Source organism: Pipra filicauda, unplaced genomic scaffold (genome assembly GCF_003945595.2).
Source record: "Pipra filicauda isolate LSUMZ 115617 unplaced genomic scaffold, ASM394559v2 scaffold1_size10287979_pilon, whole genome shotgun sequence".
Classification (NCBI taxonomy): Eukaryota; Metazoa; Chordata; class Aves; order Passeriformes; family Pipridae; genus Pipra; species Pipra filicauda.
In genome coordinates, this window is record NW_024104310.1 from 4,691,466 (window position 1) to 4,831,152 (window position 139,687).

General features: G+C 40.4%; 5 protein-coding genes across 25 annotated transcripts; 2 read left to right on the plus strand and 3 right to left on the minus strand.

The window, feature by feature from the left end:
• Nucleotides 1-4,658: 4,658 nt before the first annotated feature.
• On the minus strand, nt 4,659-40,951 carry LOC113986010 (highly reducing polyketide synthase cm3B-like). Of its 14 annotated transcripts, none has more exons than XM_039380680.1 (13): nt 39,594-40,951; nt 35,633-35,808; nt 34,303-34,437; nt 33,011-33,084; nt 31,677-31,982; nt 29,657-29,787; nt 16,931-17,037; nt 15,299-15,367; nt 14,631-14,784; nt 13,575-13,735; nt 11,384-11,587; nt 11,099-11,280; nt 4,659-10,812 (listed from the first exon to the last, which is right to left on the minus strand). In XM_039380680.1, the coding sequence occupies exons 8-13, from the start codon at nt 15,357-15,359 to the stop codon at nt 5,257-5,259; spliced, it is 6,318 nt and encodes a 2,105-aa protein (XP_039236614.1). In that variant the 5' UTR covers nt 15,360-15,367; nt 16,931-17,037; nt 29,657-29,787; nt 31,677-31,982; nt 33,011-33,084; nt 34,303-34,437; nt 35,633-35,808; nt 39,594-40,951; the 3' UTR covers nt 4,659-5,256. The 14 variants fall into 14 exon arrangements, with proteins under 14 accessions (XP_039236614.1, XP_039236613.1, XP_039236611.1 ...); XM_039380679.1 differs by having other exon boundaries at nt 39,557-40,951; XM_039380677.1 differs by having other exon boundaries at nt 35,633-36,914; nt 39,557-40,951.
• On the plus strand, nt 40,223-46,518 carry LOC113986012 (patched domain-containing protein 3-like). The gene is made up of 5 exons (XM_039380691.1): nt 40,223-40,428; nt 40,547-41,360; nt 41,597-41,718; nt 42,710-42,855; nt 44,503-46,518. The coding sequence occupies exons 1-5, from the start codon at nt 40,238-40,240 to the stop codon at nt 46,101-46,103; spliced, it is 2,874 nt and encodes a 957-aa protein (XP_039236625.1). The 5' UTR covers nt 40,223-40,237; the 3' UTR covers nt 46,104-46,518.
• A 3,949-nt stretch (nt 46,519-50,467) lies between these two features.
• Nucleotides 50,468-70,421, minus strand: YME1L1 (YME1 like 1 ATPase). 2 transcript variants are annotated; one of them, XM_027717317.2, is made up of 19 exons: nt 70,192-70,421; nt 67,226-67,357; nt 66,251-66,416; nt 65,228-65,326; nt 64,061-64,170; nt 62,916-63,066; nt 62,714-62,821; nt 61,831-61,913; nt 60,921-61,011; nt 60,012-60,164; nt 58,551-58,683; nt 58,059-58,121; nt 57,473-57,585; nt 56,972-57,127; nt 55,141-55,292; nt 54,105-54,231; nt 53,932-54,005; nt 53,385-53,471; nt 50,468-52,257 (listed from the first exon to the last, which is right to left on the minus strand). In XM_027717317.2, exons 1-19 carry the CDS (start codon nt 70,204-70,206, stop codon nt 52,114-52,116), a joined length of 2,157 nt encoding a protein of 718 aa, XP_027573118.1. In that variant the 5' UTR covers nt 70,207-70,421; the 3' UTR covers nt 50,468-52,113. The 2 variants fall into 2 exon arrangements, with proteins under 2 accessions (XP_027573118.1, XP_027573117.1); XM_027717316.2 differs by lacking the exon at nt 70,192-70,421 and adding an exon at nt 68,788-68,926.
• A 1,427-nt stretch (nt 70,422-71,848) lies between these two features.
• MASTL (microtubule associated serine/threonine kinase like) lies at nt 71,849-94,393 on the plus strand. 6 transcript variants are annotated; one of them, XR_005563327.1, is made up of 14 exons: nt 71,850-72,048; nt 73,987-74,124; nt 75,568-75,707; nt 76,419-76,507; nt 77,838-77,944; nt 78,282-78,414; nt 78,974-79,146; nt 80,287-81,516; nt 82,330-82,468; nt 82,922-82,936; nt 84,741-84,854; nt 84,945-85,046; nt 87,362-88,745; nt 92,885-94,393. XR_005563327.1 is itself a non-coding variant. In XM_027717313.2 (13 exons), exons 1-13 carry the CDS (start codon nt 71,866-71,868, stop codon nt 87,517-87,519), a joined length of 2,721 nt encoding a protein of 906 aa, XP_027573114.2. In that variant the 5' UTR covers nt 71,850-71,865; the 3' UTR covers nt 87,520-91,784. The 6 variants fall into 6 exon arrangements, 5 of the variants coding, with proteins under 5 accessions (XP_039236628.1, XP_027573114.2, XP_039236626.1 ...); XM_027717313.2 differs by lacking the exon at nt 92,885-94,393 and having other exon boundaries at nt 87,362-91,784; XM_039380692.1 differs by lacking the exon at nt 92,885-94,393 and having other exon boundaries at nt 78,974-79,140; nt 87,362-91,784.
• ACBD5 (acyl-CoA binding domain containing 5) lies at nt 90,965-121,564 on the minus strand. Of its 2 annotated transcripts, XM_027717318.2 has the most exons (13): nt 121,338-121,564; nt 120,013-120,133; nt 118,463-118,535; nt 114,641-114,752; nt 114,480-114,512; nt 104,022-104,159; nt 103,065-103,265; nt 102,246-102,352; nt 99,959-100,235; nt 98,521-98,720; nt 96,843-96,893; nt 96,448-96,557; nt 90,965-93,211 (listed from the first exon to the last, which is right to left on the minus strand). In XM_027717318.2, the coding sequence occupies exons 1-13, from the start codon at nt 121,411-121,413 to the stop codon at nt 93,199-93,201; spliced, it is 1,512 nt and encodes a 503-aa protein (XP_027573119.1). In that variant the 5' UTR covers nt 121,414-121,564; the 3' UTR covers nt 90,965-93,198. The 2 variants fall into 2 exon arrangements, with proteins under 2 accessions (XP_027573119.1, XP_027573121.1); XM_027717320.2 differs by lacking the exon at nt 114,480-114,512.
• Nucleotides 121,565-139,687: the final 18,123 nt, after the last annotated feature.

Below are 139,687 nucleotides of genomic sequence, written 5' to 3' on the forward strand. Positions count from 1 at the left end.
AACCTCCCAGGGCAAACTGTGCCAATGCTTGGTCAGCCTTATGATAAGGAAGTCTTTCCTGGCATTCAGAGGGAACCTCCCATGTTTCAGGCTGTGCCTGTTACCTCTGGTTTTGTCAATAGGCACCATAGAAAAGAGGCTGGATCTGCCCCCTTTGCACCCTCCCCTCATGTATTTATATCCATTAATAAGATACCCCTGAGCCTTCTCTTCTCCCTGCTGAACAGTTCCCAGCTGCCTCAGCTTTCCTCATATGTGAGGTGCTCCAGCCCCTTCATCATCCAAACAGCCTGAGGGGTCTGAAGAATGTTGCTGTAGCTTCCCAAGGATCCTGCAAAATGTATGTCTCGTTTTGTTATTAAAGTCACCATTTCTTATAACTGCCTCTGAGATCACAGATGCAAACACTAAGTAGCAGAGTCAGGACTAAATTCTACCAACACCATGGGAATACCCTATTAAGATGTGTCTTAATCTGTTGACCACAGTAATTAAAACATTTACATGGATCCATTTAAGATACAGCATTTTTACTTTGCAGTGATAATCAATGTTTATAAGGTATGACTGAGGGAAGCCTTTATCAGCAACATTGACACTATCAACTGAATACCTACTTCTCTGGGATATTATCTAAAGAAGAAAACAACTGTCTTCATAGGATCCTGTGGTTTGGCTGCCTGGGCTCAAGACCAAGGTAACTCAGCTGGGACCATGGGGAGAGACTCCCAGAGGCACTGCAGGGAGGCCATGGCCACAGCCAGCCCTGGTCTCAGGGAAGTCACCTGGCCCCTGCCAGAGCTATGGCCACCACCGTGTCATGGTCCAGCCACAGGCTGCCTTTGGCCTCTGACCCGGGTGCAGAACACACCTGCGGGCAGACGTGGATGTTATCAGGCATTATATGATCCAGGCAAAACAAGAAACAGGCATTGGTTTACTTGCAGGAAAGTGAATTTATTAGTTCAGCCTACAAGCTCCTATTATGCAACAGGAGGATGTTTTCATGAAGTGCCTGAGGAAAAAATGCATCCATGAGCACATTTTGCAAACAAACATTACAGCTCTTTGCCAATTATTCTGTATCTATGTTGCTTCTGTTTGGAACATATCTGACTAATTGCATTTATGATTGTACTCAGAGAAGAAGAGACAGGTGTTTTAGCAGTTTGTCTAAATGTTATATCACTTCAGGCTCTGACTGGAAAAATTAATAGTTTTCCAAGTCCTGTGCCAGAGTCATGACTATCTGATTAGTGAATATGCATCCTGCTAATGGGATGCTTCCTCTGATAACAGTATTGAGAATTTGGAGCCTGAGGGCACAGAATCATTAAAAATATCCCTGTGTAGTTAAATATCTAAGATTAATTGCAAAGACCAAACATTGTCACTAAAAGCCTTCTGTGAAACACAGATATGGATTTTTTTTTTACAAGTAATTTATCTAATTACAATTCAGATTTTGAGCAGAACATCATTTTTCAGAAGGCAATGACAGCTACAGCTCTCTTCAATCATGTTTGATAGCAGCTGATGAAGGAAGAAACACTTTTAAAACCACTTAAACTAAACTGGCTGAACACCAGATCCCAGAGGGTTGCATTCAGTGGCACAGGGTATAGTTGGAGGCCTGTCATTAGTGGTGTCCTCCAGGGTTCAATACAGGGCCCAGTATTTTTTAACTTATTCATCAATGACTTGGACGAAGGGGCAGAGGCCTCCTCAGCAAGTTCTCTGAGGACACAAAGCCGGGAGGAGTGGCTGATACCCCAGAGTGCTGTACAGTCCTTCAGAAGGACCCTGACAGGTTGGAGAGACGGGCAGAGAAGAACGGTCTGAAATTCAACAAGAGCAAATGCAGGGTCCTGCACCTGGGGAGGAATCACCCCATGCACTAGGACAGGCTGAGGGCCAACCTGCTGGAAAACTTTGTGGAAAAGGACCTGGGGGTCCTGGTAGACAACAAGCTATCCAGGAGTCATCTGTATGCCCTTGTGGCCAGGAAGGCCAACGGAATCCTGGGGAACATTAGGAGGAGCATTGTCAGCAGTTTGAGGGAGATGATCCTGCTCCCCTACTGAGCCCTGGTGAGGCCACATCTGGAGTGCTGTCCAGTTCCTGGCTCCACAGTACAAGAGTGACATGGAGCTCCTGGAGCAGGTCCAACAGAGAGTGACAAAGATGATTAAGGGACTGGAGCATCCCTTACAAGGAAAGGCTGAGGGAACTGGGCTGTTCAGCCTCAAGAAGAGTGAAAGGGGCCCTCATCAATGTCTAGAAGTATCTGAAGGTGGGGTGCCAAGAGGATGGAGCCAGGCTCTTCTCAGTGGTGCCAAACAATAGGACAAGAGATAATGGGAAGAAACTGATGCACAGGAAGTTCCACCTGAACATGAGGAAGAATTTCTCTACTGTGTAGGTGACCAAAAACTGGAACAGGTTGCCCAGAGAGGTTGTGGACTCTCCCTCACTGGAGAGATTCAAGAACCATCTGGACACAATCCTGTGCCGTGTGCTCTAGGATGACCCTGCTTGAGGCAGGGAGGTTGGACCAGATGACCTACTGTGGCCCCTTCCAACCTGACCCATTCTGTGAGTCTGTGAAATCAGAGGCATAAGTAAGAACTGCAAGGTCCTGTTTATCTGTTCCATTTATGATGTTTGGTAGTATAGAATGGCATTCAGGACTTTGTCACTGCTCCTACAGCACTACATGTTGCTTCCATGTTTTTGCAGTCCATTCTGTTGCTTATGGGTAACTTTGCCTTCTCCTGCTGGTTGCTGCTTTCAGGATGTCAAGCATATCTCTGAGCTATTGTGTCATCTGTGTATATTTTCCAGGCTATTTTTCTGGTCATATCTCCCATGTGTTTGTCAGATACAAATGAAAGAGTAGTCAGTGCTCTGCCTTACCCCACATTACAGACTGCTGCTGTCAGAACAGTCAATTCTAATTGCCTTTGGTGTAGATGAAAATCACTTTGCAGAGCATTTTTGAAGATCAGGCTTCTCACTATATTTCTGGGGAATGGCAATGATCCTGGTTTTGTTCAAAGATTCTGACCTTTGGAACATTTATGGCAGATTCACAGAAGCAGTCCAAAGCAAAACACATAGAAGAGATAAGGTCCTTCAGCAATACCTCAGAATACAAGTGGTTTCACAGCACTGGCTGAACAGGGATTGCTTTGGTAAGAGAAAGCCAAAAAGCAGCACTGGCTGCAGCCAGCCAAAATTGGTGCTTCAGTCTCACAGAATCAGACCCGTCTTTATCAAGACTAAAATCAATAGGTTCGGTCACTACTGCGCAGTGTGGAGATGTCTGAGAGATTCTCATCCATGTAACATACCTCTAACATACCTTTAATCTACTCCTGCTGTGCAAAGCAGCCCCATTATGCTACTGCTTTCCCCTTGACATCAGTGCTGCAAGGTTCCCGTGTTTTTGAACAGGGAACAGCACAAGCAACAAGGACAACAAATGTTGTGTTTCTCTGCTTTGTGATTTGCCTGGCTATTGGTCAGGCTCTGCCACACCAGAACCACTCTGGATTTAAAATCCTCCCTGTGCCTTTCCACATATGTATGTATGTATGTGTGTATATGTATACGTACACTGCTGCTTCTCACTTCATTACCATGCTTTCCTCCAAAATGTTTAGGCAAGGTCACAAGGATCTCTGCCCATACAAAACCATAAACTCAGAACAACTCAGGTAGTTGGGGACATGACTGAAGAAGTGGTTGGGGACCACCAGCATGGACTTTGCACAGACATATGCTGCCTGACCAGCCTGATTACTTTGAAGAATGAAAAGACTGAGACAAGAAAAAGAGAATTGTTATGCAGCTTGATTCCATCAAGGCTTTCAGCACAGTGTCCCAGTGCATCATTGTAGCCAAATTGAAGCTACATAGATTGAAAAAGAGGACTATAAGTTGGGTGAAGTATTCATGGGACTGAGAGGCCTAAAGGGTAATATTGGCAGTGCAAGTCCTTCTGGCAGCGAGTCACTAGAAGCATCCCACAAGCTCTTTATTAACAGTCTAGCCAACATCAGGTTAGGTGAGAGCATTTGACACATTGAAAGGGAGGGCCACTATTTGGAGCGACAAATACTCTACAGAATCTTCATTATTTTCAACCATGGTGAATGCAAGGTCTTGCACCTGGGGTGGATTAGCCCCCGCACTTGTTTGGCACATGAGACAGACTAAGCCCCAGCATTACAGGCTGAGGAATGACTAGTTGCAGGGCAGCCTGGATGAAAAAGACAGGGGGGTCCTGATGAGCAGTGTACTAAGCACGAGTTGACCGTGCACGCTGACCACGATGAAGGGTCACAGCCAGCTGGACTGTATCAGCAGGAGCATAGCCCATAGATTGAAGGAACTCGTTGCATGTCTCTGGCGTAAGGTAAATCACCAGTATACACACCTTATTCCCATATTAAGAAAATATAAACAAAATTTCCTTCAGTGTGTTTGAGGAAAAGTCTCTATTTTCTCACTGGAGCAAAAGCAGGGCAGATATTAGGGTTAGGAAAATTTAAACTAGGACAGAATATGAGAGACTGAAAATTAAAATAAGATAAAGACACACTGTAGGTTTGGATTTTTAAATTTTTTAAATATTATTTTTTATTTGGGCTTTAATAAAAATCAGTTAATTCATAAAGAAAAACATTTGCTTTACTGTATGCTTTGCAACTGGTAAATTGTTAATATTTTCGAAGACTTAAAGAAAACATTAGGTTTTTGAAACTCATAACATCATAAGTCTTTCAAAAACATGCTGTATTTATAAACACTTGATAATACTAAAAAAAGTGATACATTAAGAACACAGAATGACAAAAATGTTGATAATTTTATGCTCTTTTACTTGTATAGTCACCACTTAGAGATACAAACATACGAATATAATCATAACTTGAATAGTTTAAAAAATGCAATGTGCATTAAACATACAAATTCACCAAATGAAAATGTGTAACTATTACTCTACTTATTTCCAGCTAAAACTATTGAAAATCAAGGTAAAAAAATACTAAACGTAACAAGGAAAACAATTGACTGAGATTAATGCAGCTAATGCAATGACAGAAGAACCTGGTATGGAGTCTCCTGAATCATTGTAAAAGAGTACATTCAGCATCACCAGATGTTCTACCCATCTGCAATGACATCTTCTGAGATGCTACAAAGGTCTGGGTATCTTCAAAGTTACACAATTCCTGGAGGACAAGATTCCTACAGCCGGCTCTCATTTTCTACACTTTCGATTGCACCGTTCTTCTTCTCAACTACTCCATTTGCATTGCTTGTTTCTTCTAAAACTACCACTAAACTTGACAGAGTTGTGTGAGGATCAAGCAGTTTCAGAAGAGGTATGTCCACCTTTCTCTCTTGAAACACACGGTTCTGAATTGTCATAGCTAACATAGAGTCTATGCCCAAAGATGAAAGTGGTGTATTCATGGTTAGTTCCTCGGGGTTCAGTCCAGTGAGGTCACTCACCAGGGAGGTGATGTAGTCTTCCGATTTGAGAAAGGCAATATCTGGGACTTGAGTTTCCTCAGGAGTTTCAAGCTTGTTCCTGAAATCTTCTGACATAAGTGATATGAAGCGAGTTTTGAGTGAACTTATTCGAGTAAAAACATGATGATATAAAGCTTGAAAGTTCAATTTGACGACAGCTTGCTGTGGGTTATTCGTAAGTAAGCTTTTCCTGAGATACTCATGAATTTCATGCACTTGCAGAATGTCTATGCCCTTGGATCTCAGAATGCTCTGGATGTGGTTCTGATTGAGCAGAATGCCAAGATTCAAAGCACCCCAGTTAATGGATTGGCCTGAAAGCCCACGGTTCCTCCTGTAGAGGCAGAAGAGATCCAGGAAAGAGTTTGCAGCTGCATAGTTTGTCTGGGTGGCATTGCCCAGAAAGGAAGCAACAGAGGAGTAGCACACAAAGTAGTCAAGCTCCTGGCCTCTGGTAGCCCAATGAAGATTTAGAGTCCCTGCTACTTTTGGGCTCAGCACTTTCTGAAAGTCAGCCAAGGTCAGAACTTCAAGGTGGCCATCGTGTAAAGCAACAGCACCTTGAAATACACCTTTGATCGGACTCCCCACAAAGGTGTTTGCAATGGACTTGAAAGCTTTCTCAACATCACCGGTCAAAGTCACGTCACACTGCACAAACGCTACTTTGCTCCCTTTGTACTGCTGCTGCAAAGCCTTCATCTCTTCTTGCTTCTCATTGCTCAGAATTCTCCTGGAGAGTATTGCAATACACCCTCCTCCATTCTCGGCTATGAATTTCACCGTTTCAAAGCCGAGTCCAGTGAGCCCTCCCACTACTACATAAACAGCATTCTGCTTAAACAGCTGCTTCTGGGGTTCGTACAACGGTATGTCTGATAGCATGCTGATGTCCTTCTGCCTTCTCAGTACAGCAAGGGGGACAGAAGTGCACGTGAAATAGGACATCACAGAGTTTAGCCTTTCAAAGTTCTCCGCCTGCTGAAAAACGGAACCTGAGAGACGTCTAAACCGTTTCATATCCATGGAACTGACCCAGACATGTACAGTCTTCTGCAATTCCTTTAGAGGTGCTTTCTGGAAAACGCTGGCAAGGGTAAGGATGTGGAAGCTGATGTTTTCATGACCAATTTCACTGACATTCTGGATACATTCAGACTGTCGATTGCCACACACGATCACCACATCTTTAAGAAAGTACATGTGGGCCAGATCCTCCCAAGACAGTCTGTTGACAGGAGGAAGAACAACAAGGGCATTGCACAGGTTTATATACTGGAACTTATCAGGAGTGGGCCTTGCAAGGACTGTTCTCCAACCCATCTCTTCTGCTGCTGCACAAAGAACATGGCACAAAACCGATAATGGCTCTGTAGTAATAATCCCCAGTGTTCTGCCATGTTTCCCCTTGGGTAATCTCTGAGTGAAGATTTCCCAGGCAATGATGAAGTAGGACACACAAGGGACATTCTGGAAGAATGGGAATTTCTTTACATTGAAACAAACTATTCCTGGAATCCGAACCCTGGATGATGCAGCAGTGGGATAACATGAAACCACGTGATCTCCCACTTTCACTTTTTTCACATCAGTTCCTGTTGCTGTTACTGTGCCACTGAAATCAAGAGCTAAAAGTCTGTGTTTGTCTCCTGCTTGCGAGTTCCAATACAGTGTATTACCAAAGTTGCAACTAGAAACACTAATGGGAAAATAATCTTCTGAGTGGACACAAATTTTATCCACTTGAATTTCAACACTCTGTTTGTCAAGCTGAGTAGCAGTGCTGGTGGATAGTTCACCAGACAAGTCTTTCGCTGTGTACGGATCAGACGTGTACAAAGTGAACGTCTGTGACTTCTGGAGAGATCTTACAGGTTGGATGTAATCTGCATCTATAAAAGGTGTGTGTCTGATTTCAGACACATAAATTCTTCCTTGGCTGATGCAAACTTCTGGATAATCCCCACCTCTGCATTTGACAAGAACATCTGCTAGCACTGAGATGTCCAGGGAACTGCAAGAGCTGAGGTCAATCAACTGAAATGTGATTTCTGGAACTTCAACAACGCAAGTTCTGGTCATGCCATACAGTACAAACCCACTGTTAACGTGGTCTACGTATCTCTCTGTTGTTCTGTAAGTGATCACTCTGACTGAACAGCGGGACATTTTCTCTCTTAATGCCACCACTACTTGGCGATAGGCTTCACAACACTTTGCCAACTGATCTACCACTTTGCTTGGGAAATCTTCATTTAACTTTTGAATTCCCCACAGGAAGAGAATTTCATCATAATCCTCAACCTCTGCTCTCATTTTATTCATTGTGCGGCCTTCCAAGGGGGCTTCCCAATCTTCATACATAACATATCTTGAAGCAGGATGCAAGTACTTTTTGAGCTGCTCAGCTATCCCAAATTTGTCTGCAAACACTAGGACTCTGGGCTTAACCCCCAGATGTCCAATTGTCTGTGAAAGAGAGACTTCCTTCCACTTGTTTTCAAACAGGAACTCGTTGTCTCTGGAAGACGCTTCTTTCATGAAAGTGATGGCAACGTGCTTGAGCTCAGCCAAAACAGAGCCATGTTTGTCCAAAAAGCATCCACAGACCTCTAGGCAGTTCCCAGTGGACTTGCTTGTTCTCATATATATCATCATTTCTTCCTCCAGCGGCCGGAGCACCACCAGGCTGCGTATCCCTGAAGGAAAACCTGCTCTGGACTGGAATGTCCTTGAGGTCAAGACAGCAGTCATCTGCAGAAAACAGTCCAGCAGCACTGGGTGGATACAGTAGCTGTACATCTCTCTGACGGTCTCCTTGTTCACCTTTACGCTTGTTATAGCTTCCTTTAGTTCCTGGCAATAATGCACATCACTGAGCTGCCTAAATATGGAGCCATACTGAAAGCCAACCTGAGACAGTGCTTCATAAACCTCCTCTCTGCTAATCACTGATCTGCACCTTTGATAGATGTCTTGGAAGGAGATGGTGCTTTCTTCTACCACAGCTTCAGGCCCCTTTGCCACTTGGCCGGCAGCATAAACTGCATTGGAGGAAGAGAGGATCTCAAAGGCTGTCACATCTTTTTGCAGACTCAGCTTGATACTCAACACTTGGGAACTCTGAGTGAGAACACAGGGTGCAGAAAAAACAATACTCAGCTGGCAAGTACTCAGAGGTACTTTAGGCCTTGAGCTGCTCATCACAGAGGCCAGACCAAGCTCTGCATAAAAAGCACCGGGGACTAAGGCCACCCCATTGTTCTTGTGCTCGTATAAGTATGGTGTTGTGTCCTGAGACAGCAGGCAGCCAAACTCCATGTTGTCACTGTTTATGCCATAAATCAAAGGATGACTGGCGCTGACACCTCTTTGGTTTGCTTGTTGATGGGCATTCAGAAAAGCCATGAGTTTTTGGCGATCAAATTGATAGCGTGGAATGGCCACCGGAACACTTTGATACCCATTATAGAAGTGCTGCCACTTGGGATTATATCCCAGTTCAAACAGATTTCCTACCAGGGTGAGGAGCGTCTGATATTCTGCATCAGTTTCCAAAGAGGAGAACACCTTTGTGCCTTTTCCTAGAGTTTCCTTTATGCTTCGCTGCAATGCTCGGTGAGGACTTATTTCCACAAACACCACGTTTTCCCTGTCTCTAGCTGCACTTTGGATGGCTTGACTGAAAGCAACAGGCTCACGAGTATGCCGGGCCCAGAATTTGCCACGAGCAAAGTCATTTTCAGATGCAGCCACCCCTGTCAGCGTTGAAATCACTTCAATTTCCCCCTTCTGCTTTCCTAAAGGCTCTATCTTCTCCTCCAGCTCCTCAAGTATCATATCCATGCTGGGGCTGTGGTACGCAGCTGGGACATTTAAAACATGAAGGAAGATGTTTCTCTGTCTGAAAGCTTGAGCTAACTCTCTCTGGACAGTTTCCACTGAGTCTACATTCCCAGACAAGGTGCAGGAAACTGGGCTGTTGAAAGCAGCAATGCAGACCTTTCCCGAGTAGGGATGCAGACGTTCAGCAATCTCTTGAACGGGGATGTTTCCAACCACCAACATTCTGCCACTGGCAGTCTTTGCCTGCAGCCTGCTCCGGTGATAAATCACTTGGACTGCATCTGCCAGGGAAAGGTACCCAGCAATATGCGCAGCGGCAACTTCCCCCACCGAGTGGCCAACAACAGCAACAGGCTTAATGCCCCAGTACTTCAGGAGGGAAGCTATGGCAACCTGCAGGGTAAAAAGCAAGGGCTGGGAGAGCTCTGGCTTCAACAAATCCTGTGGGCTATGATCCCTTGCTGGCAGGACGCTGACGGCAGTGTGTTGCCGAAAAAGGTCTTCTATTTCCTTACACTTGTCTCTGAACACTGGCTCTGAGCTCAGCAGAGCCTCGCTGAACTCCTTCAGCGTTACGCCGTTGCCACAGAACACGAACACCAGCTGTGGTTCCACCTTGGACATGGCAGGGTCAGTGCTGGCTGACTTAAGCTCTTGCTGCAAGTGTTGGAGGGAATTTGTGACAAACGCTTTCCGGTACCTGTAGTTGGCATGGCTTCTTCTGCAGGCAGAGGTATAGGCCAGGCTTGGGAGAGTCACAGAGTTTCTTGTGCTCAGCTGCTCAGCTGTGTCAGCCATTGTCATCTGAAGGGACTTACTTGATGCTGCTGACAGCAGAAATAATTCAAGGGGCCTCTTAAAGGCAGGAAGAGGCTCTGGCTGCTTGACCTGCCTGACTACAATGTGAGCATTGGTTCCTCCAAACCCAAAGCAGTTGATGCCAGCTACTCTTCCATACTCACTGGATTCTTCCCAGGGCTCTACAGCTGTGGCAACAGCAAGGTTTAATTCCTCTGTATCGATGCTGCTCATCTCCTTTGAGTAATGCAAGGATGGAACAATCTTTCCATGATGCATCATCAGAAGCACTTTGATTAACCCGGCTGCTCCGGCAGCTGATTCGGTGTGCCCAATATTTCCTTTCACTGAACCAATTTTCAGAATGGAAGCTCGGGAAGACCTGTTTTTACCAATGACATTACCTAAGCTTTCAGCCTCAATAGGATCTCCAGCAGCAGTTCCTGTACCGTGCGCTTCAATGTACTGCACAACTGAGGGATCGACACGACTTCCATAAATGCTGCGCAGTAACTTCTCTTGCTCTGTTGGAGACGGTCTTGTGATCGGAGTCGTGGACCTACCGTTCTGATTTACTGCACTGATGTTTATCACACCCCAGATTTTGCTGTAGTCTTCCTTTGCCTGTTTCATAAAAATTAAATTATTTTTAATTAACTCATGCTCTCTCTGTGGAGGACAGAACAAAACAACACAACAAGAACAGACAGAGTATGATGCTAACTTCTAACTGTGTGATCCCTGTTCCATGGTAGGGGAAGAACATAAATATTTAATGCTCAAGAAACCCTTCATTAATCTTAAACATGAATTGGAAAATCTTCTCTGGAAAAGTAATTATTAGAGCTGAAGATACAAGATACAGGCAAGCAACCAGTCTTATTTTAGGCTGCTTCACAAGAAAGTTTACCTTTTTCAGTGGTTTGAGGAAAACAACACCGCAGCCTTCTCCCCTTCCATAGCCATCTGCTTTTTTGGAGAAGGGTTTGCTTATGCCCTCTGGAGAGATCATCTTTGCTTTACTGAGAGATACAAAGGTGCGGGGATCTATTATGCAGTTCACCCCACCACAGATTGCTGCCTCACAGTCTCCTGTAGTAAAACAGAAACATACTCATGTTGAGATGGTCCAGGTGATAGACAGAAACAGTAGCAATCCTAATTTCATTGTCCAGCGTCTCTTCAGACCCAGTACCTGATTTAATGGCTCGCAAGGCGTAGTGCAGAGCAAAAAGAAAAGATGAACAGGCAGTGTCAATAGTCAGGGACGGTCCAGTCAGATTAAATGTGAATGACACCCTGTTAGCAGCAATGCTCATGGCTGTTCCTGTACCATCATAATGGTTTATTGCACTCACTGCTGTGCTTGTTACGATTTCATAGTCTCGATTCATAAGTCCTGTAAAATATAAGATATGTGTCAAGTTAACCCAGGCCAACAACAGGGATGTACAGCTCTAAACCTGATGGTGTGTTTTGGTTTTCATTTTAATAGTAAACCATGTGGCATCAGTGCTCCTGTGATGAACCTTTACTTCAACACAAGTCAAAGGCAAAATTATACTGGAAAACAGTGTACTGGAAAAAAGTGTAGGCCTGTGCAGAAGCCCAGAAGATAAGGGGCTAATGTGTTCATCTCAAACACCGATAGCCAGAGAGCCATGGAGCCAAACAGGGACTGCTGGTAATAACCAAGAACTGTCGAAAGAACAAGATGTGACTGGAGAAGGGGGCCAGAAGGGGGCAGAGGTAGAGCAGCACTTTTCTGGGATAAACATCCTTGTTCTAGTCTGTTGAGACACAGTCCCAGATTCACAAAATCACTGAATCAATTAGGTTGGAAAAGACCTCTGAGATCATCAAGTCCAGCCTATGACCAAATACCACCACGTCAACTAGACCGTAGCACTTAAGTGCCATGCCCAGTCTTTCCTTAAACATCTCCAGGGATGGTGACTCCACCACCTCTCCAGCCCATTCCAATATCCAATCACCTTTTTTGTGAAGAATTTCTTCTTAATGTCCAACCTAAACTTCCCCTGGTGCAGCTTAAGACTATGTCCTCTTGTTCTGTCTCTAGTTGCCCGGGAGAAGAGACCAACCCCCACCAGGCTATACCCTCCTTTCAGGTAGTTGTAGAGAGCGATAAGATCACCCCTGAACCTCCTCTTCTCGAGACTAAACAACCTCAGCTCCCTCAGCCTCTCCTCATAGGACATGCCCTCGAGACCCTTCACCAGCTTTCCTGCCCTTCTCTGGATCTGCCTCAATGTACTTCCTGAATTGAGGGGCCCAGAACTGGACACAGTACTCAAGGTGTGGCCTCACCAGTGCCAAGTATAGGAGAAGAATCACTTTCCTAGACCTGCTGGCCACACTATTGTTGATACAGGCCAGGATGCCATTGGCCTTCTTGGCCACCTGGACACAGCTGCTTCATGTTCAGCAACTTTGACCAGCACCTCCAGGGCCTTTTCCACTGGGCCACTTTCCAACCACTCTGTCCCCATCAACAAACAAAAGACAGCATCAGCACAGAAGTGGGCATGAACTGTCGACCAAAGGTCAATCTAGTGCAGGGGGGGATCAAGACCACCCAAGACTCACAAACCCTCCAACCCATTTCCAGAAAGATCTCAAAGAACGGACTGCTCATGATAACTACTTCACATGGAAAGCAAGAAACCTGTCTTCAGGGTGGGGAAACCTGTCTATAAAAAGGTACCCCCACCAAGCCTGGGGGGCACCCCCAGGACCCTGGATGCTGGAACCACAACTGGTGATCTCTTCATCTTTTCTTTTTTTTCTTTCTTTCTTTTTCTTTCTTTCTTTCTTTCTTCCTTTCATTCTTTCTTTCTTTTCCTCTCTTTCTCTCTCTCTTTCTCTCTTCCCCTCTTTAACTCATCTCTTCCTTTCTCTCTTCACTTTCACCCTACCCCTTTAACCAAAACCACTGCCATGTGCTTATATAGTAGGTCAGGGACTGACATACCAATTGCCATGCCAGCTTTGTAATTTACTAATAAAACTGTGGTTTTTTGCAGACTGGAGCATTTATGAATCTTGGGTGTTCCCTTCCCCTTAAGGGTGGGACATCACAGCCTGGCTTGGGACTATCATTCTCGGGAAGGGTTGGGGAGGCAGTTTAATTGTTTCCTGCTTCCACTTCAGTACCTGAAGACAGGAAGAGGAGCACCTAAAAGAGATACAGGAATTGTATCATGAACTTCTAGAGCCTAGTAATTCTCTCCAAAGATAACCAGGAGTAGCATAGCACAGTAGCCTTAGATCTCCAGTGCTGGACATATCTGGAAAGTTTATGAAGGAGTGCTCCAGTCTTTGGGAGGTTCCAACACACTTTCTTTGACATGAAATTTTCATCTTACCAACAAAAACACCTGTTTTGGTGCCACTGACAGCTTCTACAGGGACTCCTGCATCCTCCAGGGCTTTGTATGTGCATTCTATCAGTAACTTCTGCTGAGGATCCATGCGTTCAGCTTCCATGTTATTAATCCCAAACAGGTGGTTGTCAAAGGAATTAAATCTAAAATGCACAGACCAGAAAATAGTACAATATATATTTCCTTCTAGACTCACAGTACACATTTTTCGCAATTTCACAAAAAGCAAAGCAACAACTGTTGTTTAGGCCACAATCCCCATTTATGAAATTTAGGAAAAATGTGTCTAGGCCAAGGATGTTTGATGTCCCACCACAGAAGATGTGTTTTTATCAATGATTAGGCATTGCAGAGGTAAGAGCCCACTCCTAGACAGTTTTATTTCCATGGTTATTCCACTAGTACCAACAGGACTCCTCAGATTATGAAATGTGCAGAATGAGTCTCCTTCTGCTGTAATGTGGTCTTAGCCAAGGAGTTATAAACAGTATTGTCTTCTACCTTATTTTAAGCCAATACAGACCCATGCTTTACAGTTTACAACCAATAGCTAGAGCATCAGCTCAAGTGTTTCCAAGAGATACCCCTACTTCTCTAACAACAAATTCCAAATACTTTGTGCGTGTGTGTTTCTTTACAAACATCTTCAGAGTAGGCCCACGCTTACAAAAGACCAAGTCCAACCTTAATCTTGTACCCCAAGATCACATTTGTGTGGCCTTCTATCATCCCTTGATTTCAGTGCAGAATTCAATATCTAACATGGGACTAATCACTGAAGTAATTTTGTGCCCTACAATTCAACCCTACCGAGTGTTAATCCCAGGAGCCAATAAGATTTTTTTTGTGCATGTCAACTTCTCATTTCATTAAAGGTCTGCAGCCTGAGCATTTACAGTGAATGTAGAATTCAAATAAAAGACAAATCTGTTGACCATAATAATTTGCTATTCTTCCCATCAGTCACAGCCTCTGAACAGCTGTACCCATAGTCTAAGTACAACAAAAATCAGTGGCACAGGGCAGCAGCAGACTCACTCATCGAGAAGAGCAGCTCGCGTTGTACATATTTTTCCTGGCTTGTTATCATCTGGATCATACCACTCTTTGGCATTAAATCTCTCAGGGGGGATTTCCACTGTGCAGTTTTTGCCTTCCTCCAGCACTTTCCAGAAACTGTCAATTCCATCTCCTGTTGTCAAAGTTTTCAAAATAGATTAAATTATGGGCTCCCCTCCCCTCGCAGACTCAGAAATGCACAATCAGCTACAAGAACTCCCACAGGTAAATCTAGGTTGCTTACATAGAATTGCCAGAGAAAGAACAGATCATTCTTTAGTGAGAGGAAATTGAAAAGCATGACTGGTCCCTTCACTGTTTGTCTAAAAGCAAAGGAACCCCACAAAATCCTTAACCACCTTCTCTCCCCATTTCCCTACTGTCTCACTGCACCCACAGTACATACTGCTACAAAGCAGGAAGTTTTCTTTTAGGAAAACCCAACCTATCCATATCACAGGCACAGCTGGTGATACTCTTCGGCCCTCGATCTGTCCAGCACGACCTTTTAAAAAGATCCTACAAGTAGCAAAGCAACACATTCTACTAAGGGAGGAACATGTTGTTTTCCTCCATTTCAACACTAATTAATTACTCTGCTTTTCCATGTTCACTCACAGCCGGCTTTGCTTTTACCCCAAACTTACCTCCAGGAAAGTTACATCCTATTCCAACAATAGCAACTTCGTCTGCAGTCTCAATCTCCATCTTCTGGGCTGCACAATATAGGTGCACTGTCAGTCAGATCAAACAATTAGGCATTTCCCATTACATAAATCTTAGCTTAAAAGGTGAACTTCTCACAAACACATATACCACTTACACTTGTTCAAAGCTTCATTCATCTTGAATGAGCTATTGTTGGTTGTGATGACAACGACACTCCCCACAGGGGACCAGAGCTGTGCTGTATTTTTCTTGCTGTCCCTCCCTTCAGAGGAAAATCCCCGTTTAATTCCCCAAACTCCCTCATTCACAGACACTTCCTTTTTACTGTTTAACCTCTGCTACTCCTGCCAGTTGATCTGCTCTTGAGCCTTTCCTTAGATTAGTTCTGCGTTTCTTCTTCTCTACGGAAGTGGACAGTGCATTGGCCAAGTCAGACTTTCAGCTCTATTGTCTCTATCCTATTCACAAAGCACATCTCCCACACAGACTCTACAAATTAGCACTTTAAACCAGACCATGGAAACAGGCAACCAATGACCAAGCTGCTGAAGGAACAAAATGTGCATCTTCCATGCTCCAGAAAAGTGCCTGAAAAGCAGCACTTCATTCCCTGGATCCCAAGGCTGCCTAGCTTTTGCAGGCACAGGTTGACCCCCACAGACCATGCTGAGAGCCACATGATCTCACTGTTCCTGACAATGCACAGTCTCCAGGTAGCCCCACTACAGCCGTACAAGTAACTGGCTTTCAGCTCATTTCCAGCTCCACAGGGAAAGATTTTTGTTGCAAAACAACTCACAATAATACATTTTTTTAAATCAATTAGAAAAAAAAAAAGTACTTGGGATCAAATTAAATACCTCACTATAAAATTGAAAAGCGATTTTTTTCCTTAATTCTGGGAAAGGAACTTGTCAGATAAAAATCAGCTCAACTGAACCAATTAGAACTCACTAGGATGCCCACCTCCTCCTGGCATTGCTTCAACCCACAAAGAGGAGAAGATGCCTTTTGAAAGGTTTTGGGAGGGATTCTTGGCAGTGGGATAGATTCTCATCTCAATCATACCACAGAACATCCCAAAGAGCCCTTCTCAGTCACTGACTGACAGCAATGAAGCAAAGATGAGACTGTTTGACAGCCCCACATATTATTCAGTTATCATTTCTTGGAGATTTGTTTTGAAAGGTGAAATTAAGAATAACTGCTCAGGTTCACACTTTGAAAAATTTACTTCCTGGATCCATTAACTAAGACTGAAAAAGATAAAAAGACACCTAGCAAGAATAAGGAGATCAGAATCTGGCTCTCTAGGAGTAAATTATTTTACTAATAATACAAATTCTGAAATGCTATAACAATTGTTTCCTTTTGGTTCTTTCAAAATTGTCTCTGATTTCTATGATTCTATTATTTCTTATTTTAATGTAATTGATAAGCTAAAGCTGCAAAGCCCAACAAAGATGCTTTTATCACAAAGGTACTTTTAAGCACTGTTCTTAAGTTAGCACTTGAATAGCAAATAGTAGAAAAATAAGGACCTCCTGACTATAACATAAACCACGTCTTTGGCATCTAGAGAGTTATCCAGTGAGCCATATAACTCTTACCTTATAACTTCCCCGTAGGGTGGAGTAATTGGCTGAGTCTGTGGAAGAAGTTTATATAGGATTCTGTCCAGTTTCTCATTCAAATATGCATGCTAAAATGTTAACGCCTTTCAGAGGAAAAAAGCAAATGAGTAATGTGGTTAGTCAGTGACCCCTACTAAAGTTCAAAACTACTTCTCTGAAGTAGTAAATTCTTGGTCATCTGGTCTCACACTAGAATAAGTGTAAAATTTCTGTCTTATTTAACTTTTTACCATCAGCAAAACAATTAATTGGAGATATCTTGCCATGAAATAGCCCATAAAAATTTTAAGGATATGATTTAAAAGACTCTGTCTTTAAATTAACAACTCAATTTGGTTTGTTCTTAATATCAAGAAATCTGAACTAGTGTTTAAAGACCCATCCATTTATTGAAGGCATCATTTGTGAATACAAAGCACAAACTCTTTATAAACTTGTCCAGTAGTCTCTGCTAGACACCTTTTTCACTATCCCTCATCTGATTTTACCCCAATCACCCAAACTCATCTTTCTTCTCTTCTGAGTTTGTAATGGAATCACAGGGTTGTATTCATATATGGTTAACGTTTTTCCTGGTTGTGGGACCCAGCTCTTTCCAAAAAGACTGCAAAAAAACATTATGCTGAGAATAAACAGTTTATTCTGACACTGAATAACTTCATAACCTGCTCTGAAAAACTCAAATTCTTCTCTGCATTTCATAGCTGAAAATCTCAGTCACTCACTTTTCTGTATTCTGAGGGTTTGGGGAGTTATTCAATGATTTCTTAATTTAATTAACCCACTTCTCTGATATCATTATGAGGCTTATTCACAAGATGGCTAGTTTGGTACTGACTTGATAATCTCCATGTTTTACACTGGTTTAAAGAACACCCTTGTTAGTACTGGCACCGTTAACATCCCCTGGCAGAACAGAATGTGGGTTCATCAGGTGAACTAGGAATGCACCATGGAACCTCCATTATAGTTTCACTATTAGCATCTGGAAACAATAGACGCTAAGCCATATTTTGAGGTATTGCTTAGGTATTGGTATAATATTGAAATGAATCCTGCATATCTATGGCCATTAACTTCAATGCAAGCTAAACCAATCTGAACACCAGTGACCCGAACACAATATGAACAATGTAAACACTAGTGCAGGACAAAGAAAGTGTTGTTAATGTCATTGGTTCAGAAGGTAAGACTTGTTTATATTTACCAGTGCGTTGCCTGAGTGCTGATGACTTGCGCTAGTCTCATCATAGCTGGAGTATATTAATAAACCCAAATGATTGCTCAATCCTTCTGAGCAACACCAGAAAAAGAAATAGGAACTAAGTATGGAAGCACATGTAGCAATAACAGATTAAGTCTGTTACTAATGTAGGAAGCCTATTTATAACTGAATTTTAAGTTGGTTCGTCATCAAGTTTCATCATATTTCCTCTAAGCTTAAAAGTAAAAAGTTCAAAAGGGAAACAAAGACGTGTCATACTGGAGGCACTACATTTGTTTTGCCTTCAATGTCATTACAGTATCCACCTCTGAACCAAACCTTTGGTTTGTTCTATCTGTATCTATGTCTGATAATTCCAAAAGGACAAATAAAATATGTACATATTTCCCCCAGTTTTCAAACCAGCTGCCAAGACTTAGATATAGGAAAATATCTATTTACTTGCCTAGAGTTCATTATTTCAATCAAGTTTTTCCTCTCTTCTCATAGGAAAATATGCATGAGTGAAGTACCTGTGGGACTGGATTTCTTTCAGAGATAACACAGAGAAAAAGGGGGGGAAAAAGGTTTTTAGTTCAAAGGTTTTTAGTTCAAAGTAGATATTAAGACTAAAATACTTGTAGGTTCCCTGTTTCCATCAGGACACAAGAAGGATTACTACACAAATCACTAGAAGTTATTTCTTCACTGAAGCAGTGCTCTGACAAGCTAGGAGGTGGTAACACAAATATCTCATTCTGCATTATCACGAAAACCTAATAAGAAAAGGCACTGTCTCCTGGGCAAAACAATTTTCAATCAGTCAAATCTGAAAAATTAGCTTTGTACATAATTACAGTTAACAGATATTTGTGTGGTATTGAATGAGGGAGCATTATTTACCTTTTTCATTCTACAGCTATGAAGTTTTCCAGTACACTGTTATTATCCCTGGTTTTGGTATTGTTATAGCAATGATAATGACACCAAGCATGGCAGGGTTCTGCTATGCCAGGAGCTATACTAATCCATAGGGAGAAAAAGGTGCCACCACAAAGAGTAATAGGTGTGACAAACCCAAGTTCTTTTCATTACTTTCCAGTGCTCTGCACTATGGGGCTAGACAGGAGGAACAGAAGGAAAGGGAAGAGCAGCTCCTGATCTCTACATTATTTTTCTTGGATTTTTTTTCCCCACTTTAGTACAAATCCCATGTATGATTGTAAAAATAAGCCTTTTATATGACAGTAAATGATTCAAAGCTATCTGCATGAATTTGCTGAGAGCCTGAAACAATAAAGTGTCCAGGCCCTGCCCCATTCAGTCTAACTGTGGAGAGTTTGGTGCCATTGCTCACAGTCTGAACATGGACAAAAGCAACCATTTTTCTGATGATCAACAGGTAGAAGAGAAGACATGACATAATAGTACGAAGATCTCTGCCAATTTTCCAAAAATCTGAATGATAAAGAAAGGATAGAGCACAAGAGGATTTGTCTTAACTTCTTAGAGGCAGAATCTGGAAGCTATATGCCTTGCACAAAGTCTGAACATTGCTGGCCCATGAATAGGGTTCATCTCATTTAGCCTGAGCCACCTATTGTTAGGCACATCATCTGTGCAAGCCATATAGCTTTCTTCTCCAAAGACATTAGAGAAAAAGCCTGCAGTGGGAAAATCAGGTCAATTCAAATGGTTAAAGTTATATAAAACCACTTTCACTGGCAAGAACAGTAGAACAATAATTTCCCTGTACATACTCAGTATTCCTTTTCATGTATGCAAGGATGCCATTAATTCTTTTTACCATACACTTAATCTGAGATGTGAAATAGGATGGTTATCTAACAAGACTTTCAGTTTCCTTTTCTGAATTACAGCTTCTCATAAAGAAATACCACTTTCTCTATTCCTGATTCATGATGTTGCATTGAGCTATTTAAAAATGTTTCCCTGACAATTCCACTATTGAGTAACTGCATCTGGTATCAAGGCTTAAATTGAGGTGTTTAAGCTGTTATTTTTTTAAAAAAATGGAACATACCTGTGCATAAATAGGTATACTTAAAAAAAAAAAGGTAAAACTAGCCTTGAACAATTGGGGAAAGCCATGTGTAGCCTTTACAGTAAATATTAGAAGCATTTTCATAGAATCTTAGAATATCAGGTTGGAAGGGACCTCAGGGATCATCTGGTCCAATCTTTCTTCGCAAAAGCACTGTCTAGACCAGATGGCACAGCACCCTGTCCATCTGAATCTTAAAAATGTCCAAAATTGGGAAATTCACCACTTCCCTGGGGAGATTATTCCAATGGTTGGTTGTTCTCACTGGGATAAATGTTCATCTTGTGTCCAATCAGAATCATCTCAGGAGTAATTTGTACCCATTACCTCTTGTCTTTTCCACTTGACTGTAAAAATCAAGTCTCTGTCTTCTTTGTAGCCACCCTTTAAACACTGGAACATGGTGAAAAGGTCTCCCCCAAGCCTTCTTTTCTCAAGGCTGAACAAACCCAGTTCTTTCAGCCTTTCCTCACATGGCAGGCTTCCCAGTCCTTGGATCATCTTTGTGGCCCTTCTCTGGACCCTCTGCAGCCTGTCCACATCTTTTTTGTGTAATAGGGACAAAAACTGAACACAAAATTCCAGGTGTTACCTGGCAAGTGCTGAGTAGAGTGGAATAATCACATCAATGACATCTTTATCACGGCTGCTGATGCCCTTGTTGATGCAGCCCAGGATCCTGTTGGTTTTCTTTGCTGCAGCAGACTGTGCATAACATTGAACCACTTGTCCACCTGGACCCCCAGGTGCCTTCCCCCATAGTTTCTCCTCAACAGCTGGGTAAATCCCAATGTGTGTTGCACTTCTGGATTATGCTTTCCCAGGTGCAAGACGTTACACTTGTCTTCGTTAACTTCATAAGGTTCTCAGTAGCTCACTGTTCCAGCCTGTCCAGGTCTTCCTGCAGGGTGGCTCTCCATTCCAAAGTGTCCACTTCTCCACTCAGTTTGGGGGAAGCAATCTTCATCAGGGTACACTTGATCCCATCATCCAGATCACTTATGAAGATATCAAACAGTGTTGGGCCAAATATTGATCCCTGGGAGACTCCACCGTGACAGGTTCCCAGTTTGAAAAGGAGCTATTTGCCACCCACCTCTGGGTGTAGCCTGTCAGTCAGTTCCCATCCACAACATGGACTCCTCCTCTAGGCATCAGTCTCTCTACAAGGAAGTTGTAGGAAACTGTATTGAAAGTCTTGGAGAAATCCAGGTAGACAATGTCTACCACTTTTCTCACATCAACTGAACAGGTTACTTTGTTGTAGGTCATCAGGTTTGTCAAGCACAATTTGCCCTTGGTGAACCCGTGCTGGCTTTTCCCAATGATGTGCTTCATCTGATAGCATTTGTTCCATAACTTTCCCAGGGACTGAAGTAAGACTGATGGGCCTATGATTTCCTGGAGCCTCCTTTAAGCCCTTCTTGTAGATGCAGGTGACACTAGCCTTCTTTCAGCCTTCTGGGTTGCCCCCAGTCTCCACAACTTCTCAAAGCTTGTGGAGAGTGGCCTCACAATGACATCAGTCAGCTCTTAACACCCTTGGGTGGATATTGGCAGGGCCCACTGATTTGGACGGGTCAAGGTAATAGTTCACACACCAGCTCTTCATTCACTGGTGGTGGGTCTGTGTTCTCATCAACCTGGATTTTTGTTCCCAAGGCCTGAGGCCCAACAGTGCTGGTAAAGATGGAGCACTGAGAGCATTGAGAGCATTGAGAACCTCTGCCTTTTCAGGGTTGTTGGTGTCTAATTCACCTCTCGCCAATATTTCCCTTCTGTTTCTGCTTGTTGTTTACATACCTGAAGAACCCTTTCCTGTGTTTTTTGGCATCTCTGGCCAATTTCAATTTGACTGAGCTTTTGCTTTTCTAACTGCATCTCTGCACACCCTGGCAAGGTTCTTGTAGTCCTCAATGGGTATTCATTCACTTTTCCATCTCTGGTATGCGTCTCTTTTGGTTTTGAGCAAATGCAGAAGCTCTCAGTTAAGCCAAGGGGGTCTCTCATTGCACCTACTTTGCTTTCCTTTAGAGGGGATGAACTGTTTTTGTGCTTCCAGGACAGCATTCTTGAAAAACTCCTAGCACTCACTAGCTCCTTTATCCTCCATGGAAGCTTCCTACATAATCCCTCTCAAGTGAGTTCTGGGTGAGCTAAAGTTTGCTCTTCTAAAATCTAAACCTTTTATCTTAGTACTAACCCTCAACATGCATAACATGATCCCAAACTCCACAATATTGGGATCACTGTAACCAAGGCTATCACTAACATTGCAATATAACAATAAAACATTACAAGGAATTACAAAGAAGATTTTCTTGGTTTGTGAGTAGCAAGTCCAGCAGTGCCTCATTTCTGGTTGGCACATGTAACACTTGTATAAGGAAGGAGTCCTCTATGCATTCCAGGTACATGATGGATAACATGAGCTACTGTATTGTCCTTACAACAAATCTCTGGGTAGTTGAAGTCCCCCAAAAGAACCAGGTTCCTTCGACCTGAAACTTGCTTAAGTGACTCAAATATTGCATCAGCCTTATCATCCTGGTTTGGAGGTTGGTAGCAGATGCCAACCGCAAAATCCTCCTTGGAGATGAGCCCTCTGATCTTGATCCAGAGGTATGCTATAGGACTTCAACGGTCAATGTTGTTGACTTCTGTATATTCAGGTTCTCCTTATCATAAAGCATGACTCCTCTTCTTCTCTTCCTGTCTTTACGAAACAGTCGATAGCCATCTGTCATAATACCCCAGTCATGTGAATTGTCCCACCATGTTTCAGTTATTCCTACGATATCATAACTTTCTGACTGATGCACAGAGTTCCAGTTCCTCATGGTTGTTCCCCAGGCAGCATGCATTGGTAAACACACACTTGAGGGGTGAGGTGGCTGTGTTCTGGTTCTCATCTGGGCAGTTAGATAAGGAAAATTTGTCACTGCTCTGGTTGGCCTGACTTATTACCCAGTTGGTTGCAATGGCATGAGTGTTGCCACTTTGGACCCCACACTCATAGTCCTCCAGTTTAAAGTCAACCTCACCACGTTGTCCAGCCTGCTACCAAAGATTGTCTTGCCTCTTCTATACAGGGCAACCCTAATCCTAACCCTAACCCTTCCCAAGCTGTCTACGGTCATCAAAGAATGTCCTGTTGTCAGACCAGCAGATAGGTGCCTCAATGCCCCTTAACAGAGTATCACCCACTTCAAGCACTCTTCATTTCTTTTTGTGGTATCCACTGTGTGCTGTTGGTACAGTTTCTCCTTGCAGACCTTGCTCATGGGTATCTACAGCTGTTAAAGCTTCATATGTGGTTTCGGTTGTAATGCTGCAGGGTGGGGAATGAAGCAGAGTCCGACTTTTGTGGGTCACCAGGGCCAAAGATGCCTCATTCTCTGTGGTGTCTGTGAGAGGTGTATGGTTCTGAAACCACTTATCTATCTCTGTCTCAGCCCCTCTAATACTGTGCAGCCTTTTAACTGTTTCCTGCACCTCAGGCACCTAATGCAACATGCCTGTATTTGCAGGTACTTATCTTTAGTCTGGGAGAGGGGTTTGGGAACTCATTGCAACCTACTGTCTGTACTGAAGTCTCCTTCCTTACCAGCTCCATCTGCATGGAAGCATCAGACATCTCAGGGGGTTTCTCTGTAGAAACCCTGGTTTTATATCTGAGGTAAGGGCCCACCATTATGGCAGAGACCTAGAGCAATTCCCTGGGCTGTGGGCTTACAAGCAGGGTGCACAGCCCTTCTCACGTGCCCTTTCATGCAAGCTGCTGCACTCAATCCCTGTGCTGCGGCCTGTTTGCCCGCTCAATCCCCATCTGCCCATCCTGGTCACAGCACTCCCCAGAGCCATTTCAATCCCCCACAGTTGCTCCTGGCAAGGCCTGAGCTGCATAAGCCTTTCTCACGAGAGCTGCCATCTGCAGGCAGGAGCTCTCTGCCCTGCCTTGTGTCCCCAGCACCAGGAACCCCCTGTACCCTTGGATCAACCCTCAGCCACGGGACTTACCATTGCTGCTGCTGCACGCCTCACCGACTTTCCTTAATATTCAAGAGCAGATCATTTATACTTTCCCCAGCATTAAATTATCGAACAATTAAGATTTCTAATGCAAAAATAAATTGTGTACATTTTAATCTAGCCTGCAACCAAAACAGTAATAAGCAAAACAGAAGCTCTCTATTTGACAGCTAACAAATTGTAGCCTGAGGCTTCGACTAACAGCTCAATAAAGTCAACACTGTTTCTTTAAGAAAAGCTGTTTTTCTTCCCAGTCCCTATAAACCTGTTAGCAGCCCTCAGCTGCAGATTGGCCAGCTGTTACAGGATAACAGACAGCAAACAAGATCTCACAGAAATTGCATCTTCTGGCAATTTGCAAAGGTCTTACGCAAGTGGTGAGACAACCATATAACTCTGTTTAAATACACACATATCATCATCATGGCTAGGCTTCACGAACAAAGATCTGGGGAGGGCTCTGCCCACATTTGCTACAAGCACGCTGGTGGCTAAAAAGGCCAATATGAGATAGACAAGTCCAGTTGCAAAAGGCACAGCAGAAAGACTCCTTAGGTGGTATCGGCAAGACATGGTTCTTTCTGCGTTGTCTTTTCTCCTCAAGAGTGATTCTGCATGTGTTCTTAATATACACATGTATTACTGAAGGGAGTCTCTAAGTAGCCGAATGTGCAGGTTGCTTTGTCAGTCTTGTAGGCAGCATTAACATATTGACCTGTTTTAAGAAATTTCACATACATTCACACACAGAAGAATGCACACACCCCCCAAAGATACATGAGATCAGGAATGGCAAATGGCTAACGTTAGCCAAAAGAGAGATAACTAAACTCAAAGAATTAAATAATCCTTGCTAAAGACAAACAAATTAAATAATCCTTGCAGGATCTCAGATACATCACATACACACATTCATATTTTCAGTTAAAAAAAGCAATCAGTCAACATATAAATGCCTATGTAGATAAGCACTGCACAGCAGAGATACCTCTGGGACTAAGAAGTGGGCAGACTAAGAGACAGAGCTTCTCACTAACAAAAGAATTACTAAGATGTACTATGCATTATAGGCTTCTAGCAAAGTAAACTAAGATCCACATCAGACTTTTGCATTTCAGGGTACAGTTTCAGTATTTATTTGTAATTTTTAACAGCACTATCTCCAACACACAGAACAGCCCAGAAGAAAGACTATTGGTGACTCTTCTGCCCATCAGGTCTTACCTCCCTGACTTCTTGCTTCCCTGCAAGCATTACTAATTGGCATGTCAACAAAAGTTGTGGGAAATGCAAGTTTTCATAGAATCACAGAATGGTTCATGTTGGGAGGGATCTCTGCAGAAGATGTGGTTCAACTCCCCTGCTCAAGCAGGAACACCTAAACTTAAAGCTTGTCAACAGAGTTCTGTGAAAACTAGAAAGTTGAAGTGAGGCTCCAAAACACATTAGTAACAGGAGTAGAAAAAATTACTAAATAAGTAATTCCAAGGTGTAGATACCAGCGTGCAATGACTCTTATTTTCTGTACTCTGTGCTGCACTTCAACAAAGATTAATTTTGTTTTCTGATTAAAAATATCATACAAAACATGTGTTCGTGTACCATTATCAATAGGAAGACAACACAGACTACATCCAGATAAAGATTTCAAGATATAACTCAGGATTTCAATGAATGTTTGGGACTTAACAGATAAATTTAATTAAAAACAAAACCAAACCAACAAACAAAAAAACCCAAACTTGCTGGGTGAGCAAGCCTGGAAGGTGAACTGACAAGATACCTTTATCTGCAACTTAAAAAATCCCTGAATTACTATTGTTGCCATCCTGTTCACAACCAAAAGTAAGATGAAAAAGTAAGCATCACATTCTAGCAAGCCTATGAGGATCTAGAAAGACACACTAGACACTCCCATGAATTCAATCTGTTTAAACAGGCCCAGAGCACAGACACGTGTGGATTATTTCAAAACACAGAACTGATAACATTCATTTAGTTTAGCTTTGCGGGCACAGAAGATGGCGACACATATTTTCAGCCATTAGCTAGAGCTAATAAATTGCTCATCACAATGAGGGTCCAAGTCATCTGACACATCTAGGCATCAGGGCATCACTAGGAAGAGTTTGTACCATCTACATTGAGTTATTTTGCTATTGGAGTCCTTAGCTGTTTCTTGATTCAGAACCAGAATAAATCATTTTCACGTCCTAAATTAACACCCTGATCAAGTACAGTTAGGCAGAAGTTGCTCCAAAAATTCCGAGTTCAGTGTAATGGTTTTTGCTGGGATAGAGTTAAATTTCTTCATAGTACGAAGAAATGAATGGTGCTGTGTTTCGAATTTGTGTTGAAAATAATGCTGATAACCCACTGACGTTTTAGTTACTGCTGAGCAGAGCTTACACAGCATCAAGGTGTTCCCTGCCCCTCATACCGCTGTGCCAGCGAGCAGGCTGCAAGTGCACAAAAAGTTGGGAGGGGACACAGCTGGAACAGCTAACCCTACCTAACCAAAGGGATATCCCATGCTATAAGACATCATGCACAACAATAAAAACTGGGGGGAGGCTGGTGGCGGGGACTACTGCTCAGGGACTGGCTGGGTATTGGTCTGTTGATGGTGAGCAATTGTTTTCATTTGCAATGGTTGTTTTTCTTGGATTTTATTTTCCTCTCTCTGTTGGTTTACTTTTTCTTTCCCTTAAAATTTTTAAATGTCTTTCTAATTATTAAGCTGTCTTTATCTCAACCCATAAGTTTCTTTGTCACTTTTGCCCTTCCTATTCTCCCCACCATCCCACCAGCAGGAAGTGAGCTGGCAGCTGTTTGGTGCTTAGTTGCCAGCTGGGGTTAAACTACGACATTCACATGGGAGAGAACCCAAAAAGGAAGTGCCCATCTCCTCACGTAAGTGTTAAGAAAAGGCTGGTAGTAGTAACTTCTGATTTCTTCAGTAATGGTATAGACACAGTTCATCCTAACCTGTGGCAGAGGAATGAACTACTGACCAATGTCCTTTCTAATCCTATGATGGTCTGACAGTGGTCAAACTCAATGCTTTTCAGGAGCAGACAACAGTAAAGAAATATCTTTCTGTGCCAGATTTGCAGAGAGGGCAATAGAACAGAAATGGCCCAGCTGTGTCCACAATAATCTGAAATTGCAGAGATAATTCCTTCTGCCAAGCAAACATAGACTAATTTTTCTTTAAGATTGGTAAGACTCACAATACAGCCTGACAGTGACATGCACCAGCACCCCACAGAGGTCTGCCACAGAGCATAAGGACTTTAGAACAGAAGCAAGATGGGTAAGTAAAAGCCTGCATGCAGCTTTGAGATAAATAGTGAAGGGGAAGATCCAGGTGCCTCCCTTTTGTTCATGTAGCTCAGCAGTCACCCCGAAGGAAGTGGTCAAGGGGTCTCAGGCAAAAGATGCAGCAATTCTGCATCTTCTGAAAGTTTGACTTTTGGCATTGCTTGTAACCACGAATCCTCTTACAGCTCAGATGTCATCTGATACCTGTACACTGGTTTTACTATACAACACACTACATAAAACAAAGAGCCTATGGCTTCCCACAGTGTCAAAAGTTCACTGGCTATTTTCCCTCCCAGTCTGTGGAGGAGGCTTTTTCTGGAGCAAGGCATGTTCATGGGTGTGACAGAGACTGGGCTGAGGACTGAGGACAAGGACTCCCCCTGCTGCATTCAAAAATCACTAAGAAATTACATTATGCTGCCTTGAAGAACTGAGTCTGTCCTATTGGGGGAAAACAGTTTCTCTTTGAAGATAAAATAAAAACATTCATAACATTCAGTGTTGATACAGTTAAAGTGCAAAATGTCATAACCTTGTAATTGCCTACAACCAAAACTACAGACTTTAGACTGAAGTCACATTAAAACAGTTTCCAAAAAAGTTATTTTCCCTTATTATACCGAAATATTGAGCAAAGTTCAAATTATTTAGGATTTCTTCTGAGAGTTGTAGAAAAGCTTCAAGGTGTCAAGTGAAATGGCATTTCTAACTAATAATAATCTCCCACATATTTTCCAGAATGACCAAAAAAACCCAACCGAAAATCAAGAGGTGAATCAAAAAGCCCCTTTGAACTTTCAAAATCACAGAGAAGATCCCATTCAGAGACAGATATTATGCTCTAAATGAAAGCATAAATAATATGATGCACACTTGAACCAATTTTCCTGTAAAGGAGAATTACCCTGCTTACCCCTCACCAGGGCTATGTTCTCTTGCATATCTTGTGCAACAAGAACTTTCTGAGAGGGCAATCACAAAACTGAGAAAGAAAGACAGGTAATTAGAGATGCTCAAGGAGTCTTTAAGAGAGGAACAACAGCGCACTGCTGTGCCAAAAATAATTGCTCCTTTGGTCTGCCTGTCTCTTGAGGTCCTGTTCCACATTAATTAACACTCCTCCCAATAAGGAAGAATCGGTTGGTTTCTTGGTCTTTTGTTTATTGATTTTTTAACTCAAGCCATTCCCTTTAAGCATGAGATATCAAAGCGATTTGAAATAGAACAGTCTGGGTTGGAAGGGACCTTTAAAGGTCATCTAGTCCAAGCCCTCTGCAATGACCAGGGACATCTTCAACATGATCTGTCGGCTCAGAACCACGTTCAACCTGATCTTTATTGTTTCCACAGCTGGGGCATCTAACACCCCTCTGGCAACCTGTTGCCATGTTTCAACACTCTCATTGTAAAAAACTTCTTTCTTATATCTAGTATGAAGGTACTCTCTTTTAGTTTAAAACAATTACGTCTTGTCCTATTGCTACAGACCCTATTAAAAAGTCTGTCCCCATCTTTCTTGTAAGACTCCTTTAAGTATTGAAAGGCCACAACAAGGTCTTCCCAGAACCTTCTCTTCTCCAGGCTGAACAAGCCCAGCTCCCTCAGTCTTTCCTCACAGAAGAGTTGTTCCATCACTTTGATCTTTTTTGTGGGCCTCCTCTGGACTCTGGACACAACAGGTTTGTGTCTCTCCTGTGCTGAGACTCCAGCACAGGAGTGCTGCTGAGTGCAGTATTCCAGGAGGGTATGAAAGATTAAGTGATGCACTTCGCTCATAAGAGAGAAGTACCAATATATTTATTGATATAAACCAGGAATTTAACAAAGCCTGATACTAAAAGTGACAATGATGTAAAGTTACACATGATTTTTTACTGCATAGAGGACATAACTGTCAGGTCCACCCTCCTGTTGAGCCATGAGGTTCAGAAAGGATCTCCTTGCTTTCTAAACTCCCTTCTGATTTAGTTCCAGACTTGGTCAATGGTTTATGTCTAGAAGATTATCTGTGCACAATCAATCCTTATATGACTTAGCTATGATTTCAAAGTTTAGCATGCTATTAATCACTTACCAAGAATCTGTTGCAGCAAGGAATCTCTCAGCCACAAGGAGTAACCTTGGGAGGCGTTTCCTATTCAAGGGAAGATCCTGGTATGCAGTCTGCTGCCATGCAGGACAGTTCAATGGGCCCTGGGCTGTCTGCTGTTCATAGAATAAGATGGTTGACTTATAGTCATACTTACATGCCAGCCGTATTTTGTGTTGTTGCATGCTCAACTACCCCTGAGCTGTTAAGCAAGACTTACTGCCCTTAGCCATTGAGCAAGATTTATGGCCCTTAACTATTCTGTTGTTATCTGTAAGACAGACAAAGGCATCACGACCACCACTGGTGGCTATTGCTCAAGCAAACAAAGGCAGGGTGGGGAGCACACCATCACAGTGGTGCCTCACAAGAGCAGAGTGGAGGGGTAGAGTCACCTCTCTTGATCTACTGGCCACAGTTGATATCTCTTCTTTTTATGCAGCTCAGGATACAGTTGTCTTTCTGGGCTGCAAGCACACACTGCTGGTTCGTGTTAGTTTCCATCCACCAGCACCCCAACACCTTCTCAGCAGGGCTGCTCTCAATCCCTTCCTCCCTCAGCCTGTATTGGTACCGGGGTTTGCCGCATTCCAGATACTTGCCCCACTCCATCTTGCACTTGGCCTTGTTGAACCTCATGAGACTCCCATGAGATCACTTCCCAATCTTGTCCAGCTTCCTCTGAACGACATCCAGTCTTTAAGGACTGTCAACTGCACCACTCAGCTTGGGTTACCTGCAAATTTGCTGAGGGTGCACTCGCCCCCACTGTCTATGCCACTGATAAAGGTATTAAACAGTACTGGTCCCAATTTGGAACACTGATTGACACCACTCATCACTAGTCTCCATTCATACATTGAACCATTCACCACTACTCTTTGGATGTGGAAATTTGTTTTTTTCTAAAAACTTGTTTCTGTAATGCTGTAGCTTCAGAATGAGCCAGGAGAAACTGAACAACTGAACTTTTGCTTTACTGGCAGAACAGTCCTTTAGAAGACAGTATTCTTCTAAACAGAAGAATATGGAAACAGCAGACAGTCATGTGAACCATGAAGATGAGTCTACTGCAGATTTAAACACTAAATCTGGCACATATAAATTGAAGCCCCTTTACCTAGAACTGCCCACCCACTCTAGATGGCGACAGTATAAGCTTCTGCTTCCATGGGACATGAGTGTCTAAGTGTCTTTAACAGTTTGTGGAGGTCTGGTGTGCTGGTTTTGGCTTGGGCAGAGTTAACTTTCTTCACAGTGGCTGGTATGGGACTCTGTTCTGGATTGTGCTGAACACAGGGTTGATAATATAGGGATTTTTTTGTTCCTGCTGAGCAGGGCTTTTCTGCTTTTCTTACTGCCATGCTGGCACGGAAGTTTTGGGTGCATGGGAGGTTGGGAGGAGACACAGCCAGGACAGGTGACCCAAACTGATATTCCACACTATATGATATTCTTGCTCAGTACATAAAACATGGGGAAGAAGGAGAAAGGGACATCTGTAGTGATGGCACTTGTCTTTCCAAGTAACCATCATGCATGATGGGGCCCTGTTCTCCTGGAGATGGCTGAACATGTGCCTGCCCGTGGGAAGCAGTGAATTAATTCCTTGTTTTGCTTTCCTTGTTTGTGCAGCCTTTGCTTTCCCTGTCAAACTGTCTTTATCTCAACTCCGAGTCTTCTAGCTCTTACCCTTCCAGTTCTCTCCCTGATCCTGCTGGTGGGGAAATGAGCGAGTGGCTGCCTGGGGCTTGATTTCTGGATGGGGTTAAATCACAAGTCTTTTTTGGCACCCAACATGGGGCCCAAAGGGTTTGAGATAATGGCAGATCTGATTGGGATGTGCTAGATTGAATTTATATCTGTCAGTGTTGTTTAGCTAGTAATGAGCAGGCTCCTGTACTTCCCATAGGGCTCGCTTTCCTGTCTGTATATTAGAGTCCAGTGCTTGTTAGTGGCTGCTTTTTGCTTTCACTGCTTTTTGTAGTGCTATACAGCTTATCACCTCACTGAATTGTGCCTGGGAACGTTTTGATAACAGCCACGGTGATGCACCTGGGCTGGCAGGTGGCTCGTGTGTTGTTGCTGTTTCTTTTCTGCCGTATTGGACAGCCTGGAACTTCACTCTGCACTTGAGCTGAAGTTCAGAGTGAGCGAGCGGCTGCGTGGTGCTTGGTTGCTGGTTGGGGTTAAATCACGACATCTGGTCAACAAAGGCAATGGAGCACTGCAGAGAGCTGACCACTGAACCCCTGCAGGTGGTCACTGCACTCCCACTCCAAGTGAAAGCAATGAACATTTGAGGAATGGCCTGGGAAAGGAAGGAAAAAGACGTTCAGTTAGAGGATAATTCCTATCCAAGAAAGCGAAATGGAAAGGAAGGCAGCCAGGATTACATTTGTGTTTTACAATTAGTAATCTCAGAGTACTGCTGACTGAATGGGAGTGATTTCACTGCACAGTATTCCAGCAGGTGACCAGTGAGGAAAATGGAAAGGGTGAAGAAAGATGAAGGTACCAGAGGAAGACCAAGGTGGGATCAGGATGCACTCTGGTTCATTTATGAGGAGCAATATCTAACGTGGCTGTCAATACTCAGGGATCAACGAGGTCTTTTCCCAAGAACATGCAATCTCTGTGTGACATGTCAGCCTTCTAGGGAATGCACTCCCAAGATGACAGGAATCCAAGAAACTGAAATTCTCTACAGATTACCCAGGTACTGACATCTCTGCAAACATTCTGGCTCCCCCAAAAAAGGTTGAAAGACACATGTTGATAAAAATACATAGGCACAGATAGGGCCAGACAAGCAGACTTACATGTTTGCAGCAGCAAAAGAAGAAGATATTACTCTGATATGCAAACCCATAATAAACATAGATCAATGCCAGGATAGCCTGGATTTCCAAAGAAGCAGATAACTTTTCTGATATCCTGTTGGCACAGAAACACTGGAGCAGATGGGCAATGATTATGTTAGTTGTGTGGTTGGCAGAAATTTCGCTCACAAGAAGTATGAAATTACCTTCCAGTAAACGAAATGGGGAGGGTTTTGAAAGGTCATACCCTCCATGCATAACAGAATAAATGCTGGCATTAGTCCCTGCAAGATCTTTCTTGTGTATTTGAGCTCTAATGAATCAAAGTTCAGTTTGTGCTCAGATCAGTATTCTCTGACATGTAAATATTCAAAACAATAAGGTAGTGTTTAAAATAAAAACTAAAAAAACCACTATGAACAAAGCTCAAACGGACATTGGCTGATTAAAGCAGGAGTAAGAAACAGACACTGTAGTTTTACTCTGTGGTTTTTCTCCAGAAATAATGTACACTTACAGTTCCTGAAGATTGTCGAGACTTGGCTGACCACTTCATGAGGAAGCTTCTAAACATGTACGGAGTAAATAAGCCTACAAAGATAACAGACTCCCTATAAATATCACATTGATTAAAGAGGCAAACCTTTTGCAGTTCTCATGGAAGCAAGTTGGGAAATCACTTATGTATTTTAAGGAAAGTGAAATGTTGTGGATGAAATGTATAAGGATGTACAAGTACAAAATTGACTAGGTTCTCCAGTAGCTTCACATTACATCAAAATATCTGCATTCCAGGGTTTTAAAAGTATAACATAGAATCATAGAATCATAGAATCAGCTGGTTTTGAAGGGACCTCCAAGATCATCAAGTCCAACCCTTGATTCAACACTGCGGTGGTTACTAGACCATGGCACTAAGTGCCACATCCAGCCTCATCTTAAAAACCTCCAGGGTTTTTTAAAACCTCCACTTCCCTGGGCAGCCCATTCCAATGCCTGATTACCCTCTCTGTAAAGAATTTCTTCCTAATATCTAACCTAAACCTCCCCTGGCACAGCTTAAGACCATGCCCTCTTGTCTTACTGATAGTTGCCTGGAAGAAGAGACCAACCCCCACCTGGCTACAACCTCCTGTCAGGTAGTTGTAGAGAGTGATGAGGTCTCCCCTGAGTCTCCTCTTCCCCAGGCTGAACAACTCCAGTTCCCTCAGCCTCTCCTCATAGGACTTGTGTTCAAGTCCCTTCATCAGCCTTGTTGCTCTTCTCTGGACCTGCTCCAGCACCTCAATACCCTTCCTGAACTGAGGGGCCCTATATTATCAACCCTGTTAGTGAAGGCACAGAGGGCACATATCTCCCACCTGATAGCCCCCAGCTTGACAATTAGACTGCTCTCTTTGCATTCACGGGTTTGAGGCACTGCATCTACCAAGTCATCCGCAGTCAGGTAACCTCAGGGCCACGGGCTGTCACTGCCTCGAACAGGTAACAAAGTCCTATTGTTTCAGCCAGGCATGCAAACACAGGCAGTAGCTAAGCAGCCCACAGAGTACTCCTGCCTCATCCAAATGCAGGGAAAGAATAGGATAGGATAGGATAGGATAGGATAGGATAGGATAGGATAGGATAGGATAGGATAGGATAGGATAGGATAGGATAGGATAGGATAGGGTAGGATAGGATAGGGTAGGATAGGATAGGATAGGATAGGATAGGATAGGATAGGATAGGTTCGGAGACAACTTCTCTACAGTGGGCACTATAAAGATCAGGTTAGCCAAATTTCCTTCAGAAATGGCACAGGCATACCTGATGCTGCATTTTTGTGGAAGAAATATGATGAAAGACTTCTTGATGTCACTTTTTTTTATGCCAGGGTCCACTGTATCTCACACAAGCACTTTCCAAGGGCTGCCTGGATGCACTTGGAAATGACCTGCTGTCCTGGCATTCCAAAGAGAGGGGCAGAAATAAGCCATCTCATCTCTGATTGAGAATTTGAAATTACAAACTTCAATTCCTGGTATAAGAACACAGCTCTGCATTTTGGAATTAAAATACACAGTGCTTTCTGAGACTTGGTTGTGTCCCGCTTAACCACAGAGCAGGAGTCTGCCCCTGAGCTCAAAGACTTTATGACAATACACAAACAAGAGGAATTCAGTCCATGGCTTCTTGAGAGCCAATCTGGGCCATCCTGTCATTCACGGGAGATTTTACAACTTTTCTAGGTTATCTCTATAGTTGTAAGAATCTAATTAACACTTTTTTACACTTAGGGTTCTCAAATACTGGAATAGGTTGTCCAGACAGCTTGTGGAGTATCCACCTCTGAAGATGTTCCAAACTGGACGGAATAATGTCCTGAGCAACCTGCAGTAGTTTTCCATTCAGCAGGGTAGGGTGGACTAGATCTCCAGACAGCTCTCTAACCTGGACTATTCTGTGAATTTTTTTTGCTTTGCAATTAATTACAGCATTCCAATTTCCCAATTTTTTATGAAAGCAGACAGCTGAGAAATGAAAAATAGTTAAAGAAAATAATTAATATAAAATAAATCACAGGAAAATTGTCATTTCTCATTTGTAAACTAAACATTTCAAACAACAGAACATATAAGCTAGAATTTCTGAAAATGTTTTCAAGAAATTCGGAAAAATTACATTAAATGCTATCTCATGGCATTCTATTTCAAATAACATGATTGTAAAATCATCTTTGCAGTTGTATATGGAAATTTCTTTAGGCTACAGGAATTTATTGAAAGGGCAGAAATCAGAGAGATATTTTCCACCTATGAAATACAGAACAGATAGGGATTTTCATTAATGCATGCTTGGAAATAATTACTCATGGAGCTCAGAATTTAAAGAGTGCTAAGTTTGTTGGCACCTCATCCACCTTATTTCATAAGAATTTACATGTCAATTTTATTTTAAGTCTATATTGACCACCCAGACAACTAAGCATGAGTTAGCAGTGTGTGAACATGAGTCAACACCACAACCTTGTGGTGGACACGGCCAAACACAAAGGGGGCAGCACTTCAAGGGAAGTGATTATATTCTTCCATTCAGCATAAGATCTCATCATGTGCTCAGGGCTAGGCTCTCCAGTACAGGAGAGATATCAGCTTACTTCAGTGAGACCAGGGAAAGGGCACCATGATGGCTGGGTCCTGGAGCACCCAATGTACCAGAGGCAAGGGAGCTACATCTAGTCTGAAGACCAAGGGTGGGGAGCATTTCCTTGATGTCTTCAGACATGTGATGGGAAGGTACAGGGAAGACAACCGGGCTGCTCTCAGAGATGTCCTGGGAAAAGAAAAGAATCAACTGTCACAAATTGTATCAGAGAAATTCTAGTAAGATATTGTCACAGACAAAAAATGTTTACTCCTTCAGGGAATTTTCATGAATTTATTTGACAATTAACAGCCTATTAGTTACAGATTCTGGTATCAAGGGAGACTGAAAAAACCAACCAACCCTCAGGAAAAAACTCTGCTTCCCTTCTGACACCTCTTCCCCCCACTGACCTTTTTGCTCCTCAGTCCCCTCACCCCCAGGCCATGCTCAGCCCCTTTGCTGAGCCAGTGGCCAGTGCAAGAGACTGGGGACAGCACACGAGTGCTGGTTCCTTCACTGACAGCAGCTCCTCCAGGCTGCATCTCTCAGCTCCTGCTCCAGCAGTACCTTGGCTCCAACCCCTGCCCAGGTGTTCCCTTCTCTCTTCTCTCCTCCTGCTCCAGTGTTGATTCCCCCCCTTCTCCTCTCTCCTCTTACCCTGGCCTTGTTTCTCCTTTTGCTTGGTGTTTACCGCCCTCACTTTAAGATACTTTCCCAGAGGTGCCATAGACTCCCCTGAGGATGGGCCCAGACGTGTCCTGTGTTGGGTCCTTTGGATCTGGATGGCACATGCTGTGACTGGCTCAGGGCAGCCCCAGCCTCTCCTCACAGAGGCCACCCCTGCAGCCCCTCTACCAAAACGTTGACAATGACGAGGGGACAAATCACTGTGAAGCAGTCAAACACTAGAGCAGGTTGCCCAAAGGCTCTGGAATCCACACCCTTGGAGGCAATTCCAAACTCAGCTGGGCAAAGCCCTAAGTGACCTGGCCCAACACCCACAGCAGACCTTCTCTGAGCACGGCACAGGTGACACAAGTGCCAGAGGATCTTTCCAACCTGAGTTATTCCATGATTCTACAAAACTGTTGGAATCACTTCCAGGCTCAGTAAAGGTTTGGAAGACACAAGAATACAGAGACCAACCAGAAGATGCTTGTGTCTGCATTACTGAGGAGATCCTTCCCTTTCAAAATAAATAAATATTACCATAAAGTTAGCAGAGATGACAGGGAGGCATGTCCAGAGCAGGAGACTGACCCTGTTCTGTTCCAAGTAGGTGGAAATGGAGGCTGAGGGGACAAAATGAAAAAGAGCTTTCCAACAAAAAGACTGTGAAGCAGGGAGTCTTACCAGCTAGGCACATGATTTTTCTTAATTTTAAACACTACACAAAAGGTCACACGTGCAAGAAACTGCATTTGCTCTCCCTGCCCTGGTGTTTCTTCAGCTCAGCCCTGGAGTTATCGTAACATTCAGGCCACAACCAATGTCGTGTCTGCATCTGCAAGTCTTCCTGGGCTGTGTCTGAGAGAGACCCTGGGCAGGGCACAAATGCCCCAGTGTTGGTCAGTGGGTCCTGCTGTGGAAGAGAGGAGGTTCTGGCACCCACCCCCAGAAACACTCCTGTCCCCCAGAATCCTTGGGCCTCTGCCTCAGATGACATGATTTAATCACCACCCCTCAGGGACACTCTCCGCACATATTCAGTTTCTGATTCCCACAAAACTCTGCTATACTTTTCCTGGAACTTTGAAATCTCGGTTGCCGTATACGGCACCATTTTAGTAGCAGTTTGCTGACCCTGACCATCGTCTATGGTTTCAGCTTTAATTAGGGGTCGTAATGTTACTTCCTCGTCAACAGATTAAAATGCAAACGTAACATGTCACTTTTTGTCAGGATAATAGTTTTACTCATTCATTGGATACAAAAATGCAGAGTTGTGAGACAGTATTTCTGTAAATGGTCCAGATGCTAAATCCTGCAATCCTTCCCATAAGATTTTACTCTCTTATATGCATCCCAAAGCTCCACCTGAAGCGTCCTAGTATGATCATGCTTGGCAGCAAGCAATGCCTCCTCCTGCAGCCTCTTTTCCTTTTCCCAACTGTGCTCAGCAAGAAATGCCTCCACCTGCACCTTACTCTCCCCTTCACGATCATGCTGAGCTGCAAACAGGCCCTCTGCCCGCAGCGTACACTCCCTTTCACAATTGCACTTAGCAGCAAGCAACACTTGTTCCCAAAGCCTGTTTCCTCTCTCCTCACTTAACTGATCCTGCAATCCTTTCACCAAATCCTGCAGAGATCCAATCATTTCTCCTTCTTCCCATTTGTTGGCATACCTCTCCTTTTGGGCAGCACTTTAAGCTACTCCCAAAATTGCACACAAAACTGCTTTACCTTTCCCCTTTCATACCTTTTGTTCACTTAACACCACATTTATTGATTTAACCACTGCTTCAGGCCTATACAAATCTCCATTTGCCCATTCCATGCCCGAGGGAGTCAGGCACACATTATATTCTCTCAACTTTTCCAAAATCAGGGAACAGTCAAGCACTGATATTTCCTACGCAGTCTTGGCTTACAGCTGCTCAGATGCCTCCTGGCTCTTAACAGGATCACATCCCAGCACTCCCTGCCCAGAACTCAAGGGTAGAGTGATGACATTCTGAACGGATCCCTTCAACCATGGCATCCTGTCCATGATACCAAAAATGTGCCGTCCCTCCCTTAAGGGCCGGGAGCACCCAAGATTTGTAAATGCTCGTGGTCGAAAGGAACAACAAATGTCAGAGGGTCTGCAAAAAATCACAAAGTTTTAAGAGTAAATTACGCATTTGGCACAGAAATTGGTATATTAGTCCCTGACCTACTATATAAACACATGGCAATGGGTTTTGAATGAAGGGGTAGGGTGAAAGGGAAGATAGAAAGGAAGAGATGAATTAAAGAGGGGGATAGAGAAAAAGAGGAGAGAAAGAGACAAAGAAAGAAAGAGGAAGAGAGGAAGGAGGGAGACAGGGAGGAAGGAAGGAAGGAAGGTAGGTAGGTAGGTCCTGGGAGTGCCCCTCTACAGTCCATGCCCACCTCTTGGCCTCATTCCTGTGTTTGTGCAGTACTGTGTTTTCTTATCTCCAGGAACTAAAACAAGGATGTTTGTCTCAGAAAAGTGCTGCCCTACCTCGGCATGGCCCTCTTCTGCAGCCACATGTTATTCTTTCTCACAGCATGTTATTATCAACAATCCTTGGTTATTACCAACAATCCTCGGTTATTACCAACAATCCTTGGTTGCCTCCACAGCCACCTGGCTATCGGTGTTTGAGACATACACATCAGCCTCATATATTCTGGGCTTCTGCACAGCTTTCCTCATCACCATTTCTTTAGCACTGGGAAGCACACAGTGTGGCACTGTGAGTATCTATTTATGGGGCAATATGTCCAAACAGTAATTCACTGGAATCCCACTTTGAAACTTCCAGAAAATGCAACGTAACAATCAGGACAGAGGTTGTGCCTTCATTCAAAAACTACCAGAAAGCTTGACTCGCTGGAAGTCATGTGACCAGCTCCTGGCCCTGCCCCAAGAAGCGTTTCAGATTTCATCTTATTAGAAATTAATATGCATGAATAGGCCAGGGAACAAGGACAAGAATCCAGATTCTGGGAGAAGACTGGCACATACTACTTGCTTGAAGTCCATTCTGAATTGAGAGTTGGTGAAGCCATCTTCCCCATGCCCTAGATCAGATCCCCAAGCCTTGGAGTTAAACCTAAAGGCACTGACTTATGCCCAGTGTACTGAGTACCCTGACTGGGTAGCTCCTGCCACCAGGACAGTTCCTAGATTTTGAGAAGTTAGAAGCTACAGGAAATAGCTTCTAAGGGCCCATCTCCCACACAGAAACTCAGAACTGACATACCTGTCGCAGAACACCTGTGCATGGAAAAGGGACTCACCAGGATCCAACCTGCCCTAAATGCTGAGCACAGTAGGAGACATAGAATGCTGCTCAGAGCCTGGCTGGCTGCTTTATCCTCGCAGGTGCCAAGCCTGTCTGCTCAGGTTGCGAGAGAAGAAATACCTACAACTTTTCTTTGCAAGTACTGGCAGGGAAGGAGAAAGTTGCTTCTTTCAAAGAAAGGCAAGGAGAAGAAGGGCCTGCCTGGGACGTATTAGCTCGCTGGCTGGACACCTCTCCAGCACTGCCACATCTGAGCTTAATCATCACATCTCAGCCAGAAGTCACTCAAATCACTGTCACCAGTGTCAAGAACACCAGGCTGCAGGCTATTTTACGGACTTGGAAGTATCCTTTCTATCATTGCTACTGCACAAAGCTCTGGTGTATCACACCAGTGATATTCTTGTGACTTGCCAATGGCAATCACTAACCCCTGTTTCAAAGTCTTTTAGTCCCTCAGCTCTCATTCCCCTGTTTTGTAAACCTGTTTACCGAGAGAGCAAACACGGCAAGATGTACATCACCAATGTCTGCGTTTTGCTCTCAGATGGAAGAACAGTCCTTAGTGGTTAACTAACGACTGCAGCAGCCTCAGGGAAAACAGTAAAAACGTCTGTGAGGTGAGGTCTAGCGGATGACATGCAGAAGAAGGGCCGTGCCGGGCGTCCGCACGGCGACAGAGCCGGGCTCCAAGTCGCGCTCAGCACGGGGGGGGAGCCGGGGACCCGGTGGGATCCGAGACGGGGCGGGGCACGTCGGGGGCAGCCGGGACTGCGCGGCCCCCCGGCCTGCCCGTCCTGGGGAGGCGGCGGAGGCCCCGCTGAGTCACGGTGAGGGCGGGTCCGCCCGCTGAAATACCGCTTGTTCCATCCGCGGCCCCGGCGGACAGAGGGCCGCTCCCCATTTATCTCCACTCGTCTCCCGCTCCTCTCCCTCTCCTCTCCTCAGAGAGCCCACACCGGCGGCCCCCGGCGTGGGACGCGCCTGCGGCGAGGAGCTGCCGCCGGCAGCCCGTGCCCCCGCCTCGGCCATGGCGGGTCCGGGGGACCCCGCGGAGCGCTGCTCCTGCCGCAACACCGACTGCCTGGAGCGGCCGCTGCGGCGGCTCTTCGAAGGGCTGGCGAGCGGCGTGGCCGCCTGCCCCTGGCCCTTCGTGCTGGTGCCGCTGCTGCTGTCGGGCGGGCTGGGCGCCGGCTTCCTCTTCCTGCCGCAGCGGCAGGCGAACGACATCGAGGAGCAGTTCACGCCGACGGGGGGGCCCGCCAAGGCCGAGCGCGACTTGGTGCGGCGGCACTTCCCCACCAACGACTCGCAGCGCTTCTCCGCCCCCCGCCTGCCCACCGAGGGCGCCTACGCCGCCCTCATCGCCGTGGCGACCAACGGCACCTCGGTGCTGGACCCGACGGCGTGGGAAGAGGTGCTGCGGCTGGACAAGACCGTGCGCGACCCCGACTACGAGCGGCTCTGCGCCCGCAGCGACGGCAGCTGCGCCAGCCCCAACCCGCTGCTGTCGCCGAGGGGCGATGAGCGACCGCCCGTCTCGGGGAGCCTCCAGTTCCCCGTCAACGGCAGCGTCTTCCTGGGGGCCGCGCTGGGCGGCGTGGACGCGGACGGCGGGCGGCTGCTGTCGGCGCGGGCCCTGAAGCTGGTGTATTACCTGCGGGAGGACGGCCCCGAGGCGGAGGACAGCCGGCAGTGGCTGCACAGCTTCCTGCGGAACATCTCGTCGAAGCTGAGGGAGTTGCACCTCAGCTCCATTCAGGTAACGCAGGGGCGGGTACGGCCGTGCGGAGCCGCCGAGCCCCGAAATGTCCGGGCAGCCCCGTCGTGGAAAGGAAAGGAGACGGTGCGGGGAGAAGGCGGGTGGCCTGCGGCTTGCGAGGGCCACGGCACTGCTTTAGTGCCAGCGTGATGTTTAGCCTTGCCTGTGCGTGTGTACAAAGACCAAAGAGAAAAAAATGTGCTTCATCGTTTCTTTCCTTGTTCTTTTAATGGCAGGTGACTTACTTTACGTCGCTGTCCAGACAACAGGAGTTTGAAGGAAATACCAAGAGCGTGATCCCGCTCTTCTCCATAACGTATTTCTTGACAATAAACTTTGCAATCTTCTCTTGCTTAAGGTAAAATGCCTTCTAAGCTATGGCTCAATGAGCAGTGACTTCTGCTCTTCTTTACCTGCCTCGGTTTCTGCTCTGGTTTCTGCTTCTGGTCGAGTGAAAGCGTTCTTGAAGCTGCAGACTGTGACATTTCATAACAGGCAAAATGTATTTCTTTGCTCTTTCTTGTCTACCTGGGCATGTTTCCCAACTGCTTAGATGGGGTTCATGATAAGTAGCAGATGAAGACCTGAACAAGCATTCAGAGCTTAGTTAAGGTTCAGGTGGATGAGCACTGGCCTCATAAATTACTGCAAATCTGGGTACAGCTCTAAGTGTTCTGCTTGATAGTAGAGTCAGAGCCTTATCTGCTGTCCACAGAGAACTTCACCTGCCCTTTCTTTGTGGTGTTGGAAGGTGAGCTGTACAGCAGTGTTTGTGTACTGCATTGAGAAAAAATGTTCTGCTTGCAGGGTGGGCTGCCTGGTTTAGCACTTGCATCAAGCATCATGCCCATTAGAACATTTCTTGGGGAATCCTTGAGCCAGCCCTCAGGGGTGTCTTGGCAAAAAGCTGGTAGCCAATCTGCCTGCAGAGAAAGTTTCTCTGTGTGGCATTACTGCCTGGGAGGTGCTTCTGTATTACACTGATGTGATACACCAAGAACCCACGTAAAAGCAAAGAGCTTCTAAAAATTCCTCATTTTTTTGGGTCACCCTAAGTCTAGCCTCACTGATAGAGCTAATGTATCTTCATTTTGCATCTCTGTTGTTATTGATGCAAAGAGCAGTACACATCTTTACTCTTCTGAATATAGCTGGCCAGTGGTAATAATGCAGTAGCACCTCCTAGAGAAATTAACCTTCTCCAATGCTGACACCTGGGAGCCCTCCTAGCAACTTTCGTAAGGAGTTCTCTTCAGACAGGGTATCATTGGTACCTGTGCACTTGTCATGCCAAACACCTTGGTGAAACATTTGACACGTAATGAAGATATTCCTTGAAATATTTTCAGACTCAGCTGTATAAGAAATAATGTCTGGCTTGCCTGCTGTGGAGTGGTTTCTGCCGGCTTAGCTGTGTTTAGCAGCTTTGGATTGATGCTCTTCTGTGGAGCGCCGTTTGTGGTCACTGTAGCAAACGCACCGTTCCTGATTCTGGGTAAGTAGAAAAGTGAGTCTGAATCAAAGACAAGCAAAGTTAAAACAACCTAATGGTGTCAGTCTTTTATGATGTGAGCATCAGATCATACAACATTCTGTGCTGCAGTGAGGGGAGCAGATACCTGGAGGTGCAGCCTCCTTAGAGCTCCTACAGGCAGGTGAGCCCCTCAGCTCAGCTCAGCTGTGTTCTGGAGCAAGGGCAGCTTTTCCCAGAAAACAATGCCTGCTCTAGTTCCACTGCTCTGGTGTGAAAACTATAAATGAGAGAGTGGTAAGATTAATACTTCTGGCACTGTTCTAGTGTCCCTGTAGCCATGATGATTAATCCTCTGCAGTATAATGACTGTGTACTAACCAGTCTCATTCAGCTACACAATTGAAGTGATGCACCATTTGTGCAAGCAGCTCCCCACAAAAACCCAAGGAAGTTGATATCATTACATCACTCTTGCACAGACTGCTTGACAGGCAGTGCTGAACTTTCCAAATGCCCTTTGATAATGTTGCTGCAAGTAAATTACTTCTTTTAAAATCCTTATCTGCTCTCCTATGGGATAAATTCATGTGAAGTTTGCTTGGGCTTGGTCTCATGCTGAGGAAAGCTCGTGGAATTTCCAGGTTGATAGAGGCTGTGCATCATCTTAGCTGTCTAATGCAAATGCTCCTTAGGGCACGCATCATTTCTTTGTTTCCTGCATAATTCCAATGCATTTTGTATTTGTTTTTGTTTGCTCATCAATTGCAGCGGCTCTGAAGAGGGTCAGAAAAACCCTTTTGTATACCTGGGAAAGGGCTGAAGCCCTTCAGGTCTTCAGAAATAACATGCAGACTTTTGTCCTCCTTGCATTAAAGCAAACAACTTCTCAGTACATCAGATGATTTGCTTTGTACTTGCCTGCTTTCTGGAAGCAGCATGGCTCACTGCCATCCACTAGTACCTTTTCAAATTTCAGCTCACTTACTCTGGTATCTTAGCAAAACCCCCAAGCCCAGTATCCAGTCTTTCTGGCAGAGTTTAGGAGGATTCTGGTGGGTAATATTTGTGAGTGGATCAGTATAAATGTGAAGATAAATTAATAATGAATTGTGAATAAGTGCTGAAAGAGAAACTGGAGAGAAGTGGAGGGCAAAGAGCATAAAAAAGTGAGCCACTGGAAAATGGGGATCGCAACTGTTCTCCCTTTGTGCTGATGGCAGAGCAAGAAATTATTGGTCTAAGTTGCTGCAGTGATGAAGGAGATTCCAGGGATAATGGAGGACACTTCCAGTGGTAAGGATAGCTGAGCTTCAGAATACATAATGCTTTGGAATGTGTGTTGTCTGCATCAGTGGACATGTGGACAGCAGATACAAGAACTTTTCAGAGATGGAGTAGGTGTGCTCAGACCTTCAGCAGAGTAGGGTAAGGGATCAACAACCCATCAGGTCACCAGGAGTTTCTGAAAGGTACTACGTTTAGCTACACACACAGGATCTGTTTTCCTGATTCTCTTGTAACTTGTATCACCACTAAAGCAATATTAATAGCCCAACTTTCTTTTTCAAAATTTTATGTGGACTTAGATGTGATTAATGTTGTAGTTTTGTTGGGTGTTAGTGGAAGCTGCCATTTGCAATGCAGAGTTAACCTTTTCTCCTCTTGCAGGGGTTGGCGTTGATGACATGTTCATCATGATCGCTTCCTGGGAACAAAGTTCAAGGAAAAAAGAGAAATCCAGTGTTAAATCTCTGCTGGCTGAGACTTACTCAGAGGCAGCACTTTCTGTGACCATCACCACTCTCACGGATGTTTTGGCCTTCTTCATTGGCACCTGGACTGCTTTTCCCTCCGTGAGAGCTTTCTGCCTCTATACAGGCACTGCTTTTGTCTTCTGCTATGTATATACCCTGACCTTCTTTGGGGCAGTTCTTGTATTAAATCATAAAAGGGAGCAAGGAAACCGACACTGGCTGACTTGTATGCGTGTGGGAGTAGATAAAGATCAGGCTGAGAACTCCTGCTTGTACAACGCTTGCTGTGTCGGCAGCTGTTCCAGGCAGTCCTCTGAGCCAGAAGGGGAACATCCAATGAGCATATTCTTTAAAGAGTATTACGGGCCTTTTTTTACAAATAAATGGGTCAAGCTACTCGTGGTGTTGCTGTACGGAGCGTATTTGGGTGGCAGTGTTTATGGGTGTACTCAGATCAGGGAAGGCATCGATCTTCGAAATCTGGCTAATGATGACTCTTACGTTATTCCATACTATGATGATGATGAGAAATACTTCTCGACGTATGGACCCAGGGTCATGGTTGTCATTCCTGAGAGGGTAGATTACTGGAATGAGGCGGTTCGTCGTGGCATTGAGAGCTGTGCACAGAATTTGGAGAACATTTCCTACGTTGATAAGAACCTCTCAGAGTCCTGGCTGAGAGTATACACAGTACTCGCTGAAAGCAGTTCGATAAATATAAACGATAAGACTCAGTTCTTTAATAACTTACCTGTACTGTTCAGCATTCGTTCCAGTTTTGCGTGGGACTTAAACAAGACTCAGGATGAAATAGAAGCTTCACGTTTCTTCCTCCAGACAGTGAACGTGACCTCAGCCGTTGATGAGAAGAATCTTCTCAATCAGTTAAGAGAGACAGCCAGGCAGTGCAGTATTCCACTGAAGGTGTATCACCCGGCATTCATCTACTACGACCAGTACCTGGTAATAGTGCAGAACACCGTTCAGAACGTTGCCGTTGCTGCCGGGGCAATGCTCGTTGTCTCCCTTCTGCTCATTCCCAACCCGTTGTGCTGCCTGTGGGTGACTTTTGCAATAGCTTCTGTTATAGTTGGTGTGACGGGTTTCATGTCGTTCTGGAACGTCAATCTCGATTCCATATCCATGATCAACCTGGTCATTTGTATAGGGTTTTCGGTAGATTTTTCTGCTCATATTTCCTATGCCTTTGTTACGAGTGGAGAGTCATCAACCAATAAAAGGGCAATCGAAGCGCTGTCCCTGCTCGGTTACCCGGTATTACAAGGTGCAGTTTCTACTATATTAGGAGTTGTTGTCCTGGCTGCAGCAAAAACCTACATCTTTAGGACCTTTTTCAAGATCATGTTTCTTGTCATTTTGTTTGGCGCTCTTCATGGTCTTGTTTTCATTCCAGTGTTTTTAACATTTTTTGGAAAATTTGGCACATCACCCCACAATACCAAATCTGAAAATCCAGAGCTTAGCTTAAGAAATTATAAAGATTGCTCATGACTACATTAAATATGTTCTATTTTATATATATTATATATTGATTGAAATGCAGTGACTTTCAGGGAATGTAAGAAATGAAAAAAATGAAGGACGGAAAAATAAATACATCAGGGAAGGAAGGCTTCAAAAAAGCCATGCAAGAAAAACAACAGAAGAAATGAAAACTTAGAAAGTGCATTTGCATTTCTCATTTTTGTGTGTGCTTGATTCAACATCTTAATGTTGTTAAATATTTTTTGTGTTTACTGAATGTATTAAAATGACTCCTAAGCCTGCAGGAGACAAAGTCTGCTTAGGCTCCTAATGCAGCACAAGAAACCGTTGGTGAAGACAAATGGACTCGCATTTTCTGTTCAAAGCCTTATTGTCTTGGTGATCTGTTTTCTAGCTAAGATTAAACATTTGGTACCTTTAAGAAGATTGTGTGTATCTTCTGTTGGCTGCAGTTTGCAAAGGGATATGCTGTAGGTTATTGAAGTTGTGTGGACCTCCTGAGTAACCACCATGGAAGATGCTGTGCCATGGCACGACAGGACAAGGATTCACTAGGGAGAATCATGTCCTGATTGAGAGCAAAATGGAAAAACAACTCAAGTTTGAGCAGGTCAGTCCTAAAACTGTAAACCCATAAATTCCACCGTGTTCACCAGTGACAGCCCATCCTTTGACATGTTGATAGAGCAGAGGAGCTCCCACTGAATAAGAGCTAAGAATATATGAGGTCGTCTTCTGACGTGTAGGGACAAAACAGTGGGTGAGAAGTCAATTCTTAATTTGTTGCCAAAATAAGGAGCAACCCATTGGAAATCAAATGATGGTAACTGATGTTTGTAATTTTGGAAAAATTGCTCTCTACAACTGCCTGAAAGGAGGTTGTAGGGAGGTGGGAGTCAGTCTCTTCTCCCAAGGAACAAGTGACATGACAAGAGGAAATGACCTCAAGCTGTGCCAGTGAAAGTTAGGTTGGATATTAGGAAAAATTTCTTCACTGAAAGGTGGTCAAGCATTGGAATAGGCTGCCCAAGGAAGTGGTAGAATCACCATCCCTGGAGATGTTAAAAAAAAAAACATGTGGATGTGGCACTTAGGAATGTGGGTTAGTGGTGAATATGGGGATGCCGGGTTAATGGTTGGACTTGATGCTCTTGGAGGCTTTTTCCAACCGTAATAATTCTATGGTCTGAAGAGTAATGATTACACTTATCATTAAGACATGTCATAGATCACTTTCTAAAAGCAAAAATAAATTAAGCACAAAGCAGTTTTTGGAGGAGTACTTAACATGCATGAAACCAGAAGTGCATTTCAGCTGATGCATCTTTCCAGGTCTACCTTTATCCCTAGGTGCTAGAGCTTTTTGGAGATTGATTTGGCTTTTTTGCTTTTTGGAAATTGAAACAAATAAAACCACCAATCGCCCTACCACATCTCCCCTCTACCTATGACAGCCTGAGAATTTTTATACTAAATTCTTTATAAAAGGTATCCTGAACTTTCCTGCAAATTATGTTAAGTTTCCTTCTAATTTCAGTTTTTCTGTGATCTTTCTATCTGGAAAGATAAACCAAATTTGGGGGTGTTGTTTCATCACTAAGGCAGTTGAATATTCTGCAGAAGTAGCTCTGTAATAATGAATAAATGTTAAAAAGAGTTGCAATGCTGTGGAGCAAAAGAGGAAGTTTTGTTCCTAGAAGGAGAAACAATTCTTGAAATAGTAGTCAAAGATTGAACACTTGTATTAATCTTAGAAGTTAGTTGCCGAGTTCAAAGTCAAAACCCAGTGCAACTACAGCCCATATGGTACATCACTAAATTTCAGAATTACAGCCAGCAGCATTAAATTTTCAGGACAGGGCACTAACCACAAAGCTAGATCTGGGAAAAAACAAACCAAAACCAAATCTTAACCGCATGCACCAGAGTCCCCTCTTCTCCCATGAAATGTTTCATTGTCCATATTAGTGCTTTTATTATGGTATGCAGTACAGCCATTTCTGCACTGATGATGCTGTGGAAGGAGCAGAGGATGCACTCACATTGGCCAACACCAGAGGAAGGCCTCTCAATAAACACTGGAACAGGAGTCGAGCTCTTGGAAAAAGAGAATAGAAATCTACCTCTGAGAGAAGTAGAGAGAGTGACCTATTTAAAGTTAGTACTCTCACCTCTCATCCTATTGTTTGGCCGTGTTTTAGAATATACTTTACAAATAGCTCTCCTTGCTTCTAGCAGAGGTTTCCAAGCAGATCAAGATCAAGCTACCAGTGCCTTGATTGCTTTAATTTCAGTTTAAGGGATCAAGATTTAGAAAACTGTTCTGACATTTCAGCTGACTCAGGTCATCACTGAGTAGGAAGCAGCCAGAAAGAGCAGGCCACATCTTTCTCTGAAAATTTGCGTTTTCTTTGTATTAAGCTTGATGGAAAAATTCTGGCATGCCAGCCTCAGAAATGGAGAAAATCCAGAATCATGTCCAAGTGTGAATTTCTTATTTTATATGCCACTGTGCTTGTGACCAGTTTAAGGGTATTTAAAAAGCCAACAGTCCATCTGAGCACCTAGCTGTGCCCCGTTTTCAACAGCAGGAGGCTGTGTACTTAAAGGGAACTGAGGTTATTCTCACCCTCTGACTGACATCTGGAAGCTGCCTTTGTGGGTTGACTTGGACACTAGGAACACACCAAAGCTGCTCTATCACTCCCCTCCTCAGCTAGGCAGGGGAGAGAAGATACCAAAAAGACTCATGGGTTGAGATAAGGGCAGGAAGAGATCACCAGTTACTGTCATGGACAAAACAGACTTGACTTGGGGAAATTAGTTTATTGCCAATCAAATCAGAAATAGAACCAAATATTAAAAACACCTTCCCTTCCCCCTCCCCCCCCTTTTTTCCTGGTTTAAACTTCACTGCCACTTTTCTTTACCTTCCCCCTACCGCAGAAAGGGGAGGGGGTGGGACAGGAAATGGGTGCAGTCAGTTCATCACACATCTCTGCCACTCTTCCTTCCTCAGGGGGAGGAGGACTCACTCCTCTTCTGCTCCAGTATGGGGTCCCTCCCATGGGAGACAGTCCTCTACAAAATTCTCCAATGTGGATCCTTCCTACAGGCAGCAGGTCCTCACAAACTGCTCCAGCATGGGTCCCTTCCACAGGGTGCAGTCCTTCAGGAACAGCCTGCTCTAGCACGGGTCACAAGTCCTGCAAGCGAACCTGCTCCAGTGGGCTACTCTCCAGTGGTCCACAGGTCCTGCCAGGAGCCTGCTCCAGTGCACAGCCTCCTTTGGGCATCCACCTGCTCTGGTGTGGGGCCCTCCACAGGCTCCAGGTGGAGCTCCATGGGCTGCAAGGGGAGAGCTGCCTCACCGTGGTGTTCACTACCAGCTGCAGGGGAATCTCTGCTCCAGTGCCTGGAGCTTCTCCTCCCCCTCCTTCTTCACAGACCTTGGTGGCTGCAGAGTTGTTTTTCTCTCATGTTCTCACTTTTCTCTCCTCTGGCTGCAATTGCTCTTGCACAGTAACTTCTTCCCCTTCTTAAGTGTGTTATCCCAAAGGCATTACCACTGTGGCTGATGGGCTCAGCCTTGGCCAGTCGTGGGTCCCTCTTGGAGCCTCTAGCTGTGCTCTATCAAACATAGGGAAGTTTCTGGCATCTTCTCACAGATGCCCTCCATGTAGCATCCTCACTACAAAAACCCTGCCACACAAACGCAATCCAGTGGTCTCCTACCTCTGCCCAATGATTATGTGAGGAGAAATTCCAGCTCCTAGATGCACCCAAAGAACACCAGAGGTCAAACCCAATGCCTAAACAGGTAAGTTTCTTTGAAACTCCACAGATGTCACATGCACACAACCAACCAAGAACGACAATAAACTCTTTAGTAATATCTGTGCTGTTAAGTTGGCCAGAAAGCAAAAGATCCCTTTCACACTTTATGGCTAATCTTGTAAAAATCTTTCATGATCCAGTGAAATACCACTTCTCTACTTCTATGCATATAGCAAGAAGCTTTTGAATGAGAAGAAGAAAAGTTGGACTTAAAGGACTTAACTCTCAAACAAGATCACTGAATATAGATTTTAGTGACTTCAAAAAAAAGTTTTTTTGCTTTTATTTCTAAGTGCAGATTCACGTTATTTTGCAGGAAAAGTTCCCTTTCAAGTCCCACTACAGAAGCAGTAAAAAGGTCTGAATTTCTAGGGAGAACATTCCCTAGAAATCTCATTAGAGAGAGTGCAATTTTGCCATAATTCTCAAAATTTATTTACAACTTTAAATGTTATATACACCTCAATTTACATAGTAGGGAACTTGGTATTACATTTTATAGCAATTTACAATGAATAAAAAGAAAACCAATATGCATAATTAAAATTAACCTTTATTACTCCAAAAACAGATGCCAAATATGCAGTATATTTCTGTTTCTGTTGGCATATTTCTAAAATACATGTACAACTCTAACTAGTCAGCCTAGACATTTTGTATACTGTTTTATAACATTTGGAAGTTCTCCCACACGGAGTGGGATGTCACTATAGTAAGCTGACAAAAACAGGCAAAAAGAAAGTTACTCTGGTTTTGAAAGGAAAAAAAATGCATGTGCTCCTACTAAAAAACTAAGTTATAATCAAGCATTACTCAGAAAATTCTAAAATACTGTTACTTATAGTTTTAGGTGTAGCTACCAGTTTCCACTCACACTTATTGGCACCAGCCCAACTATTTTAATGTCCAAGTACGGTAACCTTCAACATTAATATGCTAAAACAGGCCCTCTCTGCAACACAAGCTTATAGTCCCACAAGGCTACAACTGATTGTGCAGAAAGATTATTATCAAGATGTGTTATTCATAAAAGCCAGTTCCATGAGATCAAAAGATTACTGGTATTTAATTGCTAGCAATCACTTCCACTTGATTGGAAACTGCTTTTGTTTTTGAAACTTTTTTCTTATTTTCTTAGAATTTCCAGAGGTTTCTGCACGGATTGAAAGAAAAGGTTTTATTTCTTTACTTCTACTGTACAACAGAACTGGGAATGTTATTTGAAACAACACATGCTTCAAACATTTTCTGAACTACTCTTTAGTAAGCAACATTGCCCTCTTTGAAGAAATTATCTGTTGGATTATCAAACACCCATACATAGTATTAGTAGAAACTAATTCTGTAGAATCTTCAGCAGTGTAAAAGCACTGTCATCAAACCACTGTCATCCATTTACTACAGTTATAAAAATTTTAAGAATCTTGTCAGCAGCACATCAGAGATCACAGGTATTTCTCTTATCCCTGCCATGGTTCTGCCCCAAACATCGTCCAAAGAGGCTTAGACACATTTAGCCTGTTGGTTTTGCATTAAAATTTCTCTCCCAGCCATACACGTGTGTAATTTTAATCCCAAGAGTACTGGAAACATGACCACTGATGTTTTTGCCTAACATGGAGCTCCCACAATGTAGCTACTTCATTCGTAGAGATGTCTTGTTACATTTCTAAATAAGAAGTCTTTAATAGTGGTCTCTAGCCTCAAATAGAGTATGAGCATTAGTTACACTACACACTACTGTTTTACATCTCTGTCACTCTCCATAACACATTCCATAGCACACACTGTGAGGTATCACTTCAAATGCACACATAGCAGCATGGCCCAGGATGCTGTGCCAAGACACACCAGTGTATCTGCACACTTTTCTTCTCAGCTTCAACACATTTGATTGAACCAAAATGCTGAATTCAACCCTGAGATTTAGCCGCCTGAATAACTTCTTGTGCGAAGAGTATAGGGAACAGAGGATGAGAAACTAGCTTTATTTTGTGTCTTTTTCTGATGAGACACAACAAATAGATGAGTTAACAGAAGCTCACAAGAGACAGACTAATATTAAGTGACACTAATGCCATACACACATCAGGAAGAGAAAAAAAGGCTATGCTGCGTAAGACTACTGCATTGCTAGATGTACATTCTTCAAATTATCAGTTACATATCCCAGAAGTTATCATCTTACTTCTAGTTTTTTCCCCTCTAGAACAATTTGGATTTCTTTGGCATCCAAAGTCTCATATTTCAATAAAGCTTCTGCTAAATTCTTGTGTTCTTTTGCATGAGTCTTCAGGATGTTCTTTGCTCGCTCATATGAGTCCTAATATTAAAAACAGGTAGAAGGAGATTTTAAGATTTTAGAACAAAAACAACAGCAAGATGGCACTTTAAAAACTGCTTCCAGGAAATACAGCTTGAAACAAACATTTAAAGTTGTGCCTTATATTTCATAGCTAGCACAGCTCCTGACTCATGAAGATTTAAAACTCAGCTGGCATAATTTTAATGAAAAACAACCAAACACTTTATGTCACCTTTATTTTGCATAAGTAGGACTAAAAATAAAATCCTGAGACAAACCTTAGTATTTTTATATATGACTTAGACAAGACTTACTAAATTTGAAAATTTCCTGATTTTTATAACAAGTATATTTAGTTTTGCATTATGAGTAGAGCTACAGCATTCACAGATTATTCCTTAAAGGCTAATAAAACTCCATTATTATGCATTTTTAAAAAGCTGAAAGCTACCAGCTACTGAAAGTTACCAGTTGCTGCAGTAGATGCACACTGCCAGCATTACCAGCTTCAACCTGTTAGTCCTGCATCGGTAGTTCTCACATGACCAAGTCAGTTCAAAAACAACTACAGCAGAAGTTTGATCATTTAAATGTTACGATATAAGTAATTTTCCTGCCTGTACCAAACTATTTCAGACTACCACAGCCAGTGATTGCGAAGTTCAGTGATTATCAAATGTTACAGATTTCCCTAAGCATCTGACACTGATCCCTGTGAGGAAGAGGATACTGAAGGCAACTCTTTGATGTGGTATGGCCATTCCTGTGATTCTATACAAAATTATAGTTATGAAAGATGAAAGTAACATAAAACATTCACATCTATTCTAAAACAATTTATAGCCATACTTTTTTCCCTATTAATTGAATAGGCAAAATACAAATCCTGACCAAATGTAAGAGGAAGTGTTAAAGAGTGTACTAAAGGACCCAACACCACCAACTCGATTCACACTACTTGTGCATGGCAATCACCAAGTTTTGACATGCACAGATTCAAAGTTGCAGCTACATTAAATACTTCAGAATACTTTCATCCACCTGTATCTTTTCACCAGTATACATCATAAAAATGAACAATCAAGCAAACAGATATTCAACACATCTCAAACTAAACGTATCAGAGTGGAGGGGGAGAGACTTACCCGTAGAAGCGTCCTTACTTCCTGTTCAATTGCAGACTGGGTTTCAGGGCTGACTTTCCCTGTATCAGTGTAGGTCATAACACCAAGCTAAACAACAACAAACACATCTTTATCTTGCCACTGTTGCAAGATCCTGATTAAGCATTTTCTTCCAGAAAAAACAAACCAAAATCCCTAGACTACTAACACTTGATGGGTAATAAACATGACTAAAGGAGCTTCTAAAGAAAATTCAGTGTTGTTACCGTCCTCACCCTCCCAAACCCAAGATTACCCTCAATTCCAAAATGCTTGGCTTTATAACTATTTCCTGAAGATATTAGTAACTTTCAAGGCCATTTTGAGGTGAAAATCCTCTAAGGTAATTTTTAAACTGTCAAGTACATCAGTTTTCTAGTTGAGCTTTCTATAGCAGGTCAAAAGGTTTACTCTTTTTGTCAAAACTACTTACACTAGTCTCAGTGATCACTGACACCCACATAAGCTTTAATTATAGAACAGAACTTGTCTTTGTTCCATATAAATATTAAAGGATTGACAACACTACCTTCTCACTCATTCCGAATCTAGTCACCATCAGTTTTGCAATTTTAGTAGCGTTGTCAAAATCACTGGAAGCACCTAGAGAGCAAACAGATCTAAGTCACATTACTGAAACCAACTTAAACATGCCAATTCACACCCTTGATCCAAAACCTTTTTAAATACCAATCAGCTGACCTGTCGTGATGTGATCAGTTCCAAATATGAGCTCTTCTGCTACTCTTCCTCCCATACAGACATCCATCTGTGCAAGCAACTGGGATCTAGTCTCACTCCATCTGTCATTTTCTGGGAGCAAAGACACCTGTAAGATACAGAACTGTGGTCAGGTAACAAAAAAACCTGAAGAAATACTGAAATAACCTCAAAAATATTCTTGTTTATATCCAAAGCAGATATAAAGGCTTTTACGCAACACTTTAAATGCTCTGGGCCTCCTCCATGTCTGTGCACTCATCAGGTTTGCTTGGAGGTTTTTAGTTTAACCACTGAAATAACTTCCAACAGACCATGAGCACCACATCAAATTGAGCAACTTACACCTATCACCAAAAAAACCCAGAACAATCCGTTCTCCTTATTCCCTACACTGAGCACAAATCAGCTTGCCCAGAGGATTCAGGCCAATGGTTTTCATTAACTGAACACATCAACTTGGAAAAAGTTCAACAGAAATAGATACAATAGAAATATTTTTCTGTACAAATGCTTGGCAGCTAAGGGCAAAATAGAAAAACTTAGGGTTCTATGCTAGAAACAAGACAGGTAACCAGTTAAGTTTAGAAAAGCCACACTGGACAAAGAGCAACTTGATAAAGGATGTTTGTGTTAGAAGTAAAGTTCAGCTGTGCTTCTACTTACCAGTCTTTTAGACATTCTTCAAAGTTTTGCTGTTGGGTGCTATTTTAACTATAGCAGAATCAAACTTCTATTTCTTTCCTTGTACGTTTGAGTTGTTATACTAGTGTATGCCAATTTACTTTTAAATGAAGGAAGAAAGCTTTCTATCACACAGAAAAGATGACCAGTGGGTTTTCCAAGAAATTGCTCATAACTGAGTATTTCAACAGATTACAATATACAATAACATAAACACAACAAACAGCATTGTTGGCAAATTCCTCAACGCCACCAAACCAACAGAAAAATAAAACTAAAGAAATACTAATAAATAAAATAAATACTAATAGAACTAGATAGATTAAACACTCACGTGTCCCAGTGTTGTTCCTCGTGTCATGATTGTGGCCTTGTTGATTGGCATTGCATCCTTAGTATAATATGCAATGATGGCATGTCCAGACTCATGGTAAGCAGTGATGGTTTTGTTTTTCTCATCAATTTCTACACTTCTACGTTCAGGTCCTTAAACAGAGGAAAATTAAATTAACTTTTTTGTACAGCTGAACCACCACAATCCACCCATTGCATATACTCAAACAGAACACAAAGCAGCTGAGGAACAGCATGCAAACAAAGGGAACTGACACTCATTAACTGCAAAATATTTACGAGTCAGATTTTAATGTCTAAAAATGGACCTGAACATACTCTACAAACAAGCTGCTTTTAAAGGAATAGATTTAAGATGCAATCTAAGTAACTGAAAAAATTCCATGTCTTTTCTCAAGCAGGAACAGATCAGATTGTTAGTGTTTATGTCTCAGATGTTTAAGCTTTGTGCTATCACAGGACAAGCTAGTTAAACAGAAGTTCCAGGTTTCTGGTCATTTATTTGCTCCTTTCCTTTATGAGTAAGTAGGGGAAGGATAAGAAATCAAGCCTGTGTCTCCCTCTGAGTTGAAGTACAAGATGCATTTTTGATTTTAAAAAGAGTATCAAGTTTTAAAGAGTTTTACGTATTGCTCGCTGGTCCCAAAAACTTCTATTCAGAAGTAACTAATAAGAGACTTATTTGTTAAAAAACCACAAAAACCAAAACCAACAACAACAAAACAAAAGCAAAAGAAAACAAACAACAACAACAAAAAAACAACAAAACATAAAACAAAAGAAAAAAACACAAAAGAAAAAAACACAAAAGAAAAAAACACAAAAGAAAAAAACACAAAAGAAAAAAACACAAAAGAAAACAAACAAACAAAAAAAAAACAACAAAAGAAAAAACAAAAGAAAAACAAAAGAAAAAAACACACACAAAGAGAAAAAAACACAACAAAAAAACACAAAAAAAAAACACAAAAGAAAAAAACAAAGAAAAAAACACAAAGAAAAAAACACAAAGGAAAAAACACAAAGAAAAAACACAAAGAAGAAAAAAACCAAAAGAAAACACACAAAGAAAAAACAACAAGAAAAAACACAAAAGAAAAAAAAACACAAAACAAATAAAAAAACAAAAGAAGAAAAAACACAAAAGAAAAAACAAAAAAAAAACACAAAAGAAAAAAACAAAGAAAAAAACACAAAAGAAAAAAAACACACAAACACAAAAGAAAAAAAAAAACACAAAATAAAAAACACACAAAAGAAAAAAACACACAAAAGAAAAAAAACACACAAAAAAAAAAAAAACACACAAAAGAAAAAAACACACAAAAGAAAAAAACACACAAAAGAAAAAAACACACAAAAGAAAAAAACACACAAAAGAAAAAAACACACAAAAGAAAAAAACACACAAAAGAAAAACACAAAATAAAAACCAAAAAAAAACAACAAAAGAAAAAAGCAAAATAAAAAAGAAAAAAACACAAAAGAAAAAAACACAAAAGAAAAAAACACAAAAGAAAACAAACAAACAAAAAAAAAACAACAAAAGAAAAAACAAAAGAAAAACAAAAGAAAAAAACAAAACAAAAAACCCAAAACAAAACAAAAACACCAAAGCAAACCCCGAAAAACAAAACAACCTAATGCAAAAAGAAAGAAAACAATCAAAAAAAACCCCGCAAAAAAAAATCAATCCAACAATCCAAAAAACAACAGCAAAAAATTTCTCTCTTTCCCTATAAAAGTCTTAATCACATAAGAAAACCTCTGTGTACTGTAATATACATGTATGTCTTTTGTATAAATCCTACCCATTAGAATTTTGTCCTTGGAGAATTCTAGTTCCTTCATGGTTACCATATCTTTTCCATCAACAGCTGCCTTCAGGGCAGCTTGATTCACAAGATTTTCAAGCTCTGCTCCTGAAAATCCTACTGTGCCTCGTGCAATTATTTCTGGATCAACAGCTGTGGGGGAAAAAAAAAGCCCCAAACAAATTTGTCATTAAGAGTCCATATTGCTCCCGCAACTGTAAGCAAGAATCATGTTCTATTAAAACATGCATTAAACAAAGAATTTTCAGTATTAGAAGAAATGAAGCCTAATTGTCAAGACACTCTGAACTGTCAGGGATTAGAAAGAAACACTGCCTCAGAAAATCGTTACAACACTACATATTAGGCAATTTTTGTGTTCTTTATTAAAGACACATGGTAAAGCCATAATTGCCAATGTAATAAAGGGCAAACACATGAGGGGGCCGATACAGTATAAAAACTGTTACATAAAAAGATACTATAGTATTTACTTACATGGATCATACTTGATTTTATTAAGGTACCACTTCAGAATTTCTGTACGACCTCTCACATCAGGCTTGGGAACAGTAACTTGCATATCAAAGCGACCAGGACGTATTAGAGCACTAAAGGAAATGGCAATTTAGTACACTGACTGAAAAATGCTGCAGTAAACTTACTAACATATCAAGGAACAAAAATTCATTGCTATTTCTAAAAACACCTACAAAGATTATGTCTCATGCACAGATGCAAAGAATATGTTTTTCTTATCTGCTTATAAAAAGACCGATGAAAGATGTTTATTGACAACATGTTTTAAAGGGCTTTTTGCATTTGAAAATTTTGCACTGTGAACAAGGAATTCAGCCAGTCAAATTTTAAATGCTAAGAAGCACATTACTTATTTCTTCAGTAACTCTGCAACATATATTAAATACCAAAAACTGTCATACACATCCTTTTTAAGAGGGAAAAACCCGAGCCGTAACACTGTAATACCTGAAGATTATCACAAGCAACTTTGTTGTTGTTGCAGGTGTTTTTTGTTTGCTTTTTAATATATGCTCTGTAAAAATGATCAATGCATTATACTCACTTATCTAATGCTTCAGGGAAGTTTGTTGCACCAATAATAACAACACCTTCATTCGGTTTAAATCTGTGTGGATAAAAGGTGAGAACTTTTTTTTGGACACAGAAATTACAATTTTGTCCATAAATACTTCTGTCACTTAGTACAGTGACTTCACTGTCAAGTCAAAAACGACATTGAACCCAACAACTGTTTAAAAACATACTCTGATCTGACTTGAACTTCATCCTTTAGATATATAATCAGGCTAAAAAAAATTGCAGCTACTGTGTGACTACAACTCAGAAGCTTCTATAATTCTTTACAACAAGGCCATTAATGCAACTGCTGGCAGTACTAGAAAGTAGTCATAAAAGCATATTAAATTTATATCCTTAAAATCGTTACAAAAACTTACGTAAAACTTCAAAGCTGTCAAGGAGAAAAAGTTCATCCAAACGTCCAGAATACCAGTTAGTCAAACACCTTCTGTGCCCTCAGAATCCATATACTTACCCATCCATTTCAGCGAGAAGTTGATTAATGGTCTGTCTTGAATAGGGGTGCATTGGAGATTCAATTCTCTTCCCACCAACAGAGTCCAATTCATCAATAAATATAACGCAAGGTGCATTTGCTTTTGCTTCCCCTGACAAAAGGAAAATAGCAGAAGGGCGTTGAACCACACAAAGGAGCAAACAGTGTATCATGTAATTTAAGATTCTATTTTTCTATTACTCTTGGGTTATAAAGTGTTCTATTAGAAATCATCAGAATTGTCTCGATTTTAGCTTAAAACAAAGGAAATGTATTTCTGAAATGGAGAGACACAAAGAGAAGCAAGGTTTTTAATCTCTTCATCAGTTATTCTTATCACGCTACAAGAAATCACCAGTAAAATAGATTAGGAAATTGTTGTATTTTGTATGAACTCCCTACAACAGTTTCTTTCATAGGCTTGGGTAGAGAACATTTGCCTATTAAATAAAATCAATATGATATGTGATGATTCTCAACACTAACTTATTTTAATAGAACCTGCTTGTTATTTAACTGTGAAGGGCTCACACTCAAGTTTACAGGTATTAAAAACACAAAATAAAATTGCAGCCATAAAGTTGGAAACCACTGGTTAGTACATGCATGCCAAGATGCAACTTATTCACCCAGTCAGACATATCTGTAATGCTATCAACGTACAAGTCAGTCATTTAAACTTCTAAAGTTAACAGAAGGAAATGCATTTTTAAGGTACTACACTTATTACATTTTGCATCCCTTCCACATGAAGCAAGTCATGTTTCTTCTACAAATGCAAACTACTTTGTACATTGCACATATTTGACACTACCAATTATCCATTTAAGTGAGAAGCTGGATATCCCCCTCCCCAATAATATTTGCATACTTAAAACAGAAAGCCTCTTTTGTGAAAGTTATAAATCTAATCATTAATTTTGAAAGTTTCATTATAATGCCCTTTATTTTGAGCCTGTTGATGGGTGTGAGAAAGGAAATGTCAGCTTATTGCTATGCTGTGATACCATAAAGATCTAATTCAGATTAACAAAAAATAAAAATATGAGGGAAGTAATTAAGAAGGTTAACACTATTTTTAACCTTAAATTTACAATTCAAAATTTACAACAATTTATGTGTGACTAAGTTTATAATTTCAAATATTTCATTTAGTTTATAGGACATTTCATTTCTAATTAAATTACTTTTTCTTTCTTGGACTGTTACACATCAGTTATAATCTTTGCTATAATTTCATCTGATGACTAGGAAGATTCTCCAGTTAAACAATGCTCACAGAATTCTAACATTTACCTACAGAAGTAAAGCTTTATTTATTAGCCTCGTGCACTTTTACTTTCCAGTAACCAGAACTGGAACTAATCAAACCATATAAACACCACTGAATACTTAATCTCCCACATGAAAAGATTTCAAACCCGCAAATATTTAACTTACTGAACAGGCTTCGGATGCGACTCGCTCCTACACCAACAAACATCTCATCAAACTCTGATCCAGACGCATAATAAAATGGAACATCAGCTTCACCAGCTACAGCTCGTGCAAGAAGTGTTTTACCAGTTCCAGGTGGTCCAACTAACAGAATACCTAAAAGACACACAAAAAACCCAAACAACAAACCCACCAAATCCAGACAGTCTTATTATATGGGTAGTTTCTTTCGTAGATTAGAAGAAATAATTTACACTTGGCTTCAAAAAGCTATTAACATCCCATTTCAGATACTGCTCATTACGTGCAGCCTGAAGGAGCTTCCTGTAACAAATCTAGATACAATCTGATGCACATTTAAACAACACAAAGACAAACAGAAACCTAAAGTATTCTACAAAATTACTACTGAGTTTAGCAGCTGAATCCCTAAGTGTTTTCTTCAAACTGACATTTTCCTGGCTGCTTCAGTGGAACTTTTTTTTTTAATTAAATTATTCCAAGTAATTGTCTTTAAACAGGATAGAGCACTAACAAGAAACAGACTTATCAGGTTTATGTATTTCAGATTCACTTAGGACTTCCACTATGATCAATATTAATCATCCTTTTAAATGAAAACATTTGTTTCTGAGCTGTCTAAGCAGTTAACGAGCACTAAAGGTGCTGCAAGCCATAAGGAAGAAATAAAGGCCTTTTAAGAGTTCAGTTACATAAATCCCCAGGGTACTGTTTATTAGTTTAATAAATAAAGAAGGCACAGTAAATTTTGTCTAACTCCAAAATTCTCATTTGCATAATACATGAAAAAACCAGTAAGAAACTTGGCTGTAAATAAGTCACTCAGTATAGAACAAGCTACACAGCCATGGCTAAATAGGTCTTTCACTTCTGCTGAGCAATGGTTCTTACCTTTTGGAAGTTTACCTCCTAATACAGTAAATTTATGTGGGTTTTTCAGAAATTCCACAACTTCTTGCAATTCCTGTTTTGCTTCTTCAACCTACACATTAAAAACATGACACAAATATAACTAAGCATTTATAAAATACTGCATGTTTTCTGTATGAGTTTTGTAGTAGAGATTAAGTCCCTAATTGCGTATTGATCAAAAATACAAACAGAAAACAATAAAAGTGTACCACAACATTTGTGTGGATACCAACTGTCCATGCATTTAATTCAACCTATCCTAGAACTGCTCACAGGAATAAGTAAACATTAAACTTAGTAACAATGAAGGAAAAACCCAACAGTTCAAGACCAGATCTGAACAACAACATAAATACAAAATCAAAGTTCTACATCAAGATATTAGTCTAATTAATTCTATCTGTCCGAGGAGAAGGAAAGGGGAGGTCCTCATTTTGCCACTAACAGTCAAAGAACAACTGAACAGAAAAAATAAAGCTATCCCATAAGCGTGACATGCCCACTTTTTTCTGGGATTCTCCGTATCTCCTGTCCTAACATCAGAAAGAGATGGCACTAAGAGAGAAACAATCAAATGGCCTTATCATCTTCTTGTATCAATCAACTTCTGCATATAATAGATTAACATGGCTATTTATGGCCTGCCTTTTGCTATTCTAGCCTTTAAAAATGTCACTCAACAAGTAGAGTGCACCTTTTATAAGCTACTAAATGCCACAAAAATATAGACTAGAACAAGAGTGGTCTAAGCCTTCCTTCATCTTGGAGTGGCCAACATATACAAAGCTTCAGTTCATACAAAGAAATTTCTTAAACAGAGTAAGACATTCTTCAGACTCACAATGATTAGTTAAACAAGAACTTGCAGACATTTTACTTTTAAGCTTACCCCTTTTACATGTTCGAAGGTGACATTTTTCAACTGGATTGGATCAACTGCTGCATCAAAGATACTTGATGTTCGAAAGCGTACTAAGAGCAAACAGCAGATGACGAACAACAAATTTACACATAAAGTCACTTCATTCCAAGACTGGATTTTGCACTTGAACTCATAACACTAAGACACCGACTTGACACCCGCCCTTTTAAAAGGGCACATGTCCATTTACAAGTGTCCAGCAAGAATAAGATTAATTTTTTTAAAAAATTCCTTAAAATATTGGCAATTCATTCAGTGATGTGCTTTTTAGTCATGTGTAGTACAGAAAACTCTGCATTCAGAGGCATGTACACAGCCAGAGCTTCTCCCCTCAGTGTTTCTGCATATACTCTTTCTTAACACCCAGGTGATACCTTAGCATCAAGCTGAATATCTCCAGTTAAATTAGCTCAGCCTTTGATCGTTCCACTGTTTCCAATGGATTTCTTGAGATGACAATTTGACAATGCAAGTTCCCAGTTGCTATAAACTAGGTTGTGATTGCAAATTCAAAAATCAAACCATTTTGCCTATAGCTGATCCAGGTAACACCATCTAAACTGAAAGACAAATACATAATTGGTAAACAGGCTGACTTCTCAGGTTCCATATAACTGCTTCACCAAAAAAAATAAAGCAATTATACTAACACACAACCTTTTTGTCTTCATAAATGCTTTGTCACATTGTCATCTGAAAGGCTGTAGCCAGAAGCAATAAATAACTCTTTCATTAGTACACTGAAACATTATCCTAAAACAATCATAATGTCAAAATATATTTCATTTACGCTAAACCTGCTGGAAGAAACAACACAAGTGCAACAGCATGGAAAAAAAAGTTAACTAACCAGCATCGGAAAAGGAACCTTTCCCAGGTAAAAATGATGAATATATAGCAAGATAAAAACAAAGAACGAAGAGAAAGAAAGAAAGCAAACGTGATCTTCTTAAGGAATCTGTAAAAGAAAAAAAAAAAAACATATTTAACCTGGGCTGAAATAAACTACTTATTGATTGCAAAGACAAAATACGAGAACTAAAACAACTTACCGAGTGTTTTTTGTAGGAATACCTGGGCTTTCAAAAAGCCTTCTGCAAAACCAGTTTTAAAAGCATCCTGGTGTGCCTCTGGGATGTTTTTTGTTTTCATTAGCGCATCTAAGTTTTCAACATCAATTCGTCGCTTTCTCAGGATAAAGCCCTGAAATATTTTCCAAAGCACTGTTAGTATACACTAAGCTTTGAGGTACAGTTAACTTACCACATAGCTAGCATGGGGGATGAGGAAAAAAATAAATCACAAAAGCAAATAATTCAGGTGCTATAGGGTTAGTTAGATGATACAGAGCAGTCGCTCGAGTGTGGAATCCCCATGGTTCGAGCAGGGGCACCCTCATTTTTGCTGAGCAAATCAGTTTCAGAGTTCTCCCAGATCCCAGTTCCAAACAGAAAACAGCCTAAGCAGATCTGTACACAACCAGATTTGTTCATTGGATTTAGTGGGAGTTATTAGCTTAAGTTTTTTGCTTTATTTCCAATTGCAAAGTATCTTTGTAAGTTTAGTTTTGATGGAGTTTAAACAAATATATTTCACATGCCCTATCAAATTTACAAGCAGCACTGCATGGAGCTAGCTCTGGTTTATCGTCATCCACAGCATATCTAGTCCACAGATGAAATAAGCCACATGTGCCAAAAAGAAGGGAAGAGTTCAAAGATAATTTACACACGCAATAAGATCAAAGGCCTTAATTGGCCTGACTTCTGCACAACCAATCAGAAGCAAAGAGTACCTAGGTTAATTTGGTTTCATTATCTGCTGACTTGAAAACATACATTCTGGTATGTCAAACTAGCTGTACTTCTGTTCAAAGTAATTAATTTGACTCAAAGCTATTTTTAACAAAGGCACAGAAACAGAATACAGAAAGTTTTATTTCTAGAGTTTAAAACCATATTTATACTCTGAAACTATTCAACTAAATATCCAAATAATCTTTGTATTGGTGATATATGAAGCAAATACGTGTATTAATGAGAAAAAAAATAGGTTGCAATTAGCTCAAGTTTTTGAATTAAAAAATTCTTTCATACTAATGAAAGAAAATACCCCTGGAAAATTATGAAGGCTCATTCAAGAGAAAGAGGTGGTCTGAATAAGCCCAAAAGAACTTCATAATGTTACTCATATTTACCTTCAAAAGTGAAGAAAGTGAACTTTTTGTTTCTGTGAATTGTTCAGATGTTGACTGTAGGCGTCTTGCTCTTGATCTCAAAGTCTTAAAGTTCCGTGACTGTATGTACACTTTAAGCAGTAAAAATAAATAAAAGTTAAAAATTACTCATTATTATCACTATTAAAAAAATAGTCTAAGAAATTTCAGAAACTCTTACACGAAAGAATACAGAATACAATCTTCCCAACATATCCACTGTACTGTAAATGGATACTTTGGTAACCACAAACCATATTTGTAATCTGAACTTGCACACTAGCTGCTCACTGTTTCACATAAAATTTTATGTTAAAATGATCAGGAGCTCATGTGAATTATAGATTGGTCAACTCAGGGAATAGGAGACATGCAGCTGAATTAAATTCAGGCAGGCTGATAAACATGAAGCATTCAGAAGCAAATCCAGAAGGATGAGAATAAAGCCTTATCTACGAGCCCAGCTGATAAGGTGCCCTGAGGAGATCTGGAAGGGCTTAAGTGTGCTGTTACCTTAGGAACTGACAAAAGAAACCATTTAATCACAGTGATCTTATAGCATTATACGCCATCTCCTATCACATCAGAAACCTTGTGATGGAGATTTTACCACATAAATCCCAGAAGCCAAGAATATTTATCTTTTTTCACTACCTTTTAAAATAAATGTCAATGCCAGTCAATTATATAGTTTTCACTAACTTTTTTGTTATACTATAACAGCACCAGATAAAAAGAACTTTGAACCCTGCTCAAAAAAGGCCTAAATTCAACATTTGATCAGGCAGCTCTGCAGTACTTTAAAGCAACCACCAAAGCCCTCAGAAAGCTTAACTGGATGAGAACAGGATTGAACATATTTATTGATTCAAAAATAGTCACTTCATCTGTGATCTTTAAGAATATGATGCACAAATACTGACATCTTGAAACAAGATTCTATGGCAACACGATGTTTACTAACTTAATCTTGAAACGTACTTCAAATGCAAAAATAACTTCATGACCGAAAGTGTCGACATCACATAAAATTCCTCCTGGAGCTTACTGTATTTCCTGAGTGATGCCTTTACAACAAATGTAAAAACACATTCCCAGACTAGAAAAATACTATAGAGATTAAAAACAATGTAGTTTATTACTTTATACCTGGCCAACATCGAACACCTGAACAGAAATTTTGGAGGGGATTGGGATGTTGTCTGTACAAACAAGATGAGCGTAAAACACTGAAAACATCCACAAAACCTGTAAAAAGATGCAGCAAAGTGTAAATACATCCTATTTTAAATGGCAACTCAATATTAGTTCTAGCACAGTTTGGCTTTTTTTTCCTTTCTTAAACAATACAGTCCTTCAGGCATCTTTAATTAAACAAATTACCAGAACATCTATCAAAGCTTTGAAGCATTTGCAACTATTTTGTTCAGGCAATTGTCTCTAGGCTATTTTTTTTTTTAATATCTCATATCACAATGCACTTTAATACTTTTTCTCAAATAGCAGCCCTAGGGTATTACTCATAATACTCTTTCTCCCTATTGCTATACACTATAGGCAGTCTCTCAAATGTTAGGTCTATGCTTCTTTTTCTAATACTTTCTTCAGCATATATTAGCATTCTACAATGGCCTTACTTCCTGCATTTTAGACTAATTCCAACAAAAAAATCTTTAACTGTAAGGAACCATTCTTGGTTCATTTCAGACACAAAATACTCTACATGGACTGTCAGCAGTTTACCACACGAATTCTTTTCTAATTAATGTCTTTGTATAACGTTGCTTCAAGAAAAAGGGAACACCGATGTAAACTGGAGATGTTTGTGATCGTGTAACATTAGTAGATTAGCAAAATCTAATGTCTTGGTGAAACAAACTGGTGGAAAAATTCGCAGCTCAGGTTTGTCATTAAGACAAATGAACTTGTACTACCAGCTGAGTTCAGACAAGTTTAACAGCAGACAATTTCAAATCTGAATCTGAATTTTTCTAAAATTCCCAAGTTTCAAAAACACCACTCTAGAGACAATCTATATACAATTAAAAATACATTAAATATGCTTTTTAACTATGAATTATCTACAGCACAAGAGATTAAACTAAAGAATAACTGTATTCACCTTAATAATTTAACTCTCACAATTCTCATAAGCACTTCACTCAAACATACCATGCTTATTTTCAAAGAAGGACTGAGCAGAGACGTACGACGTGTGCCACTGTGAAGAGGTTTTGTTTTCTGCACAGTAGCCAGGAAGTAACCTGTTCACCAACTCTTTGAACTGGTTAGGTTTCAAATCAGACAATCCCAGGTCTCTTAAATTTTTAACTAAAGACTGAAAAATAGAAATAAACGTTCAAAATTCCTTTAAGACTACCTTAGGGAAAAAAACTCCCAGTAGCACCAGAAGCAAATACAAATTCATACACAGACAAAGAAAAAAACCAAAGAAACAACAATGGAATCACAACATGGCAATGAATAGTACAATCCATGCTGACTTCCGAAATTCTGCAGTTAATGAGAGACTCAGTGTTTTTCCTCCAAAAATTTTCTTCGTTTTAAAAATTGTTGAAAGAAATTAGTTAAAAGAGAAGTGGCAAGATCTGATACTACTTTGCACCTCCTGTGTTTTAATTTTTAATGTCAAGAACAAGGAATACCTAATAATAATAAACGACTTTTTAATAGAAAAATAAAAAAACCATGCAAATATGCTATTTAGTCTATAAAAAACCTTCAATGTATCTTAAATTACAGTCAATTTTCTCACAAGTAATAATGAAAAACCTTGCTAGAACTTAGAGAGAAAAGACAACATGTAGTTTGTTAAGTTATTGTTACTTTAGAGAAAAAAACTTAAGTTGAAAGTGAAAACAAATCCCCTCCTCATTTGCAAATTACTGAGACAAATACCAGCTTTGTTTCTTAATGAAATACTGCAATTTTTGTAGATTCCTGACTGATGAAGCACCGACTGACTGCAGTTCTGTCAAAAAGTTACATTCTACATGGTAACATTCTGTTTTAGCCACATTACATTATTTTATAAACCAGTTGAGTATTAAATTCACTTAAACTAGTATTATTCAGATTTAATTTAGTTCAAAGCAAAACATCACTTTTTCTAAAGCTTTTTAGTACCTCAGTCTTCTGAGCCTCGTGCTCTGGGGAGGTGTCCCTCTGGACAGGCTGTATGGATGCTTTGCTGGCAGTAGTAGTGGAACTTTTTGGTGAATGAAAGGCATTGATAAGGTGACTCAGAGGAACAGTAGCCTGGGGGAAAAAAATCAGATAATGATTTAACCTTGATTAAACTATTTAAACATATTTCTATTCCAAACCCTGACTTATATTTGTGTATCTTGTACATTGCCTTTTAACTAAGGACTTCGGCTTCAACACCACAATGTTAGCTGATACCTCAATTAAAAGGGGGGGGGGGGGAAAGAAACTTTAAGTGCACACAACAGATTAGAAGCTCACAAAGCTAGGAAGAGGAAAGAAAAAACAAAATGGGCTGTATTTTCATCTATAAAGTAATATTTCTACAGTTTGAAATATCTGTACTTTTCCTGCATTATACGAGTTATTCCCAAAAGCTGCCTTTATGTTTTCTTCCTTGGGAGTTCACTTTAGCAACACACCTAATATACACGTAGACAGTCAAATCTGCAGTTCAGCAGCTTTCAGCTGACTCCACCTCATGACTCAGAACAGAAGCCCAGGTGCACCACTTATCAGGGCTCCTCCTCTAGCACATGACCACATCTCTTGTGAATATACGGTACAAATAATTCCAACACTTCCAAAGTCTCAGCACACATCACTAAAATGAGCTGAGGTGCAACTGTGGCTGCTGGAATGATATCTGACTGAAGCATAATCAGGTATGCCTGTGAATTCTTCTGCAAGAACTTCCATCTCTGTGTTGACTAGAGAGACAATGCTGCAAGACATGAAAACTGCCTCATAATTAATTGTCCAAAGCTATAAACAAAGTCTGGGAGTTTGCGGTAAAACCATAAAGTGTCCAGAGGTCAGAGCCAACATCCCTACACTAACAAAAGCTATTAACACATTCCCCACATCTGAAAAGAACAATCAAATCCTACTGTGGAATAAGACCATCACATACTAATCCCTCTAACACAAAACATAAAAGTAAAACCATTGGTTCAGTTCAAAGTCAACAAAACCCACCAGTCCCATCAGACTCACTGTCTAATACCAGATGCCTTCCGGACTGCATTCAGACTGTTCTATATAATAAATTATTGACGGGGTTTTTCTCCACTAACGCTTTTGTGTCGTTTCTTTTCGGTTTTCACAACACCTGACAATTATCACTACCGTTTAACTTTAGCTGTTGTAACACACACCTCCACCCTTCGCTTCTAGTGCAGACACTAAAAAGCGCCATCTCCGGTTGTTTCGTCATTTCAGAAGGCTTTTACTCTTCACAAGCTTTTACTGTACCTCCCTCTCTCTCCTCCGTTTACTTTTTTCCAGGTGCGGATTCCAGGCCCCCACCCGCTCCTCTCCCCGCTGCTCCCCCCGCACCAAATCCCCCGGAACGTGGCTCCTCCAGCCGAGTCCCGCAGCCCCCGGGCCTTCCGAGCGCCGCCGCCCGGACACGCAACGAGCCCCCGCCCGCCGGAGCGCGGGCCCCGCACTGGGCCGGGGCCGCCCCGCCAGCCCTTCACCTGCGGCTGCACGGTCGAGAAGGAGAACATCGTCCCGGTGGGGACGGCGGGCACCAGCGCCTCTCCCGCCGCCCAGCCGAGCCGCGGGAACCGCCACCGGCAGCAGGAGCGGCCCCGCTGCGGGAAATGTCCGCCCGCGGCCGCGCTGACCGGGCCCGCCCGCCCCGGAAGCGGCGCAGCGGGAACAGCTTCCGGGCCGCCGCTCGAAAGACGTCCCTCACGGGCCCTGCTCAGCGTGCCTGCCTTCAGCACCCAAAACATTCTGTAGGGAGTTAAGGGTGTGCCGCGCGCGTATAAAAAATTTTACACATTAAAATATGTATTGTTGCCGAACAAGCTGTGTTTCTTTAAAAAGAGAGCCTGTGCAGCGGCGGGGCGAAATACTAGGGCTTAATCAACAATAAGGGAGATTTAATCCGTGAAAAAGATAGCGGCTAACAAGCAAGCTCTATGTCCATGTGTTAGAAGAAAGTTAGGGCTTGACATGCTTTGATGCGCTCAGACCTGGGGGAGGAAATTAGCGTGGCTTGGGAAGAGGGATGTACCACTGATAATGAACATGAAAGAACGCGGAAGTTATGGGCAACCAGGACATCTGGCAGGACTCCTACGATAAGGAAGAAACTAATAAAACTAACTCAGTAATTGTGCTGAAATTCGGCTCCAAGTGGGTAAAAGGAAATTCTGCTAGGGGCATCCCTGACCACTGACCCACAGACCACTGACCCAAGTAAACCCCTCCCCAGACCCAAAAGAAAGAAAATGAGCATGGGGACTAATGAGCATGAGAAGTGAGAGAATCATTAATCAATAGAAGATAAAATACTAATTAATAAGAGAACTATGTAACTTGTAACCGATGAACACTAATTCCTTTGTTTGCTAAAATGTTTAAATAGTCAAAAGTTTTGATAACTGATGTACATGTTTTGTGGAGCTATCCCCATGCCATGTGCCTTCAGCGCTGATTAATGTCAACTTTCTAACCTAACAAACTGGTTAAGAGTTTGTTTCCCATTTTTTCAGTGACGACATCAGTAACCCCAATACTGTTACTTGCATTCAGTTAACATGGACCTACATGTTAGGCAGAATTTGGTCTTTAATATTTATCCTTTTTCCATGCCTTGTGCATTTTTTTCCATGTGCTGTCCAATTATTTTGAGGGTTTATAACCATTTTGTTTCTTTCACCTGACCACTGTTCCTCACTGGAAGTGCTATCCCGCGCCAGCTTACATTGATCTGGATGAGCACAGCCACAGTGCTGCTTCCCTCTGCCTTCCTATACATCTCTGTTTTCCACTACCACCCTCATGATCACAATCACGTGGCTCAGCTCGCTGATTTGGCAGAAACCTCACCTGGCAACAGCAAAAAACCGTAAAAGTTGATGAACATTTACCTGGATCCAGCCCATGAAGCAGTTTGTCACATAGCTGTGCAATGAGTCGTGGTGCCTTGAGGGAAAGGAGAGAAGGCGTAGGCCCTCTTTCCGAGGAGCTCAGGCTGTCCCAGAATATGCGCTGCCTGATGCAGTTTCACAGCTGGCATAACCTGCTATTGGCACAGGATACCAGCACAAGGAGTAATCCCTCCTGCTCTCAGCTGGGCTTCTCTGCTGGCATCAGGGGCAGTGAGACATAGCTAAACTAACATTAAATGACAAACACAGACAATGATAGATTGTAGTTAATACCATTAAAAAAAGCTAATTGAAAACATTTTTTACATTTGCTCATTAAATTGTATGTACTGCTGGAATCTGTGGGATAGCAGCTCTCCTTCACAAGTACATGGCCTCCCTGTGCAGTATCAGATTATAAGTGATGTGTCAGAGCAAAACAAGGGCCTGATGACTAATCTACCGTGTTAATAAAGACCCCCAGTTCTGCACTGACCTCTGCAGCAATAGCTCTTTGCTGCTGCACAGACTGCAACAGAACAATTAAGATCAGCGTGAATGAAACATGAACGGCAATGTATATGTGAAAGCAATATAAAGGCAGTAAGGCAAGAGTTAAAAAAATGACCAAGAACACAGCTGAGTGCAGTAAAACTGGTAAACACCCAGGGCTGTGCTGTGTAAACAGAACAGGCGACCTGTGCTCTGATAAAGCGCTATCACAGATGGTTTGTCAGAAGGCCTACGCTCTGGGAACAGGGGAATGGCAGCAAGGTCAGAGCACACTGTAAATGCCATCCCTGCCCCTGCTGTCACAACACGGAGGCAGAATGGTAGCCATGGAGATATCCAAAGTAAGGACTCGAATAAAACGCAGAGCAACCTTGCCTAAGATAAATAGCAGCTGAAGTAATCAGGAACTAGAGGGAAGCAACAGAACACATTAATCTAACTCCTGATCACAAAAGACCTGCCCAGAGAGAAGTCTGCCACCACCAACCCAGAGAGCACCAGGAGACAAGTAAGGACAGGATGGGTCGAGTTCTCTGACACACAAGCCCTCCTGGTTGTGCCATCTGGACACAGCTTTTGGAGCTATCAAGTATGCAAGTGTGAGAAAATCATAGAATCGTAGAGTATCGTGAACTGGAAGGGACCCAACAGGATTGTTGAGTTTAACTGCTGGCCCTGCGCAGGACACCCCAAGAATCACACCATGTGCCTGAGTGAGTGTTGTGCGAATGCCTCTCGAACTCAGATGTGAGTGAAGCACACGAGAAAATGAGTACGTGGGACCAAATTCAGTTGCTTCTTTCTAAATAAATATTATCTTCCAGTTCTTTAATCTCTCACACCAAGTTCTCTTGAATTGCTGCACTTTCAAGCTTCCCATGGAGAGTGGGCAGTCTACCTGCTCATGGCAAGTGGAGTTTCCAAACTGGGAACCGAGATGACAAACCGAGTAGTTATTAGCCGGATGACAGCTCCGGTCGTTGGTCGCTGTTCTAAACCCCCCGCGGGGCGGGTGCTGCGGGGCCGCTTTCCATCTCCGCGCACAACAGCGCGGGTCTCGCGAGAGCGCCCGTGGGGCCGTTGGTGACGGCGCGGGCGGGGCGGGGCGGGGCGGGGCCGGCGCCGCTTTGAATCGCGGCGGGCTTGGGGCCGGGGCGCGCTATGGGGACGGAGCGGCCCGAGGAGCTGGGGGGCGACGCCGCCACCACAGCCGCCGGCCCGAGGCGCGTCGAGGTCCCCCGGCCCCCATCTATCGAGGAGTTCACCATCGTGAAGCCCATCAGCCGCGGCGCCTTCGGGAAGGTGTACCTGGGCCGCAAGGCGGGCCGGCTCTATGCCGTGAAGGTGAGGGGTCGCCCGGGGTCGCGGCGTTGCCGGCTCCGCTCACGAGTAACCCCGTGTGGAAAGGGGACGTCCCGGCGGGGCAGGAAGGCGCCGGGCCCTCAGCACGGGCCTCCCGCCTCTCGGGGGGAGCAGACGCCGTGGGAGCCCCCCCGGCTCTCGGGGAGCTGCTCGCGGGCACTGCCCGGTGCCTGGGTTCGCGCCGTCCGCAGGGCTGTGCTCAGCCCTCATCGCGGCCCCGGGGCTTCGGTCGGGGGGCTCTGGTAATGGCAGCTGCTTTTAGAGGTACCTTAATAGTCGAAGGAACTGCGCGAAAAGCCCCGCCAAGCGCTTTGCTTCTCCCTTGTGAACAGGTGCCGCAACTGAGCACCCTCAGCCGCAGCTGCCCGAGGGTGAGAGCACCGCCTCTGAGATGCGTGACGAGAACAAAGCATGAAAAACACTGTTGACGAGTACGCATTAAAAAAACAAACAAACAAAAACCCTGTCGTGTTTTCTACGTTTATACACAAAGGGCTAATATCTAAGTTTGTCAGCAGTAAAAACTTTACCAGTGATTTGTGCGAGCCTGACTTTCTGAGTAAAAGGATTATGACAAGCTGCGTAGTACACAAAGAAGAGGAAACGTAAAGTCATGCAAAATAGATGTTGCTCTTTAGAGTCGTATGTGTCTGTTTACACTATTTTGTTATAAGCATTTTGAGATCAACGCATTTGTGTAAATTCTTTATCATTACTGCAGTGAGGTCTATGACTAGTTCACAACTACAACATTTAACATGTGCTAAATGTTTATTAAGGCCAATAGTTATTAAAAGTGTAATTTTATGCATTCTGTGGATGTCTTGGAATTTTTTTTTTATCGTCTTTGAGAATAGTGATGATAGCTATGGAAAATAATTTTCTGTGGTTTAGGTGCTGCATATAGAGTGGTTCAGTTGTGTTACTTTAGTATCATACTCTACTTTATTGAAAGTATTGTGACCTAAAAACTTTTGTGGAAATCCTCTACCCCTACTGCAGAGAGACTTATGGGTTATTCAAACTACTGAATTTAATATAAGGTCAACATTTACATAGAAAGTATCAAATTTGAGCAGACTCAAGTTTTTACAGTTATGTTGCATAGAGAATGGATAAATTAAACTTGCTTTATTATCACCATATATATCTATGAAAAAGATGGTGTGCATGGGCAAACTTCTAATGTATATGCCATGCTTGCCTAAATACTTGTCAGCTGTGCTATTGTGCATCTTTTGTTCAGGGTTAATATTGGCTGAACTTATCATAGAGTGGAGTAATTCAAAGCAGGAATTGGAGCCTAAATCACAATTAAGCTTGTTATTTCTTTGTGATAAGTTGCATACCTTCGAGGCTTCTTCCCAAAGAAACAAATATTTTTTGTGTGTGACTTAATTTTTTTTTAATTTAAAATTTACAATTTTCTTGCTTTCTCTGCAAAGTTTAAGAATTAGAGGCTGGAATAGTTGCAGTCTTGCATTTGAGGATACCAAGATGGGATGGCTTACTGCTGCACTCTGTTTTCAGTTTCTGGTCTTATATCTCAGCTTCTGAAGAAAGACTTGGTCAGCAAGTGCCAATCTAAGTGTTGAACAGTTTCATGGTTCTGAGTTGTGTGCTGTGGATAAGAGGGTTAATTCAGTGCAGCTTAATTTCACATGCAGCCTAAACACTTATTTTCCAGTGTATGCAATTGCAGTAAATCTTGGTAGTGTCATTTCCATTCAGGACTGAATGAGGAGAGCAGTGGAAATGGTTGTCTAATAACCTGTTGTTTAAAATTCTCTCCGTATATGAAGTCACAGGTCTGTTTCATATATGCAAGTTTTAAGTATATAGATAAATTAATTTGCTGAAGAACTGCGGGTTGAGCAAATAAAAGAATGTTTGTCTACTTGATTTTGTTTTGTTTTTCAGGTGATGAAAAAAGCAGACATGATCAACAAAAACATGGTTCACCAGGTCCAGGCAGAGAGGGATGCACTGGCTCTCAGTAAAAGTCCTTTCATTGTGCACTTATACTACTCACTTCAGTCAGCTAATAACATCTACTTAGTGAGTAAAAAAATTTCTTTGGTCTTTTATGATTGTTTTGAAAATGGAGTGTGAACTGTAGTGATATCTAGAAACATATTTTGATGGTAATGAGTGGGTATTCCTTAGTTACTTTTACTTTCTTCTTTCTCAGAATGGTTCAACAAGTAAAATATTTCTCTTTCCCTGATACCTTTTCACCCACATTCCCCTTTTTTACAGGAAAAGCTTTTCTAATAGCTAGTATGTCTTAGAAATATGTAGAAATCTTAGGGAAAACAAGAAACCATTCTGTTCAAGCAGAATCCAAATGACTGAAAGACTCTCCATGGCTCACTTAAAGGAAATCTGTTTTACGTGTTACCTGTGCTCAAAATTCATTATGGTAGTTGGCCTACATGACAAGAGGATGACTGAGTGGCAAAACTGAGTGCCAGTCTACATGGAGCACTGTGGAGCACAGTAGGACTTGTGTATGACGACCTCCACATAAGGTCCTATGGATTCAGGCTGTCTGCAAAGGGTCTGGCGTAATTTGTCTCGATTGCTGTAAGCACACACAGCCAACAGTTTGATGATATTCTGAGGGGAGGTTGCTATGCACTCCTCCTACAATGCATTTGGAGTGTAAACAAAGGCTTCTTTTTCTGGAATCTCTGAACTGCTTCATGCAGTAGAGGACTTCAGGGTGAAGGACTTGTGAAGGAAATGCTAGTCATGTCTGACTGTGTGTATGTATATATATAAATATATGGTAGAGTATTGTGTATTGGAATCTAAGTACTGGTGAGATTTCCCAACCCCATAAATGCATTCTTATCTTCAAAGAGTGAGTTTTTGAAGCCCTGCTGTCTTTTATCTTGAATATGACCTGGGCCATAATAATGTCTCTCTTTGCATAATGTTTTTTGGATGTGTGTGTTCTTTTTAGACACTGTCTTAAATGCACTGTAGCTATCACTGTATACATTTCTGGCAATTTGTACTTATTTTGCAAGGCTCAGGTCTGTATTTAGTCTGTATTTAGTATACATACTTGCAAAATCAAATATTGAGATACTTTGATTTGTATAGAACAGGTTGTCAGTGGTCTTTGGCTTCAGGCCTTGAGTTGCACAGGAGTGCTCTGCATTTCATTTTCTATAATATAGAACTCTTTCTGTAGTCAACTCTCAAATAACTACTGTAGTCAGCTTTTAAATTAACTTCTGAGAGTAGCCTAGGCAAGTAAAATAAGCAAATGATCTATTAAAAGAAAATTTTTCATATTCTGTCATTTGAAGCCTTAATTATTTCATCCAAGTGAAAAGTATTGTGTGAGTAATCAAGTTTGCACAAGCCAGCTTCTATCAGCTTCTGCTCCTTAAAATAATATTTTTGTATGGGTGAAAGCTATTTTGTATTTTGATACTTGCAAATTTGAAATGTATTTTAAATTTTAAATTTAAAATGGTTGAATGGCAGGTGATGGAGTACCTTATCGGTGGAGATGTCAAATCTCTTCTCCATATTTATGGATATTTTGATGAAGAAATGGCTGTTAAGTATATTTCTGAAGCAGCATTGGCCCTTGACTATCTTCACAGGCATGGGATAATCCACAGGTAAAATTTTTTTCTCCCGTTACAAATAAGTATTTGGTAGTTTGTGTTTTTAATTTCTTCGCTCTATCACATAACCAATCACCATTGTAACAGCTACCACAGCTGCCTCATTTGCATGTGTGTGTTGCAGCAATGTCATGAAACAACTCCTAAAATAAAATCTGTCTGTATGTGCTGAGCAGACAAATACACACTGCTCTCCCCTGCCTGCTCTTTCCCAGTCGGGAGGTGTATCAGCAGCTGTGTTAGTTCAGGAAACCTCTGGGTACTGCAAACATGTAACAAAGGGACGCTGGCTACCCAAACGCTCCCCCTGTAGTGAGAGTTCTTTTTGCATTCAGCAGTGGTACGGAGAACACAGCTGAAAACTGTCGCTAGAGGTTTGCTTGTCACTTGTAGGAGCTCCACATTAGTAAGTTATGATAGTGGTACTCAGGAAAAACATTTGTTAAACCTGCTGAAACACAAATGTGCAGCTCTTGGTGACATGCATAGAGGTTTTACAAAGCCTGAGGTGCTCATACCGTGTTTAGTGCTAGATATGTTTAGTTGTTTTGGTGTATTCCTCTAATTGGAATCTTCTGCTGGGTAAGAGATGTTACTGAGAAACAGCTATAACCAATGTTTTGTATTGAGTGTTTCTGGTCACTTGACTTTCTTAATGTTTCTCAGTGGTCTTTTTGCTGACTTCAACTATATTCATGTTTTCAGGGATCTGAAGCCAGACAACATGCTCATTTCTAATCAGGGCCATATAAAGTTGACAGACTTTGGGCTTTCCAGAGTTACTCTGAACAGAGGTAACTGTATACTTTTGGTTGTATTAGAATGTATTTTTTGGGTCACATTTCTGTGTTCTTGAATGTTTGCATCTCTGTAGAGGGCAGCTTTCAATAATAAGTGCAAATTTTGCACAAATATCTCATTTCTAGCAGGCAAGTACCAATAAGCTACGTGCTAGTAAAGGGTCTGCTCTATACCTTGCACTTCAGAAGATAAATAATTTATTCTTTGCAACAAGTTTGTATGAAATATAATCTAGAGCCATTTCTCTTGAGGGGTATGGATTTCAAAGTTTTCTGCAGTTCACAGAGAGAAATCAGTGGGTAAATGAATAACTCTGGCTTTTTCTTGGTGTTTCTCTGACTGCTTTTGTCCTTCAGTTTGTGTTTCTCACTCCTTGTATATATGAATTTCCAATAAATTAGCTGAGGCATTGCAGACATTAGTGTGAGGGACAGGGGTCCATAACAGAAGATTAAATCAGTGCTTTGACATGCTCCTTTCAAGTAGCAGTAAATATAGTTGAATAGTCAAATGACTGCCTGGCACAGGTGATAGACTTCAGGTCTTTAATGTGAATAGCTGGTTTCTGAACTAGTTTGTAACTCCAACCCCTTGGCCAGATTGTCCAAACTTATGCTGCACAGCACCAGCTCAGGTTTTTTTGAGACAGTTGGTGGTGGGTACATCCTTTTTAAATATTTAAAGGAATGCCAAAATTCGGAGTTGTCTATGGTGTTTCTCATTCACTGTTTTAAGAATATGAAGGAAAATCCTAAGTATGCTGTATTTTCTATAATGTGCTGCTTTAAGTGATGTTCTGATGGCAGAGATTATTGTGTCTAATTGAACATGATATGGAATCCATAAGCCTGCTTACTGCTAGTGAGCAAAAAAAAAAGGTTCTTAAGTTGAATTTTCACCTATGAAAAATTCTTCTGTAGCTTTTTTGAGATGTCTTTTGGAGAGATGTCAGGCTTTGAATCAAATTTACCATCTTAATCTGTGGGCTGTAGGCTGGAACTGATGCCTAAAAACCAAAGCTGGTATCAAGTTAGAAAATGTAACGCTTCCAGCATAGTCTATTGGAAAAGAATTTGGACTTTTACAATTTCTCTATGTATAAACTATAACTTTATGGTGGATGTACAGGAAGAAACAGCTTATGTTGAGTAAGAATGTATAGGTACATCTTCAGTTGGGTTTGGTGTCTTTTGTATATTTGTTGTGCATATGACTTTTTTTTTTCCTCTTGATAAAACTTAAGGAAATGTCTGCAACTTTGCCGTTTTTTAATAGCAAAATGAAAACCTGACCTGTTTGGGGTTGTTTTTTGTCTGTTTGTAGAGATAAATATGATAGATATCCTTACTACACCATCAATGGCAAAGCCAAAGCAGGACTATTCGCGTACTCCAGGACAATTGTTGTCTCTTATCAGTTCTCTGGGCTTTGTAAGTAATTGTCACTGTCTTTGAAGTACTTAATTCTTTTAGTTTACTTACTCTCTTAAATTTAATAATCGGCATGATAAGGCTATTTTTGCATCTCTTCTGCCAGGTGGTAGAATGACTTATTATACATTTCTAGTACTTTAAAGTTCTGAAGTGATTACATTGGTCTATATTTTGAGTTGCTGACTATCAGTTGTGCTTCAAGGTCTGGTAAATGGGCATGGCCAAGCTCCAATGCAAACATCATAATGACTGTGTGAAGTTACATTCTCAGCTCTGGATTGAGTGTTTGTTCAGACTCCATTTATTTTTAACTATGTTTCTTCCTGCTCGTTAGTATTCTCCTGTTGGAATGAAAATACCGGCGCACAATTCAAGTCAATCATCTGACAGTTTGCATGGAGTGGTTTCTCCCTTATCTATGGTCCAGAAGGAAAATACTCCTCTTTCAACTAAATTATTCAAAACACGTGAGTATACCAAGCCTTGTGCTGAGGGAATACTCTGGCTCTAAGGTTGTAGTCTTTTAATTTTATGTTAGTAGTTTGGACCCACTTCATAAAAGGTGTGTTACTATCAGTGTCTACCATTCCTCCAGTGCTTTTCTTCTGACGTGTTTTCACCTACACTACTTATGCCATCTTCTGATGGCTTTTTGTGGTTTTTTTCAAATCACCACCACTGAATTCAATACCACCACAGAAAGTGTCAGTTCTTGACATACTTTCATTGAAAATTATTTAATATAGCAATGAGTGCTTTTCTTTAAATTGTCTTTTCTTGCAGCTTTCTCATTTCTAACCTGAAATGAGAAAGAAGATGACTATGCTGGTAATATTGCTTTTACGTTCTTGGCAAGTCCCTAATTCAAAAAAGGTGTAAATTGATTATGTGGGAAAGATGACAAGAGAAATTATGTTGTCATGGAAAGCTTTCCATAACTTCCTTGGATGTGAAAGCTTGACATAGTGTGAAGCCGGTCAATTTGTATCAAATTTTATCAACATTTGATTTTTTTTTTCCTTCAAGATCTTGATAATTCTCAATTAACGCCTGTGATGCCAGCAAGAAGTTTGACTCCTACTCTACTTCAGTCAAGAAAGAGGTTTGGTCCTTGCAGTGTTAGTAGTGAGTCACACGCACACCTGTCCAGTGTGGAATCAGAATGCTGCAGCAGCCCCAGGCAGGAGAAAGAGGTAGAGGTCAGGACTGTTTCATCTTCCCACTAAAAATTAAAGTTAGTTTGTACTTGTGTATGCAAATCTCCTCTACTTACTAACACTTATTTCAAGCATAGAGAAAGGAGCAGGGGTTGTAATTCTTCTTGAGTAGGATTTTGGATCAAAGTGATACAGTTTTTTTCTTCAAACAAATATTAGTCCTGTGTAACATAATAGGAGAAGCAGATGTTAGAGCCTGCTGCAAAGCAGTGAAAGGGAAGGCTTCTAGTGGCCATCACTGGTTTGTGCCCTGCACAGGTGGGCGATGCTGGGAGCAGTGGCTCATTTGGAAGTTGATCTTATCCCTAGAGCTTTATTTGCTCAGCATACAGACAAAATCACTTCTTTAAAACACAGAACTTGGGAAAATAACAAAAAAATACACTTCAAACTTCTACTAGCTGTTAAAACAAAAGAGTTTAAAGTTTTTTATTACTGAAGAGTTTTGTATCAACTAACCTAACACCAGTAATTGTAGCTGATACAAAATACTTTCTCCTATTTTAAACTGTTAATGAAATTCTGTACAAATACAGACCTAAAAGAAAATGCTGCTTTGCTAGGTAGTCTTTTGCCATAATTCTTATTTAGATCATACAGAAAAACTTAGATTTAAAACAATATATAATTCTTTATCTGTCTGTTTCTCAAGGCCTTGGTTTTATTATTGTGTTATCAATATATTAGTAATACCAGATTTTGCTTTTGTCATCTCTGAAGTGTAATATGCCACAGGGCAGTATGATGGACTTCTTTGCTTTGGGCTTTCTTGGAAACTGAAAACTTCTGTAGCTTAACTTCTTAACGTAAAATGACAAATACAACTTCAATTGCTGTATTTTTTTCATCCTTAGGCATTTAAAAATACTGCATTTTCTACTATATTCTAGCAAGCTTATTTTATGTTCTTAAGAAAAGTCCAATTATCAAGTTATCCTTAATTTGGTTTTGACTTTTTTATTTTTAAATGTCATGTTTGTCACTAGTAGTGGTTAGAATAAGTAATGCTTGCAAATCTGCATTTCGTTATGGAAGTGAAAATCAAGAATTTCAAAAACACATTTCTGTAGTGCTGTAATCCTATTTTTCTTGATTCTTAAAGCTTAATATGCTCATTTGCAGCACAGTGAAGATGAACCTAGTTCTGCAACATGCAAAACAAATAACAGTGGGTCAGCTCTCCCTTCGAACGTTGAGTTAACAAATAGCAAAAGTATTGAAGTTTTAAAGAAAAAAGAACTCGAGTCTGCTGTTTCTCCCATTGTCAGAAATGATTCTGGCTGTAGGCAGAAGTTGGGAAGTGAACATTCGAATATAACAGATACATATTCTTACTGTGCCTTTCACATCCAGTGTGGTTATGGGAGTATTTCTGAAAAGACTTGGGAAGAAAACGTCTGTGTAAATAAAAGAAAGATAACTGATGAAACAGCAGAAACTTCCAATCCCCAACAGTCATCTTCAAGGCAGAATGAGCCTTTCAAAGAGGAAGAAATTTTTGAAAAACCAGGTGTTAAAAGAGGCTTTGAATTAGTTGATACCAGTCCTTGTCAGGAACTTAACTATGTTAAAAAAAGCAACGCAGAATATAAGCGTGGCTGTCATATCTCAGAATTTTCAGCAAACAATAGGACGGGTTTGACAACAGAAATTCAGTCCTTAGTGGTCTGTAATGATGGATGCCCACATGACACCTGCAAAAGCGAGGAGGAAGTTAAGTGTTCTGTTAGCAACCAGCAAACAGAAAGATCACTTACTCCAACTATAGCCAAAAATCTTATGTGTGATCTGGATGCAGACTACAGAAAGGATGATGAAAAGGAGTACATGAACTCAAGTTTTTTAGACACTGACGATGAAAAACCTTTAGGAATCCTCAGTGCAGATTCTGATGTATTTACCGACGTGTCTGTTACAGAAAACCATTTAGAAAAGCAGCTTTTAGATTTGGACAAAAGTGTTAAAGACCTCTCCTTTGAGGAGCCAAAACCTGAAGGTGCGCTGATAACATCACCAAAGTCTCAAGATGCTTCACGAAGTGGAGAGGAAGCACATACAGTCCAGGACTGCAAGCTGTTACATCATGAGAAGGATAATGACCAGAAACACGGGGAAGGAGCTTACCTTAACACAGTATCTCCTCCTTCAGAAAAGATGATGGAAGCACTGAGTCTCTTAAAAAAAAATGCTGTTGTTTTTCGAAGTTATAATAGTCCAATTAATATGTCCAATGTATCTGAGCCGTGTAGCATGGCTTCTTTAGATATAATGGATCTTTCACCTGCTTGTAGTGGCTCTTACCCAACGGCTATCACTCCGTCACAGAAAGGAAGGCCATATCAGACCTATCAGGTAGGTGAGGAGACATGTGGAAACTTCGTGCATGCGTTATAACATTAGCAACCTGAAATTATTTCAGTTGTAAATTTAGGGAAAACTCAAGTAGTTTGACATAGCCTGTCAACAAAAGTCACTTTGACAGACTTTCTCTTACTGCACTGACATGGCCAAATTTATAATTTCTGTAAGAGTTTAGTAATAACTATTCATTGGCTTGCCTGTGGCTCAAAATGCTTTGACTGTTGACCTCTTTGAGAAATCCATTGCTGTTACAGTGAACTGATAAAAAAAGCCTGTGCTATTTTTATCTCATTCTACTTTTAGTACAGTGTGGTATTTCCTTTGAGCAGTTACAGGTTTTCTGATGTAATGGGAAGTCTTTGATTATTTTTTTTTTTCTTTTTTAATCCTGCACCCCTCCCAAGACAGTTTGTAAATGCTGTTCAGCTGCTAGTAGCTGCCACTCTGCCCACTATTTTCCTTTTTTTTGTCTTGGTAAAAGTGATGGTGTAATGTATACTGTCAAGTGCCAGTTACAAGCCTATTACAAAGATTGATATAAAGAGTAATAGCTGCTGTGGACTTACACTGGAGGAAGAACTTTAGGATAAGTTTCTTGAAGAATAGGCATTTTAACTTTATGCTTCAAGATTGTTGAGATAAAGCAATGGAAGCACATTTTACATGTACTTTTCAGGGAATATTTTGTGACATGTTCTTGACTTAAACTTGAGTAACAACTACTATATCCATTACTAAGCCTGGAGATGGGAGTTTCTCAGCTGGTTTTGTTTGGCATCTGAAATCTTTGTTGCATCTTTTAAGACACCTCGTCAGGGGGATGCTGGCACACCATATCGGACTCCGAAGAGTGTAAGAAGAGGAGCTGCCCCAGTAGAAGGTGAACGTATCCTAGGGACCCCAGACTACCTGGCACCAGAGCTGCTTTTGACAAAGCCTCATGGTAAGACAAACCAGCCATTTGTCAGTACCTGAAAGGTCACATATTTACATTCCTGAGTGTCTCTAGAACTGAAAACCCTTCAAGTAATAACATAGTGAATTTTTCAAAAATAGTTAGTGCTTAGCTTTTGCCATTACCCATTACCTTCTGTGAAGCTACGGTTTTCTGGCTTTGGAACTTCAAATTTTCCCTCACTAAACACTTCCTGTGTTGTCAAGTTGCTTGTAAATGTAGTTTTAATCCTAAATTAATCATGTTACAGAATTATTTTATTTCTGATTCTAACTTAGATTTAACATTGCCATCTTTCTTTATTGTGGAGTTACTACCTTGAGAAAAAACCTGCATTCCAATGCTTTCAGAGAATCATACATGATATTTGATGTTTATATTTGTTAGATTTTTTTTTGTAATAATTATAATATTCTTACTTCGTTGTCTTTTCATATGCAGGGACTGTGATCTCTGGTGAGTTTTCTATATTCTGTGCAGGAATGAAGTGTTCAGCATAACTGAACAGTCAAAGTATAATTAGATCACAATTTCCAAGAACATTGTTTGGGTGAACAATGTTCTTATATAGAAAGACATGTCCAATATGCACTCCACATAAAAATGTGTGATGCTCCCACACAGATTCAGGAAACATCAGTGTCAGTGTGACTAAGCTATCAGAAATCATACATGTAAGTGTATACTTCAGAAGGAAAGTCAGCATTCTTAAAGAAATTGTGGAGGTAAGCCAGAGACGCTTTTCCTCGTTCTTTTAGGTTATACAGTCAGTCTGATTTACTTTATCTGTGGGTGAAAAAGGCTCAGATGCTCAAGACCTCATATTTCTACTTCTTGCTTCAAATCATAGAATATCCTGAGTTGGAAAGGACCCAAAAGGCTCACCAAGTCCAACTCCTGGTCCTGCACAGGACACCCCAAGAATCACACCTAGTGCCTGAAAGCGTTGTCCAAACACTTCTTGAACTCTGTCTTGTACTTGGTGCTGTGACCACTTCCCTAGGGAGACTCTTCCAGTGCCCAACCACCCTCTGGGTGAAAAACTTTTTCCTAATATCCCATCTAAACCTCCCCTGACATAACTTCATGCTGTTCCTTGCATCACGTTTAGTAGGGATATGGTGGTAGTAAATCTAATCTTAGTTAAACTTCGTGTAGAAAAAAATCCCTGCTGAAACCTGTGTTACTACACTGTTCAGAGTTGTGATCTTATTAGACTTTGACTGGAGCTGGGAGTGTTTTAACTGAACATCCAAGTAGTCTAACAAGTGTGAGTGTGATCTCACTGCTGCGATGTGCTTGGCTTGGTGGGCCACTCTTACTGCTGTTACAAGTTGCTAAAAGTGCATTAGATTACTAGTTAAACATTTTGCTTTTCAGCATCTCGAAACTTAACAGTAGTCCTCGTGAAATGGCTCAAAACATTTGTTTTCTGAACTTAGATGTGTCTTAATGTTTTTTATATGCAAAAAAATCCAAGAGCAATTAGACTTACTGCCTTTCCAAGATGATGTTTTACAGCATCTATTCTGGCATCTGTTCTTTATACAGTGGAGCGGGCATGGCTCAAAGATGCAGAAGGCTTAGAATGCATGCAGCGGTGCCTGGGATTGCTTTGCCGGGTTGTGTTTGTGTGGATTATTAAAATGGGATTGACAAAAAAACCTCCCTGCAATGTGGAAAACCAAAACTATTTCATAACAAAGAAGAGATAGCTAGGAACTACATATTACCCTAATCAATTCAACTCAATGAAAAGCAATTCCAGCATCTTGTGTGCTGCCTCATCTCTGTAAGTTGTCTTCAAGATATTCACATAAATTTAGGCAAATAAAAACTTATGTTCAATAGGTTGAATTCTTGGAATCTTCTCAAAGAACTGAGAGGAAGATAGAGGCTACAACATGGAGCCAGGTCTAGAGCAGTCATTAGGCAGCTGTTTCTTGTCACAAAACAATCTCTTGGAGAAGTCAGCTCCTGGATTCTGACGGGAGTTCATAATTAGATTGTTAATATGAGTCCCCTAGCTTTTATCAGTAAACCCAGTGTTATCTATAATGAATTAAGAAGCAGAGTGGCTTTAAAAAACCCTTTAATGTATTTTTAATCTGCATGAATATTAAATACAACTTATTTTGTCTTTTCCTTCATTTTCAAGAAATTTGTAGAATTTAAACACTCTTCAATCTGCCATGGCTAATCTTCAAGTCTTTGCAAATACTATTTGTGTAAGTGTAATGAGCTGGGTTTCTCTTATCAGGTTCTGCTGTAGACTGGTGGGCCCTCGGAGTTTGTCTGTTTGAGTTTCTAACTGGAATTCCACCTTTTAATGATGAAACACCAGCACAGGTTTTCCAAAATATTTTGAAAAGAGGTAATCTGTTTCAGTAATCAGGGTAACTATGTTTTTCCAATATTTGTTTTATAGTTTGAGTTACCAACTCATCTGCATCTTTGTCTGTAGATATTCCCTGGCCTGAGGGTGAAGAAAAGCTGTCTGATAATGCCCAAAATGCAATAGATATTCTTCTAACAATTGACACTACTAAAAGAGCTGGACTGAAAGGTTAGTATTAAAATTGTGTTCTTTGCAACTAATTGCAAATTGCAAAGTGGTGATGTCCTCCTCCTGAAACTTAGACTAATAAACTTCAATGCCTAATTAGGTTTAGTGCATGTTTAGTGTTTGACATCTGACGTACCAAAGTTCTCTCTTATCTAACTCTAACTTGGAGTTCTTAACCTAAATGATTTTGGGAACCTTGATTAAAAGCCTGTTTTGGCTCCAGTTTGGGAGAGGATCCTCCTACAACAGTTAATTCAAAGAAGTTTTTACTTAGGAATCAGCCTGTCTTTGAATGCATAGAGGAGCTGGACAATATATACTGTACAAAGTCTACATATATTTTTCTTTTTCCCCTTTTAGAAGTACTTGAATGTTTGTCATTGTTAACAGTGACTATGTTATATAAAAAAACCTGATAATATGAAGGAAGCTTAGAGTGAGATGTTTTGGAAATAGATGAAGAAATCTTATGAGAGAACCGTGCAAGAAATCACTAGAGAAGGAAATGACTATGGAAATTCTTACTCATAAAGAGATTAAAATGCTAGAAGCTAAAACCAGGCCAGATCAAATTAGAGGAGGCACATGAGTGTAAATGAAGGTCATGATGTCAGCAGAAAATTCTGTGGCTTTAATGTCTCCCAAAAAGCAGTCTGAAGGTGTTATAGTCAAACACAAGTTATTGCCTTTATTCCTGGATTTTGGAATGAAATCCAATTGCCTGTCAAGGAAAGAAATTTAAACCAAGTCACATAATGGTTTCTTCCTATCTGAAATTCTTGGAAATTCATTCTTTGTCAAGCCTTATAACTGGATCTGATCTCTTTGTCCAGTTTATAGGCCACTGACGTGAAGTTGGCTGAGTAGTTTTCAGGACAACCATTAAGTTTCTCTCATTGTACCTAAGTTTCCATTGCTGTCATCTTCTCTCCCCTCCCCAAAACACATGCTCTCCCTTTTTATTGCTATAGCATGAAGCCTTACTTACTGAGAAACCCCAGTTATGTCATGTCCTACTGCTATGCTTCTATGAGTTCAATCTCTCCAGATAAGCAGCTTTAAAGCAAGTTTTGGTAGACAACACTGATATCTGGTGTTGGTTTGGTTTTTGCTCCTCTCTTCAGTCTTGTGAGCAGAAGTTGAGTGCCAGCTGTGGTACACATGAATATCTTGGGAAGAGACAAAGAAGTTTGGTTTTAACTTCTTGGCCAAAGGCAGCTTCTGGTGCATGAGAACTTTAAGAGCAGAACTACATACAGTTCTGAGATAGTGGATCTGTGCAATGCCCTGCTGCTTGTGTGGCTGCTGAAGCCATTAGAAGGAGATAGAAGACTCACTCTGCCTTTTGTCTAAAATAAACTTTTAATGTTATGTTGTTGTATTTGTTCAGGAAATGCAGAAATAATAAATGTTAATGTCTTACTGTCTATCAGCTAAAAGCCTGTGGGGTATGTACTTAGATGTAACATTTGTAATGAGTGTCTTGGTCAAACTTCCACCTCGTTCAAATGTGATTGTTTTTTTTATTTTTTTCACCTGTCCTATTTCTGCTGTTTGCTTTTGATTTTTGTGGTGCAGGTGATAAAAACATGGCTTTGTATCCCAGTTAGATTAAAAGGTGTTTTATTGGATTTAATCAAAGTAGCAACGTCATTTTGATAAGGGACTGGTATTTCCATGTTATGCAGAATTCATATCAGAACCTGCATGCCAGAAGGTCACCTTGTCTTCAGAATGGACAGGGCAGGGGAGTTCTCCTTGAGTCAGAAAGTCCGGCAGCTTGGTTAGTTATCCCATCTTTGGGCTGGGAAAGTGAAGTCTGGTGGTCTGTGGTAACTTCACCATAAGGGCATTTAGACTTCTGTGTCTGGTGTTTGGCCAAAGGGGACTGTGCAAAGCAGAGGAGGTAATGAAATCCATGAGATAGCATAAGAAAGAGGACCTGGAGTGGTGACGGGTGGGAGTGACTCCCACATGTTTACTCAGCACAGAACTTTGGTAAAATTATAAACAGACTTTGAAGTGATGCTTAGAAATTGTCTGGTGCCCCAGCATGAGAAATGTCTCTGGGACATCTCTGATCCGCTCTGTGTGGAACAGGTTCCCTGGATAGGGGAAGGCAGCTAGTTGGCAGGACAACAGTTTGATGCCACTGAGGTTGGGGGTAATCAAAGCCCAATTGCAATTTGCACTTATATGAATTTCTAAAAAGGAATACAGAGCAAATCTAGTGACAGTTATGCGTAAGGGAACAAAGTGCCTATGGGGCTTGGCCATGAGGAAGTTTATAATGCTTATGTGAACTTCTGTTCCAGAGTTGAAACATCACCCCCTCTTTCACAGTGTGGACTGGGATAATCTGCAGAATCAAACCATGCCGTTTATACCTCAGCCGGATGATGAAACTGATACCTCTTACTTTGAAGCAAGGAATAATGCTCAGCACCTGACTGTGTCTGGATTTAGCTTGTAGCATCAAGATAAGTGAACATTCTCCATGGTTTTGCACACTTACAGGTTATCTGGTAACACTAGCTTGGTCTTAACTAAGTTTCCTTGCCAAATTTAGTGTGTTTTACATGACCAGCCTTTTTATTATAGTTTCCTTTATTCTAAAGTGAAACTATTGTATGTAACTGGTATCAAGTGCCTTTTGTGGGCTCACTGCACCTTACTAGGAAGCCAGAACATTGAATGTCTTGGAGCTGGTAACTCTTGACAATGATGGGGCTTTTGCATAGCAATGAGTAATTCCAGTTAGGAGGTGTGATGTTATTTCCCAGCTAAACATAATATGGAAAGGACAAAAATGCATACTAACTGTATCTATTGGCAGTTTGCTGTGATGACAGGCTGGGTTGGAAGCATTCCTTTAACTCTGTTAAATAAATCCTCTGCTCAAATTGTTGCATTGTAACCACTTGGGCTGTACGAAGCTGGACTCAACATACATTTTAGCAGTTACTGGTTTTACCTAGAAAATGCCCGGTGTGTGTGTGTGCTCATTGGTGTCAGATGTCAGCTAACAGGTGATTTTGGTTTTTAACAAGTGAAGCAGTATTCATACTGAAGCTGCTATATACTGAAGACTATTATGTACTGCAAACTCACAGATTGTTCTGCAAACTCACAACGAGAGCTTAGATTTTTACTAGAACGTAAGATAGAAGTGTATATTCAGTATTATAAATCTGAATTAGATTAAAGTATACTTATCCCTATCTTTAAATGCAACACAAAACTTGTATCTGCTAGGTTTCAGAGGTTTATTTTTAGATAATGCTGTTTAAATAATCTTCAGTATTTTTGTTGCATAGGTATCTTTCTCTGCTAACTGAATGAAGATTTTAATTTTTCAAGTTTGTACTTGTTAGATTAAGATCACTGGCACTAAATAATGATGCTAGCCAAGGGCCATGTGCCAGCTGAGCATTTTACTACTGATTTTTGCCAAGTGGCAAAAGTAGTTTCATGCACTGACCCCTTTTGTAGCAATAGCAAGTTGTCCTTTCATTACCCTGCTTCCTGGAAGACAGGATTTATTGATGCAATTCTGAGCAAACAGTGTCTGCTAGGCTTCCTGCTGTCCCCTCAGGTTGCTGGGAAAAGAATGGGAAAGGTGAAGAAAATGGAAGTTTCCTAGAAAAACCTAAAGAGAAGCGATTCTTAAGAGCTCAAAATGACCAATCCCAGCTCTAGGTATGATAACTCGGACATGTTGTAAAACATACAGTGAGTCTCACTCCTTTTGCTAAGGACTGCAGTTTCAGAAAACTTCTAAATTGTTCAGTCTCTTACCCCTGTTACATGAAAAAGGTGCCAACAAATGAATGCATTACTGAAGCAATATCCATAAACAATGTTCTCTGAATGTGATGAGAAATTCTTTGGTGGTTTCTGCTGTACAGTTGAAATATATAAACTGGGGTAGGAGGGATACCTTAGGTTATGTAATCACTGGTGTTTTATTTATAAATTTATTCTTCCATTTCTAGTAATCTGATTTAAGAAAGTGAGTCTTACAAGAATGGACTACGATTACATGTTGAGTAAATAATATAAACTGAACACCACACCAGCTCTTTATCTTCAGTGCTTTACAAATGGTTACACCTGTTCCCATTTTGCAGTATAACATGTTCCCATCAAGGTGGAAAAAACTTGTTGCAGTGGTATGGTCTTTTAAAGAAAACCTCTAACCCCTTGAAACAGTTCTGAATCAGTCACAAAGGTCAAGTAAGCTTCTGTAAAAACCTTATTCTAAAAGAAAATTGTTAGTTTTCTACCTGTTGATTAATGCAATACAAAAACATAGATTCTGTAAGAACAGTAAATAGACCAACAGACAAATCCAAATATTTAGTATAAAGTTACCACTACAGTGGTGTCCAAAGCTTAAATTCTGCACCATCAGCACTGAAGATGTGCAATACCCCGTTCTCGTCAGTATCTTGCATTTATCTTGGTTATAGCAAACATGGAGTTGAGTGTAACATGTTGATTGTTGGGGTTTGTGGTGTGGTTTTGTTTGTGGTTGGTGGTTTTTTAGCTTTGTTGTTCAACATGGAATTCCTTGTCAACTCTTAACTCTCAGTTTTGCCCCACTTGTTGCATCACTTGAAATACTACAGGTAAAAGTGCAAAAAGCTATAATGTGGTAGCTGGAAGAGATTAAAGGTTCATTCTCATTAGTAATTATTTACAAATAATTAAGTAAGCTGGCAAAAGTTTCTGATCCTTAGAAGCTGTGGAACATGCCACTTTGCAAGTACTCCAGCTGTTACATGGTGCTTCCTGAAGGCCTAAACTTGATGTGCATGACCTACATATAAACTGTAGCTTCCAGTTTATCTTGGGAGACAGTTTACCTGCCATTAGCACAGGCCTGTCCATCTAAGAACTACTGCAGAGATCAGTGTCACACTTTGTTATACAGAAATAGCAGTCTTGGACAGTTACTCCTACCCCTTACTTGCTGTGGGGCTCCCCTGTACAGTGCAATGTTCGGGGGCCAAGATGCTGAATGCCCTGTGTTATTGAGTTAGGAGATTCCGATTTCAGCATGATCTGGTTTACCTATGGTTACTCTTGCAATGAAATGCATTCTTTTCCTCTCAAAAAAATTTACTTTGCACGTTTTGTGTAAATATATTAAAAAAAAATGTTGTATTAAATAAAATATTGTTGTTCTTTAAACTGGTATACTTTTGACCCTGCTGGGAATGTGGGAAGTGGATTTCACACAAGGAACTCCATTTCCTACTACCTCAGCAAGGAGTGATTTTTGTGTAGGGAAATAACAAATACTTTCTAGTACAGGTGTGTATGGCCTTCAGTTCATAACTTGCTAACCTCTGTCTGCAGTCTTTAGTAGAAGCTACATTTGTGTACTTAATAGCAGGAGAGCAAAGTCCTAAGCTGGCCTGTAATGCCTTCTGGGACCCTCCTCCTCCTCTGTGGTAACTAGAATGATTCAAAAAAAAAGATGGTCATCTCCTCAGCACTTGCTGTGCTGCCACAGGAGCAGAGGAGGAGAAGAAACAAGGCCCTGAGCATGGAACAGCTGCACCACGCACACACATCTGGCTCTGTTTTGGTTCTATTATCAACATTTAGTGGGTGGAATGTCTCCAATCTGGTTTTATACAGAGCTAACCTCTGCTTTTTAAATGAAGCTTGACTCACTGCAGGAAACCAGCTTGACATTTGCTTCAGAAGTGCAATTTTGAGCTGGGCGAAGCTGTTTCAGTGCTGTGCAGAACTGCTTTGACTGCCAGCCCTCCTGAGGAGAGCACAGGCTTGAACAATATATAGCAGTTCTGAGCTCCAGTGATCTGCTTATGCCGCTTCCTCCACAGTAAAGCTGTGTCTCTTTGTACCTGGAGAGGTGATTTAAAAAAAAAAACAAAACAAACACACAAGTTTTCCTTACCTTTAATCTGAAATACCAGTTAACTAGGAATCTGTTCCAGTCTCAGTGAGTTTGAGATAACCCTAGAGGCTGAGGCCCAGTTCTGAGTTACAAGTAAATTGTTATAAAAGTGATGATGTTCTGTATTACAACTTTTAAGGTTGAGACCAATTCTTCATGACACAGCCAGCAGGCTCTTCTGTACACTCCCAGCATCCAACGTACACCATTTAGTAAACATTAAGAAAGTTCAAGATAAAATACAAAATATTAAGGGATTGATTTATTGAAACATGAATAAATAACAAGGATAGTACATGCCCACATTTATTTCAGTGGGAAGTTAACGATTAAGTACCTTTGGGAATGTTTGTCCCATCTCTAAGAGCTTGATATCTATGTGTAACATGGCTCTGAGCCAGGGAGGCTCTCCAGGGTGCTTTGTCCTGGCAGAAGACAGGACAGGGGGGTTATTTTTCATGTGACCTTCAAGCTAGACTATCCTTCCTGTATGATTTATATCTTTTGTGGTAAAAAGTCAATCACTCTAGAAACTTTAAGCTTGGGCACAAGGGCTTCAGGTCACAGCAGCACTTCCCTTCCAGGATAAGCTTTGTTCAAACCTGAGTTTTCAGGGTATCTCATGCCAAAAACTCATCTCTGGCACACAGAACCATCTAATTGTTACAGCAGTCTTCAAAGAGATTACAACCATTTTATTTAATTTTTAATTCAGCTTTACAGTAAGAAAATCAGAAGAGGGGAAATGTAACTAAAAAAAACCCTGCGTGTAACTAAAAAGATTAAAATTTCTCTGGTAAAACAAACATTAAATTCTCTGATTACATTTTTATACAGTATAGCTTGTATGAAAATGTTTTCCAAACTATAAAAGATTTTCAGGAAGGACAAAAAAACTTTCCTTAAAAATTATTTGTAATATGTACTCCAGGTGGAGAATGAAAGTTCATCAATAATCATGAAGTTTCTGAAGATTCAGAGCTTAACCATGGATTATGTTGTGGTATAATTCTTTATAGCAATTATTAAGTTCTCTGTCAAATCTAATTTTAGTGCATTTGCCTTTTCCAGAGATTTAGACAACCTATATATTAATTTATTTTAAAATCAAGTGTAAAGCATGCTTTAGTCAAGCAAGCTTGACAGAACTGTAACTCTTATCTGTATATTGGTTAATAAATACTCGGGGGGGGGGGAATATCAGCACCAAAATTAGCTGAAAAGTTTTGTTTTGAAAGTAAGTATAGAAGGATAAGAGAGAAATACCAGAATTGGTATTTTTCAAGATGTGACTTGAGAAAAGTCCACAATGGATTAAATCGTACTTCAATTTAACACAACCTGACAACAGAAAACTTGAGTGCACTGAGCTTTTTAAAAGCTTAGAGATAGACTTACAGAGCTAGTTTTCATCTCATTTTAAAGCACCTTGTGCCTAAACTATGTATTTCAGTTAAAATAATCTGTTGTCAACAAGAGTACAATTATCAAAGTTAAAAAGATAAGGTGCAGCCTCCTCTTTACATGGATCCCTTGTACCACACACTGTTTCCAGACTTGTATTTGACAGTCGCCTGTTATTAATGGCTCTAACTTTCAGAACATATACAAATTCCCAGATTGCCTTTACAATTTTACAGGATAAGTAAAGGATTCAACTTCATTTATGACCAATTTACGTGGAAATTTGCCCCCCACTTGTTTAGCAGCAAAAAATAACCAGTAGATTCCTCAGAGCTATACTGTATATTTCCAACAGCTTGCAACGTATTGAATTCATACTTTATTAGAGCTTTCACCTGGTATTATGTAACCCTGTGGAAAAACAGGCAGGGAAGTTGGGATTGTAAAATTATTTCTATGTTAAAGTGATAGTTTTACATATTTTTAACTTATTCTTTTACAGAGATGTTATTCTCTTCTTCAGCTGACATCAGCAAGGCCAGTAATTACTGAAGGCCCATCCACAAGCACATTCCAAAATAATTAATGTTCGTATGGTTTTGAGGATGGAATTATTAAATTTATTTGCAACCTAGGAGCTGTGAATCATTCAAGTTTCAATAATATTAGTCCTTAAATGTAGCTCAAAGGTAGTACAAATTATTACTGTAACATAAGGAATATCATCCCAGATTCTGAGATTCTATGAGAATTCAGAATTCCTTTGCTTTCCAGGGCCATCTTCTCCTAGAAGTCCTTATGCAAAGCCATGAATTCTCAGTTCAGTTTTCTAGAAGAGGAACCAAATAGTTTAATGTACCTTCACATAGGAGACAATTTTTCATTTGTCTAAACAAACAAATTAACTGAAGTTACATGTAAATTATTTCTAATCAGATAAAATATTACCTGGCTTCAAGTACAAAATTCACTAAGAGCTCTGAACTGAAGATGGAATTCCTCAGAACAGTCCCTGACCACATCAGTCAGTGGCATGCTGGCTCACAGCACAGCAACACTTTAGAGCTGTTTTGCCAGTGACTCCAGAAAACATACAATTAGAGGGTTCTAAAACCATGAGCTGAATTAAAAATATATTTCTATCTGTGATCCGGTTTTCAAGCCTTCTTCAGTGAAGGCTCCAATACAATTACCCAAATTTTCAGCATTAAGTTCCCCATAAAGGAGCAGGAGACAGGTTAAGAGGTGCTGGGAGAGAGCTGAGCTACCCCTGCCCAGGGACATGAGCTAAACACAAAGCTGTTGGTTACAGAAAGCTGTCCCTCCACCAATTCCATAGAATTTGCTCCACTGTGCAAAAGAGTTCAGGAGTTATGGCTCCACAGCTGCAGGATGAGAAAACCTCAGCTCAGACTCCCAGCTTCTGCTCCAGGACAGTTTATGTCCTTTAAAACCAAAAGTACACAGACATGATCAATACAGGCACAATACAGGTGTTGCCTAAGAGCTTGCACACCTTAACAGAGTACAAGCTGAAACTGGCAATGGGACAACAAAGAAGGACTTGTTTTTGCAATTCCACTTTCTCGCTGAGTGTACTTGATCAACTTCCCACACATTGCTAAAGGAGATGGAACTCCAGACGGAGAAGTGATGAAGAAGCAGATAGTCCTTAAATTCTGGCTATGGGCAGACTGTCAGAAACGGAGAGAAAAGCTGAAGAACACAGAAAATTCTTTCGTTTCTGTTCTTGAAGTTCATCTCAGTACAATCCATGAATGAGTAAACAAAACATGGGGCTGTGCTATATCTGTGTCTCACACTGTGGTACACAATGTGGTACGAATCCTGAACTCAAAAAGAATGTTGAAAAACTGAAACATTTGGGTAAGGGCCACGAGAATCATCCCAAGACTAGAAAACAAACTGAGATTCCAGTTGCTCCATTTGTTTTAAGAAAGAGACCACAAGATGACTTGGTGATAGCAATAAAGTACTCATGGAAAACACACCATGGGCTCTTTGTCCCATAGATAAAGATCTAGGAAAATCCAATGAATGAAAACTGAAGCTAGACAAATCCAAACTAAAAGTAATGTACCATTTTTTTACTCATCTAAGCTCTGAATCACTAGGACAATATATTAGAAAAATTGCTGGTAAGGGTGCTTTTCTAACAACTGATTTCTCACTGAACCTGTGAATGGATTGAGGGTGCTACAGAGGTGAGAACAGATATCAAAAAAGGTTTGCAAGAACAGCAACTGTTCAAAGAGAGAGCAAGAGAACATGGCCATGCAAGAGCAATTAGCAAAACATAAGAGCTTCACATAAGATACTAAAAAAACCTGTGTTGATTTAAAAAAAACAACTTTGCCCTTGCTGATGAAATGGAAATCTCCACTTAACAAGTAGAGAAAATGAGCAAAATGTGCGTAACTGCCTGAAAGCCTTAGTAGTGCAATCTCTTTCATCAGACAGAGCAGTAACACCAACGCTCCCAATGACAGCTCTGAGCCAAACTCCCTGGCAGACTTGCAGCCTTTGTGGGTGGTGTATTGTTTACAGTTCCATGGGCTGGGCCCAAAGAGTGATGATCAGTGACAGGAGTCTAACTGGAGGTCAGTAATTAGCGGTGATGCCAGGGGTTTGTGCTGGGGCCAGTCCTGTGAAACACCTTTAGCAATGGTCTGGATGATGGGGCAGAGTGCACCCTCAGCAATCTCTACATTACACACAGTTGGGAGTGGCTGATATGCCAGAGGGTGGTGCTGCCATCCAGAAGGACCACAATTGGCTGGAAAAACAGGCTGACAAGAACCTCATGAAGTACAACAAGGGGAAATGCCAAGTCCAGCACCTGGGGAGAAACAATCCCAGCCACCAGTACATGCTGGGGCCTGCCCAGCTGGGAAGCAGCTTGGCAGAAGAGGATCTGGGCATCCAAGGGGACACCAAGTTAAACATGAGCTGGCAACCTGCCTTTGCAGCAAAGGCCAGTGGTATTGTGGGCTGCATTATCCTCCCAGCAGGTTGAGGGAGGTGATCCTTCCTCTCTACTGAGCATTGGAGAGGCCACACCTGGAGTGCTGTGTCCACTTCTGGATACAAGAGAGTCATGGACAAACTGGAGAGAGTCCAACAAAGGGCCATGAAGATGATTAAAGGACTGGAGCACCACTGAGGAGAGATAAACATTAGCACAGGTTGCCCAGGGAGGTGGTGGTGTCTCTCTCCCTGGAGATATTCAAAAACTGCCTGTACACAGTCCTGGACAACTAGCTCCATCCAGGTGTCCCTAGTAGAGTAGGGGGGGTTTGGACCAGATGGGCTGCAGAGCCCCCTTTCAACCTCAACCACTCTGTGTTTCTGTGATTTACTGTGTGAGAGAAAACTATACCATGAAAACTATCAAACATCAAAAAGCTAAACCAATTTTAGCTAATTCTCCTATGATCTACACACATACAAACTGTCTGCAGACTGACAGAAGAAAAAAACATAAAAGGTAAGAGCATATTGAGCCAACAAAGTCAGGTGTGAGGCTGAAGTAGACAGCCACTAGAGAACACTCGATCTTCTGATGCTTGGAGAGTTGAGAGAAAAGGCAAGATGAGAGTACAACTGTCCTTCAGCTGAAGGAAATCAAAGCAGATGATATAAAAATATCACAGTAAGGTACTGGTAGATGTTAAATAAGAAATAGGTGACAGGTGGCACTCCACAAAGGTTGTGATAGGCACAAGGGGACTGGAAAGTCTAGAAACAGTGAAAATGGCTCAAGAGGATATCAGGAGTAAGGGGATCAAAGAATGTCATGGAGATGTTTCCAAGCTATCCAGCCTCACCCACTCGTGTATGCTCGCTGAAATTATTTACCCTGCATCACATTTCACAGATTTAGCCTAAGTTGCCACATGTAAAGCCTACCACATATAAAGTCAAATTAACCAATACTTTCAAGGCAGAGAATTTTATGCCCTGTCTAAGTAACACAGTATACTATATGTTGGTTTAAAACAGGTGAAACACAGTATATGGGTCCTATTGAATGCACATCTTTACCTTCGCTTTCTTTGAAGATACACATGTACCAACCACTGGGCAATAAAGGGCCATACAATAGCAAAAGCTAAAATACCAGGAGAAATTTCAAAGGGCCACCATGATGGTTTCTAAGGAAAACAGAAAAAAATTCCAGTCAGCAATCTGTGTGCACGTATTGAATACCACCTGTATAATTCTAAATCACTTCAAATGCTACAGTACCAAAGTAGAAAATAATACCAGAAGAAAAGATTAATCTATCAAGTAATTTCTTCAGACAGATTATTTTTTATTTCCTAGTCAAGGAAGAGACAATACAAAAAGCACATACCAAGAGCTAGAGATAAAATATTCAGCTCATCTTTTTTCACAGTTCACAATGCTTTTTACAAATAGTAAAAACAGTATTTTACCTTGACAGAGGAGGCGGGCTGGTAATTTGACTGTGGTGTTGCAGATTTTGCCTTTAAATACAAACAAAGGCTGGTAAGTATAAAAAAGGAAACTTCAATTAAAATTTTTCTGCTTCACAAAACAAGAATATGAGGGTTTTCATCTTGTGAAGGCTTTGCAATCTGTATATATCACAGTTTAATGCACAGAACGACTCCTATGCAACACCCCTTTCACCACATACCTCTGATGTTTCCACTACTCTTTACAGCATTTTTATCACATCTCTTGTGTCTTAGAAAATGAGTCAGTGCACTTACTGGACCTCTTTACAGTTTGTGAAGGCCCCCTTGTTCAACCTGTCATTGCAACTTCCTCAAATCTGGTCCAGTCCCAGTTCTGACCCAGAGCAGAAATCCCACCAGCTTAATTTGCATGATGACATGTTTCAACACTACTCTATACTGAGGTCAAAGCACTGTTTTAGTCTGCCCTGAGCTACAGCTACAGCCATGTCTAACACCATAAAGGAAAGAGAATACTCTGTTCCATATCTTCCATACAATCCTGAAAATGAAAGTACCAGAAACTTTTCAAGACTATTCCCATACACTATTGTGGTGCTTCCACAAAAACAAAGCAGCTGGTTTTCTAGGTCTTTCTTAACTTATGTAAGTGTGAAACAGAAGCTGCTGTTTCTCCTTAGGTATGGGTAGCAAGCACAGCATGAACTGCTGGAGAACAATCTTTTACTATTTCTTCATATATTGCTCAGGCAAAACTGCTGGAGAACAATCTTTTACTATTTCTTCATATATTGCTCAGGCAAAAAAAAGAAAATCAATCTGTATTCAAAACATTAGATTCTGGAATAGCAGTGATGCAGCAAAATCATGGTTTTAATAAATCCTTTTCCCTAGCTGCCTTAGATTTGGAATATGTGCATCCCATAGGATACTGCTTGTACAGCTCTCTCATTCTCAGGTAGATCAGAATGTATCAGCAAGTCAAACAAAACCAAACATTTCCAGGTTTCTGAATCAACTATATTCACAACATGTTCTATTCTCCTGAAGACACAGTATTTCCATTGAAACAGAAGGAAAAAGAAACACTACATCAATAAATATCTACAATTACTTAAGACTTCCTTTGCCTGTCTTGTGTACATAATGTGAAATTCCAAGAAAGCTGGATTACTTCATGAGGAAAGACAGCTGTGAAGAATCAGTCTTGCTAACTGAAAAATGGAATCAGAAGTTCTGCCTGCAAACATTCACCAGTCTGAAAGATTAAGATAATTTCTCACTTCCTTTGAAAATGCTTTGAGATCTAGTGATGAAGAAATTCTCTGGGATCATGTATTACTAACATTAACTATGGAATCTCCATATATAGCGACTGTGTAATGTGTATCAATAACTATGGCTAGGATTAGTCTGATCAGAGATCAGTAAAATAATATATGGTTAATTTCTAAGTTGAAATACATGTTCTTGCTCACATGTAAGAGAGTCCTGAATTGTGTTCCTGAGAGTAGGTACCAATAGGAAATTTTAAGTTGGACTAAACTACAGAATGTAACTGACACGTCTTCACAGTTTAAGAAAATATCATCTGAAATTTCCATCTGAAAAAGCACACAAATGTCCAAGGACATTTCATAAAAAGTAATTGAATAACTACAAAGAACAGTACCTGTGATGCTGTAACTGCCTCCAGCATATGCAGCCTCTGGAGGACATTCTGCATGTCTTCTTGCAACCGCATCAGCACCACTGCAATCTGCTCATTGAGGCTTCCCCGGGGTCCCCTGTCGGATCCCCAGCGCTCGCCGTCCCCTCCACTACCCATCTGGCCACCCTGGGAACCGTCTCCTAAAGGCTGAAGTCTATGCCCTATTTTGAGGGAGAAAAAAACCAGAAACATAAAACACAGAATGGGCTACCAACTCTATTGAAAATGTTTAAACAGTTCACTTTCCTCCCTCAGTTTCCACCCAGGAGTGTGGTACTCCTCATCGGAGGTTGTATTCAGACAGTTCAGAAGCACTGGGAGGTCACTGAAATGTCATGAGATGTTTCCCTACAGCCTCAGTGTGACAGTATCATTCAAGTTCCTAGAACTGCAAAAATATTTAGGAAAAAACTATTAATTCACATCCAGACAAGTTCAGCAGTAAATTCTGCCCTAGTGAAAAGAAAGTAAGATCTGTCTTATTATCAAGCGTAGGTCTGTTCTAAATTTGGCAGTCTTCAGCTGGAAAACAAAGATCACTAGAATACAGTGACAAGGAAAGGTAATTATTTGAAACCTACAATACTCCCTTAAACTAGATACAACTACAACTAGCATATCATGTTTCTGCCTGCAAGTAACAAACTTCAGTAAAACAACAAAAGAGAGGAGATAGTTAAACTGTAGTATGTTCTTCATAACAGTTTTAAACATAAATGTTCTACTTGGATTTTCTTTTGAATTTTTGCATCTGATTACATATAGGTGCCATACAAAAGGCATGCTATATACAAATAAAATACTTTTTGCCTTTTTTTGTTTTGTACAAGAAAAAATAATTTTATCCTTGACTTTACAGATCATATCACTGGAATATGGTGCTGCTCCTAGGTGACGGTATTAGAAGTATTATGGAATTAAAAAGAGCAGAGGTCCAACATAAATTGAACATCTGGGCTATTGTGTGATTAAGAATCATTAAGTTTTAAGAATCATAATGGATAGTATCAGGATCACTCAAAGGTGTGGCTAACATTCCAATAATATACAAAACAATGTGTCACTCATACCTTTCCAAGCCATTCCATGGTTTCAAATAAGCCACCACAGAGGTATAAATGCATATGTATTTATCAATAAATATGTAACTTCTAAAAAAACTCTTCTTAGGCACAGGCTGGTTTTGATGATTACATTTCTAAAAACCCAGGTGCCACAACAGCAGCTGGAATATAAGGTTACCCACTGTAATTAGCATTTTGTTATCTATTGTTACTGTGAAGGACAGAAGCACTGTATAAATGACTCTCTTATTGGACAGTATTGGGAAGTTCTTGTCAGGCACCAGTAACTTATGGCAGTGAGGAGAGGGGGAATACAAACACAGTGTGCACAGTACCTCTCCCTCTTCTGACACTGTAGAAATCTGCTTTTTCTCCACCTTTTTTCTCCTTGTGAGGGCCCCCATTACCGGCTTTGCCATCTTCTCCTCCACATTTGACTTCACCTTGTTCTTCAGCTATTCCCTCTCCAGTATTTCCAGATTGGAGATTCCCGTAAGTCATGCAAGTGCGCCTTGGAAAATCCATATTTTCTAATAGAAGACTGTGATCTACATCCAAGAAATGGGATGAATGCTTTAAAGATCCTTTAGCTGATGTGATGATCTCCAAGGGCTACAAATTAACATTAGCAAGTAATTAAATTCTGTAAAATATGACAGTTTACCATCAAAAAGGAAGAAATATCATCTCTACTTTCACGTTAAGAAAATATTTTGCCCATAATTAAGACTTTTCTATTAAGGGGAACAGTTGTTTTCCCATAGAATGTACTAACTATTGTCTAAATGTCATTTTCAGATTGAAAGGGCCTTTGAAGCAAATACTCTCAGAACAGTGATACCACTGGAATTTCTTTAGATATTTCCGACATACAGTAATACTTAATAATCACTAAATCAGAACATTAAGATCTGAAAATGTTCAGTTTTTCCTTGTAAAATCTGCTTTGCTTCCTAGACAGTGAAACAGTCTCAACTCGAATTTGGGAGCCACACAGTCAAAAGTCACATGCCATTAGCAACCCTGAGTAGGCACTGTCTGCGCTCACGGCAAAGAGATCCCCTTGCTTATTATCAGCCTGTTCAGAACAGCTTGGCTGCACCTGCACCTCTCACCAAACAAAAGGAAGGCAGAGTGTTCTATCGACTTTCTCACTCAAAATCAGTGGTACCACAGGAAGACACTAAAAATGGATGACATAAGAGCTGTTCAGGCCACAATGACACATTCTGCAACAGCACAGCCTTACAGTGGCTCAAGCAACCCTTTGTTCAGGGCCAGGACAAGCACCTGCACAAGCAAATGTTGAAGCAGACTGGGGACCTCAGCTGAAAAATAACTTCATGGAAAACCCAAAATAACCAAAAGGAGGGACACAGAAATGGAAACTGCTGCCCAAATTTGTCACACAGCAGTTCAAAAACCTGGATCACCAGAACTGAAGAGCAGAGTGCTTGCTACATCTGTTCCAAGTAAAAGCTGTATTTAATTATTTAAGTGAACCTCTTCTAGTTTGAATTGACTGATCTATAATTCTACTTTATATTTATTTACATATACCTGAACATTTGTTATTTTGTGCAGAACTAGAACTTTTCTCATGCAGGTTGGGAAATTCTGACAAATTATCCACCCACTTCAATTAATGAATCTCAAACAAGCTTGAGCAATAAACAAGATGATTGGGAAATCACCTAGATAAGACAGCTTGCAGTACTTCTATCAAATTACCTTTCTCAACATTCTTCATTACCAGGTAAAATTTGTTAAAAAAAATGTTCTGCTTACTCAGGAAAGAGCTAGACAAGAGAATGATGAAATATTAGAGTGCCTACTGGCCTTTCTGATCCTGTGCATCATCCACAGATTCCTGTCCAGAATCAGGAAACAAGGTGTTTGAGTATGATTTATGAAGTCCACACTTAAACTGGAACTCTGAAGGAGGTCCAAGCCAGTAAGGCAGCTAAGACTGCAGTTTACACAATGAGCAGGAGCACAAATTCAGTCAAAACTATGGCAGCACAGTTGGTGCCCACCTTTTAGATGAAAGTCAGAGCTGTATATTACGACTGAAGAGAATACAAGAGAACACAGAAATCCTTGTTATCTCCCACTTCTTTAGACCTAGGCCACTTTTAGGCACTGGCCTACAGGCCACCTGTTAAGGCTTACTCTTTATTTATTCTAAGAAACAAACACAGGATTCATCAGGCCAGAAAAAGAGCAAGCAAAAAGTTCATTGTTACAAAGACACTTCCTGTTTCCTAGAAATAGCTGAATTCTGCTCCCTACATATGTTATGAGATCCTAAATTAATTTGTGGGCACAGATATTAGTTTCTTTGTACTGGTTTGTTTTGGGGTTTTTGATAATTGTTTCTTTGTACTGTTGTTTTTCATCCCTTCCCCTCAAATAAATTCTCTGAGGGCAAAAATTTCAAGGCTTTTAGATCAGCAGTAACCAAGTTGTAAAAGACTGACAATAAAAAGAACATAATCCGATATTTCAAACAGAAGGACAGCATTTACCTCTCCATGTCTATGTTCACCTGATAAAGAGGAGCCTATTTAAAAATAAGCATAGCAGTTCCAAAATACACCCAGGGACTACTAAATCCCATACCTCTTCTAGTCCAAGTTGCTCCATAGAGTCACAATAAACTTCACTGTCTGAATCACTGGTTAAGTGCTGAGTTGCTGAGATCTCTTCAGTATTGTCTTCACTTGCACCTGTAGGGAAAGGGGATAGCACACATTCTTTGTAAATGTGAGTCAGTTGAGACAACCCTGGCAAAGAGTAAAGCAATGAGTTAAAATGTGAGCTTCAATTCACAGCCCTTTTATCTATGATTGTCATCCTAAACTTAAATTCTGAATAAAGAGGTCATATTAATATAGGAATTATATTTATTTTCCCAGTTACTAGTGGGAAAACTATACCTCATACTGACATTTCTGTATTATAAATTTTAATTTTACCCTGTTCACTCTCCTTCCTTAGTTCAGTAAAAAGCAGTTTTGCCTGAAGTTATGTTAGTTTTAAAACTATATTTAGACCTCAGTTTCAACAAACTGGCATTTATAACATGTTCAGCCTCTGAGAACGATAAATATGATATTAGTGATTTTTATTTTACTACAGATTCACTCTCAAAGGCAAACAGTATTCACTTCGGTAGCATAATGATATACAAGAAAACAATTCTATTTCTATGGGTTTGGGCCCCTCTGTTTCTCAATTCATCTCTCTTTCTGTAGGAGATCCTAAGAGAAAGCATTTTAAACTGGAATTAATTCTTTTTTTTTTGAGTTTTCTGTCTTCAGGTTTCTGCAACTGAGACACCACTGCTAGTCTCTGAATCCCAGGACTGAGCTTTCAAGAAAAGAGTATTTTCCATTAAAAACATGTGCAAATGAAAACATGGTCTTGTAAGGACAATACCTTGGTGAGCACTGTTATTAGCTATTTCTAGGCTTGGCTCCTCTTTATTTGTTTCTTCCTCTGGGTTCAAGCCATTCAAGGCAGATTTGGTCTGGATGCCATTCTGCATATCTGTGATAAAGCTGTCCTTGTAACAGCCATTCCTAACAATACCTTCCAAATCCTTAGCAGCTGCTGATTCGGGTTTCGCATTCTTATAGTCTGTAAAAGAACAAGAGAACTTTGCAAAGAGAAAGCTATGCACCTAATAGCTCAAAATATATTTCTTCAAGTAGCTCACTTTCTAATGGACTGTATGTATAATGTATCTGCAGAACAAAACATGTAAATGCTCCTGGATTCACATTTGTGTGGATTGTTCTGTTCCTGTAAAAACCGTAAATATAAAATTTAGTTTGCATAAAGAGCAGATGATACTTAAAACATAAGTAAGCAAATCCAAAGCAGGTCTCTCTGCTAAACTAAATAATAATCCTAATGTCCTTGGAGGAAAAAATCTGTATAGAATTCTAAATATATAATTTGGTTTTCACTAGATGGTGTTTCCAGCATCAAACTTTTTATGGACCCTCTAAATGAGTCACATTGAGAGTTCTGTTTTATTTTCTCTGAAGAAAAAAAGAAGTCATTTTCAATGCTACACTTACAGGCCATGTAGCCATTCACAGCTCTTACAAAAAGCACTGGCAACAAAACCCAAAACAATAAAGGGTATAGATGTTTATCTAACCTACCGACAGAACTTGCCACACAAGTGAAAAACTGTACAGCATAGCTCACAAATCTGTACTAGTTTTAATTCTTATAACCTAGGCTGAGAGACAGACATTGTTCACACAGGCATCCATGTGTATTTGCACCTAATTCTCTTGAAAAACATTCATGGTTCTTTGGGATTTTTTGCCATTTAGGTGGTTAAGAATAACGTTGGCAGAGACAATGGTCCAGAAAACATACCCTTTCCATTTATCTGCAGTTCTTTTTCTTCCTCTTCACGAAGCCCCTCTTCTTCTGATTCCGCTCCACTGTCGCTACTTTCAGCTTTTCCATTTACAGCCTTTATATTTGAAGTGGAATTCATGACATTACTGAGGTCTAAGAAAAAAATCAAAGAAGAAAAAAAGATGTATTTTAAAAGAAACAAGCATGTAACCACTCCCCCCTCAAACTATCAGCCATAGTTCTACAAAACTACTTCCATATTAGAAGCTGTACCAAGTAACAGCAGCTCATTTCTGTAAACTCTTTCTTAAGTGATTTAGAGTTTCTCTTTTGTGGCCCATTACTGAGTGCCTGGCTGCTGGTGCAAAGATTCTCAGTGACTCTGAGAAAGCCCCCTGGGAACAGACAGGAGGCCACTTTCACTACCCAGTCTCAGACCAAGACTATTACTGTATTTAGGGTACAGCTGCAGTAACATTTTAGCTGGGACTGATGTGGCCATGTTATTTGAAACCCAGAAGTCAGTGTTTTAATAGAAGCTCCCTTCTGGGCTGAAATGCTTCAAAACTGTTCTCAATTCAAAGGCAAATTTCGAAACATTCTATTCAATTATGTGAACACAATTCTGAGTAAGGTAAAGATGGTGTTTCATGCATCTCTTGCTGTAATCTAGGCAGTCACAAAAAAGGGTAAGACTAAAGTTTATACAGATCTTTATCTAGCAAAGGGCATATGGAAATAAATTCTCTGATTGCAGTGCAAAAGTTGACAAAATTAATATATACACTGAGCATTTTTTTCATAAATATTTAAAAAAATAAATCTTGAAATAGACAAAGTAACTGCTAAATCCTAGCTTTCCACATTTTTGATCACTCCACAGATCACAAACAATTTATTCTGACTGTATGAGGAATTGCAAGGTAACAATTTTTTAAAAATATGGAGTATATAAAGGACAATTCTACCACCTCTGGTAAAACACATATGGTCAAACACATCCTGATGATCATTTAAACCCCCTATGTTAGGACAGAGTGATTAAGGTACAAAGAGGGGGCAGTTTCTGTAAGACACTCGCACAATTTACATGTTGACTCCAAGGCTGAAATCTGACTGTTTTAATTGTCACCACAAGCATTCCATTTGCATAATTTCTACATTCCCTTGTCAGAACCTTGAGAGATTAATTCTTACATTTAGGCTTAACATTAAACAGCAAAATGATATCCAATTATACTGGAGTTGCCAAACCAGCTTCACTACTTTATGTGCTGCATAGTAATTTAGAGCTAAGGGGTTTTTCTGCTTTAACCTCCCAGTGAAGAGCCTTCCCACATTCCTCTAGTTTCCAAGCTTATCCACAGCACTTCAAAAAAGTAAAAATGCAAAATAACTTACTGTACAGTAATAATGAATATGTTAAATATTATGTTCACCTTAGTTTTGTTGCAAGGTAAGGTTTCTGTGGACACCTTGCATCACTATTTTAGACTGATGTAATCCAACTCTTATCTGAAGATTAAAAACCCCCACTTCTTTATTATAAAAACAGAATTGGAAAAGCAACTGTCCATCTCAACTACAAGAATATAAGCTATCACCTGCTCATTTTCTCCTCACTGAAGAACACTTGCTTATTTGCAATGAAATGTTTCACAAAATTGAAATCCAAAATATTCCCAGTTTATTTCTCACAATCATGTTTCATTAATTGTGAATCCCAGTTGTTGAGATAGTTTTGTGAGAAGCAGCAACATGAGAAGGATAAGGCAGCAATTCTGTCCTCACAGCATGAGCATTAGGCACGGACACAGCTCCCTTGGCATGGGAGGGCACAAATCACCCTTCCCTTTGAACAACGAGGGGGTGGGGACACAATAATCTGTGTGTCCTACCCAGCCGTGGGAGTAAACAGGAAAGACAAGACTAGGAGGAACGCTGGACTGTGAAGAATGGCGAATTAAAACTGCAAAGCTCCTCACCCTACCTATAGGTACTGTAAAAAACCACAGATATACCATAAGCTTTTTTCTAAGATTTACTTCTTTTCTTTTTGAAGAGAATGTCTTTGAACATTCAAGCATGTTCTTTCTTCACTTACTTTCAGTAAGAATATTCATTTGAGGAAACTTCTGATACATCACACACATTTAAATAAAGAGGAGGAACTGAGAGAATGTATCAACAGATTTATATCACGCCACAGGACACCTGAATAACCGAAATCCATCAGGATCATATTTCTTCCACAGAGATATTCTTAGCAACAGTGTTCCTAAAGACCATAAAAAGACACCACTTTGATGCAGGCTCGGAAGAACACGTCATTGTACAGAGTTCTGGCTACTGGAAATGCCACACTTAACAGTATGCTTCTCCTCAGAACCCTTGCACTCCTATCCTTGTCACATCCATCCTCAATTGCTTTTACTACATTGTAAAACCACAGTTTGCTGCCATCCTCCTTGTTGCTTTGAGCATCTGCTAAGAAACCAGATACGATGACTAATCCCAGGGGTGACAGAGTTAAAGACTAAACAGAGCCAACTAGTAGTGACTTCTACTGGCCCTGTTGGTAGGTTAATGGCTGTTCCCTGGGCAATGTATCTTCTTAACTTGAATGACACAAGTTAAGCAACCTTTTAAAACCTTACTTGGTTTGTGCTAATCCCACTCAGCCAGCCCCTTTATTCCGTTTACTCACTTCATCTGCAGGCAAAATGTTAGTAGCTTTTTCTGTTGCCTTAGTTTAGATACTATAGAATTCCTCTTGGTTTAATACTTTCATCTCACTGCCTACATCAAACTGTGAGATTTGTGACAGTTTTCTAAATCAAAGCTGGACTGCTCTGTAGCCATAGAAGGAGTTCTCTTCTGTAAAAGCCTGGAGCATGGGGTTTGAGGTTTTTTAATCCTATATACTAAGAGCTGTATAACAGTAACAACATGAAAACAGAAGCAAGAAGGATTTAACAAAAGAAAATGGCAGGATGGAAAGGATATGAAGAACAGACATGCAGCTTCTCTACAAGCTTTCACTAGATGTTTATTTTCTTGTATCAGCTCTATTAAGAGATTTCCTATGAACCATTCTAAATATATTTCTTTAAAGGCAGCACTACAGTTCTTCTGAATAACCTGTATAATGAGGCCAAGTTTCTCAGAAATAAGTATATGATTTCTAATTCTCCACATATTCAAAGGCAATTTTTGTTACCTAGATGGGAGTTTGGGATCTGTGGATCAGCCCCAGCTTGAAGGTCATTTTATAGAGAAAACCTAGCCTAGCAGGTTTTTCTTAAATGCCTTGTATTTTTCTTTTCTGAACAGGCATATAATTTTTATACAAAATTAACATGCACTGCTGGAGCTGTACTGATGGTTACCCAGTACACCACAGTATCATCTTCACACAAGTTCTACAGCCTCTCACACGCTGTGAAAACACCAGTGACCAGGAGCCACACCAGTGACAGCAGATGAAAGACATGATAAAATGTTTAACTAGCTGTGTATGTCTTCAGTGTTTAATAAAAATTATGTGCTTTTGTAAAATATCACAACTTCACTATCTGCTCAATAGCAGCAAAGTCTTAGCACTAAGACTTTTTCCATGACCTATACTTACATCACCTTATACAGGGATCTCCCTGCACACCTGTGTTTGTCAAATTTTTAAGTCTCAAAGAGACCTATGTGCTGTACAAAACTGTTTTGATAATCAGGTAACTGTAATTCTTTTCCTGCCATCACCACCTGGGGTTTCATGCCTGTTACCAACCCAAGTAGGCTCCCTGCTTCAATTCCAGGTTTGCACAACAGTGTTCTGCCCTTTCCAATACACTTGGTTACACAAATCTCCACCTCCTTTTTGAAACTGATGTATCAAAGCAGTGCAAGGAGTGATTGCAGTGAGAGAGGAGGGGCACATGGAAGCATCTGGGAGCAATAAGCTCTTCAGCCAGAACAAGGGTTTCTATACTCTCATTTCCTTCCATCCTTTTTAATATAGGACACTACAAAGAAAATTTCCAGGGGCCGAGCCTGCTCTGTAACATCTGTTCTACAGTACTCAAACAAGCTGCCATCACAAATAAAAAGAGATTTTAGAAGGGTCTGTCAGAAATACAGACAGAAAAATACTGAATTCCTTTAACTACTACAGTTTTATCTCTTTTAATTGCATTAAGTGCAAGTTCTCTGAAAAAATGTACTGCCTAAGCACACAGATCATGGCAGCCAGCTCTTCCTAAGAAAAAGAAGCCTATCCTTCTTTTTATTTTTTTTTAATATACTCCAAAAGACTACAGCCTTGTTTTGTCAGCACTCCTCTCTCTGCTTATGTACTTTTCAAGCTGTTACTCTCGAAGAAATGCCAGTATATTTAATAATACAATTTAATCAACAACACTCATGTCTTTATTTACCATTAATAAACACAAAAACAACAGTTTGTGGGTAAGAACAAACACAGACAACAGCAACTTCTGAGAGACATTTATATGAACTTGCAATTACAGTATTTAGGATTACTGACTAGTCATCCTAGACCTTGATACTTTTCAGTATCTAAGGAGTTTCTCATCTCCATCCATATCACCAGTACCTTTTCCCTTGAATTTTCAGAATACATTCCATATAAATAAAGTTACCAAGTTTGGGGGTTGACTTGGATACATTTCCTTCCTCCCTGACGATCCTGAGCCTTCTGCCAGTAGAGACAACCTGCCTGGGATTTCCTGACAGAGAAGCCCAGGGAGAAGAGCAGCTGCTCCACAGGCATTCCCAGCACCAGCAGTAGTTCCACGAAGGCTGTCCAGAGTACAGGGCCACCAAGCACACACAGCTCGGTTACATGGTGCATGTGCAGCAAGATCAATGGACCCAGGCTTTGCCAGCTTAGTGTCAACACCTTAGTCAGCATGTGGGAATGGCCATGAAAAACAGCTGCTTCTTAGATATTTATTGTAACTCGCAAGAATAGTAAGATGATTCCAGGATCCAGGATGTCCCCAAGTCTGGTACTACTTCCCTCTGGGAGAACAAGCAGAACTCGCTAAGCTCTCTTCTGTGTGGAAGAGATACAGTCATCATTTGGACCTTTCACTGTGCATGGCAAGTAGAGAGGAGCATTATTAGATTCTTCAGTTTTGTCCCAGAAAATAAAAATCATGAGCACAGTGAACTCGGAACCCCGTAAAGAAAACTGAATTATGCTTGAAAACAACACAAAGCCACATTGATGAGTTACATATTGTAGCCTGAATCAAAAATTGTTTTGCTCTATACAAAAAAAGAAACCCAAACAAAAAGGAAATAAGATTATATTCTCCTGCCATCCGCTTCAAGCCTAGCGGCTGAACAGCTTTTACAAAGCCCATATCAAACCCAGCCTCACAGACAACAAAAATGGCTTTTCCATACATCTTAGAGGCTACGATTAATTATTTTTGCTAAACAAAGTTACACATGAAACACCAGCCTGTTTCCACTGGGAACTTTTCTGACAGCAATCAAGATACAACTACCCACATCTGTTCTTGCCCCACCTCCCATACCTGAAGCTAGTGCTTCTTTGTAGCTTCTCTTTGTGGAATAGAGCTATGAGAAATCTGCATTTCAGTTCTCTCATCACAAGAGCTTAACTATGAGACAGCTAAAATAGGCACCAGCATTTTATAGCAAGTGGGTACACATCTTCTAGATTCTCAAAACCTGAAGAGCTTTTGACACTTGTTTTCCGTTTTGCAGTGAAATCTTGTCTGGCTGGAAGGAAAAAATCCAAGTTCAACAACCAATTACGCACCAAAACTGTTACTGCTGACTCAACTCAGCATGAAATGCAATACAGACAGGCTTTTCTTTTCATGAAAGAAATCTTCTCGTAGCTCCCTCCACTTTGAAAGAAACAATTTTTAGACTTACATTTTCACATTTGGATATTCTGCTGCTCACCCTGTGGCGACAGATCACTGCATGAGAGAGGAGCTGTTGATATCCCCGGCTTAGAGCTATACTGATGCTCTGCCCTAATTTCGAACACAGTTAGACAGCACTGACATAAAGCCATCAGCTTGAAGTTGAGTCACAAAGTGGGCTCAGATTTGGTATGTAAAGCCTGAATCAGACATATATTGCAACAGGACAAGCCACAGCTTGTTGAAACACTGATCCACATCTCATTGATACTCTCCACTGACTGGCACTTGCTGGCCCAGCCCTTAAATCTTATATAACAATCCCATCCTGCAGCAAACACTGAAGAGAATGTTTTAGATGCTTTTGAAGGTTACACTACTGAGATAGTATACTAATATTTTTGTTAATACGTTTCACTCTAGCCTTCCTGAATATAATCTGTAACCTTGATTATGCCTACTAGCTTACCACTGGAAACTAGAAGAGGAGAAAAAGTTGAAAGGATGGAATTCTAAACACCTCACGTACCCATCAGCCCTCCTGCCCCCATACTTACCCTGCCTTAATGCACCTCCTGGCTGTAGTGCAGCCACTAACATAACTTACTAAAGCACAGCAGTTTAAGAGCAACGGGAATTTTAGCTCTTTTTCCCCTTTTTACAAAGGACTAAGATTCACAGCCACTGAGTTCCTTAAAAATCCTACTGAAGAAAGGCAGAAGGAGAGGGAAAGAAGTCTGTTCAGCAAGTATCTTTGAAGACAAACGGCCAAAAAAAAGTGAATTTATGAAGCAAAAGGAGGGTGTTTCACGGTAAAGGCTCACACACAAGCAGGAAGAGCATGCCACTAAATGCTCCATTAGAAAGTAAAGATGCTGAAAATAACCTGAGGTGGTCCTTGAGAAAACAAAACTATTTGAAAAGATAAACTAGTCATATGCAATCTAAAGAAACACAGTTGGAAAATATACTGAATTTAAGAGTAAGAAAAGTATTTCTACCTGGAAAGTAATAATTAAGCTTTTAAAGCTGAACTATGTCCTGTACTAACTACTGCCTTTGAAATACAAATGTTTACATGTATTTGCTTGTTCTAAAAGCACACAGACCTCAGTGAGTATTGTCTTTTAAACCTTGCTCCCATATCCAATGCAGGAAGACACCAACCAAATTGTTAAACAGCTGTAACTGCCTGTAAGCCAGGTCAGCTTCTGCCACTCCCACAAGCTGCTCCTGAAGCAGTGCCCTGTGTGGGCTCCTACCATGAGCAGTCTATACTGCAATCAGCACTGCCCAAAACCAGCATAAGCAGCAATACAAGGCACCTTGCTTCAACAGGCCTTCATCTGGTGCAACTGCAACACAGCTGGGAGCAAAGCTTTCAGAAGAAAAACACTCATTAGGATGACAAAATTTAGGATTATTATAATGCTGAAACTTTCCACAGCCTCTGCAGTGCGTAACTTGTCATTACTTGAGGGAACATTTAGTCTTCACAGAGGCTTACTAACATTGCTACTGCTCAGCACACAGGCAAAGGGTCATCTTTATTAAGCAGGATTTTAAAACAGATTAAATGCCCTGTCACAAAGCAGAAAGAGTACACAGAAAAATTCTACTGAAAACCTTGTGAACAATTTCCAGATATTCTGCTTAGTTGTTCATACACCTTAACTCAGTGTAGGCCTGCCAGGTACAGATTTCCACTTCGGATTTACTCACATCCAGAAAAAAGAAAACATCCACAAACATTTTCAGGGAAACATTCTGAAGGGTGAGTTGGCTCTGAAACTCTCGACATTTTCACCCACTATCAGGCCACTGGGGCAACAATTCTAGCCCACCTTTGATTTCCTCAGGTATAGCACAATAAGAAAGCTTAAATGCCCATTCTGAAGATTTCAAATTTACTGAGCAATGGTATTTTAAAGCTTCTTTGCCTTTTTAGCATTGGCTTGGACATCAGATTTCTTGTGCATTTGTTAGCAAGTGCAAAAAGTTGTAAGGTTGCTCTTCCAAAGCACCCATCCGCCTTACATGACAGTCCCTCTATTCTTCCAGCAGCTGCAATCAAAAGGGTCCCTCTGTAATACTGCAAGAGTTACCTCTTCTTTTCTGCAGTGCTGTGACAGCTAGGGGCCCATTTCTTTGATGTCCAGTATTTCATGTATCTGAAAATAATTTACCAATAATTTTCTCTTTACAGAAGTACTTCATGCCTGTCAGAAAGAGACTACTGACACAACTTTACAGAGAACTCAAGCTTCTCACACAGCTGCAGGAAGACATTTCCAAACACCACCCAAGTCACATGCTCTCGAAATAACCCTCAGATTTGTTCAGCCTATTGGAGGGAATTCTCTATTTTCCGTTCTTTACCAACTCATTCAAGTCTGGATCTAGTAAATTTGTCCTTGTTTTCTAGCTGATGTTACAAGTCGCTTTAATTCTGGCACATCAGGCTTTAGTGATCTTTAATAAAGAGGCATGAGCTCTATTGATTCAGGAAGACAGCATTTCAATGGTTTCTATTTAACATTTTCAATGAAACCACAAGGAGTAGAAATTCAACTTTAAAAGGCTACACTTCTCTGTTGAGGCCACTCTGCTAGAGATGATACACATCCATAGCAGATATACACTGAACTTCAAGACAATCTCTTTCACTAATTCAAGAAACTGTTGATTTTGAAGCAGTGGCATGCAATTCTTAAACAATGAGATAATGATCTGCATACAGATTAAAGTTTGATGGAAGAATGGAAAGCAAACTCAAAACAGAATGGACCAGAAGATAGGGCTGCAATATGAAGCAAGATAGTGAAGAGTCCCAGTTTCCAGACCATACTAATTGGCTGCCTGTGAAAAAACGCCTTCCACAACAGAACTTACAGAGCACAGGGGCGTGGGAGTAGGGGAAGAAACAGGACTAAAGGAACTCACACAATCAAAACATAACCATGTGTCAATTTTTATCAGTACTGTCACCAGTGTCTACACCATCTCAAATAAAAACTTGGGTACATTGGTTCTATCTTTAGGGTCTATCTGGAAGACTGAAGGTACTCATGCTTCCATACTTCTGTGAAATATTTTTATATCTGTACTGTAAAAAATAATAATTATTTCCAGCGTCACTTTTAATCAGGGAAGTTGCAGGAGCACCAAAGAAATGCAATGGTGCAGTTATAACATACAAAGGACTCTGTGAAAATTCTCTCAATTCATCGTGGCATCATCAGATGTTGTTGATTATACCGTTTAAAGCTGCAACGTATCACCAGACTTATTGCAACAATGACTGAACAAGGAAGAGCTGAAATTTGCTATTCTGTTTAACTTACACTGCCTTATATTTAAGCTTCTTTTTTAAAAGACAATCATGCTAGATTTGTTATGGAAATGGGTACAGTTTAACTTCCATGATTCTCTATGTGCCTAGACAAGCCACTTTTTTTAAGATGTGACTTCTGGCACTGTGCCATAGACACCAAGTCTAAGTAAATCCTTATTTACACAGATCACTGACCTGAATCTACTGATACTCTTACGATCTGCCCATCAATCCAGCTGTCAGGTAAACTTATTACATCCCACACATAAACAATTTTAAATTGAGGAAAAAGTTACACCACTTTCAAAATGGCCATTTAAAAACTTCTACCATTACCTTTCCCCCAAAACAATGAAAAACTATTTCTGCTTCTCTGAGACTTGATACCAAAACTATGTTCCTTCAAGGTAGGAGGAAAAAAGCTATATACAAAAGGCAACTTAACTAGTTGACTCCTACTTCTTAAACACATTAAAATAATTTATTTGTGCAATGGTTTGTTTTTTATAAACTGTTTCAAGTTTCACTGTGTTGCAATTCAGTTTTCAAATGTAATTTTAAGCCAGATTTAAACAACTGTAAGCCTTATATGACAACCTTATGAACACATTACCTGTAACATAATAATTATTATAATCAAAACATTCTCACAATGGTATTGCTAAATAAAAATCATCACATTGATTTGTATGCAGTTATGACACCACTAGGTTTGCCACTTGTCAGAATTTAAAATGTTTAAATATTCCCTTCATGAACTTAAGCCTCAGAAAATTTGTATATATTTGAAAAGTCATGATTAAAAAAGCATGGGTTTTGATTGTGGATTTCTTTAAATTTTAAATCAGATGACAAAACTTTATTACCAGAACCACATTTAGTTTGATAATCCATAGCAACATCAGAATGTAGCAGGACACATTATTTGTTTCTTTTATTAATGGAAAGGCAGAAACCAAATTTGGTCGTGTGGTGGGGGGAGTTATTTTGTTTTAAATATTCTCCTTTTTTCAGGAAGAGGCTTCCTTCAGCAGCTCAAGAAGCCTGTAGACAAGGACTAAACATGCAGCTTCCTGGGTCTAATCACCTCAAAAGTAAAATAAAACAAAGCCCAGCCTAATGAGATGGCAAGCCCAGAAGTCACAAGTGTTAGCAGGGAGTTACTACAGCACCAAAACAATGGAAATGATGGATTTACACATAATTTATTATTCCTACCTTCCAAATACTTAGAGACTTTCTCCATTTGAACTGCCATATGGTAAAGCAAATGAACAGAAAGATGCAACATTTAGCTTTAAAATCATTTACAGAAAACAAGCCCCCCAAAACACTGAGTTATGATTATTAGTAGTACAAAGGAAGTTATTTGTCCGAACCTGAGGTTAGGTCAGATCCTCTGTTCTTTTTATCTTCTACTATTTCATAGAATGGGCCTATTACTTGAAGTAATTCTTCAACTTTTTCCGTCATTGGCATACTCTCAAGAATCTGCACAAATCCAAAATATGAAGCATCTTATGAAAAAGCATTTCAATGACTCATTGATTTCAACTGATTCTAGAAACTGCTGGTCACTGTAAAGCTCAGCAACGTTTCACTAAGTCATTAAACATGTTATTCTGATTTTTTTACCTTTTTTTTTAATTAGAGGAAAACAACATAAAAGTAAATTACTAGACAAGAATCTTCTAGTTGTATTAACTTCTTTTAGGTGAAGAAGAGATGACAGAGCAAATGCAATTGCCAACACTAAAAGACAGCCTTGGCACAGTATTTATTAGTAGACTTGGGAATCCATTACTTCAGCAATTTCAAACTAAACCATCTCAAAGTTCAACAGGCTGCTGTTATCTGATATAATTATTTTATAAACAAGTCTTTCCACAGAGGAAATAAAACTTAAAGATTTGTTTTGTCTTAGAGCATTCTTCATATTGTCAAACCCTGACATCTTCAGTGGAATGCAAGGAGCAGATCAAAAGTACGCTACTGGGTCCACCTAAACCCAAACACAATACAGCAAAACTGGGACAGGACAAAGAAACACTTAGAGGAAGAACAAACTAAAACCAAGTTCTGCTCTTGAAGTAATTTGGAGCATTTCTTCATTCTAAGTTAATAAAAAATAATACCTTTGATCATCTGATAGGAATGTAAAATCTTAAATCTAAAATAGATTAAACAGAAGAGATTCAATAATTGAATACTATTTTAAAAGTACACAATATTTTTGTCTAGTTTAAGTCCTTTCAACCAAGCTTTTTGCCAATAGCTTTGTTCATCTTTTACCCTCTACTTTTTTAGTTATATTTTAAAAGCTTCAATAGCTATAGGAAAAAAACTCATGTTGAAGCAAACTAACAGCTACGGGGCACCTCCTCCTCCAGAGGAGCACCAAGAAAGCAACAGATGAAGGTACAAGTTGCCACAGAACATGCTGCTCGAAAGCACCAAGCACACCACTAAGCAGCAGGAGCAAAAGCTACGGCATTATTCCACAAAGCAGGAGCACCAGGCAGGCAATCATGTAACAAGTCATCACTTGCAAACCAATCAAGAATACCAAGAGACAACAGTCCTACCAAACTGCTGTTTCATTGCCACTTCTCTGATCTATTCAGTGTATATAATTCATTTCGTGTTTGTTAGAGAGAAATACTCCAATACAGAGCTGGATATGAAGCAGAGATTGAACAGTTTTGTGATTACTTTTTTTTTACTTCAATAACATTGAGAGAAACCAGAAGCCTATTCTAGAATAAAAGACTTGTGTTTGTTATGTGTTTACTTCTAGAGCCAGCTCTCTAAACTCTTTCACACGTGCATTTCTACAATGTCTGCACATAACTGCTCTCCATCTATTCTAAACAGACCTCAATATCCTCTGTGCTACTTGGAGCAGTTCTTAGAATCTTTTCTAACTGATAGCTTTTATGTGAGTATGAAAAGAGCAAGTACTTTCACAAACAAAACCAAATGCTTGCTTATATAGCCACTAGGCATAATAAGCAATCTCAAAATTTGAAAGCACAAAATAAGTTTTTATGTATCCTGAATTACTGTTTTCTTTCTATATCAGACAACTCATATATAAAGACTCAAGTTTTAAATTAGAAGCACCATATAGTTAATAATTCTTCATGCTAGGATATCACTTATTTCTAATATATAACAAAACAATATATCTGAAGTGTAAATAAGTTAGTTTCAGCAGTACTGCAATATAAAATTTCAGAAATGCTACTTGAAACATAAATTAACCTTGAATCTGAGCTCAGGTGCATTTTGTTTGCTTTAGATAGAAATAAGACATTTGGCCATCTCTCACCAGCACTGCAAAACCTCACCCAGACACATTCCTGAACATCTGCAATTTTCAAGGCTACCACATTAAGTGAGGGGGGGGGAAAAACAACAAACAAGTTTAGAATAAAAGCCTCTTGTGACAGGGTCATCTGATGTATGTATAGCCCAAACACAGTGCTCTAATGCTAGGGACGTGCCCTGGGGGCTGGGGGGAATATGGCAATCTTATACACCCTTAAACACAGTCCTGTGACACCAGTGTACAAGTGGTTTTTTGCCCCCCTTACACATGGATACCTATGCTGCAACAGCAGAGCGCCCACAGTAAGACTACAAGGATTAGTGCAGTATGTGCTGATAGAACAACCCAGTGGATCCATTTGAAATGCACTTCCACCAACATTTCAAGTAGAATCAATTGGGTTGGAAAAGCTGAAGCTAGTATTTCAAATGTGAGAGCTGAAACAGCATCAAAGCAGGGTAAACAGATTCCCCAGTTTCAAAGCTGAGCAAGGCAAGAAGTCATTTGCTCTCCAATCCCTACAGGTAAATCATAGAGGCAGAATATTTGTGCTTCATTAGGGCCAAGTAAGCAGATCTCCTCAGAGGAGGCTCACTAGAGGTTTTTTTTAGAACAAACATTGCAGTTTCACTTAGTTTTAGAGTCCTGACCAAAGCAGTTACTACGCTGAAAAAAAAAAAAAAGGTAGTCTACTGAAGTATTACCACATTTTGAATCCAAGATCTGATATGAAGCACTAAACCTTGTGGCACACATTCAAAAAGTATTATTAAAATTTAGTAAGATCTTTTATCAAACAAACAGCATTTGGCCTTCTGTGTTTTCTGGAGTTGCTTATTTTTCATTTTAAAGCAGATACAGTAATACCAGCAGGAACTAAATTACCAAAATTACGGACAGGAAAAAGATGGGTAAATCAGACTCCAGCTCCTTGCCTAATAAAGGTTTTTGTTGTATCAACCATTAAACAGGTTAAGAGTTCGAGGCAGACATAGTGGCATTGGAAAAAAGCAACTGTATTCAGAGCAGAACTTTGAATTTCCCCCCTTGATGCTCATGTCATTATAATAACAGATTACAATTACACTTTTATCCAGATTGACACCAAATAATCTTTAAGTGGGAAAAGCCACCTAGAAAAGCTTCAGTGAATAGACTGCAGTGAAAACGGTTAGTTAATAAGACAAGAAACTTAAACTCTGTTTACTTCAGTTAATGCTGCAATTCCTGCTTAATATAGTAACTATGACTGTTTACAGGTTACACCTCTATTCCAAAACAGAGCACATTACTCAATGTCGACTGTTTGACTGCAACTACAATATACAGGGAATATTTTCATGACAAGTACAGAAAATTCAGGTTCATGAATTCTTTCTGAAAAATCAAAGATAATTAAGTTTATATATTTGATTATAATCATGCCTCCAGTAATGATAGTGAGACTTTTGCTCCTGAAGACCTTCTGGAGAGTTGTTTTAATCTCTTTTTCAGGATAAGGATCTCCCAACTCTAAGAACTGAGGCAGTTTGCAGTACAGCTTTTCTTCTGCTGTACTTTAGGTTTCACTGTTTTCCCCGCTGCCTCCTTTACCATAATTTCAATAATTCACTTTCTTCACATCTGTCATTTAAGTTCCATATAAGCTAGAGCTCTCCTGTTTCTCTGAAAACAACACAAATTGTGTAGTTTTAGAATGAACTACATAATTTTCTTCTCCCTATGGGCCAAACAGCACTGTACTGAAAGGAACAGTTCACACAGGCTCATTTGAAGCTTTGACAACAGTAGTCAGCAAGAACCACTTCACATTCCTTAATTTATTTCTGGAACATTTTAGGAGATCCCTTCTACTCATCAGTAAAGTTACCTTTTTCATTTCTTCAACATAGGCTATCATGGCTTCTTCTTTGGACATGTTTCCCAAGGCACTCCAAGCATCCCTAGGAAAGAAAGTCACATACAGCTTCAGTATCTTCAGGATGTACTGGATTTTTTTCAACCTGGCCTTAAATAGGTCAGTTATGTAATGCCCAAAGTTTCTCTGATACAAATAAAATGCAAGAACAATTCAGAATTTTTTTTAAAGTACAAATATATAAGTTGCTAGGATAGTCACACAGTGGCACATCAATAAAGAAACAAACTGAACAGATTGGGGACCAAAGAGTTCCTCACTGACTAGCTATGATCTTGTACACAGAAAGTTATCAAGCCCAGATATGAGACACACACATTTCCCTTTTGACTGAGTCTAAGACTCTCTGCTGTATAAAAATAACAGGCACAGACACTTCAGCCAGCATTTATAAACAGCTGTTACCAAGTTAGAACAGGCTACAGGGAAAAATCTTTCCTTTCTGAGTTTAGCAATTAGGGAAAGACACATCAGCCTAGGAGGCAAATAGTGTAACTATCACCTTCAGTTACCACAGCAGCTACTTACGACCTAAATAAAATCTTCCCCTCTCCAACTCTGCAAGACAGAAAACTGCAACCAAATTTATCAGTATTGCACAAGGAATCTGTCAGAACACAGACTGCAATAAAACATTTCCTCAGTCTTGCATGTGATTTGACATCCCAGAGTAGTTGTCCCACTTACAGAAAAACACCAAGGTTGGTGGCTTACATTCCAGCTGCAACCAGCCAGGTGGGTGGAAGCTTACTACCCTAGTCCTCTGCAAAGATATCCCTGCACCCTAACTTGGGGAGCCCGAGGAGGAAGGAAGGAACAAAAAAAAAAAAAAGGTCAGAGGAATCATTTCACAGATCCCAAGTCCACCATGACCATAAAGACAGCAATAAGACTTGTTCTTCAGGACAAATCATCATTAAAATATAATAAACAAAACATTCACACTGGCTTTTCAAAAGAGAACTTAGCAATTTGGTGAATCAGAAGTCTTCCCAGGACAAGGAGAATACAGATAGTGGGAAGCCCTGCCACTGAGCGGACAAACCAGAAAGACACATAAATGTAACCTCTCCCCAAGAGCTTGAAGCTGTATCAGTGGCTACCAATGAGCACTTATTTACTTCAGGCTCACATCATACATGAAAACTCGAGAAGGAATAACTCCAGACACTCATCCACATCACTCATTCTGCAGAGCACCTACAATTTCATTTTACACCATGAGATAAACGCTGCTGAGATACCATGATGGTGGTTGCCCGAGAAAAACCTGTCCATCTGCAGAATCCAAGCGACTGTTTCCACCTGCAACTCTGAGAAGTTATAAATTATCTGAGCTAGAAAGTTGGAATACAACAGAAAACTAATTCAAGCATCACATGTTGTAAATGTTCTTTCTTTTAAGAAAGAAACTAACTAAACTCTTCCTTCAGGTGCCACTCATCTAAACACCTCCACTCCATGCATTAAAAAACCCAAAACAACAACTCATGAAAAGTTACCATTTATATCTACCAATGGGATCCCAAAATCCAGGTCGTGGAATGTTACAGGGTCCTTGGGTTGCTTGCTTATAAAAGCTATAGAACTTGAGCATCATTTCATTCGTTGGCTGGAATGAACCTAGTGAAAGCATTTTAAAACACAATTAAATTGCCATCAAGAATATTAACAAGTATTTTACAAGCTTAGTATTTCTGTGAGGAAACAGCCTGCAGTTTGTTACAGCCTGATTCACAGCAGTACAATTTAAGTCAACACAGAACATCTTCACCTCATCTACCATGAACCAGCACCACTGAAAATATTTACTTCACAAAGAGGGATTTTCAGACTGAGTTTAAGGGACTATAACCTTTACTACTCCTAAGGTCAGTCTCCACGACTAGAATAAAAAAATTAGATAATAAGTAACTTAAAGTAGTGTCCTTTCACTCAGTTTAAAAGGATAGTTTGCCGTTAAACTTATTGAGAAACTCCAGAACTTAAAATAAAAAATAGTAAAAAAAAATAACCAAACCAAACACAATGAACCCAAAACACACCCTTCCATAGCGTTTTTGTTTACTTTGGATATTTGACAGCACTTTCAGTAACAGTTTCACCATACCTCCTGACTTTGTTTTCTTTTCTTCCTCTGCGAGCACACTTTTTTAGAGGTAGAAAATGTAAATATAAAACTCTAACAGCTGGCAGGGAAAATTCTTAACCAATCCATCAAATACTTTGAGGTTCTATTCTAATCACTAGGAGAAGTTTACAGTGGCCTTTATCTTAGTACCTAAAAAAAAATCCAGTTTTACTTACACCATAATGATGTATGCAATAACCAACTTTTTTTTTTTTAATTATTATCACTACTCATAAGAAAGATATGTTATGGGTTGAGGGGGGTTGGTGTTGGTTTTGTTTGTTTGTTTGGGGCTTGTGTTTTTGTTTGTTTGTTGTTTTTTTGGGTTTTTTTTTTGCTTTTCCGTTCTGTTTACTCTCTCAGCAGAGGGAACTCACGGTAACAGCTTCGTCAAACCAACTTCAGGATGTCAGGAGGGCTGAAATCGCGGAGAGCTGACAGACATCGTCGTCCATGCACCCAGCTGAGGAGCTCGGAAGCCCGAGCCGGCGTGTCCCCGGCAGAGGCGGAGCACGGCACCAACGCCGAGGTTTCCAGCGGTTCTCCAGTCGCCGGCTCTGGCACCGCGCAGCCCGGCGCCCCGCAGGCCGCGGGCACAGCAGGGCCTCGCTCGCCGCCCCCCGGGCCCTGCCCGATCCCGGTGCCCGCCCGGCCCCGATGGCGCCGCTGTCGCCGGGCCCCCCCCGCCGCACTCACCATTTTTGGGCAGGCTCTGGATCACCTTCACGGCCGCCTCGAACCTGGTGGCGTGCACGGAGCTGGTCTCCGCCATGGCCCCGGCCCCCCCGCCGCCTCCTGCTCGGCTGCCGGGCCGCGTCCAGCGGGGCGGGCTCAGCTCAGCTCCTTCGCCGCAGCCGCCTGCACGGCAGCGGTGCCGGGAGCCGCCAGGTCGTAGCCACCCGGCCCCGGCTCCGATCCCCGCCCCCTCCCCTCCGGCGGGGCCGGCACAGCCCGCCCAGCACCTCGGACCGGCCTCACCTCGCCCCGCACCCCCGTCCGGCCCCGCACACAACCCGCCCTGCGCCCGCCCCGACCTCAGGCGCCCATGTTATGTCTCCCACAGCGGCTCCCTGCCCTGCCCTCTTCCCGCACCGCCCCGGGGCCGCGGGGGTACGCCGGGAAACGTAGTTTCTTTGTCTCTACCTCTTCTTCCTCTTCCTCCCCGTTCTCCCTTGTGCTTCTGTAGCCACAAGACATGAGAATTTCAATTCATGCCATATCCCAGCCGCTTTACGGACCTCAGTTATCCTCAGGAGATCCACTGCCCACCACCCTGTCAGTTTGCTATGCTGCTGCCTCCCCTCTTCACAGCCATCCTCATACCCACACCTATTCACACAATTCACCTAAATTACTGCTATTTTTTAAATCGTTTTAATGACTCCCATTTAAATTAAAATTTTAGGCATGAGAGCTTAGAAGCCTAGAACCCAGGGAGCACCTATTTCCATGGTATCCAGAGAAGGGGGTGAATACCAGCTCAGTACCACCAGCTAGCTCGGCAGCTAAATAAATGAATGGCCTTATTCAAAAGTGCTGCCCATCCAGCACTCTGCAAAGTCAAACAAAAGTATGCTAAACCAACTGCTTTTGTAGCAAGTGGAATAATTTACCCAGTGATCAACAGGATGAATTAATAGCCCCACTGAATGGAATCGAGTACAAAATCTTGGCATTCAAGTCAGTTCATTTATCTAGTACACAATATATATTTTAAATTCCTCTGCAGGCATTTGTGCGCTCACAGGGTATGCCCTCTGGTGGGACAGAAAAGCTCCAGAGAGAGGGAATTAGAGCAGATCAGCCCTGGCTCTGCTGAGCTAGTACATTCCATAAGGTCAGCAGCCAGCTGGCCTGGGGAGAGCTTTGCTGGAGAGAAGCTGACGCTTCCATAGGTGTTCAAGTAGGATTCCCCACACTGGGCAAATGATGAACCCACGTTATGAGCACAGCTCAATTCATGAATGTTACAGAATCATTTATCTGCATTTTTTGATTCAAGTGCTAGATTTCTAAAGTTCTTGTGAGCTTCATACTAAGATCTATCACTTTTTTATCCATGAAGGCAGGAATGACAGAAACCCAGATCAAAGGGAAGTGGGCTTTTTGAAGATAAATGGGTATCTGTATTCTTTGAGCATGCAAAGAGTTAATTTCAAAAAAGTAATACAAAGATTAGGGGCCTTTTGTGAGGCTAGCTGATGTGTAAATTCTATTTACCTGAGATAATCTATAATGATGTTTGCCCTTTTACTTGATTTAAGAGAAATGCAGTCTGCATTTTTATAATGAATGTTCCCAGACTTTCACTGGAAGTAGGCTTTAAAAGAGATGCAAATGGGAACCTATTTAATGGTTGTGTGCAGAAACAGAAGCTGCCCTTTGAACTGAAGATGTGTGAGAGTGTAAGATCTGCAGGTCCGAAATGAGGCACTTGAAGTAACCCAAAATAATCTGGGCCCCTCAGTTCAGAAAGGATATTGAGGTGCTGGAGCGGGTCCAGAGAAGAGCAACAAGGCTGGTGAAGGGACTGGAGCATAAGTCCTATGGGGAGAGGCTGAGGGAGCTGGGGTTGTCTATAACTACCTGAAGGGAAGTTCTAGCCAGGTGGGGGTTGGTATCTTCTCTCAGGCAAGCAGCAGTAAGACACAGGGGCAAGGCCTGAAGCTCCGACGGGGGAAATTTAAGTTGGATATCAAGAGAAATTTCTTTACGGAGAGAGTAATCAGGCATTGGAATGGGCTGCCCAGAGAGGTGGTGGATTCACCATCCCTGGAGATTTTTAAACGCAGATTGGACGTGGCACTGAGTGCCATGATCTAGTAAATGGACTGGATTTGGACCAAGGGTTGGACTCGATGATCTCGGAGGTCTTTTCCAACCCAATCGATTCTATGATTCTATGATAATCAGTACCATCGTGCTCTGAGACAAGGATGAAATACTAAATGAGAGGCAAATTTTCACCACTGGTGAACATATTATGAGAACGTATCACAAATGACTAGTTGATTTTAATGCTCGTATATAATACTAATTTGCATTGTTATTAGATGTCCTTATGTATGTTTTGCATTCTCATTGCAGTGACTTCTACGAAGAGTTAACAATAACCAAATGTTGAGAACAGGTAATAAAGGAGACCTTCTCATCTCTTGCAGACAGCCAGGAGTGGATCTGCAGCTTTATCTCAAGGAGGACTCCATTCTTTGGGGAACAAAATTATATGACGTTTCACTATTGTCTGTTGAGTACCTATTGAGAATAACCATATGCTTGTAAAATCTAATTATAATCTATGTGTTAACCGGGCTGTTTTTCCATTGTTCCACAAGAGCAGTCTCCAAAACAACTGTATGACTTGCTCTTATTCTTTTTTGTGATCCAGCGTATAAGGAGCCAAACTTCAGGAACGGTGATACAAAGACTGACCAGTGATGCTCATCAGCTGACATGTGAGAGAGGACAGACCATGAAACTCTGCTACCAGTGAGATTTGGCAGTGAGCATCACGTGTGACACTTCATATGTCTGAGTGATTTGCTGTCCTCACGCTTCCCTTCACTCTGTGTTTCACAAACTACTTATGGAGAGCCTGCAAATCACTGAAATGAGGCATTCCTGGCAGCATTGAGACAAAAACCTTGTATGGATTTGCTGTTGTAGTTGCTGAAGAAGTATACTTAGGGTATGTCTGAGGAAAAGGCATGATCCTGAGTGTAACCTTGGACCTATCCTTCACAGATGGATTAGGGATTGTTATTGAGTTCAGTGGTATTACAGCGCAGGATAGTTTATCAAAGTCTGATGTGTGGAGCTACCTTACAATCCTCATTTTGTGCTGTGTGTAAGCTGCCACAGTCCATTCAAATTGTTCTCATTTGTATCCCAGGTCTGCCTTAGTTTTCTAGCAGTTGCTTCCAGTACCGAGCTACTCCCCAGCCCAGCTTGAAGAGCACCTTCATTTTACTTGAGGGACAAAGGAGTCAGTTAAATTATGCAAGTGAAAAGCTGAAACTGGAACCAATTACGCCTAATGCTCCCTCAAGGGTCTAAAGCATAGCAATATATTTTACAGAATATTTTTAAACGGTTCTTAAGAAAGTGGACCATAGTCTCATATGCATTATGAGCAAGTTCTGTAAGCTACCAGATCCAAGAGCATGTAATTTTAGCAAAGCTTACTTTTTGAAGTATATAATCCAGCGGGGAGGAAGAATGAATTATTTAAAACCTAATAGTCATAATTGTGAAGAACTAAATTAGCATTACAATTTCTAAGTCAAATCTACATACTGATGAAGAATGAAAAGATGTTGTCTAAGAACGGAGGAACTTTTTATAAGGAGCAGCTTTCTAAATTGTTTACAGTAGAAAGGCTGATGTATCAAATAACATTTACTTAGAGAGTTTTTTAATGAAATCATTAAGGATATTCGTGTCAAAACCAACAGCTCTGAAGAAAGAGAACTATTTGCCTACCATGAATATGGCAAAAACATCAGCTGAAATTTGCTCACTTATATAGGCCAATCCCTGTTCCTCAGGAAAAGCCCTTTGGGCAAAGGACGAGTTTGACACAAACAAGAATGCTTTTGGGGATGGAAGTTTTCTCGCGAGGTTCAGATACACCCCTTAATAACTCGACTAGAAATACCAATTCATTTCACAGTTGGGGATTAAGTAATGGAATTATTTTTAACTATTTTCACCATTATTAATGGCAGCTTCTTTGCTTAAGGATTAGCCTCCTTGTTGTCAAAGGCATTAAAGGTAATAGATCCCATTTCAAATCTCTTGAGATATTCAGTTCGGGGTCTTTCAGTGATCAGTATTTCAACCCGCGTTTTTGTTTTCCCCCATTTCTCACATATTTCACAAAAGTAGATGCAGTAACAATGTATAAGCTAAGATCCGTTTCATAAAATGCTCTTTGAAGAACAAAGTATGATCATACTTCTGAAGACATTCAGCACATTTGACTTTGCATTGAACCATACATCACTTATGAAGTCAAAACCCTTTACAGGTTTATATCTTTGTAGGTCTAAAGTACAATGCAGTGCCATATTGTGTCTTAAGCCCCTCTTTTTTTCTCCAAGCCTACTATTCATTTCTTTGATGAAATTTTTAATAAAGTTCAGTTTTCCTTACTGCCTCAAGGTATTATTCTTGTAGAGCCAGCAGATAGTTATAAGAGAGTTGTTCAGATTTTGCATATTGTAGAAAGAACATTTTAAAAATCCTGTTCCATTACAGAGCCATGAACTAAGCTTTGAAAAGTATGTAGTTTCATCATTCAGCAGCAATGACAAACTGTGTCTTATAATAAACAACACCGGCAGACTGCTCATAATAAATACTTATTCCTTTCCCTTCAGTAAAATATACAATATCTGGGGGTCAATTTGTGCTGTCATTTACAGTGGTATAAATTTGGAATTACTTGATTGATTTGGAAATATTTATGGTATTACACATTTTCATAATGCAAATGAGTAAGAATTTGACTCTGAAAAACCTGGCATATTATTTCTGTTTTGACATTTGTGCTTCTTGTCTTCACAGTTACTGTTGCTAAAGTTTTAGAAGCCTATCCTTGTGTAATTTGCCTCTTGGGAATAGCAAACAAAATACTGTGACTGTATCATATTAATGTGCTTATGCAATGGCATATTTATAGCCAGACAGCTCTTGTGACATTTTTTTTTCAGTATCTGGAAGGGAAAAAGACGAAACACCCTTAGTTTATGCATGTTCTTTAAAAATTCTAACAAATGAATTTTATTATTCTTTCTAGCAAATCTCAAAAATGACTTTGTGAAAATGTATTCATCACACACATTTACCAGTGTGCAAAGCCTGGGATATAACTGGCAACTCAACTGAAAACTCAAGCATTTTCAGGCCTATGTTTATCATTTTGGATATTTACCCAGGCAGAAAACATACCACTATGGTTTTGGTCAATGGGTTTCAACAACCTAATCTAACAGATTGGGATTGAATTACTGGAGTGAGTCCTCCAACAAGCTCTCAGAAGGATTTAAGACTGAGTTTAGTTGGGTGTCTCAGCACAGGACCACCACTTCAATGCAATCTCCATAAGCACCCAGTTCTGTTGCTGTAGGAGTCATAGTAAAAAATCAGACTTCCATAGAAATCAGTGCCAGCTAGACTCTTTTTCCAGTTATAAACCACAGATTTTTCATTCTCATATTCAGATATAGGACATTATTCAGCAAAGTTTATCTAGGAAGCTTTATTTGGAAAGAAGTTTGAATTCAGGAACTGTTTAAATTCATACTATTAGATAATTTCTGCTCAACTGAAATAAAAAAGTAATCTCTGCTTAAGTTTTGAGGTGACAAGGCCTATCCACTTCACTGAGGTGGGGAAGACAGGTGAACTACAGCAACATACAGCATCTCAAGATGAGAACCTCATGGGTTTTGCCATTTAAAACAGAGAGTTAATTCTCAGACTGAGTATTCTTAAGTAGAAAAATATTGTATGAATAAATTGGATGGATGAAAAGTTGGAAAATCAAGTATCTTAAGTGGGTTTTTACTTTTCTTTGCGCTAAAATATTCTGGTTATTGTAACATATGTTCAGCATGAGAAGCTTAATATCAAAGCTTCTGTAAATGAAGGAAAGGTTAATGAGGAAAGATAGCTGTCAGTTCTTGTTCCCCCAAAAGTAGAAAAAAATAATCAAAGAACCTGCTGAGAAGATTTCTGAGTAAATTACTGTTGATTTCTAAAAAAACCCAAGAAATTGAGCTGCAAAAAATAAAAATTTTCTTTGAACCTGCAGTAAGTCTTTGAATGCACCTAGCAGAGGTATTTAAAGGTCTGCTGCAGATAAAGACAGAAATGCAGCCCTAAAGTAAGTGGGAAGCTGGGCAGCCACGTCACTGTGACAACAGTTACATTGGAATCTGTCACACTGAGTTATCTAACCGAGGGCAGAGAGCAGTTTCAGGAGGCATTATAAGTCTTTAACCAAGATGTACCCATTAAAGAGCCCAAGCCTTCAGTGTCATACAGATCACTTGAACACATCCTGAAATCAAACGTTAGTACTACATTTTGCCAAGCAAAAGGAACAGAACAGCAAAGTATGCCCTATTTCTTCTATTTGTTTGCCTAGCTTTTATTATCAGTTTTTAATCCTTCTGTAGCTGCATCTCCTAGTTTACAGAGCTCGCTATTATCTTCCTGAAGGGTTCTCCAACAATCCTACAAATCTTTGTAGAAATTAAGCAACTCCTGGATTTCTTTTATTTAGAATTTAATTCACTGATGTTTTCACTCCAGTGAATTCATTCTTTCATTGTTATGTCTTTCCAATATTTTAACATCTTTTGTGAATCACTGATACTACTGCTAGGTACAGTGCTTCAGGAATACTTGTATTAATGTCAGAGGCAAGAGAAGACTGAGGTATTGCCTTCTCCAAACTTAGTATTCTTATTCATATGTCCAGAATTCATTGACTCTTTTGGATGTACAACTGGGTGAAGGCCTCAGAGGACAGGATCCTCTTGCCCTACTTGTAGCTCAGGACCCACATTATTAGTGTGTATTCTTAACACTTCTGTTTGGAGTGATGGGAACAATATTTGGTTGCATTCAGTTATGCTGTTTTTGAAACTTACTTATCAGATTGTTTTATCAATCTGTTCTTTTAATTATTTGTCACTCTCCTAACCACTGCACTCTCTGCAAATTTTATCAGCACTGATTTTAATTTTTTCTTGTAAGCTATTCAAAATAAGTTAACCAACAAGGAGTCAAGATCGATATACTCTTTATGATGACATTTGAAGTCTGTCAGCCATTATTTTATTTAATATGCACCATAATGATTTTCTATTACAATAATTATTTATTTTAAAAATTTTTATTCTAGTTTCTCAAAGTTTTATTAAGTTAGATACTTTACAGAAGTATCAGTACATTTCTACAACACAGTTACGTTCTCACAGAAAAGCATATTGAGTTATTCTGAAAAGATGTATATTTCTCCAGACATTCCTATAGATTTGCATTAACTAAATTATCTTTCTTTAGTTCTTTCTTAATGGAATCTCCTATTAGTCATTCTGTCATATACTCGGGATCGATATTAAGTTGATAAGACTACAATACTTATATATCTTTTTTCAATATTGGCACAACCTTTGCTTTCTTTTGGTGCTCTGGAACTTCTCCAATGTTCAAAAACTGACTGGGAATGAATATTAACAGTCCATAATGCTCTTTGCTGGCTGATTTAAAACTCTTGGATGTGATTAATCTGTGCATGCTGATTTAAGAAATCTAAATTTAGAAGCTGCAGATAACTAGATCTCCCTCGTTTTTTTCCTTTTAATGTAATTCAAAAATATGTGTTTTAAACAGTGTGATTAAAGATCTCTGTTGATCTGTTCAGTCTCCTGGTATTATACTGTCTGTTTGAAAATTTGTGGGTGGACGGATCTCTGAAATTCTAAAGATTTTCTTTTAAAAAGGAGCTGCACATTTCTTTGCAGATTACCTTTGACTTACTATGAACCCTTCTGATAAATGTCTGTCAGTTACTTTAGCAATTCATGCCTTATAAGCAGCTCAGTCCTTTTTCTAACCTTCGCAGGAGGTGGTTCTTGTTTGTTTTTCACTTAATAACTTTCTGTGTGCTTTATCATTCATTTGCAAGGTAGTTCTGAAAAAAAGTCTTAAAAACTAAACCTTTTGATTAGTAAGGTTCTCTATTCCAGAGTCTATATCATGATAAATGTACTGCAGACACTATTTACTGATCCCCTTTTTCAAAAAGTTTTTAAGATATTTAAATCTTTGGAGAAAGTACAGGAAAGAATTTCTGTTTTATAGTGGAGGAAACAATGCAATGACCAACTACATACATGTATATTTGTACATATGTAACGTATACAATAGTGACAAAATCATAGAACAGTTTGTGTTGGAAGGGACTATTAAAGGTCGTCTAGTCCAAACCCACTGCAATGAGCAGAGACATCTGATTTAAACCTGTGATTATGCACATGTTCAAGCTCAACATCCTGAGTATCCCACTGATTTTGCAATAATAAAACTCAGTCTTCGAACATTTACAAGGTGGAGCCCTTGGCTTTCAGGAATTCTGGCCTTGTGGTTTTTTCCTCTACCACCTGCCATTCACCTTATTTCTTGACTCAGATTTGCATTCACAGTAGGAGTCATAGATGGGTATTTCCTAAATCATTGTGAAAGAGCTTCATAGTTGCTGTCATCTGCATCACTAAAGCATCATTGTAATATATTTCATTAAAGAATCTCTGTGGCATAACTGGTATAGGAAATCAATGATAACAGAATAAATATGCACAGAAATTATAAAATGACTACATTTTTTACCTGAGATATTTAAAATATGAAGTCTTACATGTCTTGAAATGGGAAATTTGAAGGTACAAAGAAGCAAGTTAAGCCCCCAAATCAATGGATCTGGATATTTCACATTATTTAAAAGAGGTACAGAAAAGGGATTGGGAATGACTTGAGAAAACACATTTAAAATAGTTGTATTAAAAGCGAATGAAGGCTCATGCTCATCCTACAATGCAGCTCTGTGGTGCCTGTTCAGTCATCCCAAATGGACTTTCTTTACTTCCTCAGGTCTGCATCTCCTTCTCTTGTGCCTTGAATTTTGTGCTTTCTATTGAGACCCACCACACTCAGAGCAGTTTGTCAGCACACTGAAGCTCTTTAAAATGCATGCCATGTGTGCACAAAATATCTTCATTTATCAGATTAGCTCACAGATCAGGCACTATTCAAAAGAGCAGAATGGTGCCAGAAAAAGGATGTCACCTCACCCTGTAGTGTAACTGAATTCCCCCTTCAATCAAATGCTGGGAATTAAAACCAAAATAGACACAAATTACTAATTTTCAACTTTTACCTCCTTTTAACTGACAGAGTTAAATTACATTTTAATAAAGTAAATGCTTTTTAAAACCTCTTTCCACACATTCAGGCTGTATTCACACATTCCCTGCCAGCTACTTCCAAGACGGCTGAGAGATGACCATCTCGTGCACATCCACAGCTGCCGATTGCTGCCCCTCTAATCTGCCTCTGGAACTGCTCTTGTAAATGCTCCTCTACTCATTCCAGCCAGAGCAAACCAGGTTCAGTTAAACAGTTTAAAGGTGCTGACCAAGTCCTTGCTACAGATTTGTCCTGATGGGGCTGTGTGACGATGGCCAAGCCTTGCCTACAAAACCATTCCAAGCACAAGTCTCTTGCAGGGATGCAGATGTTTTAGCAAACATCCATAGTCATGGCATACTTGGTATTGTGCCTGGGGTTAGTTACACACTCTTGAAGAACCAGGCTCCCACTGCTGAGCTGAAGCGCTTTGGGAATATAGTGACATGTATTTCTATCCTACTGGAGCAGGACAGAAAGAATAAAACTTTTGCTTTGTTGGTTCTTTTGTATTTATGAGGTAGACACACTTATCCATTCACTCTTGCACAAAAGTCGAGTGTGTCCTAAACATCTGTATTAAGTAGGTAGATAGGATCAGTTCTTTCATCATGTAGTGTGGCCCTCCCTGTATAACAAATGTAGCAGTATATTTTATAGTAATCAAATTTTTGTCCTTTCCTTTCTTCAAGTATGATGTTGAGAAATGGTGGAGCAAAGACAAATAACTTTAATTGGTAGGAGATGTGCTAAATTATCCTGGATTAATTATTGAGTAATATAATCAAATATCAAACCTGATTTCTAAATGTCAGGAATAGCGAGAAGGAAGAAATGCTATTCATACAAACCATCCAATTAAAATCAGACTTATGCTTTTGTGTCCTGAATTTAGCTTTCAGATTATAGATTTATATGAAAACACACCCTCTTGTGACTAAATCTCTTCCTACTAACCAACAGAGAAGGATAAGAAATATGAGCTATATCAAATACAGTTTGCACTATTATGTAAAACAATTGGTGTATTGCTTTCACAGCATGTCAGCTGAGGGCAAAATATGTTCTTTCATTATTTTGAAGTTTCCCTACACAAATATAGAAGACAAATGATAGGAGAAATCTGCTTGGTGGGGGGGAGAGTAGAACACACAAAACCCCACCTGCTATTGTGAGATTTCTGACATAAATTAAAGCATGAATTTGAAATTGATATAATAGTTTTGGTATTACTCTGCATATGAATACAAAATACTTAGAATCCTAGAATCATCAAGGGTGGAAAAGACCTCTAATATGATCAAGTCCGACCGTTAACCCAGCACCATCATGTTTTCTCAACACTTTCAGGGATGGTGACTCCACCACTTCCCTGGGCAACCTGTTTCAAAGCTCAACCTTTCAGTGAAGATATTTTTTTCTAATAACCAATCTACACCTCCCCTGGTGCAACCTCAGGCCGTTTCCTCTCACCTTGTCACTTGTTACTTGGGAGAAGAGACCAACCCCCACCTTGCTACAACCTCCTTTGGTAGTTGTAGAAAGCGATAAGGTCTCTCCTCAGCCTCCTTTTCTCCAGGCTAAACAACCCCATCTCCCTAAGCTGCTCCTTATAAGACTTGTTCTCTAGTCCTTTCATTAGCTTCATTGTCTTTCTCTGGACAATTCCTCTTATTTGATGAAAAATTTTCATACAAAAATGGTAATGCATTAGACAGCATAATTTATACAACCTGTTTCGTGAATAAGCGCTAGCAATGGATTCTACATGACTTGTTAGATTGTTGCTCTGACCCTTATTCCTAGGCACTTATAAATAAATATATTGCCCTGTGGCTTCACTAAACCTTTGAAAAATACATTTCTATGCAAATCTGTGAAAAGTTATATAGTAGTGTCACCCTTAGCATTGCACAAGATGTACAGTACCTTAGCGGACTGTGGAACAGCCTGACAGCTGATGTATTTGAAGCTCCAGGCCCTTTTCAGTAGGGACATTAGAATTAGGGGGCATAAAAAGCTAGACTATGAAGTACAGAGGACAATTTTGCCATATTCAAGAGATGGACTGGATGACCTGCTAGCTCCTCCTATTGATATCTTAGTTATGTACTGATAATACACAATATTCACATAGTCATTTGCTAACTCTTACTAATATTGCTTAAGGGGTCAAATAAGTGATACTCTGATCCAGAAAATGCACCAAGGGAATGCTTGGCAGCTACCAGCCTCCAGACTAATGCTGGTGTGTAATGGCCAGCAGTGATCATGCTGGAAGGTGGCAAGGCTGTGACTGACTCGCTGCTTCTTTAACCAGCACCACCCAGCTTTCAGGTGAACCATAGCAACAGAATAAGTTAAGCGATAGGCTTATGTTACGGTGTGATGTAGTGTATATCCATCACAGGACTGTAATGAAAAATCACTTTATAGCAATTTTATTGTTCTAATAGACTATTAGAGCAGGAGGTTATTGTAAATAACAGTTAAAGAGGTTACTGAAATGAGGCTTTTTCAGTTATGAAGACATAATATCTTCAAATTAGATACTGTATGTCAGATTTGCTGCTCTTTTGCTAATGCAGAACCAGAAAGTATTTGAATACTGAACTTTTTAATCTGAAATGAGATAAGGAATCTTTCAGGCCCCACAATACAAATAATTAAAAACTGAGTGTATTAGCCACTTGAGAAAAGATGTTCAACCCATTTTTTTTTACAAAACCTTTTTTCTTTAACTGGAAACCAAAGAGTTTTCAAAAGAGAGCCTGTTTCAGCAAAATTCTTGGATAAAAAGGACCTGCCCCCTTTATTAGCCTGTATGATGACACCTAGACAAGTATTACATTGTCTGTGAGATCATAAGATGATGGTACTCCCTAGGGAATTAACTGGTCAATATATTGTTTAAACTTTCTAAGAGTTTGGTTTGTGGTCAACATAAGTATCAACATCAAGATTTGATTTTTCAGATCTACAGCAAATGACCTTTACATAGCAGGAGTAATTGGCAATGATTGTAGACTGTAGTCCACAGATTCCTGTTTTTGGCTATTGTGAGAAAACAAGAGAAAGTAAGTCCAAGTCTATCATGTGTGGAAAGTGTCTGTAGTTTTTTAGTGCTCTCCTCAGCCCACCTGTTCTCCGTCATGATGGACCCATCCAGTTACACCACAAACCTAAACAATCTGCATCTCAACATAGTTCCTCTTGACATTTTCTTCTACTCTTCCTCTTTCACATCTGCAGATGCCCCTTCTTTCTCGGCCCTGCAAATTTCTCCACCATCTCTCATCCCAGAATTCATCCTACTGTTACATTCCAGGTGCCAGGGGATACAATTCCTTTATGCTATTATCCACCACAGTGATATTGTATGAACAACAACAACCAAAAAAAAAAGAGTAAATACCTCGGCCCTTGCAGGGCACACTGAAACATTATCAGCATAGCCCAGTTCCTCAGTGTATAAATCTTAACTCTTATAAACTCTACTGAGAGTATACAAATATATTGCTTTTAGAAATTTAGGAATTAACCAAATGTTATCAGGTTTCTCAGGAAGAACAGGAGGTATGGCCCTGAAACTACCTTCTGCTAAATTTGAAAGTCCTCATTCAAATTACAGAGCTGCTGGGCGTGTAACCTTTTGGCTGAAATATTTGTAATGATGCTATAGAAAGCATTTCTTCTTGTTTCTGTCTCACAAATTCCTTGAAGGGGAAAAATAAAGTCTGAAATAGAAGTATGTGCTCCTAGGGCTAAATTAAGACTGACAAAGGTATAAGCAACTGAGAACAAGGCATAACAAGGGGAGACAACTACAAATTTCACATACAGTACAGTGAGGGGTCTATTATACATCTTCCATGTAAAACAATATCTTGATCCGCTTTTTAGTCAGAACAGTATTAAATTAGTCTTTTCTTAGCATATAAGGAAAGATACCTAGTTACAAGACATTTTTCAGTTGATGTAAAAACCTAGATAGGCTCCACCTTATACACTGAAGACATTTTGAGAATACAAACATGTCAGATACAGAATGAAGAGTCAGACATTTAAAGGGAAATGATGGCAAGCATAATTACCCAATTCAAATTCAGAATTATTTTAAAGAATGTTAGACATATTTTTAATACCGAATAAGTATGTATTTATTACATGACACTGTTTAAAAGTCCCCAACCCTTTAGGAACACACTGGCCAGAAAGATACTGTGGGATTATTATGGTTATGACCAAATAAATTGAAACATTCATAGCTAATGGTGGCAGCAAATAGTTGAGCATTGCAGGAAGCTGCCACGGGGAATTTACATATTCACTACTAATTGTGCCTGCGCATCATAGAGTTTGTTCATATTTGCATTTGCTGCCCTCTGAACCAAGTTATTTTCCAGTGGCATATATTCACTTTCACTGCAGGTAACTTTCATTAGTGGTAATTAAAGGACAATTTTTACCGCATTATGCTACAGGAAACAAGAAGTGGTTGCTAAGATTGATTAATATCTAAACTAAGTTCGAGACATGTAATCAATCTCATAGGCACAAGAGATTGTTCCTGTTATATAATGAAAAGTAACAGGAAAGAAAAATCCTATTTATTCTGAATAGCTAATGCTTATCCTTTAAATTCTGTTGGATTGCACTAAATGGCCTGATTTATTTTTAAATGTTGCCAATAGAGAATAGCCTCAGTCTATGTGTAATGACTTTTTACCCTCATTATCTGCACAGTCTGTGTCTGGGCTCTGACTGGGACAATACCAAGGAGGATGTCAATGTTATCTTAGTGTGGAAGTGATTTTCTAGTAGGCGACTGCATCTGAGGGTTGCTGTGCATCCAATCCCATTCCTTTTGCCCTCGGAGCTATTGAAGACAGTCCTTTTCAAACACTGCTCAACCACACTCGGTATCGCTTCCAGTGGAAGCTTTACTGTTTCACTGGGAGCTGGAACAGACCCAAGAACTGTAATGTGTTTTTACTTGCTGAAAAAAATACTATTATGTTGTGCCTTATTTTGCCATCCAAATATTGTGCTGGGTAATACTATCACTGCTGAATTGCTGTCAAATATTTATTTTTATTGGGGAAATAGCACTCCTTCTGTAGTAGCATGATGTTATCATTTAATTATTTTTTCTTTCCTGCTTTGTGATGGAAAGCTGCAATTCAATGAAGTATATATTTAAATGCAAAAGAGGCACACCAATTAATCAGCACAGAATACGAATGCTTTTAATCTGCATCAAAAAAACTGGCGGTGCTTAGAAAAACACCAATCTTTTAAATAGAAAGTACATACAAGTAATTCCTATCCATGCTCAGATTTCCTCAAATACAATGAAAAATTGCAATCGTGTGATTAAATATCTTCACAATAATATATTCTTTTAAAGCTTCACATTATGCTAAGCACATTTTGATGAGTCTTTAATTTCTTTTTATTAAGAATAAAAATGGACTTATATAAATAATTTTAACTGTTAAAAAAGTAAAAAATCCACAGAGATAGCTCAGATAGTGGCTCTGAAACACATATGTTTATTGCTTTCTGGTTTTTATTCATCCACTGTACCAAATACAGAAACTTAGTACTGAAATAGGAATAAATTAGTCTAGGTATATATAGGCTTGGTTAGGTACAGCCATCAGCGTGAAGTAATCAATTTTGAGGTGTGTATAAATTAGATGACTATTATTACAATCAACTCTGCATTATCTGGGATCATAGGAGACTGGGAATTGAAGGAGAGTAGAAAAACCTGGACATTGGAGATGCTCCCAGGAACACCAGAGACACTTCAGTTCTGTGTATGGTAAATGTAGTCCAAAAGAGTTCATTAATTCTGTGTTCAGCACTACTAAGCGGTCTCAAGGCAGTGTTTGCAGTGTTGCATGAATTTGCAAAGCCATCTTAGGCTCTGCTTCTCAAGGAAGCAGTTATAGCTCTGCAAACAGTGCTTGAGCCAATAAGTCCCACTAAGCCTGGGGTGGCTCCATATGCATTCACTCTGGAACACTTTTGTTTGTGCTATTCTCATACCTTTATCAAGCTGTGCAAAACAGAACAGAAATTGTGCTAAAGGTGTTTTCCGACTTCAAAACATTTCTCAAGACTTTAAGCAGTACTTTTTTTCCTGCTAGGGATGCTCACTCCATAGAGCTGAGTGAGTAGGACACTGCCGATGTGGGCCATCCACCCTTTCAGCACCTGATTTCGAATCAGGGACACAGGAGACTTGTCTTTGGGTCTGCTATATTCCCTTTCACTGCTAATTATGCAAATATTACTTTTTCCTGAGCAAGATGTCTCTCTGTCTGCTTTAGACCAGGATCTCTATGCAAGGTGAAAAACCTTTCCCAGGGAAATTTTTATTTCATATATACACATCAAAGAAAGCCTTCCATTTTAAAGGATTGGCATCCTCCAACAAACAGCTATTAAAACAGGAAATCCCAACCTACTCTCTAGTGAGTGGGCCAAACCTGCATGGGTCTATTCAGAGAGCTGACTTTACTCCATGCTTACCTCTTGCAATAGAATGACTCTTTTCATATTTAAATTACCCTTCCAAAGCCATAAAATAAAGGAAGGAAAAAACCCTCATTCGCTAATATAAAGGATTACTCCCAAAAATCCACCTTCTGCTTTAAGTGGTTTCTTTAAAGTCAGCCCTTCCTCAAAATGTTTTTATAACAAAATAGTTTAGCCTCATTTGTTACTGGTGTAAGAAGCAAATCTTGTCATTTGTCACAAATAGCCATCTTCCCTGGTGTAGGTCTAGGAAGAAAGAAATAGACTTTCTTGATGTTCTGAATAGGTATGGTTGCATCACCAGGGTCTAGATCTTCCACTTTTCCCATGCTTCCCAGTGGATGCCTTCTCTGCCTTGGCAGTATTTTGAGGGATTAAGAAGATAAGCCTACCTTGTGATGGGCAGCTGGAAGCGACAACAGCACAATGGACCCAGATTGGGATCTTCGAATGGAAGATATGGGAGGAATTCTTTGATGCAGTGAAAGTGGAAAGAAAAAGTCAGGAGGCAACCTGATGGCCAGAGGCTGAGCTGAGAAAGACGAAAGGATGGAGACCAAAATTAAATAGGTCAAAGGAACAGGAGATCCAGTGGAATATGGGAAGAGAACAACTGAGATGACAGATGGAGAAAAAGGTAGTGGACGTGACAGAAAAGGAGGACAGTTGACACCAGAGCACTGCTGAGGAGCAAAGATAAGCATGCAGGAGGGATGAAGAGGAGAGAGTTTTGTGAAAAATGAGGTTGAGACGGAAGGCAAATCCCGCAAGTGAAAATATATTGGAGGAGAAAGGTCATGTCAAAATACAGTAAAACTATTTATTTTTTATGCCACTCTTATCTTGTGCATTCCTGAAGCCACAATTTTGAATCTTATTATTTGTGTGCTCCCAGCAGCTTGGGCTGCCTAGCAATGCCTGGCTGGCTGTGCCGGCTCTGCCGCACAGAGCTCGCCGGCTGCCTAGCAACTGGCACGAGGGTGCACTGGGGTCCCCAGACCAGGCTCAGGGATGCAGTCCTGCCCTAAACACCCCTGCTCCTGTGGCAAGGCATGAGGGAGCATCTCTGGTTGTTAACAGCTGTGACGAAAACCTTAAAAATATTAATTGGAAAAAAGGGCATGTGGAGGTGACCATAAGAGTGCAGAAAGCATGACAAATTGTCACCAAGAAGCAGGAACAGCCCCATTCATCTCTGCAATACTGAGACACCCTGTGATGATAACTGAAATATCAATATGGGTAATTATTCTCGTTCTTCAGTAAGGCTCTGTGGGCTGGATCTAAAGCACAGGAAAGCAAACTAACACAGCTATGCAGCTTCTTGGGCAGCTACTTCTAATTTGGTGTAGGAAATACCAAAAAGGCAAAATTTGGTTCCAGGAAAAAAAAAGTTACAGCATTAAGTAGTCATACAGCATTGCCCCAGTACAGCCATACTTATATAACTACATCACCATAATCAACAAAAATTTTCTTACAAGAACATGAGACTTGGCATTTGGCAGCAGAGCTGATATGGCTGAACGAGCCCTGTGTCCTCTGTGCTTCCAGCTGCCCCCTCAAATCCCTCATCTCCCTTTCCTTTGCACTGTCAGAAGTGCTCATGCAGCTAAACAACTGAATCAGGAATCGATCCAGCTGAGAAACAGTCCAACAAAAAATAAAGGGTTATTTTCCAATCAACACTACTGAGGCAAGTACTGTTTGTTCCCAAGGGAAAAACAAAGACACATGCCAATCTGTGGCCTAGAAAGGGGAATAGACAGTTACAGAGCTACACAAATTACAGTGCAGGAGAAGTGGCTTTGATGCTCCTACTTTGATGCTGTTCTAAACAGGTGCATTTAGAATAGAGTCTCATTTTTCTCTCCCAGTCAAAAATGGGTTATGTCCCAGAAAGACAGCATTGCCCCTGGAGATCATCATGCCCCACTGAGGAGGAGCAAATTTCAGATGGAAAGTTGAGACACTGAGGGGTATATAAGCATATTTTACTCTGGATAGGATCTCATTCGGGTGATTATTTATGTGGAGTTTGATGAACATAATTTTTTCCTCTACCAGTCCGGCCACCCCAGCCAGGAAAATTTTAATTCCTAGCTCTCTTACTCATTCGAAATATCTTGAGTAAGTTAGGTAACTTCTCCTTCTAATCAGCACTTTATTGTCTGGTGCAATTAGAAAGTGTGATAGCTCAAAAAAAACCCAAACCCATCCAAAACAACAAACTAAACCAAAGCAAAAAATCCAACAGAATAAAACAGTTTCTAAAGAAAATACCAGCAAACGCAGTTCAGTTGCACACTACTGTCTTCAGCAAATACCAGCTCAAGTTCAAGATTTATTGGTTGCAGCTCAGTGCCAGATTTGTGGTTCTGCTAGATTTGCCAAGCACTTCTGTAGCTACTCGAATGTCTCTCTGTGCTTTCAGGTGCTTTGGAGTTGCTCAATGTACACACCATGCACAGTCATGGAGCCAGCTTGGATCCATTCCATCTGTGTCAATGAACCCTCCA

Coding starts and splice junctions, on each gene's coding strand:
- YME1L1 (XM_027717316.2), bottom strand. CDS start 68,817: ATGTTCTCCTTCTCGACCGTGCAGCCGCAG. Junction 64,171..65,227: donor AGGTGTTCGATGTTGGCCAG/GTATAAAGTAAT, acceptor TACTGCTTAAAG/TGTACATACAGTCACGGAAC. Junction 55,293..56,971: donor CAAGGACAAAATTCTAATGG/GTAGGATTTATA, acceptor CCTCTGTTTAAG/GACCTGAACGTAGAAGTGTA.
- LOC113986012 (XM_039380691.1), top strand. CDS start 40,238: ATGCAGAAGAAGGGCCGTGCCGGGCGTCCGCACGGCGACAGAGCCGGG. Junction 41,361..41,596: donor TGCACCTCAGCTCCATTCAG/GTAACGCAGGGG, acceptor TTTTAATGGCAG/GTGACTTACTTTACGTCGCT. Junction 41,719..42,709: donor GCAATCTTCTCTTGCTTAAG/GTAAAATGCCTT, acceptor AAATATTTTCAG/ACTCAGCTGTATAAGAAATA.
- LOC113986010 (XM_039380680.1), bottom strand. CDS start 15,359: ATGGAGATTGAGACTGCAGACGAAGTTGCTATTGTTGGAATAGGATGT. Junction 11,281..11,383: donor CTTGCGAGCCATTAAATCAG/GTACTGGGTCTG, acceptor GTTTTACTACAG/GAGACTGTGAGGCAGCAATC. Junction 10,813..11,098: donor TCCTCAAACCACTGAAAAAG/GTAAACTTTCTT, acceptor TTTATGAAACAG/GCAAAGGAAGACTACAGCAA.
- MASTL (XM_027717313.2), top strand. CDS start 71,866: ATGGGGACGGAGCGGCCCGAGGAGCTGGGGGGCGACGCCGCCACCACA. Junction 76,508..77,837: donor CAGAGTTACTCTGAACAGAG/GTAACTGTATAC, acceptor GTCTGTTTGTAG/AGATAAATATGATAGATATC. Junction 81,517..82,329: donor GGCCATATCAGACCTATCAG/GTAGGTGAGGAG, acceptor GCATCTTTTAAG/ACACCTCGTCAGGGGGATGC.
- ACBD5 (XM_027717318.2), bottom strand. CDS start 121,413: ATGGCGGAGACCAGCTCCGTGCACGCCACCAGGTTCGAGGCGGCCGTG. Junction 120,134..121,337: donor CCAGAGCCTGCCCAAAAATG/GTGAGTGCGGCG, acceptor TGCTTTCACTAG/GTTCATTCCAGCCAACGAAT. Junction 104,160..114,479: donor AGTCTCTAAGTATTTGGAAG/GTAGGAATAATA, acceptor TTTTTTTCTTAG/ACCTCAGTAATGTCATGAAT.